At 32.7% G+C, this 144,179-nt stretch overlaps 8 protein-coding genes, 1 long non-coding RNA gene and 1 pseudogene across 12 annotated transcripts in view; 5 read left to right on the top strand and 5 right to left on the bottom strand.

Annotated features, from left to right (window-relative positions):
* LOC132741916 (GTPase IMAP family member 8-like) overlaps nt 1-9,095 on the top strand; it is a 9,584-nt gene extending 489 nt beyond the window's left edge. The window contains exons 1-3 of one of the 2 annotated variants that reach the window (XM_060730185.1): nt 1,633-1,675; nt 2,899-3,588; nt 8,135-9,095. In XM_060730185.1, coding sequence (XP_060586168.1) covers nt 2,899-3,588; nt 8,135-8,974 — 1,530 coding nt within the window. In that variant the 5' untranslated portion in view covers nt 1,633-1,675 and the 3' untranslated portion in view covers nt 8,975-9,095. Of the gene's footprint in view, nt 1-1,632; nt 1,676-2,898; nt 3,589-8,134 lie in introns of those variants that run through there. The other variant, XM_060730183.1, reaches the window with a different exon arrangement.
* Nucleotides 9,096-18,010: 8,915 nt separating this feature from the next.
* LOC132741920 (GTPase IMAP family member 8-like) lies at nt 18,011-27,612 on the top strand. Its single transcript, XM_060730190.1, has 3 exons — nt 18,011-18,073; nt 20,858-21,547; nt 25,265-27,612. The coding sequence occupies exons 1-3, from the start codon at nt 18,011-18,013 to the stop codon at nt 26,147-26,149; spliced, it is 1,638 nt and encodes a 545-aa protein (XP_060586173.1). The 3' UTR covers nt 26,150-27,612.
* Nucleotides 27,613-31,148: 3,536 nt separating this feature from the next.
* Nucleotides 31,149-33,476, top strand: LOC132741926 (uncharacterized). The gene is made up of 3 exons (XR_009627363.1): nt 31,149-31,258; nt 32,533-32,606; nt 33,317-33,476. It is a non-coding gene; the product is annotated as an uncharacterized LOC132741926 (long non-coding RNA).
* A 9,049-nt stretch (nt 33,477-42,525) lies between these two features.
* LOC132741921 (cell death abnormality protein 1-like) lies at nt 42,526-56,106 on the bottom strand (annotated as a pseudogene).
* LOC132741927 (scavenger receptor class F member 2-like) lies at nt 56,103-58,801 on the bottom strand. Its single transcript, XM_060730195.1, has 2 exons — nt 58,599-58,801; nt 56,103-56,776 (listed from the first exon to the last, which is right to left on the bottom strand). Exons 1-2 carry the CDS (start codon nt 58,642-58,644, stop codon nt 56,127-56,129), a joined length of 696 nt encoding a protein of 231 aa, XP_060586178.1. The 5' UTR covers nt 58,645-58,801; the 3' UTR covers nt 56,103-56,126.
* A 3,184-nt stretch (nt 58,802-61,985) lies between these two features.
* Nucleotides 61,986-74,912, bottom strand: LOC132741917 (GTPase IMAP family member 8-like). 2 transcript variants are annotated; one of them, XM_060730186.1, is made up of 3 exons: nt 74,492-74,912; nt 65,241-65,900; nt 61,986-63,828 (listed from the first exon to the last, which is right to left on the bottom strand). In XM_060730186.1, the coding sequence occupies exons 2-3, from the start codon at nt 65,898-65,900 to the stop codon at nt 62,935-62,937; spliced, it is 1,554 nt and encodes a 517-aa protein (XP_060586169.1). In that variant the 5' UTR covers nt 74,492-74,912; the 3' UTR covers nt 61,986-62,934. The 2 variants fall into 2 exon arrangements, with proteins under 2 accessions (XP_060586169.1, XP_060586170.1); XM_060730187.1 differs by lacking the exon at nt 74,492-74,912 and adding an exon at nt 74,184-74,306.
* Nucleotides 74,913-79,600: 4,688 nt separating this feature from the next.
* Nucleotides 79,601-81,455, top strand: LOC132741928 (streptavidin-V2-like). The gene is made up of 2 exons (XM_060730196.1): nt 79,601-79,761; nt 80,325-81,455. Exons 1-2 carry the CDS (start codon nt 79,686-79,688, stop codon nt 80,690-80,692), a joined length of 444 nt encoding a protein of 147 aa, XP_060586179.1. The 5' UTR covers nt 79,601-79,685; the 3' UTR covers nt 80,693-81,455.
* A 9,579-nt stretch (nt 81,456-91,034) lies between these two features.
* LOC132741918 (streptavidin-V2-like) lies at nt 91,035-95,152 on the bottom strand. The gene is made up of 3 exons (XM_060730188.1): nt 95,028-95,152; nt 94,077-94,156; nt 91,035-91,476 (listed from the first exon to the last, which is right to left on the bottom strand). Exons 1-3 carry the CDS (start codon nt 95,030-95,032, stop codon nt 91,109-91,111), a joined length of 453 nt encoding a protein of 150 aa, XP_060586171.1. The 5' UTR covers nt 95,033-95,152; the 3' UTR covers nt 91,035-91,108.
* A 28,841-nt stretch (nt 95,153-123,993) lies between these two features.
* Nucleotides 123,994-127,291, bottom strand: LOC132741929 (uncharacterized). The gene has a single exon (XM_060730197.1). It carries the CDS (start codon nt 127,194-127,196, stop codon nt 125,226-125,228), a length of 1,971 nt encoding a protein of 656 aa, XP_060586180.1. The 5' UTR covers nt 127,197-127,291; the 3' UTR covers nt 123,994-125,225.
* An 8,083-nt stretch (nt 127,292-135,374) lies between these two features.
* LOC132741930 (uncharacterized) lies at nt 135,375-142,305 on the top strand. 2 transcript variants are annotated; one of them, XM_060730199.1, is made up of 5 exons: nt 135,375-135,850; nt 136,663-137,172; nt 138,063-138,437; nt 138,862-139,078; nt 139,646-142,305. In XM_060730199.1, exons 2-5 carry the CDS (start codon nt 136,672-136,674, stop codon nt 139,822-139,824), a joined length of 1,272 nt encoding a protein of 423 aa, XP_060586182.1. In that variant the 5' UTR covers nt 135,375-135,850; nt 136,663-136,671; the 3' UTR covers nt 139,825-142,305. The 2 variants fall into 2 exon arrangements, with proteins under 2 accessions (XP_060586182.1, XP_060586181.1); XM_060730198.1 differs by having other exon boundaries at nt 135,375-135,763.
* Nucleotides 142,306-144,179: the final 1,874 nt, after the last annotated feature.

Raw genomic sequence — 144,179 nt, forward strand, 5'->3', positions numbered from 1 at the left:
CTTGTCTCTGTTTTGTTTAACTTTGGTCGGATATAAATTTTAGTTTTAGCCACCAAATTCGCCAATCAGAAAAAATGGAACAAATGGCTCCAAAGTTGGAGCCAATAATTCTGCAAAGGAGACATGCCTTTCTTTGTTAAGATATGCTAGAAGTAATATGTCATTGTGATTACTAACTAAAGTCTTCAGCGTACCCGTTTATATACTATGACATGACGTGAACGCTGAAGACAGACCCGTAGGGAAAGTCCACCAATAATCGTGCCAGGAATTTGACACGCTCGTATTCATTCATCGAACATGCTACGAGGTAAAGTGAAGCATACCAGAAACTATATATAATCTGTATACTATATATAAAACCAATATAATCTGTTGATAAACCAAAGATGGACAAATAAAAATCTTATTACGAACAAAATCTACCTAAAAGTTTCCGACAGGTAAAAAAATCAGCACTTGGCTATGGCATGTTAAACGTTGCAAAATTAAATAATTATTGTTTTGGTCTATATCCAGTATTTATATTGTATACCATAATATTTATTCAATCCTAATGAATATTTGTTCATAAAAAATATTTGTGTGCGATAATTTTCTATATATATGTTCTATATTTAAAAATATATTGTTTAATTAAAAATATTTATTGTAGTTACAATGAAAAATATTTTTTCGATAATTTGAATCATGGGATAAAACACTTAGCATATTAAGCCATGCCTATAAATTAAGCACAATGTTTGATAAAGCGTTATCATCCTGATTAAACTAGACTATAGTGAAAATAATAAGTGTCCCTGTGAATGTCAATATATATGTATGTTTAAAAAATAAAATAATTATTTCAAAGTCTTCAGGACATACGAGGGATGATCAAAAATATACCGAACTGGGGCTGTCAATTGAACACTTTTCAAACTATCACTTATTGTTATATTTCATAATTAACCTGTAAACTGATTTCGACAAAAATCATGCAGATTCAGAAAATTCCCGCGACATTTTATGAAGTGATGGTAAAATTCTCGCGGCTTTAAAATGGACGCTATCGGCGACCATAGTAGCCACCGCAGAATGATATATGTAGCGAAAAGTCATATCTGTCCATAAAGTTTTGTTAATGATACATTTCTTACAAAAATGTTGCAAAATGTTAGCCCTATTGTCAGTATACATTATACGTCTGTCTACATTCTTAAACGTGAACGGCATCGTCTGACTACATACTGAATAATTCTTTTATCAACTAGCATCCAAAATGTACCTGTATCATTCGCAGAGAAAATAAAAGACATGTATTTAAGAAACAAGTATTTGCGTGACAAAATTTATAATATTTCTACAAACTATTCAATAGATATAGCTAGTTTAAATGCGTATATCTTTAAACTGAATGTCGTCATAAAAAAGAATATCAATGCTCTAAAATATATCAAAAGTTTCACAAGCACGCAGTATGAAATTAAGAATAGATACGCATCTTTTGTTAGTTCAAATTAATCTATATCACAATATTATGCTTATTGAAATGCTTTATCGATAAAAATACACGATTTATTATTTGATATATGTATTTTGAACGCTTCTTTGATCAGACATGTACTAGTTTCATTGAGGAAATATCAAAACGTGTATGTACAGTTGAAGGAAAATTTAGTGTTTGTCATCCAACGTAAGCTGCTAAATTGATAAATTTATCAATAAATGTGTCCATTTTCATTAATAAAACAATGAGTTTATGTCTAAAGGAGTAATAAAGATAGGGATAATTTTTGATTTCTGACAAAATGCAGGAAATGTGTTAATAATAAATCATTTCTTTCACGTTTGGGTGGTGGGGAAAGGATATCCTGAGCATAAATTTTATACAGTGTCGAACACTTTATTGATCTTTCTCCAAAGAATCAGCAAGATTATCGTTTTATTTCATTTATAAATTGGCCTATAGGTTATATTCGTAAAAGTGCGAACTATTGATAGATATGACCATTTCAAAGGCTTATCACAAAGACATGTTTATGGGCAGTCAAGCCATACCACTGACCAGATTCATGTACGGCGGCCACTCAGTAAAATAGGTGTTTAAGTTCATTTTGTTCATATATATTCGTGTCCGTAAACAAAACAATAAGTGTCACATGACTGTATCCTATTTTCCTATTTGGGCTTGGGCATAGGCGATGGGGTACTGGGGATTTTGATTTTAATAGAAACATTTTTTGACAGGAGCGAGGACGTACTTAACAGTTTTGTAATTTTTACGTCTTGACATTTTTTCCTAAATGTTTCTTTTTGGTAGGAGCACTACGCGTATAAACCTATTCCTGAATAGGAATACTCGCTATTTCACCGCTTTCAAATGCCTTAGATGATAAAAAATAATTGTGTTCATTGAAATGAATTTCAAAATCCTTAAGCATGTGATAATTTGACGGTATACATTTCATCTTAACAGCAATGTTTTCATGTGTTTGTGGTCAACTAATCAATAACACTCACAGTATCTCTGACTGACTTTCAAGCTATGGGGTTTAAGGAATGAAAATGTACTTGGAATAGTAACACAGGTTGCAAATAGAGTTATTAAATTCATGAAGGAATGAAAAATACAAACATAACTTTATTTTAGTAATCAAAATTCTCATTTCCGTTTATCATGTGAGACAGTCACAGTCCGATAGTTATGGGGAATTATTATTGCTCGGGCGGCATCTTGGTCTTGACACTTTCTGTATCAGGTGATTTTTTAACCATTTTAAAGTCTCGTCTCTGTACTATTACTATAATTTAGATTAGACTTTTAATATTGGAAAGATCCTGTTTATATATACCAGACCTTTTTTAAAATCATTCGATTTAAAGTTGACAATTAAAATTGCCTATTTTCTTTTCTAGATGGATAATAGTACTGGAAGAAGCATTATACTCCTCGGAAGCAACGGGAGTGGGAAAAGCTCCGTGGGTAACTCTTTGCTAGGGAAATACGTGTTCTCTCACCCAAAACTGTCAGAATGTAAACAAATAAAGGATTTCAGCAGACAACATAATATTTCTTTAAATATAATAGATACACCTGGACTTTTTGATGCGGACGTTTCGTTAGCTGAGGGCGCTCTTGAACTTCAAAAGTCTTTAAACATCTGCCCTAATCCACATGCATTCCTGATTGTTGTCAACACTAATGATGGCAAGGAATATTTGGACTATACTGTAGATATGCTGCCCCTTATATTTGGCGAAAACGTTTTCGATAATGCTATTGTCTTCGTGAATCATAGAGATGATTATGCTGCAGATTCCTGGGTCAATGAACATCAATTGGTATCGCGTTGTGGTCGCCGTGTTGTAACAGCAAAAACCCTTGATGCTTGTATGAACAAGGTAACAGGTGCTGCCATTCTGAAGAAAGTAAGTTTACTGACAAGTAGTGGAGTATCTGTATATACCCATAAATCTATAGAACTCCACAGACGTGTCCTAATTGGATGCATGTCAGTCTGCGGAACAGGAGACGATATTAGATCTCAGCTGAATGAAATGAATACAAGGCTTAAAGCAATGCTTGATAAAAAGCATTCAAGCAATGTAAGTTATCAATAAATATATTTATATATTCAGAATATATTCAGTGATTATTGCATTACCTGCATTATTTATTTAACTAGTCCAGTACGAATTTTTCTATTAAAATGGTATATACTAGATGGAAGATTTATGCATTTGTTTCGTGCATGAAAATCTGTAGAAGCATTAGAACGCATTTGAACTGCATATTTTAATGCACGAACAATGGTTCAATAGCGCTATTTTTGCATAAAATAAAACCTGTTTCGTCATGTTTTTTTTTTCAGTGTTAGTGCGATGTCAATTGACGGTTATGCTTTCATAATGAAAGTGCCTGGGTCATTTTTAGTGTATTTTTCCTCCATTTAGTGCTACAAATAAACCTACATGTATTTTACTAGCCTGCTAAAGGGTATAACTGGTCTATGTCAGTCAACAGCAAGTTTTATATACCAAAATGTTCGTCTGGATCTATAGTGTCTGCATATTCATTTCACTCAACCCTGATGCGAAGCTGATATATTCAAGATGGCGTCAAAGATGGCTGCCAAATTCCTCAATATTCCTGTTGTCTGTTTTGTAGATCAGTTTAATTTTACATGACATTTTTTTTTTATTTTCAACTACCCATTGCTTTTAACTTTATTTTAATTTTTCTAATCATCACCTAATGACTACGAAAGAAGTAACAATTTGCTTCAAACTAGGTGTCCTTGCTTAAAATATGATAAACAAGATCAACAAGGAAAGGCGGCGTTCAATGAACGCAACCCCCATATGACCAAGCAACAAGAACCCAATGGCAAGGAGCCCAGGTGGACCCCAAACATAAAAAGGACAGGGCAACTTGATGATTTCTTTTCGATAAAACAGAATAACATCCAGGATTCCGTTTAATACAGCTTTATGGTTGTAACATGTTCAATTTTGATTTTATTTATGGTTATTACTTTCTCTACTTTAAAAATGAGCAGTGCCCATAGTCTTGAAGGTTGATGCAAGGGGGGGGGGGTGTGAGAAATGTTCACATTACATAATCCCTTATTAATAGAGTACAATCAAACCGAGCATGCAATTGTCGACTACTCATTTGTTTTCATTGCTTTTGAGTGATCTTCCTTTTTTCCAGATTTCTATACTCACAACAGCAGGCGTCAAGTGCTGTGTGGCAGCCGAAAATTATATAAAAAACCTAAGGTCAACCAGAAAGGACGATTTTCAATGAAAATATTGAAAAATAAGATAATACAAAAAATGAAATAAAAAAATCGGATTCTCTAAAGAACGTACAAAAATACAAAATTGAAAAGTTATGGACTCGGTTTGTTTTAGCCAGTTCATTCCCGATACTGGAATGTGCAAGTTACCGTTCACGCGTCCTTGCACCTGCTTGATCAGAATTCGACATTCAATCATAAAATAATGACATTTGTATTGAGAAACATCTGAAGATGTGTTTTTACGGCGTTTATAATAGTAGCTTCAATCTTCAATGTGACACTTTCTTGCCATTTCTTGAAAAGCAATGTATGGCCCCAAGGAAAAGATAGCGTGAGCCCTAAACGAGAAAACAATGGACAAAACTAAAAAATGAATTTTACAAGGTCAGTTGATAATGTCTTTTAGAGTGGACGGTAGTGGGTACTGCAGGCTACTGTCAATACTCCCATCGGTTTAAGCAATTTTCAACATTAAATATATATAATGGTAACATTTTGAATGAAGTGAAGAAACATCAGCAGATATCATGAAACCTACAAAATAAAATGTTCGTGCCACTTCACGACAAACGGCCCGAAACGGCACATGTGGTCCCCAAGTGATTGAATGAATGTGTTCTGAACGAAAATAATAAACGAATCAAAGTAAATTCTTTTTTAAAACGGGATAAAATGTCAAAAGTTAAATTGTAAAAGCAGGCAACACATCCTAAGTGTTATAATAAAGTACTCAAGTGTGAAAACTTGAACAAAAGATTAAATGGAAGGAATTTAAAATTGCAAATATATCAAAAGAAATCAAGCTGTACAATATTCATAGATCAGACCCATGAAATTGTAGGTCAACGAGATATTTATACATGAAGACAAACATCAAACATTTGAATAAATGTGTTGTCGCCTTACTAAATTTTATTCTATAAATAACATTTTAATTGTCGTAATAAGGAACGGTGTCTTACATATCAATAGATTAGAACGGATTTTTGTATTCTACACAAATCCGTAGGTGACCTGACAACAAATTTATACTGTTTAGACATATTTTGATAGTATAAAAGATCAAATATAACACCTGTAATGGTATCATTTTTTCAAAATCAAATTATTTCACGTAAATATTGTCATTCGGTGTCGACTTTATACGTATCTTCTAAGAAATTGTGGATGAGATACTATTTGACCAGTTTTTCATTTAATAATCAGAAGCAAGTTATAATCATTTTCCTAAACTGTTATACGAATTGCATCCAAGAAACAATAATTTGAAAGAAACACAAACTAGAGGAAAACAAGAAGTTTTTTTTGTAACAAAAACATATGTCTCCCAAAAACTATGTATGGTCAATCATGTGAAGTTTCATTGAAATCCCACCAGTAGCTTGACCTGTGAAAGCTGAACAAGTTCCACCTGTGAAGGCCGGAAAAGATTTACTATTTTTAGCTCTGGTAGCCATGTTGTGCAGTAAAGGGGAACATACATGTGATTTGCACAACAAGAGATGGCACTGATCACACACGTAAAGTATGGTTGAAATCCAACCAGTAGTTTGACATGTGAAGGCCGGACAAGAATTTTTCTATTTTTAGCTCTGGTTGCTATTTTTCCAGCGGAGCAGAACATGCCGGTTATTTGTGCACAACTAGGGATGGTACTGGTCACTCCTGTAAAATTTGGTTGAAATCCCACCAGTAGTTTTGCCTGTGAAGGCCGTACAATATTTTCATATCTTTCGTTCTGGCGGCCATTTTGTGCAGTGAAACGGAAAGTGTCAGTGATGTGCTCAACTAGGGATGGTACTGACCTCTTTTGTAAAGTTTGGTTGAAATCCCATCAGAAGTTTGATCTGTAAAATTCGGACAATATTTTTTCTATTTTTAGCTCTGGTGGCCATTTTGTGCAGCGAAGCGGAACGTGCCGGTGATGGGCACAACTATTGATGGTAATGATTACTCCTGTATAGCTTGGTTAAAATCCCATCAGTAGTTTGACCTGTGACGGTCGGACAAGATTATTCTATTTTTAGCTCTGGTGGTCATTTAGTGCAGCGAAGCAGAACGTGCCAGTGATTTGCACAAATAGGGATGGTACTGATAACTCCTGTACAGTTTTGTTAAAATTCCACCAGTAGTTTGATCTGTGAAGACCGGTCAAATTTTTTCTATTTTTAGCATTGTGTGCAGCGAAGCGGAACGTGCTTTGATGTGGACAACAAGGGATGGTACTGATCACTTCTGTGAAGTTTGGTTGAAATTCCAACAGTAGTTTGACCTGTGAAGGGCGTACAAGCTTAATTTGGACAGACGGACAACGGACGGACAATCGGACGGACGGACAGACAGACAGCGAAGGCAAAAACAATATGTCTCCCAAAAATTTTGGGAGACAAATAGTTGGTAAAGCAAAAAAGTATGATTTGCAACCCTAAATTTTTAATCTGTGTTACTGTAGCGCCCCCACTATATTTGTATTACTGCTTTTATACAAATATTGAGTTCTTTAGATATGATATAAATACATCAATACATTCCTCTCATGGGTACAATAAAATTGTAGGAAACAAAATAGAGGACAGAAGCAAGAAACCTTATTTTAATTTTGTTTTGTTTATCCATGTATAAAAAGCAAAAAAAAAACAAAAACAAAAAACAAAAAACAACAAAAAACCACCCCCCCCAAAAAAAACCCCCAAAAAAAACAAAAAAACAAAAAAACAACGCAACAGGTTTTGTCCGATCAAGTTTTATTGTATAAAACTATAAATGAAATCTCGCTTGCAAAATTTCACTTGAAATACACAAACAATATAAAAACAAGTATCCTATTACATTGATATTCTTTATTATGTATTAAATTTTGCGTCTTTCTTTGACGCCAACTAGGATTTCGCATCAGACTTGTGCCAAATGAATATTTATTCCTGAAACTTAAGACACAGGCAAACAATTTGGTATGTAAAACTTGCTGTTGGCTGACACAGACCACTTTGATGTCATTTAACCTTGTCGCAGCATTAATTAAATAGTGTACATCTGCTAGCGCAGATTTTATGCAAGAATAACTATTTTCCGAATTAAGTTGCTTCACCATAAATTAGATGATTAAGTGCAAAAACGAATATGTACAGAAAAATTACAAATCATATGCATTTCTATTTCGAAGGTAATATCTTGAAGGTAATTCAATTGTAATTCTAATTATCATAATATAAGCCGTTTCAAATAGACATTTACGTATGAACGTCTTGCTGAATAATGTAAAACGAAATCAATTTCAGAACAATAATTATCATTTAAATTATAATTACAAATTAGTAACCAGTAATGAAATCTAAATTTAATTTCAGATTCGAAATGAGATAAAAGTTGTCATGATCGGTAAATCCGGTAATGGTAAAAGTTCAACAGGCAATACCCTGCTCGGTTACAATGGCTTCACTGTTGGGGACAGTCTAAATGCCGTCACAGAAAAATGTCACATCAAAAAGGGCTGTTTAGAGACGACACAAATAATCAAAGTCGTTGACACGCCAGGGACTTTTGACGAAGATGGCTCTTTTGGAGAAAGAGCTCTTGAAATCCAGAAAGCAGTCAAAATATGTCCAAATCCGAATGCATTTGTATTAGTATTTAGTTCAACATGTCGGTTTACAGAGGAAGAACGTTATACTATTGATCTAATGCGCATTATATTTGGAGACAAGATCTTTGACCATATGTGTATAGTCTTTACACATGGAAGCAAATTTCAAGATGAAGACCATTTCAAAAAGTTTTGGAAAGAAAATAAATGTGTTAAAGATTTGGTTGAAAGATGCAACGGCCGCATTTTCAAAATAGAGAATCTGAAAGAATTCCAGGATAAGGATGAAAATATTCTTAATCTCATTAAAACAATTAAAGACTGTCCTGAGTACAAGTACAGGTACCTAGCAATTCACCAGGCAGAACTTAAAGATATTTTGAAAAAGTACACTTCAGAAGAACAGAACATTAAAATGCAAATAGAGGACTTGGATAAAAGGCTTAATAAACGAGTGGATGCAAAAATTTGGAATAAAAAACTTTTGACTGGTGCAGCCATAGTAGGATCAGCAGTCGTATTAGCTCTTGCAGCAAGTGAACCAAAAGCTGCTGCAGCAGTCGGAGTTGCTGTTGCGGAAAAGGCACCAAAAGCTGTTGCATAAACCGTTGAAGCTGGGATAAGAGGTATGATTGGGGATTAGTTATCTTGACCTATAGCACAATGGTTGTGACCTAGATCAAAGAAGTGTTGTTATTTCAAGTTAGTTAAAGTTAGAGACATAAGTATTTGTAGAAATAATAAATGCTTTGTTTTAAATAATTGTGTTTAACATAAAGGCTTTATTTTGTTTTTTGTTTTGCATATACTAATTCCATGAAACTTACGTAGAAACCTTTAGACCTATAGGATATTATTTTAAAACGTCGCGTCATTCGGAATCTTAACATCAGAGTGGTTTATTAACCATTCCTGATATATTTTTAGAGAATATCAGCATTTAGTGTTTAAAAAGTAGCATATATTTTCAAATTTTACCCTAAAACTGATGAATGACTTTATCTACATCTTTATCTAGATTAAGATGGACAAGTCTATTTTGGAGATTTATTTTGGTAACGTTGACATCTTTCACTGTTATAAATTCAGTACGATTTTCCCTTTGACATTCGTTTTAAGTGCCGGACTGAATAATCAGGTTATAAAAATAAATGCATTTTCACTACAGACAATTTACTGGTATATGTTTTAAGGAGATGATTTTTTTATCCAATTGAAAATAATGTGTTCAATCGAATATAAAGTGATAACAGTTTGGTGGCTGATTAACGGCACAGAGTAGTTTTGCATTGTCGACTTGAAATGCATATGACAATTTAAAGTTGTAATGTTGAAAGACTTATATGTTATCAATACAAAATGTTATGAAATCAAAGATGAAAAAACTATACTAAGCTCAATTAAATTAATAACTAACTGTATCCCCTTCATACTACAGAACACATCTGCTATTAGTTATTCATTTCTTCAGATTGTATTATACATCATGCCCTTCTGACTTTTATATTGAAAAATAAATATATATTTGTGATTATATGTTAAAATCATAGTTTGATTAAAAGTTTAACGATGATTTTTTACCATACCATAATGTACATTGTTGGGTGCAGTTAGCACAACGATTTCCCTTCTTAATTGTTAATAAAGATTCCAACCTTTCATTCAAGTTTCGGATATGACCAAAGCTGTCTGACAATTCATTCTGGATCGGCCATCTGTTCTCTATGTATGAAACAGAAAATATTTGTAAAAATATAATTTTCTCGAGTCAATCATTTAAACACTTTTTTGTCTGCAGCCGTTGTGGATCTGTTTTTACATTAGTTTGGTTGGTCTTCTTCACAACAATTTAAGACTCAAAACCCTTGCACATGCAAATTGTTTTGGTCTGTCCCGCCATACCTCGATAATAAACTTTATATAGAATTTTTGTCTCATTTTAACAATTAGTAATACTTCAGATTTTTGTTCTTCCCGTCATGGTAATGGACTTTGAATTATGAAAGATGCACTCGTGTTTCCACAACCACAACTTGTAACTCACTATGTAAAGAAAAAAGAAAACGTGATATACAAATGCGCATTATATTTCTTAAGCGTTGATGTAATGTTGATTTTCTCTTTTGTACATAAGTTTTTTATTCATTCTTAAAGTAGATTTGCTAGTATATTGTTGTATATAAAGTACTTAACAGTTTCGTCCATATCATATTGACATGAACAATTTTGATATTATTTATTTTATATTATTCAATAAAGTATTTTTAATACAGATAAAGTTCAAGTTTTATCTTGGAAAAATATATTGAATGAATTTCTTCTTTTTCCCATAAACTGGTTTGTTGTTGTAAAGTTGAATTTTATCTACAGAATTTAACACAATTATTATCTAACATTGCATAATATTTTTTAGAATTACCTAACTTTGCATAATATTGATTAAAAGAAACATTTTTTTTTAAATACCCCATTAATAAATTTCAATATTTAACAAGAAATATGGGCCTTTAATATATTTTTTAGAGGAATTGAATTACTTAACGGACAATGATGTTATATGGGCTTTTAGTGTATTCTTTTTTTTTTTTAGAGTAGATTGAATTAATTAACGGACAATGATGTTATATGGGCTTTTAATGTATTCTTTTTTAGAGTAGATTGAATTTATTAACGGACAATGATGTTATATGGGCTTTTAATGTATTCTTTTTTTTAGAGTAGATTGAATTAATTAACGGACGATGATGTTATATTGGCATTTAATGTATTCTTTTTTTTTAGAGTGGATTGAATTTTATTAACGGACGATGATGTGATATCGGCTTTTAATGTATTCTTTTTTTTAGAGTAGATTGAATTAATTAACGGACAATGATGTTATATTGGCTTTTAATGTATTTTTAGAGTAAATTGAAGTAATTAATGGACAATGATGTTATATTTACTTAGCCTGGCCAATTCACAAATTGTTCAACATTCAATTTGCCTGCCATAGAAAGTTAAAAAAAGTTGATTTTTCTTGTTCTTTAGCAGTTATATGTTAATAAATATCTTTAGTTTGATATCATTTTACAGTTTTTTATTTTAATTTTGTAAAACTCTTTCTATTCATTGTGAATGTTAAGCTTTAGGCATTTGTAAAGTTAATTCTGGATAGCTGTTTGCAGACAAATCAGATATTTCGTTGTTACATACTGTGCAATTTTTTATGTAGATGTAGCTTCCTCTGTGATTCATAAGTTCATTTAACCAAGCATCTAAGGGAATATTAACATTCTGCTGCTAATATTTTAAGAAGAAACATCTTTAACAGCTCTCTAAGGTTAATTTATTAATTAATTAATTTATTTATTTTGGGCACTTTGGCATTAAAGTAAATTTTAGAGATTATTTGAATTCCCTGAAACATTATTGATGAATTGTTAAAAAAAAAAGTATTTCTTTTTTACAGAAGTAATTAAGATCAATTAATTTCCTTTCTTCTTTCAAAGTGACAGCCATCTTGAATTATAAAATCTATTTTTGTTGATACAGATTATACATTTCAGATGTCTTAGTTTAATAGCATATACCATTAAGGTTATGTTTCATATTTTTAGTTAACTTTCAACTGGTTTAAATCTTTTATTCACTAGTTCATTTTGATTATCATGATTTTGGTTAAATGAGAATAGTTTAAATGAAGTACATATTGTCAACTTGTTTAGTAATAAGAAACTTTTATTTAAGTGTAAATAATAACTTAGTTTATTAAAAATTTGGTTGATTTCAACTAATTCAATATTTGTGTTTTATCTCTCTTTGAATTTTAAAGCTGGCGTCATCCTGACGATTAGATTTTTCCTGAATCATAAAAATCGTATTTAACCACTTCTCCTCAGCAAACTAAAAACATACAAAAGTCAATATCAGGTATAAATTAACTTCATTCTATCCATAGAAACAAGCGTATAATTTGACACCACAACAATGGTGTCAGAAGTGAGATAGTTTTGAAAATAGTAAATTTTCTCAACTCAGGAGTATTTTTTTAATATGAATTTTTTGTATCTTTTAAACATATGGATTTTTGTGGATGTAAATTATTTTAATTCAAAGTCAGTTATTAAAAATACTAAGGTAAGTCACATCAGTTAATACCCTTGACCTAACGTTTCTCCTTCAACTGCTTCTGGGTGATCTGTTCACTTTCAACTGATAGGGGCGGCCTGAAGATTGAAGCTCAAAGGTGCATGCTTGAACAGCTCGCTTAGGTTCGTTTTATCTTATATAAGATATGTCGTTAAATACATTGACATCCTCCTTTCTATACAGAGAAGAAGTCGGGCAAATCTGGATGATATATGGATACATCAGTCTATCAGTAATACAATAATATAGGATTATTCCTGGCTATACTGAGTGGAAGCTGGAGCAAAATCGTGTCAAACATGATCTTAGCGTTAAGAAAGTCCTTTTCTGTCTTTCAGCCAGGCCTAAGATATGAGGTTGGTCAGACAGAAAAACTAACAAAGGCAGAACGTTTACAATTGTACAGGAATTTTTTTTTTTGAAAAAAAAAAAAAAAAAACGCCGTGGCACAACCAAACACACCGACTAATTTAACCTAAAATGTTTTTTCATCGCCGGTTACAATTTAAGAAACTTTTTCGGAAGCACGTTTGTGTTTCATTCAAAATACGGAGCAAAATAGATAAAGATAATGAGCAATTATTGATCATTTCCGGGTTTAATATAAACTAATCGTCACCTCTACAGTAAAGTGGATATCGTAAAATGTCGAAAAACTAGGACAACTGTTGTTTACATCACGTATCAAAAGAATTTCAGTAGTATACCTGCACATCAATATCAAAGTGAGAAAGTGCCTGCGGTGGTATTTAGGGGTTAACAAATATACCCGATTTACCAAACGAGACTGAACGTACTGGTCGTGTAACAGAATAAATGGTTGGTCTCTATATATATCCACTTTACTGTAGAGGTGACGATTAGTTTATATTAAACCCGGAAATGATCAATAATTGCTCATTATCTCCGTATTTTGAATGAAACACAAACGTGCTTCCGAAAAAGTTTCTTAAATTGTAACCGGCGATGAAAAATAATTTTAGGTTAAATTAGTCGGTGTGTTTGGTTGTGCCACGGCGTTTTTTCAAAAAAAAATTCCTGTACAATTGTAAACGTTCTGCCTTAGTTAGTTTTTCTGTCTGACCAACCTCATAAATAACCCGCTATTAAGATCAGATATGCAGTCCCTTTAATGGTCTCATTAGCGAGTTCTCACTGCAATTTGAGAAAAAGAATAGAGCTATGACATGAAAATTTAACATATGGTTTTTGAACACGTATATTTCACATTATACATAATTTTATTACAAATGGCCTACTTTCAAAGTGCTCCTTGTCATAGTTTTCCGATGATTCATATGTGACTTTTTTTTAAAGGAACGATAACACTCGAGTTAAATCAAATATATTAAATAATTGCCACCATAAGAATCATTAAAAAAGAACTTCAGCTGGCCGAGTCCGGTAACTTTGTGACTATACACATGTACGTGATTTGCCTTAGGAAAAAGTCGAATGTTTCCTTGATCAGGTGTTCTAGTTCAACATTGTCATTCTTGTCAGCACATGGACAAAAGGACATCGCCTGGAACACTCCTGTCAGCACATGGACTAAAGAACATAGTCTGGAACACTGGACTTCTAGCAGCTAAAACTATCATAATTATATTCTTTGATTGTAGCCACCTCAAGGTGATCTTTTCAGTGGAAAGTCACATCAGTACAAAAGACGTTGGTCTTACATTTCTATCATACATGCTCCGGATCTTTTCGTTGTTACTATCCGATTATAATTTAGTATTAAAAAGATTCAAGAACGTGAACAGCGTCGCCAGACTGCATACTTCACATGTCTGTAATATTGGTATTAAAAAATTTGTTGAGACAAATATGTATGCGTTTTTTGATTGGTTATGACAAATATATCTTTTTGATTACCTAGAGTTTATGAAACGCAATGCTTTTTAGGAAATATCAATTGTGAGAATAATGCACGGTTCGAGCACAGGATATATGACAACGAGTCATTAATTACGAAACATTTGAACGATAAACCATGCGCAAGACAAATGAATTTCTTGTTCAATTCTTACATAAAAAGAAAATTAAAAAGAGAATTGATAAAAATATGTTGAACTACAATGTTGGTTAAAGTAGGCAATATGCCATGAAAAATTCCTTAATAAATGCACTGGACTCTTCTAGCTGTTTTAGCGGAGCAAATTAGAATGTAATATATAAGCTTGTTGTAGAACAAATGCAATTGGCACAAACTTACGATATAAATATAATCCTAAAATTATTCACTTAACATAAAAGCAATTTTAGTTCGTTTAACGCTATGATGATCAACTTGATTAAGACAACTAGACTACTGCAAAATCGTGTTTATATGTGGAACATTAATTTACGTGGTCTTCATGGGTTGGTCGATCTACGAAACAAAAATCCAACGAAATTTCATTTCTTCAGCTGTAAATTTATTTTGCATCATATGTTTACATTTGAACCTTTGAAAAAATAAACAGTCCAACAATTTGAAGACCCTACTACAAAACCAAAAAATTTCATGCCCAAGAAATAAAAAATCACAGTATACTCTACCGACAGCCGAACGAATAATTGCTGTAGACTTTGGCCTCAATTCATAAGTGTTTCATTGATCAAATGTAAATTGGTATGGGTTTGTAAATGTTTGTTTTCATTTAAAAGTTCAATTCTATTGCAATTGAATAATTTTTGCTTTTTGAAAATAGCTATTTTTTGTAGACAAAAACATAAACTTTAAATTTTACAGTTGCAGGTAACAAGCATATATATAATATTTCAGCTATCAAGAAGCGTCGTTTAATGCATAATTTATAACTTAATATTCAATTTTTTTATTTCCTCCATAACTGAAGAGCATTTACACATTATCGAACATAATATGCAAGTTAAAGTCCGTACAAAGGATCATATATTAAGTATATGTAAATACAAATTCTTTATGTATAATATTTATGAATTTAAATAAATATTTATAATGTCAGAATATTTATAAGAAAGGCAAACCTGCGTTTTGTACTGTTTGAATCTTTAATATTAGATGATCATCTCACGAGGAAAGCAGCGAAGTATGTGCAATAATTTGACATAAACAATAGAGAATCGCTAATGACACTCCACTGAGTTTGTTTAACATGACAGGACTGGAAATTATTTTTCGAGACAAGTGTTCCGTTTTCTGTAGGTCTACATCAGTAACTTGTGTGCATACTTTTGGATTATTCGCTAACTCTGTTTTTCTTTAGAGTAAGTATTTTAATTGTGATAAATGACCCAAAAGCTTTGCAACGCTTTTCACTCACATCGGTCTTAAAATACCACAATGATTTTCAACATTATGTCTGAGTTTTGAGTCTATTTTTCATTTAACATTTGCATATTTTCCTGTTTAATTGCCCAGCTGATCTATGTAAGAATTTCAGATTTAATTTATTTAAATAACAATAACTGTACTTTAGTTTTAAAACAAGAACGTGTATGTTAAACACAAATGCCCCCGGCTCCGATTCTTGTCAGTAGCAATATTTCAAAAAATGTTTACCCATTCACTCAGTTATGGACAGAAACATTGCCAAAAAATTGTACACACAAGTTATATAGCTTGGCAGAGTCATGGCATTTTGTAATTGTGAAATATATAAATTGCCAAGTCCTTGCTATGACTTGTGAAGTGATAAATATTCAACTTTATCAAATATATATAAATGTAAGAAATCTATACTTGGCACCCTTGACCTTGACCCACTGACACCTATAGAATATCATGCAAGTTATCTTCCTACCAAATATGAAATACACCTATCAATAAATAAAGGCTGTATGGGCAAAAATGTTAAAATCTATGTTGAGCACTGATGACCTTGACCAAACTGACCAAGGGAGGTCCTCCTTCTTCTATAGTAAGGGATAATTTGGGTCAAGGTCAATGTCACCAATGTCAAGGTCACCGATGTTAAAAATAGATTTTTACATTTTTACAGGTGCATTAACTATATTCGATAGGCAGATGTCATTTATAATTGATAGGAACATATATAAGTTTCCAAGTCCTTGCTATGACTTGTGAAGTGATAAATATTCAACTTTATCAAATAAATATAAATGTAAGAAATCTATACTTGGCACCCTTGACCTTGACCCACTGACACCTATAGAATATCAAGCAGATTATCTTCCTATCCAAATGACCCCTTACTATACCCAAAGAAGGAGGACCTCCCTTGACATGTTTGTATTAAACATGAAAGACATCAACCAAAACATAAAGGCTGTATGAGCAAAAATGTTTAAATTTATTTTTCTAAACCAGTGACCTTGACCCTAGAGACCACTTACTCCACAAAAAATAAGAGGACCATTAAAGGTATCCACCTACCAAATATGCAAGATATCATTAACTAAATTAAACAATTAAGAGAAATTTACGATAAATCCAACTTGCCGAAATAGGTTAACCAGACAAGGCCCTATTTTCAAAGTGAAAAAAGGGAAATAACTGGGAAATATGGATGACACAGTTATATAACTTGGCAATATCATGTACTTTGTATTGATAAGTAAGTGTGGAGATTATGAAGCCATTAGTATAGATAGAACTTAAGATATTTCCAACTTGCCGTTTTAAGTTAACCATTATTCATTTTCTATGTGCTGAAAAGGGCAATTGTTTGATAAATATGGAAGCCATAGTTATGTAACTTGACCAGATCATGTACTTTGTATTGATTAGTAAGTGTGTAAACTAAGAAGTCATTGGTACAGGTAGAACTTAAGAAAAATCCAACTTGCCGTTCTAGGTTAACCTCGTACGGACAGACGGACGGACAGACAGACGGACGGACGGTTCAAAATTACTATATGCCCGAGGGCATAAAAATCTGACACTTGTGTTTAAAAAATTTATCACTAGTATACACTAGTATATTGACTTGCAGTTTTAGATATTTAAATGCTAGAATAACAGCAACAACACTTAAACAACAACAAAATAAACAACAACAAACCATTACTTTTTAGATTATTATTTTATTAACATATAAGTAAACAAATCTGAAATTATAATTTAAGAATTTATGGTAAAGTGGAAATTAATATATACCACTAAAATTTAATAATAACCACTTTTCTCAAACTACAGCCTCATCAATAAGATGAGCAGGGACCGGTTGACAGCATCTTAAAAGATTCCCATATTGTTGTTCAACGAATGTAGAATCGTGTCCAAGTCTTAGTAAATATAACACATTTACACGAGGGTCGTTCCATGTGTAAAAGACATTCACAAAATAGAAATATTGTTGTTCAGGCCCGGCTAAATAGTTTCCAGAATGCTACTTAATTAAGAAACAGCTTATGTACGGATACCTACCCAGACGATAATGAATATATTGCATGGTGCTTGTATGAATGCCACACGTTCTGCCGTCCCAGTTCTTTTGACGGATAACCTTGTCAGAAAACGCCAATGATGGACCCGTGACCTTTTGCAAAAGAGTGCCCAATATTAAACCACCGTTTACTGATGAGTCAAGACTATGCCCAGACTTCACAGAATGAGGCACCAGAGTGTGAAGACCAAATGACCGTATGCACCTGTTTGAATGACGGGACACGATCGATATGTTATGGGAAGAATAAGTGTCAATGACAAATTGTAACTCAATAATTTTTTATATCGGAATCTTGACAGGACAAAGATTGTCGTGAGATTGCGTACATACATTATATGCCGGTATAGTGGGTCCAGAGTTTAGTCAAATACAGGACATACTGCCTTCGTCACTACCCAATACATTACACATGAAACAACCGAGCTCTTGTCTTGGTCTTAATCAGATTAAACATGTTTGAAAGATGATGACGTGTCGCATTGTGCAACCAATCACTATCTAGATATTCGTGCTGCCTAACAAGAAAAGTGGACTAGAATTTCACAATTAAATATCAATCGGTAGATTCACAGCAGGTCGATATCGATATTGACACTTATTTCATGATCTATTTAGAAATTAATGTATTTTGTTTTGTTTTTGAGATAAAATATATTTGAACTTTCTCCCTGTAATTAACTAACTGATCTACATGTATTTTAATACTGTTAAGATATTTACATATATGATTCACAAAAATTAAATGTATATCTTAAAATTATACCAATATGTATATCAGTCATTATGTTCAAAATGATTATATGGACACAATTCTTCCGGCATAAATTGTTATGCACCTGGTTATACGTCTGTCCGAGCTTACTTTTGGATTATTATTTGGCTAGAGGAACAATAGATAACTGTACATTTTCTTTGATCTCATTCATCCCGTACGATTGTATTTGACCTTTTTCTTTATGTTTTAAGAACAATAGAGAGATCAATGAAGTAGCCACGTAGGTACTGCATTGTTAGAACTTCCGTCCGCATATATAATAAACTAACTAGAAACTTATGCATCTAAATTGTACATGTATTTAAGAAACAAGTATCAGGGCAACAAAATTCATAAAATTCCTTCAACCTTGTGTATAGACATTGATCAGAGTTGAAAGAAAAATTTTCAGAACTGCAATTTTTCGTAAAAACTTTGGAAAATTTAATGAAATCAGATATTTAATGGAATTAAGACACTCTCTTTAAACACCGCGCTTTCGCGTTTAAGCACTGGTGCTTTCAATTGATACGCTGGTGTTTTCATGAAAGCAGACAGGTGCTATGTTTTACGAAAATCTTTATATACATGTGAACTAGTTTACATAAAACGTTTTATCTGGTTTCACAAAAATCATTGAAACTTTTAACACAAAACTTTTAAAGCACTTAAGCCTTTCAACAACATTAAGAGATCGATACCTTATCTGGTAATTTATAAAGTTATCTTACTAGCCGTGTCATGTTAACAAATGATTCAGTCCTTTTAAAAGTCGGATACGAACTGTTTAAAATAAAGAAATAGTGTATGTACAGTTGACGGAAAATTTAGTATTTGTATCAAACGTAAGTAGCTAAATTAATGTATTTATCAATAGATTTGTCCATTTTCATTAATAAAAGATTAACGGAATTTTAATATGTCTAAAATGTTTCGGAATGTTTTGGTGGCTTGAGTTTCTCCGGGCGGGCATTTTTTGCCGTTAAGAAAGGACCCCTTTTGAAATTGTTGATCTTTCCCTAAAGACTCTGCAAGATTAACGTTTGATTTTATTTATGAAAAAGCCTACTGGTCATATTTTAAAGAGTGCACACTATTCATGAATCTGACCTCGCAAAGGCATGTTTATGCGGTCCAACCATATCACTGACCAAATTCTTGTATGATAGCCATTCAGTTTAAAGATGTATTATTAAAGTACCGTGAATCTACAAGATCTATCTTTAAATGTATCGCATGTTTGGGTTATGTATCCCATGATCTTCAGGTGGTATACGTCACTAACATGCTTTATTGGTAATATTGCACAGTGCGATATCACAGAGAAAGCACGTACCTTTAGAAAAAGTGTGCATTGTTTCAAGTAAAGAGAAGTTATTTAAATTCACTTTGTTCATGTATAATCGTGATCACAGACAAAACAAGAAGGGTATCGTGACTGTATCATAATACAGGCTAGAATTTTATAAATATTTTCCTATTTGGGCTAGGGCATAGGTGATGAGGGTACTGGGCATTTTGATTTTAGTAGAAACAAGTTTTGACAGGAGCTAGGACGTACTGAACAGTTTTGTAATGTTAAAGTCTTAACCTTTTTTTTCTATATGTTTTTTTTGTGGTAAGAGCACTCCCCATATAAACCTGTTTCTGAGTAGGAAATACTCGCTATTTCACCACTTTCAAGTGCCTGAGATGATAAAAAATAATCGTGTTCAAGGAAATAAATTTCAAAATCTCTTGGCATGTGATCATTTGACGGTTAGCATTTCATCTTTACAGCAAGTTTATCATGTGTTTGTGGTCAAATAATCAGCAACACTCACAATATCTCTGACTGACTTTCAAGCTATGAAGTTTAAGGAATAAAAATATAAATGTAATAGTAACCGAGGTTTCAAATAAAGTATTTAAATTAATGAAGGAATGAAAAATACAAACATAACTTTATATGTGTAATAATTAAAATTCTTTTTGTATGTTTATCATATGACAGTCACGTGTACATTGCACATAAAACCCGACAGTTTTGTGGAATTATCATGGCTCGGGCTGCATCTTGGTCTTGACACTCTCTGTATAAGGTCATTATTTAACCATTTAAAAGTCTCGTCTTTGAACGTTAACTATAATTTAGATGAGAGTCTTTATATTTAGAAGATCATGTTTCAATTTACAAAACCTTTTTAAAATCATTCAATTTAAGATTGCCTGTTTTCTTTTCTAGATGAATAATAGCACTGGAAGAAGTATTATTCTTCTTGGAAACAACGGGAGTGGGAAAAGCTCAGTGGGTAACTCTTTGTTAGGGAAATACGTGTTTTCTAACCCAAAACTGTCAGAATGTAAACAAATAAAGGATTTCAGCACAAACCATAATATTTCTTTAAACATAATAGATACACCGGGACTGTTTGATGCGGACGTTTCGTTAGCTGAGAGCGCTCTTCAAATTCAAAAGTCTCTCGACATCTGCCCTAATCCACATGCATTCCTGATTGTTGTCAACACTAATGATGGCAAGGAATATTTGGACTATACTGTAGATATGCTGCCCCTTATATTTGGCGAAAATGTTTTCGATAATGCTATTGTCTTCGTGAATCATAGAGATGAGTATGCTGCAGATTCCTGGGTCAATGAACATCAATTGGTTTCGCGTTGTGGTCGCCGTGTTGTTACAGCAAAAACCCTTGATGCTTGTATGAACAAGGTAACGGGTGCTGTCATTCTGAAGAAAGTAAGTTTGCTGACAAGTAATGGAGTATCTGTATATAGCCATAAATCTATAGAACTCCACAGACGTGTCCTATTGGGATGCATGTCAGTCTGCGGAAGAGGAGACGATATTAGATCTCAGCTGAATGAAATGAATACAAGGCTTAAAGCAATGCTTAATAAAAAGCATTCCAGCAATGTAAGTTATCAATTAATATATTCATATATTCAGAGTATATTCAGTGATTATTGCATTACCTGCATTATTTATTTTACTAGTCCGTTACAAGTTCTTTCTATCAAAAAGGGTATATACTAGATGGAAGATTTATGCATTTTTTTTCGTGCATGAAAATCTGTAAAAGCATTAGAACGCATTTGAACTGCATATTTTAATGCACGAACAATGATACAATAGCGCTATTTTTGCATAAAATAAAACCTGTTTCGTCATGTTTTTTTCACAGTGTTAGTGCGATGTCATTTGACGGTTATGCTTTCATAATGAAAGTGCCTAGGTCATTTTAATGTATTTTTCCTCCATTTAGTGCTACAAATAAACCTACATATATTTTACTAGCCTGCTAAAAGGTATAACTGGTCTATGTCAGTCAACAGGAAGTTTTATATACCAAACTGTTCGTCTGGATCTGTAGTGTCTGCATATTCATTTCACCAAACCCTGATGCGAAGCTGATATATTCAAGATGGCGTCAAAGATGGCTGCCAAATTCCTCAATATTCCTGTTGTCTGTTTTGTAAATCAGTTTAATTTTACATGACATTTTTTTCAACTTACCATTGCTTTTAACTTTATTGTATTTTTTTCTAATCATTATCTTATGTCTACGTAAGAAGTAACAATTTGCTTCAAACTAGGTGTCCTTGCTTAAAGTGTCTAGCTTGATGATTTCTTTTTGATGATTCCGTTTAATACAGCTTTAAGGTTGTAACATGTCCAATTTTGCTGTTTTGATTTTCTTATGGTTACTACTTTCTCTACTTTAAAAAATGAACAGTGTCCATAGTCTTTAAGGTTAACTGATTACATAACCCTCATTAATAGAGAACAATCAAACCGAGCATGCGATTGTCAACTACTCCTTTGTTTTCATTGCTTTTGAGTGATCTTCCTTTTTCCAGATTTCTATACTCACAACAGCAGGCGTCAAGTGCTGTGTGGCAGTCGACAATTATATAAAAAAACTAAGGTCAACCAGAAAGGACGATTTTTAATAAATGCATCCCACTACACAATTGAAAAATAAAATAATAATACAAATAAAATTAAAATACAAAAATCGGATATGTTAAAAAACGTACAAAAGTACAAAATTGAAAAGTTATGGACACGGTTTGTTTGAGCCAGTTCATTGACGATACTGGAAAGGAAAGTGCAAGTTACCGTTGACGCTTATTTGCACCTACTTCATCAGAATTCGACATTTAATCATAAAATAATGACATTTGTATTGAGAAACATCTGCAGATGTGTTTTTACAGCGTAAAAATTACTATTATAAAAAAAGTAGCTTCAATCTTCAATGTGACACTTTCTTGCCATTTCTTGAAAAGCAATGTATGGCCCTAAGGTAAAGGTAGCGTGTGCCCTAAACGAGAAAACAATGGACAAAACTAAAAAATGAATTTTACCGGCTCAGTTTGATAATGTCTATTAGAGTGGACGGTAGTTGGTACTGCAGGCTACTGTCAATACCCACATCGGTTTAAGCAATTTTCAACATTAAATATATATAATGGTAACATTTTGAATGAAGTGAAGAAACATCAGCAGATATCATGAAATCTACAAATTGAATATAAAATGTTCGTGCCACTTCACGACAAACGGCCCGAAACGGCACATGTGGTCCCCAAGTGATTGAATGAATGTGTTCTGAACGAAAAAATAAACGAATCAAAGTAAATTTTTTTAAGACGGGATAAAAGGTCAAAAGATAAATTGTAAAAGCAGGCAACACAACCTAAGTGTTATAATAAAGTACTTAAGTGTGCAAACTTGAACAACTATATTAGAAAAGATTAAATGGAAGGAATATAAAATTGCAAACATATCAAAAAAAATAAAACTGTACAATATTCATAGATCAGACCCATGAAACTGTAGGTCAACGAGATATTTATACATGAAGACAAACATCAAACATTTGAATAAATGTTTTGTCTTTTTACTAAATTTTATTCTATAAATTACATTTTTAATTGACGTAGAAACGGTGTATACTACACAAATCCGTAGGTGACCTGACAACAAATTTATACTGTTAAGGCATATTTTGATAGTATAAATGATCTAATATACGTTTCTACGTCAATTAAAAATGTAATTTATAGAATAAAATTTAGTAAGGAGACAAAACATTTATTCAAATGTTTGATGTTTGTCTTCATGTATAAGAAGTGATCAGTACCATCCCTAGTTGTGAACAAATTACCGGCATGTTCTGCTCCGCTGGGAAAATAGCAACCAGAACTAAAAATAGAAAAATTCTTGTCCGGCCTTCACAGGTCAAACTACTGGTGGGATTTCAACCATACTTTACGGGTGTGATCAATACCATCTCTTGTTGTGCAAATCACCTGTATGTTCCCCTTTGCTGCACAATATGGCTTCATGAGCTAAAAATAGTAAATCTTTTCCGGCCTGTGAAATTTTAACATTTTGTGCATCGAAGCAGAACGTGCCAGTGATATTTGCACAACTAGGGATTGTACTGATAACTCCTGTATAGTTTTGTTAAAATCCCACCAGTCGTTTGACCTGTGAAGGCCGGTCAAAATTTTTCTATTTTTTGCTCTGGCGGGCATTGTGTGCAGCGAAGCGGAACGTGCTTTTGATGTGGACAACAAGGGATGGTATTGATCACTTCTGTGAAGTTTGGTTGAAATCCCAACAGTAGTTTGACCTGTGAAGGGCGGACAAGCTTAATTTGGACAGACGGACAACGGACGGACAATCGGACGGACGGACAGACAGACAGACAGCGAATTTTGGGAGACAAATAATTGGTAAAGCAAAAAAGTATGATTTGCAACCCTAAATTTTTAATCTGTGTACTGTAGCGCCCCCAATATATTTGTATTACTGCTTTAATACACATATTGAGTTCCTTAGATATGATATAAATACATCAATACATTCCTCTCATGGGTACAATAAAATTGTAGGAAACAAACTAGAGGACAGAAGCAAGAAACCTTATGTTAAGTATTGTTTTGTTTATCCATGTATAAAAAGCAAGAAAAACAACAACAAAAAACAAACAAAAAACAACGCAACATGTTTTGTCCTATCAAGTTTTATTGTATAAAACTATAAATGAAATCTCGCTTGCAAAATAACACTTGAAATACACAAACAATATAAAAACAAGTATCAGATTACATTGATATTCTTTATTATGTATTAAATTGTGCGGCTTTCTTTGACGCCATCTAGGATTTCGCATCGGACTTGTGCCAAATGAATATTTATTCCTGAAACTTAAGAAACAATTTGGTATGTAAAACTTGCTGTTGGCTGAAACAGACCACTTTAATGTCATTTAACCTTGTCGCAGCATTAATTAAATAGTGTACGTTTGCTAGCGCAGATTTCTTGCAAGAATAACTATTTTCCGAATTAAGTTGCTTCACCATAAATTAGATGATTAAGTGCAAAAAAGAATATGTACAGAAAAATTACAAATCATATGCATTTCTATTTCGAAGGTAATATCTTGAAGGTAATTCAATTGTAATTCTAATTATCATAATATAAGCCGTTTCAAATAGACATTTACGTATGAACGTCTTGCTAAATAATGTAAAACGAAATCAATTTCAGAACAATAATTATCATTTTAATTATAATTACAAATTAGTAACCAGTAATGAAATCTAAATTTAATTTCAGATTCGAAATGAGATAAATGTTGTCATGATCGGTAAATCCGGTAATGGTAAAAGTTCAACAGGCAATACACTGCTCGGTTACAATGGCTTCACTGTTGGGGACAGTCTAAATGCCGTCACAGAAAAATGTCACATCAAAAAGGGCTGTTTAGAGACGACACAAATAATCAAAGTCGTTGACACGCCAGGGATTTTTGACGAAGATGGCTCTTTTGGAGAAAGAGCTCTTGAAATCCAGAAAGCAGTCAAAATATGTCCAAATCCGAATGCATTTGTATTAGTATTTAGTTCAACATGTCGGTTTACAGAGGAAGAACGTTGTACTATTGATGTAATGCGCATTATATTTGGAGAGAAGATCTTTGACCATATGTGTATAGTCTTTACACATGGAAGCAAATTTCAAGATGAAGACCATTTCAAAAAGTTTTGGAAAGAAAATAAACGTGTTAAAGATTTGGTTGAAAGATGCAACGGCCGCATTTTCAAAATAGAGAATCCGAAAGAATTCCAGGATGAGGATGAAAATATTCTTAATCTCATTAATACAATTAAAGACTGTCCTGAGTACAAGTACGGGTACCTTGCAATTCACCAGGCGCTACTTAAAGAACATTTGGAAAGGTACACGTCAGAGGAACAGAACATTAAAAGGCAAATAGAGGACTTGGGTAAAAGGCTAAGTAAACGATTGGATTCAAAAATTCGGAATGAAAAACTTTTGACTGGTGCAGCCATAGTAGGATCAGTAGCAGCAGTCGTATTAGCTCTTGCAGCAAAGGAACCAAATACTGCTGTAGAAGTCGGAGTTGCTGTTGCAGAAAAGGCACCAAAAGTTGCTGCAAAAACCGTTGAAGCTGGGATAAGAGGTATGATTGGGGATTAGTTATCTTGACCTATAGCACAATGGTTGTGACATAGATCAAAGAAGTGTGGTTATTTCAAGTTAAAGTTGGAGACATAAGTATTTGTAGAAATAATATTTAATAAATACATCACGATAAACAGTTATATCGATATTTAAACAATAAATCTTACAACAAATAAGTTAGTGATAGTTGAATAAATTGATAAAGGTTCTTTTTCTTTGTTAAGTCCTGTGTCTTCTTCCTACAAATAATCAGAACGTGTGTCATCTTAGGAAATATAGCCTTAATCCCAGTAAGGTTCTTACAAAAAATCTTCGGTCAAAAGACAATAAGACCGCTGATCTCCGTTTCCTTTTTTATTTAGCTTTATTATTGATTTTTTGGCATCATCACATGTTTTTTATATGGTCTTTTCTAATAGACCTAAATGCTTGGTTTTAAATAATTGTGTTTAACATAAAGGCTTTATTTTGTTTTTTTGTTTGCATATACTAATTACATGAAACTTACGTAGAAACCTTTAGACCTATAGGATATTATTTTAAAACGTCGCGTCATTCGGAATCCTAACGTCAGAGTGGTTTATTAACCATTCCTATTATATATTCCATATATTTTAGAGAATAACAGCATTTAGTGTTTAAAAAGGAGATTTTCAAGTGGCATATATTTTCAAATTTTACCCTAAAACTGATGAATGACTTTATCTACATCTTTATCTAGATTAAGATGGACAAGTCTATTTTGGAGATTTATTTTGGTAACGTTGACATCTTTCACTGTTATAAATTCAGTACGACTTTTCCTTTGACATTCGTTTGAAGTGCCGGACTGAATTATCAGGTTATAAAATAAATGCATTTTCACTACAGATATTTTACTGGTATATGTTTTAAGGAGATGATTTTTTTTATCCAATTGAAAATAATGTGTTCAATCGAATATAAAGTGATAAAATTTTGGTGGCTGATTAACTGCACAGAGTAGTTTTGCATTGTCGTCTTGAAATGCATATGACAATTTAAAGTTGTAATGTTGAAAGACTTTTATGTTATCAATACAAAATGTTATGAAATCAAAAAACGATACAAAGCTCAATTAAATTAAAAACTAACAGTATCCCCTTCATACAACAGAACACATCTGCTATTAGTTATTCATTTCTTCAGATTGTATTATACATCATGCCCTTCTGACTTTTATTTTGAAAAATAAATATCTATTTGTTATTATATGTTAAAATCATAGTTTGATTAAAAGTTTAACGATGATCTTTTACATACCATAATGTACATTGTTGGGTGCAGTTAGCACAATGATTTCCCTTCTTAATTGTTAATAAAGATTCCAACCTTTCATTCAAGTTTCGGATATGACCAAAGCTGTCTGACAATCCATTCGGGATCGGCCATCTGTTCTCTATGTATAAAACAGAAAATATTTGTAAAAATATAATTTTCTCGAGTCAATCATTTAAACACTTTTTTGTCTGCAGCCGTTGTGGATCTGTTTTTACATTAGTTTGGTGGGTCTTCTTCACAACAATTTATGACCCAAAACCCTCGCACATGCAAATTGTTTTGGTCTGTCCCGTCGTACCTCGATAATAAACTGTATATAGGATTTTTTTGTCTCATATTAGCAATAAGCGTTATATTTCAGTTTTTTGTTCTTTCCGTCATGGTAATGGACTTTAAATTATGGAAGATGCACATGTGTTTCCACAATCACTTAAAACAATCACAACAACTTATAATTCACTATGTAAAGAAAAAAGAAAACGTGATATACGAGTACAAATGTGCATTTTAATCTTGATGTAATGTTGATTTTCACTTTTGTACATATGCTATTTATGCATTCTTTCAGTAGATTTGCTAGTACATTGTTGTATATCAAGTACTTAACAGTTTCGTCTATATCATATTGACACAAACTTTTTTGATATTATGCTATTCGTATGAAGTATATTTGATATAGTTAAAGTTTTATCTCGGCAAAATATATTAATTTGCATTAATTTTTGTCTTTTCCCAAAAACTGGTGTGCTGTTGTACAGTTGAATTTCACTTACACAATTTAACATAATTATTATTTAACATTGCATGATATTTTTAGAATTACTTGCATACTTTTGATTAAAAGAAGCATTACTTAAAAAAATACCCTATTCATAAACTTCCATATTTACTAAGAAATATGGGCTTTTGATGAAGTTTTAGAGAATTAATTAATGGACAATGATGTTATATTTACTTAGCCTGGCTAATTCACAAATTGTTGAACTTTCTCTTTTCCTGGCCTAGAAACTTAGGAAGCTGTAAGTACTTGATTTTTTCTTGTCCTTTAGCAGTTATAGGACTATAAATATGTTTAGTAAGATATTAGTTTCTAGTGAATTGTTTATTATTATTTTGTAAAACTCTGCTATTTTTATGATCATTGTTAATGATGCTGCTGCAAAGTTTCCATGACTCATAACATGTTTTTAGAATAGCTATGCAAAGAAATGTTAAGTCTAAAGCATTTGTAAAGTTAATTCTGGATGACTGTTTGCAGACCAACCAGATAAGTTGTTACATAGAGTGCTACCTGTATATCGATGTTAGCTCCCTCTGTGATTTAGAAGTTGATTTAACCAGGCATCTCTTTGAGTTTTCACATTTGCTGCTAATTTTTGGAAAAGTTACATGTCTTTAAGCTCTCTAATGTTAATTAATTTATTAATTTATTTATTTAAGTCACTTTAGCATTAAAGTTAACCTTAGATTTAATCTAAATTTGATAAATTTGTGTAAATAATTTAAGTAATTTCTTTTCACAGAAGTTATTAAGATTCTTTGTCCAAAATGGCAGCCATCTTGAATTATAAAATCTATTTTTGTTGATATAGATTAAAACATGGCTTGCTACTATTTAGATGTATTAGTCTTATATCACATAATCATTAAGGTTATTTTTCATATTTTCAGTTATAAGATTTAACTTTCATCTGGTTTAAATCTTTTATTCACTTGTTTATTTTCATTATCATAGTTTTTTTTAGGAACAGTTTATATTATAGTACATATTGTCAACTTGTTCGGTTTTAAGTAACTTTTAGTTAAGTGTAAATAAAAACCTACGTCATTAAAAGTTTGGTTGATTTAAACTTATTCAATATTTGTGGTTTATTTCTTTTACTCCCCTTTGCGTTCAAAGGGTGGTGTCATCCTGACAATCAGATTTTCCCTTCATCTTAAAAATCATTTCAACAACTATTCCTGAGCAAACTAAAAACAGACAAAAGTAACTAACTTCATTCTATTTACAGAAACAAGCTTATTATCATCAATACAAAGCGTATAATTTTGAGCGGTATTGCGCCCACGCTTTAAACTCCTTATTTAGCAAAAACTTACGAACTGAAATGATCAGTATAAAAAATTAGGTCTGATAAGAAACTTTTATTATCCTTTTAAAATAATTTCACAAGTGTTTGTAAATTTAAGATAAAAGTGCAATAAGATCCGGGTTTATTTTGGTAAAGACGCTTAAATATTTCCGGTGCAATTTTTCATAATTAGTCAGGAACAGGACAGATATAATCGTATGAAAACGTGAAACTTGTTTTGTCTCACGAATCGTACTTAGTCATGATTTGATTTCAACAAACACACAAACAGTCCTATATCATTTATTAATTTCTGATAAACTGAAGAAGTGATTGTCTCTGTCATGAAATTTCTGACACTGTTATTTATCACTCTCAAGACATTGCTGACATCGTTTTCTTTTTATCTCTGTCATTACATTACTGACAACGTTTTTACATCTGTCATCACATTACTGACAACGTTTTTACATCTGACATCACATTACTGACAACGTTTTTACATCTGTCATCACATTACTGACAACGTTTTTACATCTGTCATCACATTACTGACAACGTTTTTACATCTTTAATAACATTACTGACAACGTTTTTACATCTGTCATCACATTATTGACAACGTTTTTACACCTGTCATCACATTACTGACAACGTTTTTACATATGTCATCACATTATTGACAAAGTTTTTACATCTGTCATCACATTACTGACAACGTTCTTACATCTGTCATCACAACACTGACAACGTTTTTAAATCTGTCACCACATTACCGACAACGTCTTTACATATGTCATCACATTATTGACAACGTTTTTACATCTGTCATCACATTACTGACAACGTTTTTACATCTGTTACCACATTACCGACAACGTTTTTACATCTGTCATCACATTACCGACAACTTTTTTTAAATCTGGCACCACATTACCGACAACGTTTTTACATCTGTCATCACATTATTGACAATGTGATTGATCTCTATCATCACATTACTGACAATGTAATTAATCCGTGACGTGACATCACTAATAATTTTTTATCTCTATCATAACAAGACTTAGAATGTTGTATATGTCGGTCATGACATTACAGACATTGTTTTTTTTTATCCGACAGAAATTACTGACAATTTTATTTATCACTGTCATGAATTTACTGACAATGTCATTTATCCATGTCGTGATATTACTGACAATGTCATTCATCCATGACGTGACATTACTTACATTGTTATTTATACCCGACAAAAAATTTCTGACAATGTCATTTATCCATGCAGACATTAATCTCTGCCATGACATAACAAAGAATGTTTAATGTCATCCTGCTATTGCCATTTTTTTGTGATTATTTATGCTGGATAAAGCCTTGCCGGATGAACTTGTCCTGACTGTTCCTACAAAAACTGCTGGAACATGATGGTATCCTCCAAAACTTTTATGTTCAGCATCATCAGTTGGAAAATTCTTACTTTCCTACATAACAGAAAAGACTCAAAAATCCATTCCAACAAACTGACCTATCATCCCTTAATTGGCGATCATCAAGCAAAGCCTGTGATCGCTGATCGCTCTTGTTGAAATTTGTTTTCTCATCTGTGGGCATACCGCTTTAATAATTTATCTTATAAATCAGTATTTATGAAGTTACATCCGGGAATTGTTAAACTCCCTGCACGTTGTGCTTATTTGTAATTTGAACAGTCACTTGAACAGGACTGCATACGGTAATATCAAAAAGACACGTAAGTACATTGTTTTTGTTCATATTTATTTTCTCGGTGATACATATATAATTATTTATTTTTGCTATTTTTGTTAAATAGAAGATTTTCTTTAAGAACTACGGAGACTTTTGCTTTAAATGTTATATAATTCAAGATACGGTATGCAAAATAGCATCAACATGAATCAAAACGTGTCAAACATTTTTTTCTTTCTTAAACTATTAAAAAGAATGAAAACAAATCTTTGAAAAACTACATACAAAACAAAATCGTCCTGTACAGTTGTGCGTGTATTTTAAATCATTTATACTCGCCACCGGTTGCCAATATAGGCTAGTCCTCCAGAAGCGTATGAGTCATTTCAGATATTTTAGTTTTGGTTTATTGAGAATAGTGCAAAATACAGATAGAGAAAGATGCACCAATTACAGAAGCTTCGCGTTAAAAATATTTAAGCACTGAAACACGGTACCTCGATTCAACCGAAAGACTGATTAGTAATTTCAGTTGACCAGCCCGGGAATCGAACCCATAATATCGAGGTAACAAGTCTCTCACTTTAACCGATTGAGCTTTATATGTGGGATGGCAGTACAGTACAGTTTCCGTTCCAGTACCTATTCTACTGGTATTTATAGCACATATCATTATCATACTTTGTATGCAGTTAATATGTCTGTTTAAATCATGATTAGTTCAACTCAAAATAAATATATTCATAGTCGTTTCTATATTATCATAAGTATCAATATGACAGTATCAGTATATTAGTTGTCGACATCATCACCGTCTTCGTCATTATCATCATCGACGCATGCTTTAGCTACCGATTATGTTAATCACGTAAATGATGATGATTATAATAGTTATCAAGCTACACATGTCATTGCTGCTGCTGCTGATGGTGATAATTGCCAGCAACTATTGTGTTCAATCAGTGTTTATCACATAAACCAAGGCGCAGGAGTATAATGAACAGAGGATATTGAATGAATGCAAGTTCAATACTGAATTTATTGAACGAGTTGAATAAAATTATACATGTATCATGCGAGCCTCTCACCTATTTTATTTACCTCAACTTAGCTTTATGCGGCGTCATTGTGCACACCTTTGTGTCAAAATCCTGATAGTACAAACGTTGATCTAACTCGCCAATTCGAAATTAACAATTGCTTATAAGGAATCTTAAGATAAATTACTAAAATTGCGGCACGATATTTTATGTTGAATTATGACAAACTGGCCTTATTTAATAAATTAGCATGAAAAATGTAAAACATCTATTTCAGGAGCATGGGTTTTATTATTCTTCTCTTGACAATACTGGTGCCATTTTGTCTGGCCGGTGAATCTTGTTCAAAAGGTAATGTTACGTCTTTTTCTAGAATTTGTAATACTATGTTGAGCGCTGAATTGCAACAAAAGTCGAGTGGTTTTTGTGTCAATTTGGCAACTTTCTAGACCGACTGAATTACTGATTTTGGCTAACTTATTGCGAAAAGATACAACGTATTTTTAGTATTGTGTGGAGTAGAAGTAGAAAAGGAACCAAATCCCACAAACATAAAATCTAGTTATCCATATTCTTTTTTAGAGATCTTTATAGAGTATAGAATTATTTGTGTCAAAATTCTGCTGATGTAAATGAATATTTTCAACAAGCAAAAATGTGAAAATAATTAAATGCATAAGAATATTGCACGGTGTAGGCCCCAATTCACTCTTGCTTTCTAAAAATGTTTAAGACCTTTGAACTTTGTTTGAAATTCATCTTAATTATATTCAAGAAACTTCCAAATTGAAAACCAAATGTATTCTAAGAAAAGATAATTCTTATACAATGCACTGATTTGCTAAAACAATAAAATATCATTTAAGCATAATTGATCCATTTTTGTTTGAACGAATTATTCCATTCCTTTAATAACGCGCCTCCCAGAAATGTTAACTGAATTATTAGTTTAAGAAAAGTTGTAAATAACAAGTTTGGTAAGTATATCCAGTATATATGTATAGCAAACTGTGGAAAAAGTTAATTTGTCTCACACGTGTTTTTGTCTTAATTATTTATAGAATCATGTGACTGTGGAATAGATGGCAAGTGGAAGAATGAACTTGGATCTACAATGACCTTGTCCTGCAAGGATGGCCAGCTTGAGGGTATATACAACACAGCCGTCGGACAAGCCGAAAACGACTATATTTTATCCGGCAGATACACACTTTCTGGACCCAGGAATGACGGGTAGAACTTGGGCTGGGTTGTCTCCTGGAATAACAAGAAATTTGGAAACTCCCATTTCAGCGACAGCATGGTCAGGAATATATTTCCGGAAGATGGAATTATCCGAACACAGTGGATGTTGGTACGCTACGCAGAGAGTAAAGACTACTGGAGTACAACTCAAATTAATCATGACGAATTCATACGAGTTAAATAATGTAATATTGTTGACTAGAATTTTGTTTCTGTAGATCATGCTTACGAACAAATTTACTCAAGGTTTTTTTTATATAGAATACACTGACGCACGAATTCACTTATTTTTTATATTTGTAGAACACACTTTTAACAAATTGACTAGAATTTTTGTAGAACACGCTCAAGAACACATTTACCAGAACCTATGTCTTTTTTAAATACGCTAACGGTCAAATTAAATCATTTTTTTTCATATTTGTAGAACACACGAACAAATTTAGAAGATGTTTTTAGAACACGCTTTTAAACTAATTAAATATCACCTATTTATAAAAATGCTAACGAACAAATTTGCTAGAATATTTTTTGTATAGCACGCTTAAATAGATTTTTTATATAATTTCTTTTTGTAGAAAGCACATAATTATAACATTCTGTTTTGTTTTTATTTTTTGTATAACACGCTTACAATCATACAAATTTACTAGAATTTTCTTTTTGTAGAATGGTTTACGTTCAATTTTACTATATTTTGTTTTATGCGTCGTGGAATTCGCTGACATTAAATTTAATAGAAGTTTTGTTTTTTAGAACATGCTTATGTACAAAAGTACTTGTTTTGTCATGAATAAAGAAAGTAAGGAATATGGTTCATTGATATTTAAAAAAAAAGAAAACTTAAAAATACCCTCTGTCTGTTTATAAGAATTTCCAACAGTCATTATTCAACAAAAGTGTTTAAGCACACAAAAAAAAAACCCACACAAAAAACTTAAGCTTCAATTATTGAAACATGAAATGAAATTATTTACTTTGAATCAGTTAAAGGGTTTTTTATGAGTAAATAGCGTAACGACTCATCCCATTGAAAATTTGAATCATTTTGAATTCAATACCACTTGCCCCTCATCGATGTGGGTTCGAATCCCGGCACGAACATTGAATTCTCTCATCTATGGAAGCTATCCAGGTAGGTTACGGAATGCCAATGGCTCTACTCAGGTACCTGTTCGTGTCTGAAAGAATGCACGGAAGAGCACATGAAGTTTTCCTTTATAAGTAAAGCTGGAACGTCGCTATATGACATGTACTGATGACATATTCTGTGTTGGTGCTGGAACGTCGCTATATGACATGTACTGGTGACATATACTGTGTTGGTACGCCCCAAATAAAGCTGGAAAGTCGCTATATGACTAACGACATATACTGTGTTAATGTGCCGTGTCACATCCCCCTGCGAATCCCACTCCAAAAGAAAAAAAATATAAATAGAAAAAAAAAAATAAATAAACGAACAAAAAACCCCCAAAAAACCCCAAAAACAAAACACAAACAAAAGTCCCGTGGATTGACTACCTAAGTATATAGGACTTTCGAAAACAGTTAGTATCAGAGCGGGGGGCTAATGTGCAGAGGTAACACTGTCTGTCTACCAATCAAGGGTCGTGAGTTCGATCCCCCTCTACTCCACTAAAAGAATGAAATGATTACGAGACTGATAGTACTTTAGACACTAAAAGAATATAATATACAAACATAGTTCTTAGGCCGACGGCAAAATATTTTTACATATTTATTTAATGCAACCTTGACAGAATATCAATTAACACATACAGACAGCAAAATAACAGAATCCAATACAGATTGAATTCTTCACGTCCTGCCGAGAAGAACACATACAAGAATTCTAATGGAACAGCAAACTAACAAATGAAACACAAAAAGACACATACAAATACAAACCTTATAAGAATAAGAACGGATGAACAATACATAAAGCTAAAAACTAAACCAACATAGTAACTAGAAACTTAAAATAAATTTGAATATTTATACTTTGAAGATGTTTTTTTTTTATTTTCTGATGGATGGCACGAGAAATTTTACCGATACGTCTGTGAATATGAGTAAAGTTTAATAAGCATATATCCCCGAAAATGGCTACTCTTCATAAATGTAAAAAATTCGTTAATGTCAATTATATCTTACAATCTCTTCTACAAATGATAATAATTAAAACATGAACATAACTTAAGCTAAATTGTGTACATTGTATAAAGACAAACATAGCAAAGGATATCGACGACAAAACCCGCTGTTTTGTATTTCGTTTTTATTATGTTAACAATGTTGATCTGGCACACTCTTTTATTCCTTATCCACTTTTAAGACCACCAATTTCAGTCTTTTCTTTATCTAACCCCACTATTGAGACCACGTATAATCCATCTATTACCTATGTAGTTCACAAGTTTGTTGAATACTCTTAAGCATGAAACCTGATGTTATAAGGTTATAAGGTGTTAAAGATCCTGTATGTGGTAATTAAGGTTGTAACCATACTTATGTGAAATTTTATATATGTATATAATTATGCTTCTAAACAAATTTCAAACATCAAAGACTATGTAAAATATGAACTGCAAATATTTGTCAACATTAATATATGTAATATTAAAAATAATGCTTTTGGGATCTTCATTTGAACATTATATGTATGCTAGTAAACCATATCAAATTGAGTTACAGGATCTTTAAAACTGTTATGATTGACAAATTGTATAAAGTTAGGTGAGGAAATAACCACCAGGGTGGTTTAAAGTTACTTTCTGCACACAAAAATAATTTTTTATTTAACAGACGAATTGTGTACATGAAACATACCTATGAAAATTTAATCTTTAATATTAAATTTCTTGAGACGTATGTTCTAATAAGGAATGAATATAATAACGTTAGTTTATAGTAAAATTTGATGGTTATAATAACTATTGTTTTAACATGTTTGTATATGTTGTTAAAAATAAAGTGGTCATGAAATGATCATAATAATTATCCACAATTTAGACCACCCCGCTATTAAGACCATTTTAGTCCAGTCCCTCTGGTGGTCTTAAAAGAGGGTTTACACTGTATATAACCAGTTGTTAAATAGTCTAAATTAAGAATCCCTCTTACCGCAAATGTTTACATACTAAGGTCAGTGAAATTGTGAGAGTGAAATTCATTTACGCATGATATATTTGAGATCATTCTATCGACACTTTGCATTATTTCAACGAATGTGGTTAACAAGTCACAACAATTTATGAATACATGTAATAGTTACCAAGCGGAACATAATTTCAAGACCAAGGTTTAAGTTTATCAAATTTAAAGTTGTTATTTTCTGTTTGTTTCAACGAATTTGGTAAACAATGCAATAGGAGTTATCTTCCGGAACATGATTTCAGCGAAATGTAAAAAATACATATACCAAGGGTTTTACTACGAAATAATGTTTGTTTAATACACATGAATACAAGACATTTGATTCCAAGTATGAAATCGGCTAAAATATTATATTTTACAAGATTTTTTTATCTTTAAGTTTTCCTTGGCTGATCATGATCTTGAATCGACATATATATGGACCGGTACCGCTGGCCTAGTGGTTAAGGTGTCCGCATTCGGATCGGGAGGTCGAAGGTTCAAGCCCCACGGGGAGCGTTAATTCAAGGATTAATGTTTCTCGCGGGACTCGTTCCAAAATGGCCGCTTCGTGAGTTGCGAGGTAGTTAAAATGAATGGTTACCGATTTCTATCCGCCTGGCACCTGGCATAGTGGTAGGAGTTGGGAGGTACATGGTATGCAGGCAAAAAGGTGGCTCACAAGTCAGACTGTCCCTTTCAGTTGAACTATAATAAACAAGACCTTTACCTTTACCTTTATATAGGTAAAGAAAAAGCCTGGCACTAGGGAACAGTTTATCTTTTTTGCATGGAACCAGTAATAAAAAGCTTTTTTGTTAAGTTAATTTTATTTTTAGGGAAGCTATTTAAGTAAAAAAAATTATATGTATTATAATTTATATGTAGACAATGCATTTTATCATCTTATTTGTTTCATTTTACGTGTAGTAGTAACTTTTAAAATGATATATTATATACAGGTTTTAAACATTAACCAAAACTTATACAACCTCAATGCATATTTTGGGAATTTCGTAAATACCTTTAAGAACATGTAATATTCACGTAGGATTCATTCATTTTATTTCAAATACACATGCAATTATTTATTATCCAAAACATTTTTTACACTATAACCGCTTGGTATACGATGCCACCCTCGGAACTATAAATGAGCCGCGTCACGACAAAACCAACATAATGCGTTTGGGACCAGCATGGATCCAGACCAGCCTGCGCATCCGCGCAGTCTGATCAGGATCCATTCTGTTCGCTTACAAACTCTATAACAAGTGGAGAAACTGACATCGAACAGCATTGATCATGATCAGACTGCGCGGATGCGCAGGCTGGTCTGGATCCATGCTGGTCGCAAACCCATTATGTTGGTTTTGTCGTGACGCGGCTCAAATCATTCTTAAAGTTACTTTGTACTTTAAGATCTTGTAACTAAAGTTTTTATATAAGTATGATGCTCAAATGATGATTTATCAATATTATAAGTTCTAAAAAGCATTAATTGAAAAATTAATATATTACAGAATTTTCAATTCATGTGAATAAAGGGAGGTAATTAGAAATTTATTTTCGATAAAGTCTAATTAGAATTAAATGCATACATTTCAAGGACTACTTAAAAAGCGTATGAAGATTTGCAGTACATATTTAACATTTTCTTGGATGTTTGGAAATTATAAAATTCCACTTAAGCGTCGTTACATCTACATGATCTTTAATGCGCAGGGGAGTAATATCGTGCATTATGAACAAAAATATGATCGTGCATTGGGTTAGGAAATTATTCATGAAATGTAAGAGATTTTAAGGCCAATTTTCATTCAATGTATTTCCTTTTGTATACTGAGACACCGATTTTCAATGAACCAGATCAGAATTTTTAAAAAATGTATATCAGATCTATTAACAAAAAGTTTAAGTTAGAAAATATTTTCACCAAATTTGTCAATTTTCAGATTTGAGGGCTGGGTAATGTTATGTAAGTAAATCTGTCCAGAATGGAATGTCTGTACAATGTATTTATATAAATAATTATTTTGATAAAATTTAGCATGCCAACAAACCACGAAAGACTTATATATGAGCCGCGTCATGACAAAACCAACATAATGGTTTTGCGACCAGCATGGATCCAGACCAGCCGGGGCATTCGCGCAGTCTGATCAGGATCCATGCTGTTCGCTTACAAACCCTATAACAAGATGAGAAACTGATAACGAACAGCATGGATCCTGATCAGACTGGTCTGGATCTATGCTGGTCGCAAACGCACTATGTTGCATGGTTTTGTCGTGACGCGGCTCATATGTTTTTGTTGGTAAGTGTGAGATAAATGAAATTACATCTTAATAATAAATTTCTCTAGAACAAAAAAAAATATTTTTTTCCATCATATAAAATTTCAAACTAAACCACTAAGAACACTATCTACATTTAAAACCGGGTGCAATTTTGTTTACCCAGCGTTTACATGCCTGGCGGTGGGGTAACATATTGCGGATGTGGAAATGATTGAATATGATGGAAGATAGGAAGAAAGTGTTCAATGCTCAATGTTTGAAATGCAATAACACTGACTGGTTACATGATAATAAACACATTTTTGTCTACTTAAGGATTATCCGATAAATACGACAGAAAAAAGAAGTTGTTAACCTTGTAAACACGCGCAAAATGTTAATTGTAGAACCATTAATCAAATATCGGGTCTGAAGATATATTATAGTAGAACATATCGTCTGTTTAAGAATGAGTTTAAACTTCACGATAACGTTACCATAAATTAAGGCGGTATTATGTCAGTTTAGAACAGTTAAATTACCCATTAGAATTGAAACTGGAGGACATATCGGAGGGCAACCTGACCAGAGACTATATAGACTTTGTTCCTCGAACTTAGAAGAATATGAGAAACATTTCTACTTTAAAGTGAATTGTACACTAACCTATTGATAACTACTACTGTAATAAGTTCAGAGATTTATTCTTCGATAAATACCAAATAAATATAAACCACCTTATGCTCATTTTTTTCATATTCAGATTGAGCTGAATTGACTTAATTTTTAAAAAAATGGACTGTTATAATGATGACTAACCAATAGTTTGTTAATGGAAAACGTTTCGGTTAAATATAAATCTATTAAAATCTATAAAGACTGTCCCACTCTTTTTATAAGTTGACTGTTACAGTTTAATTTCGATGCATATTTACATACATTTCATTGCGACATGTGAGTTATTTATCATTCAAATGAGGAAAGTTAAAAAATTGAAAGGAAATATGGTAAAATATAAACTTATTTTGACTTTCACCTGTTCACTCACTATATGGCCTTGGGTGGGCATAGTGTCACACGCATTCAAATCCAGCTAGGGTTAATGCACCACGTCAAATCGAGCGCACGTGGTACTTGTCACAGTCATGTACATGGTACGTGGTAATTAAAATCACATGCAAAATAACTATTATACGAAATATTTACTTTAACAGTAATTCTTGTGATACCAGTTACAACATTTTTCGCTTGAGCAACTGTCATTTTCCTTAACATTTCACTCAAATATCATATGCACTGCATTAAATAATTAAGTATCATATGCATTGCACCTTCATTGTAAAACATACCGAATAAGTTTACAGGAGCGGAAAAAGGTATGCGTTTGCTAAAGTAAAATTGTACTCATACAGTGTGCATATATTTAATATGTTGTTTGATTATTTGTTGCAAAATATTGTTCTCCCTTTCACCTGATTCTACATATTTTAAACGCAAAATTTCAAAATTCCGGTCATAAATAGATTTGTTAACAAATAACATAGATATGTTAAACTATGATTTATTGCAAACATTTGATCTTTCAACACTGTCTGTAGATCTATAATTGATATTTACCAAAATATGAAACTGATAAACATCCCTTCCGAGAGAAGCTGGCAATTTCTTTCGAGAGAAGCTGGTCAACTCCTACGGGAAACTGGCAATTTCTTCTATCGAGAGAAGCTGGTCAACTCTTACGGGAAACTGGCAATCTCTTCTTACGAGGGCAGCTGGTCAACTCTTACGGGAAACTGGCAATTTCTTCTTTCGAGAGAAGCTGGTCAACTCTTACGGGAAACTGGCAATCTCTTCTTTCGAGAGAAGCTGGTCAACTCTTACGGGAAGCTGGCAAATTCTTTCGAGAGAAGCTGGTCATCTCTTACGGGAAACTGGCAATCTCTTCTTACGAGAGAAGCTGGTCAACTCTTACGGGAAGCTGGCAATTTCTTTCGAGAGAAGCTGGTCATCTCTTACGGGAAACTGGCAATCTCTTCTTTCGATGAAAGCTGGTCAACTCTTACGGGAAGCTGGCAATTTCCTCTGAGAGAAGCTGGTCAATTCTTCCAAAGAAGCTAGCAATCTCTTTCGAGAGAAGCTGGCTACTAGGACCTTTTCCGAAAGAAGCTGACCATTTCGTCCGATTTAAACCGGACATTTCTTTTGACGCAAAGCGGGTCATCCATTGCACGAGAATCTAATAATCTGCACGTGAAACAGATATATTTTTAATTTTAGGAAAAGAATACTTATTGTATAATCATTTCAAAAAAGATGTAAATTAAATAAAAAAATAGGATATTTGAAATAGGAATAATTGAACTATTATATATATGTGTGACTGTGCTGTTACTGGTAAATGGACGAATGAGCTTGGATCTATAATGACACTGACTTGCAATGACGGTCAACTTGAGGGCAAATACGACTCAGCTGTTGGCGAAGCCGACGGTTTCTACCCCCTATCGGGCAGATACACACTATCTGGGCCTAAAACGACGTGATTGTGCTGGGCTGGGTTGTCTTTTGGAATAACAAGAGATTTGGAAACTCTCAATCGGCAACCTCGTGGTCAGGAATATATTACCCGGACGAAGACATTATCCGGACACAGTGGATGCTGACAAGCTACGAAAACTGCCAGGAGTACAGAAATGCAACCACGATCAATCATGACGAATTCAGACGAGCTTAATAACTGTTCGTGTATAAGATATTAGACTTTGTGAATTATGTTAACGAAATTTATAACCGCTTACGATTGAGACGCAAAACAGAACTTCATTCGCTGTGTAAAAAGGCCTTTTAACTAATTCATTTTACATGTAACCATATATTAATCCTCGATTTGTTCAAAAAACTTCATAAATTGGGCGATCTTATAAAACAAACATTTATTTAATACGTTTTGTTTAAATATGTTTGCTATATCTTGTAATCTTGCAAATAGAAATTATGACAAGATCCTATTTAAAAAACAAAGCAATTTAAGAAAAAAAATCAAGACCGTCACGGTTATTTTTATTTATAAATAACGCTTATGCACATTTTGTTTCGTACATAAACAGAAGCAAAAGAACGCGTTTAAAGCCCGAGTCTACATTGGATAAATGAATAAAAATGTTATATAAATATATTGATAAGGAACCAGGCATTTTGTATTTGTATGATCATGATAAATAATTGATCATGATTGAATAATATATTATTCTTACAAGAGATAAATAAGGAAAATAACTGATTACAAGATTGCAATGAGGTTCATAGATCCTAATATATAAAAAAGCAACAACAAAAACAACAACAACAACAAAAATACACACCCTCCTAAACTATCTTTTTTAATACCTAATGTACAAACAAAAACTACATGTCAAGCAAATAATGTTATGCTTATTTACATAAAAAGATTAAATTGCTCATTACAGGTCCAAAATTGTAATTAATGAATGTTTATAGGTCATGAAACACTATATCATACACATATAATTTGTTTACATTTATAACAGGGCAGAAATAAAAAACCAACTACCCCCCCCCCCCAAAAAAAAAAAAAACAAAAAAAAAACAACAAACAAACAAACAAAACAAACCCCAAACAAAACCAAAAACAAACAAATAGTGATAATACAGTCTATGATGATAACATAATAAATAAAAAAGTTCCATGCTAGTTCCAAAAATAAAACCAATTTTATAACTAAATTTGTTCATAACATTATACACAAAAACATGCAAGGTATACACTATATTCTCATATTTAATAAATAATACTCAAAAAATAAAACCAACGTTGTTTATATACACAAAATATTCGAGACAACGATCTTTCTATCATATTCAAATTCCAAAACTATTTAGTAAGTTTAATTGTAAAAATATATCAGGCGAAAGCAAATATTTGAGATTAAATTGTCAATTACTTAATTTTTCATAGACGTGATCTGATTCTGTTTCTCTTTGGATTGAGCCAGTGACATTAATGTATGTTGGATCTTCTTGTTCTTGTGTCGTGGTAGATGTGATGTTTGACAGTTCTGTTGACGCACTTGTACCTTAGCAGATGCAAAAAAATTGTTAAGATATAGATTGTCTACATTTGCGGCATTTTTATAATATATTAAATAGAATACAAATATTGCCATACATAATAGTCAAAAAGTTATTTTCGAAGCTTTAACTGTAAAAATTTGTTTGTACCTGCGGATTAGCTGGGAAACCCCAAATATTCTTAATTCCGGAGTAAATATATTGTGTAACTAGGTGAACGCACTTTAAATTGTTTTCTTCAAACAAAACTTCAATAATGATTTTTAAAGAAAAATGTACAGTAATTATTAGGATTGTATTATAAAAACTAGCAAAGTGCTTCCATAAAATACACATAAACAACGTATTTAAGTTTTGATGTGATTCGTAATGCAAATGGCTTAAATAATGTACTGAACAAGATATTTATCATCATCTTACAAATTTTACCTTTCGATTCTTTCTGCTCCTTTCGATATTTCTTGCGCAACAATCTACAATAAAATAAAAATAAAAATAAGCAAACAAATAATATAAGAAAATAGCAAGCAAGTTGTAAGTATTCAGACTATCATCAACATTATAATTTTTGTCTTTTCTCGTCACTCATCTCGTTTAAGCATGTTTAAAATCTCAACTTTATTGCCCGTATTTACTTTTCTTACACACAGTCAGGTAGTATCAAATTGAATTATAAAATACACAGTCACGTTAATGTTCTTTTTGAATTCCTTTCCCCCAGAAAATTCTGCTGTCAATTTTTGTTTTACTATAACAATTATATATAGACATTTTAAAACAATAAAGCATAATTACATATATATTGCAGCAGCGTATGTTGCAACGAAGACAACAATCGTAAAAATACAAACAACAACAGACACTACTACGGTGACCCCGTGTATTCCTTCTTGTGAAAGTTCGCTAGCGTCTGAAACAAACATATTCCGAATATGTTTTAAGAAATATCAAGGGAATTATTAAATTATTATGATGGAATTTAAATAATACTTTTCTGTTACAAATATACCAATACAATAATCTAAACATGTGTATAAAAATGAGAAAATGTTTAATTCTAAGAATAAAAACTGATAAAACGAATGAAAGATAACACGTTTTATTGTTTATGAATTATTTCATTACATATTCACGTGTTTCAAATTAAATGCAATTATTAACATACTCGTTTATCTATAAATGTCTAATCTTTATTATGAAGTTCTCATATTTACCTCACAAATAAGATAGTTACGAGGCGCATCAAATATTACTCGGTATAAAAGTATAATTTCTTATTTGTTTGATATTTTCATAATATAGATAAAACAGGATTTGCCATAAATGCTCAATACTCTTAAAACACAAAAATGTACAAAGCAAAAGTTACACGTTTTTGGTGATTTGGAATAAACTAATGTTAATCACACATCGCGATCTGATTTACAAAATGACGTTAACAACGCAAGTCATCATTTATCGAAGTATTGACCAGTCTTCTCGAAATACTTTCACAGTTGCCAAACACATGTATGTAACATATCTTTATACAACTCCGATATATTTCTGGTAAAGATTGATCTCGTCGGGCAGCGCATATGCTTTTAGGATTGTCAAATTTCAAATTGCGTAAGGTCAACTTAAATGTCTTAAAGATACAGAAATCTAACGGCACTAATCATTTATGAGTTTATCATTTTTGTCTTAATCTTTCCGAATCACCCTTTAGTGTCTATCTGACGTCACTAAAATGCATTTGTTGCTAGTGTAACATCATTCTGCCCATATTGAACTTTATACCTACGTCCGTAAATTTCGTCGTGGGTTTGTTTAGCTTTACGCAAAATTTAATATAAGTGCGTTGCTCAGCTTAATTGAACCTCGACGTTTGTTACAGTTTTTGTTTTTGTGGAATATTTTTACACTCTAAGACATATTTAACGTTAAAAATCTGCCCGTACAAACAATTGACTTTACGTAATATCTTCATGTCATTGAAGACTAGAGATAAAAAGCTAAACGTCCACTTTACGATTCAGAATTTGCATTGTTGCGTCGTAGGGTAACACATGAGGTAGTTTAAACACAAGGAATCAATATTTTGACGCATCTAAACCGAATGTTATTGATTCAAAACATAATATTCTGCCAAAAATAATAAATGTCTGTAAATGCTTCAATAACATATGCATGTATCTGTGTATTTTTGAAAGGCTCTCGTAAGACAACAATTTATATATGTAGGGTGGTTGTGATATATGTGCAAAACATATACCAAATGTAAAGGTAATTGAAGGAAGTAAATTTCTTATTAAAAGTATACTTAAAAAATATATGAAGAAATACTTGTAATGACCGGGCAAGAATATGAGCATGCTCCAGTACTAATGCTGCAACAGGGGCATCCATCCCTACACATGTTCTGACAAAGTAATCCCCATCGCCCTAAGGGACATTCACTACAATATCCGGTATCTTTATTGCAATGAAGGCATTTATCAGTCTTGCAAGTATATTTACAGTTGAGACCCCAAAAACCTGGTTGGCACACTGAGCATAATCCATTGGTTAAAGAGCATTGTTCACATTTCGAGTCGTTACATACATTGGAACAATCGTGACCCCAATATCTGTTTTCACATCTTGAGCAATAACCAGTATGTTTGTTACAACCCCATGAGCAAGATGTGTTGCACACATTTTCACAAAACTTTCCCCATCTGTTAAAATCACACTCTATACACTTGCCGGACCCAATATAGCAGCCAACAGAGCGACACGACCGATTACATTTATTTCACAAAATGATCCCCACAATCCAGGTTTGCAAGCAACGCACAACCCATTGACTTTACTACAACTTGAACAATTTTGATTGCATGTTTTGTTACACCTGTCTCCCCAATATTTGCTATTTCTCCTTCCACACGTTGAATACAAACAACCTTGACCACACGACTCGGTACAAAGGTTGCCCCAAAGTCCATCCTTGCAGTAGGTACACTTTCCATTATTTCTATCGCAACCTAAAGAGGAACAACCATTACTACAAGTTTCATTACAATAAGCACCCCAGTGTCCATTTATGCAACTATTACAGTGACCATTGTTTATATTGCAGCTTAATGAGGAACAACCGTGACTACATGTTTCATTACAAAATAAACCCCAGAGCCCAAGCTTACAGTCGCCACACAGTCCGTTCGATCTATTACAGCTGGATGAGGAACAGTTGTATATGCAGGTTTCGTTACAATTAGCTCCCCATAGTCCGGGCCTGCAGTTGCTACAATTTCCGTTGCTTTTATCACAGCCGGATGAACAATCGTCGCTGCAAATCAAGTTACAATTATCTCCCCAATACTGGCTTTTGCAAGAACTACAATATCCATTACTTTGTCTACATGATGAGTATGAACACCCTTCGCCGCAAGTATTTTGACAATATTCGCCCCAAAAAACAGACTTGCAACTGCTACTACACTTTCCATTGTTTATATTACAGCTTAAGGAAGAACAACCCTGCATACAAATTTTATTACAAAATTCACTCCAGAATCCGGATTTACATCTACTGCAATGGCCGTTGCTTCTATTGCAGCTTATCGAAGAACAACCTTTGCTGCTGCAGGTTTCATTACACAATAAGCCCCAGAGCCCGGACTTGCAACTACTACACTGTCCGTTTGACCTAATACAGCTTAATGAGGAACAGTTGTACATGCAGGTTTCGTTACATTTAGCTCCCCATAGTCCGGCATCACAATAGCTACAATTTCCACTGCTTTTATCACAGCGGGATGCACAATTTTGACTGCATCTATGTTCACAAAACGTTCCCCAGAAACCAGATTTACAAACATAACATTTATGATAATTCACATTACATGAGAACGAACTGCAGTTTCCAAGATTACAAAGTATTGAGCAGTTTTGTCCTGCAAATCCGGATTGACATGAATAACATCTTCCATCACTCCTTCCACACTTATCTGATGTACAGTTTCCACATGTGTTCTGACAGTTTCCCCCCCAAAATCCGGATTTACACACTTGACATTTTCCTGATTTGATACTACAAATATCACAATTCAGGTCAGAACATTTGTTGCCACAAGAAATGTTCCAATAACCGGGTTTACATATCCGACAATCACCTGTTAACCTGTCACAAATGTCTCAATTCGGAACACATGTTTTCTCACAAGTTTCTCCCCATTCACCATAATTACATAAAGTGCATGCACCAGTCGTTTGTTGACATTTCTTACATTTAATATAACATGTATTGTTGCACAACTTACCATACGAACCATCGGCACAAGAATAACAACTTCCATCGTGTTTGTAACAGTTTGCAGAGCTACAATTTGCCGGACAGTCTTTATAACAACGAGTATCCCAATAGCCACTGTAGCAATAAAGGCATGCTCCTGTTTCCTCATTACATGATCCTCCACAATTTGTCTCACAAAATTCTTGGCAGTCACTTCCCCAGTAGCGATGTGGACATGTACTGCCGACAATTTTGCCTTTTATAGTAAAAAAGATTGCTTTGACTCGCTGTACGAGTATTGTAAATAAATATTATCTTCATAAAGACTACATTATTTACTTTTACAAAATATAACGATTAATAAAATTTAAATACAAGAAAACAAGTTTGTTTGGAAATCAACAAAGAATAGTGATGGGTTTTTACTTGTATTTAGTTTTGATAAAATTTATTGAAACTATTATTAGCATTTAAGTTTACTAGTAAATCAATTGTTTGACTGACTTTAACACTATTTCGTTCTTTATATGTTTTCCAAAATATAAAATATTTCATGAATGATTGATATGAATGACATAAATGAATATTTTATGACGTCATATATTGTTTTTTGTTATCATGATCAAATAAATGACAGTACTATATTTAACGAATTTAATATGGAAAAAAACTATTATATAGATTTGAGTGCTATCTTTACTTAAAGAAATACGTATCTTAATGAGTCTGCTTTTTCAAACATGTCACCCTATCAATTTAAATTAAAGTGTATTTGACATGGTGCATAAATTCTGTTAATGTGTTTACGAAAACATTTGGAGAAGTATCCTAGTTTATTCAGGTTTTATAATTTCCACTTAAAAATAAATGTAAAAATATAATAATTAAAAGAATATATTAGGATTATCATAATTAAATCTCTGCACATCCCAATTTATGATGCAATTGATATCGAGTATGTAATAATCTCTTTATATTTTATCAAGACACATTAAACCCAAAAGCGTTGGAGTATTTGTATGTAAAGATTAATTTAAATTCCAAAATATATACATAAATGCGCAGCAAAATATTTACATATTAAACGGTAGAAACATGTCCAGTATCAATATTGAATCTTTAGAGGAGAAAGGCGTTTCTTTTTCCTTTTTAACCATGAATTTGCCATCGGTCTATATTTTATTTCAATGTATTCCAGTTTGAGTTTCTTTTAATACCACAGGTTCAGCAGACTACGCATACTATTTTATACATGATTATTATTTATATGTTTTGCATTTATTTATTCACTTAAAACTCCGCATATTATAAACAATTGTAATTAATATGATTTACTTAAAACTCCGCATATTATAAATTGTTATAATTTATATGATTTACATTTATTTATTCACTTAAAACATCGCATATTATAAATTAACATACTTTATATGATTTCCATCTATTAATTAATTCCCTTAAAACTCTGCATGTTATCTTATAAATTATTATGATTTATATGATTTCCATTTATAAGTTCACTGGTGTTATTAGCTTTTTATCATAGCTTTTTTAGCCGGCAGACACATTCACAGTACTGATAAACAGGTATTCTTTTAACAAGTTTACTGAACAAGAAATCAATTATTTCAGACAAATCATAAAATATCTCCTAAATTTCTCTCAAGTATCTTAATGCTTAAACAGTACAAAAATACGTTTAAATCTTACTCACCGGAAAGCCATATTATTGAAAATAAAAATATATAGACAATATGCATTTTATATTATTTAGTATCACTGATTCCTCTTAAAAAATCGTTGCATCCTCTGCTGTCATTTCGAATCCTCATTCAGTAGTTTTGAACACTTTGTCTTGTTCCCTGCCAACTTTACTCCGATTAATGAAAACAGGGGCAGGTAATCCAGAATTTTGAATACTTAGCATCTCAATCTGCGTTCCTAACTTCCTTGTCGTTCAGTTAGAAAAGACCAAACACGATGCTTATGTATTGAGAGTTAATCAAGTGTTTTAAAAATTTTGGCTACCCGACAAATGGAATGGAAAAACTGACATTCGCTTTATAAAACAGATTCTAATTATGATTGCGTTGTCAATGGATATTTCACGATATGTAGTTAAGATGCACACACATCGTTTTTATATTCATTGCAAAATAGGAAGACATGAAGTTGTTGCCAAATTGGTCTTATTGACCCAGTATTTACATCAAAATACAGCCAATGTCACTTAGCTCCGCCCTTGAAAGAACTCAAAACTTTAATCAGTATTTTGCTATTTTCCCTTTGGACTATTGACTTCTTTATTTACTTAAAAAAAGTAAAAACAATGAAACTTGAATAAGAAATTAGTATGAAGCTTTATTAGAATATTAGTTTACACAGACATTTAGCATTTGACTTCGTACACTTCCTTAGAATTTGAAATGTCTCACTAACTGACTGACTGACTGATCGGCTCACACTCACTCACTCACTCACTCACTCACTCACTCACTCACTCACTCACTCACTCACGTTAAAACGGTTTAAATTTTCAGCATGATAAACATTGCAAAATCTTAACATTTATTTGTTTTTTTGTCGGACAAGACATGTATTAATCATGTAGTTCCATATAAATGTACGAGCCTGTGGTGAAATGATATCTTTTGATGATTTTTTATTTCAAAAACGTCCAAACTACAATGTGTGGGATGGTAGCTTTAAAGCTACTCTCTCCAAAACATCAACATATTGTTTGCAGTTAATACATTTGCATACAAGTTAAATATGCATTTGCCCCAAATCATTGTGACCTAATGGTTGTTATGTTTCACTTGACATAGATATAAACAACCCTATTAACACTTCCGTTACTATGTAGCGAGTAGGACAGCTTGAGAAAGGTAGACTTTACTATCTGAATGTCAATTTTAAATCAGGTTATAAAGATATTTACTTCCTATTTGTCTCTTTTTTATAGTCATAATTTTCAATGATATATTATGCAGTAGTTGATTGCAGGAAAAAAATCTTACCTTACTCCAGTTAACGGGTGCGTTTATGATTTAATAAACGTTGGAGAAATATTTTATTAGATGCTGTTTCAATTGACAATACATGTATTAATCATCTTGTTCCATATAAATGTACGAGCCGAGCCTGTGGGGAAATTTTCCTTTTTCAAAACGCCAAAACAACAATGTGTGGGATAGTAGCTTTAAACAATAATATAAAGGTTATTTGTAAATTATGTTTGCCTTTTTTTAAATGAACAAAAGTCATTCATTTTTAAAGCATGATGTGCCATACATTAACTTGTAAGGGTTAAGGATTTATAGTTCAGTCTACTTTGAATATTTGATTTTAAATTCTTTTAATACGATTAAAAAACGATTAAATATTATTTTTAGTTTGTCCCAGAGTTTTATAATGTCCGTCAGATATATAACTATTTTTACTTCCTGTAAAATGCTTCAGAAATCGATCAAAATGCTTATCTAATTCAAGTTTAAAAGATTCACTTTAATCTTTAACATCAAGGATAAATGTATTGTATAAAGAAGATGTTTAATCTCCAACAAATACCTTTTAATTTTTATTTTACCTTTCATGATACCGGTTTATTATATACTTATAAATGAAATATTGAATACAAAATGCCTATATTCATTTCACCGTATTTTCACTGTAAAAATGTATTTTTCAATGAAGTGGAACATATTTACACAAAATTTAAGGGAATTGTCTTATTCATCAATGTTTATAGTTCCTGATACAATATACCAAACCTAAGTATGGTGCCGGCGTGGCCGAGTGGTAAACGCGTCGGACTAGTAATCTAAGGATTGCTGACCGCGTGGGTTCAAACCCCGTCAGGGAAAGGCCGCTGTTTCCTTGAGCAAGAAACTTTACGATCATTGCTTAGTACTTGTTGGTTCATGGAACGGATTGGAGAGTGTAGCTTCTAACACAATCTAACTAAAATAATTTTGTATAAACTAAAACAAAGTTTATCGTTCCTGAATCAATATACAATACAAATGTTAATAGTTCCTGAAGCAATATACCACACAAATGTTAACATTTCCTGAAACCAATGTTTATATTTCCTGAAGCAATATACCTAAGCAATGTTTATAGTTTCTGAAACAATATACCAAATCGATGTTTATAGTTACTGAAACAATGTATAATACATATATTTTTAAAAATATAATAAACAAAGAATGATAACACAGTCTATGATGATAACGTAAACAAGTAAATAAAAATAAGTTCCTTGCATGTTCCTAAAAATAAAACCAATTTTATAACCAAATTTGTTCATAATATCCTTCACAAAAATATTCAAAGTATACAATCTTTCTACCATATTTAATAAATAATACTCAAACAATTGTATATATATATACAAAAAGATATTCAAACAATACAACCCTCTATCATATTCAAATTCTAAAACTATTCAGTAAATTAAATTGTAAAATTTATCAGATGGGAACAATTTTTTTTGAGATTAAATTGTCATTTACTTAATATTTCATAGACGTGATCAGATGATGTTTCTCTTTGGATTGAGCCAGTGGCATTAATGTATATTGGATCTTCTTGTTCTTGTGTCGTGGTAGATGTGATGTTTGACATTTCCGTTGACGCACTTGTACCTTAGCAAATACAAAATATGAAAATAAATAGACAAGCTATGTTTTGCTGCATTCTATAAGTACATTTCAAATACGGACATACATAACAAGGTGCTTTAAAGAATCGTTTGATACCTCGAATGCCCTATTTCAACTTCTTTTAAATGACAGTAATCGTGTATGTGAACGTACTGTAAAGTGTTTTTATTCAAAGAAAAGTTCAATGATGAAATTTAAAGAAAAATATTCAGTAACTACTAGGATTGTATTGTAAAAACTAACATAATCTTATTTCTGAACACACAAAAATAAAACTTAGTATAGGAGTGATTCCGATGTGATGATTCGTAATGCCGATAGCTTAAAAAATGCACCGATCAATATATTTATCAGCATCATACAAGTTTTTACCTTCCTTTTCTTTCTGCTCCTTTTGATTTTTCCTTATCCGCAACAATCTACAACAAACAATCAAACAAACAAACAAACAAACAATAGAACAAACAACAGAACCAAAAATAACAACCAAAAAAGAAAAAAAAAACAAAAGAAAAAACAAAAACAAAAAAAACAAACAAGAACAAAAAGCTAGCTAGTTTAAATTATGCAGACTGTCATCAACGCTTCTTTTTGATATATCGACACTTATCTCATTTAAGCATGTTTAAAATCTCAACTTTATTGTCCGTATTTATTTTACTTTCACACAGTCAGGTAGTATCAAATTGAATTATAAAATACACACGTAAATATTCTATTAAAATTCCTTTCCCCCAGAAAATTCTGCTGTCAAATTTTGTTTTACTATAACAGTTGTATATAGACATATCAATACAATAAAGCATAATTACATATATTTTGCGGCAGCGAATATTGCAACAATGGCTGCAATCGTAAAGATACAAACAGCAACAGACACTCCTACGGTGACCCCATGTATCCCTTCTTGTGAAAGTTCGCCAGCGTCTGAAACAAACATACTCCGAATATATTTCAAGAACAACCCAAAAATTTATAAAATAGATAAGAATAAATTAAAAGCATTTATTTTTGTTACAAGTATACAAATAAAAAAATTAAAACATACATAGTGTAGTAAGTAAATGTAAGTATTTATGTCAAAAACTATTAAAACGAATGAAATATATCACGCTTAAGTGTTTAAGTATTATTTCATTAAATATTCATGTGTATCAAACAAAATATAAACATTTATCTTCTTGTATTAGTTTGGATGTTGACCGATGAATGTGTGATATTTAATAAGAAGTTGTCATCAAAGTTGCCATTGTGTTACCACAAAGGTTAGGTAGTTACGAGGGCCCATCAAAAATTATGAGGACAAAAGCATTGTTTCTTATTCATTTTCTTAAACATGTATAATGATAATAGATAAAACGGTGTCCGGCATAGATGTTTAATATTCGCACAACAACAAAAAAGGAGAAACAATTTTGGTGATTCAGACTAACAAAATGACGTCAACAACGTCAAGCAATTAACATTTCTCGAAGTATGCCCAGGCCTTCTCGATACACTTCCAGTGCTGCGGAAGACGTGTATGGAACATATTTTTATACAACTCTTATGTATTTTTGTTTAAAAAAGATCTCGTTGGCAGCGCACATGCTTTTTAGCGTCAATTTCAAATTGTGCTCGGTCGGCTTAAAAGTCGGGAAGGTACAGAAATCTACCAGCACTTATCATAAACGAGTTACTTATTTTTGTCTTCACCTTTCCGTAATCACCTTTCAGCGTCTATCTGACGTTACTATAATGGTTTTGCCCATTCTACCCATATTGGACGTTAAACCAACATTGTACATCCGCACCATCATCTTCATGCTCCTCGCTGTGGATTTGTTAAGTTTACGCCAAAAATGATATTAGAACGTTGCGCCGTCAAATTGATTTTCGTCATTTGTTAAAGATTTTTTGTGGACTATTTCCACCACTTGACATAATACAAGAGGGATGAATTGAATTTACGTAACTCTATATCTACACGTCATTTAAGCCGATTTCTCTAAAAACATTTACGATAATATAGATTTAAGCTAAGCTTCTATTTTCCGATTCAATATTTCAAATTTAGTATTGCATCGTAGAGTTACACATGAGGTAGTGTCAACACAGGAAATAAATATTTGACGCATCTGAACCGAATATTGATTTATAAAGAAATATAGGCCTAAAAATGTAAGCTGATTGAGTATGTTAATATTTAAATTAGATATGCATGTGTCTGCGTATTTTTGAAAAGCTTTCGTACTACAACATTTAAAAAGATAGGGTACTTGTTATATCTGCGCAAAAACATAAGTCACAATGTAAAATCAATTAAAGTATTTTTGTAGAGGTATACTTAAAAACTAGAAAGAAGAAATACCTGGTATGGCGGGGCAAGAATATGAGCATGCTCCAGTACTAATGCTGCAACAGGGGCATCCATCCTTGCACATGTTCTGGCAAAGTATTCCCCATCGTCCTAAGGGACATTTACTGCAATATCCGGTAGCTTTATTGCAATAAAGGCATTTATCAGATTTGCACGTAGACTTACAGTTGAGGCCCCAAAAACCCCATTGGCACACTGAACATAATCCATTCGTTAAAGAGCATTGTTCACATTTCGAGTCGTTACATACATTGGAACAATCATGACCCCAATATCTGTTTGCACATCTTAAGCAATAACCAGTATGTCTGTTACAACCCCACGAGCAAGATGTACTACAAACATTTTCACAAAACCTTCCCCATCTGTTGAAATCACATTCCATACATTCGCCGGACTCAATATGGCAGCCAAGAGATCGACACGACCGATAACATTCGTTTTCACAATATGGTCCCCACAGTCCATCATTGCACCTGCTGCACTTTCCATTATTTCTATCGCAGCTTAAAGAAGAACACCCATTACTACATGTTTCATTGCAATAAGCACCCCAGAGTCCATCTATGCAACTATTACAGTGACCATTGTTTCTATTGCAGCTTACCGAATAACAACCTTTGCTGCAAGTTTCATTACACAATAAGCCCCAGAGCCCGGACTTGCAACTACTACACTGTCCGTTTGATCTTATACAGCTTGATGAGGAACAGTTGTACATGCAGGTTTCGGTACAATTTCCTCCCCATAGTCCGGCTCGGCAGTCTCTGCAATTCCCGTTGCTTTTATCACAACTTGATGAACAATTTTCGCTGCAAGTCAAGTTACAATTATTTCCCCAATACCTGCTTTTGCAAGAACTGCAATATCCATTACTTTGTTTACATGATGAGTATGAGCACCCTTCGCCGCAAGTATCCTGACAATATTCGCCCCAAAGTCCATGCTTGCAACTGCTACTACACATTCCATCGTTTCTATTACAGCTTAAGGAAGAACAACCCTGCATACAAGTTTCATTACAAAATTCACCCCAGAATCCGGATTTACAACTACTGCAGTGGCCATTGCTTCTATTGCAACTTATCGAATAACAACCTTTGCTGCAGGTTTTATTACATAATAAGCCCCAGAGCCCGGACTTGCAACTACTACACTGTCCGTTTGATCTTATACAGCTTGATGAGGAACAGTTGTATATGCAGGTTTCGGTACAATTAGCTCCCCATAGTCCGGCCCCGCAGTTGCTACAATTCCCGTTGCTTTTATCACAGCTGGATGAACAATTGTCGCTGCAAGTCAAGTTACAGTTATCTCCCCAATACCTGCTTTTGCAAGAACTGCAATATCCATTACTTTGTTTACATGATGGGTATGAGCACCCTTCGCCGCAAGTATCTTGACAATATTCGCCCCAAAGTCCATGCTTGCAACTGCTACTACACTTTCCATCGTTTCTATTACAGCTTAAGGAAGAACAACCCTGCATGCAAGTTTCATTACAAAATTCACCCCAGAATCCGGATTTACAACTACTACAGTGGCCATTGCTTCTATTGCAACTTATCGGAGAACAACCGTTGCTGCAGGTTTCATTACACAATAAGCCCCAGAGCCCGGACTTGCAACTACTACACTGCCCGTTTGATCTAATACAACTTGATGAGGAACAGTTGTACATGCAGGTTTCGTTACAATTAGCTCCCCATAGTCCGGCATCACAAGAGCTACAATTTCCACTGCTTTTATCACAGCGGGATGCACAAATTTTGACTGCATCTATGTTCAACAAACGTTCCCCGAACCAGATTACAAACATAACATTTATGATAATTCACATTACATGAGAACGAAACTGCAATTTCCAAGATTACAAAGTATTGAGCAGTTTTGTCCTGCAAATCCGGATTGACATGAATAACATCTTCCATCACTCCTTCCACACTTATCTGATGTACAGTTCCCACATGATTTCTGACAGTCTTCGCCCCAAAATCCGGATTTACACACTTGACATGATCCTGATGAGATACTACAAATATCACAATTCAGGTCAGAACATTTGTTGCCACAAGAAATGTTCCAATAACCGGGCTTACATATCCGACAATCACCTGTTAACTTGTCACATATTTTGCAATTCGGAGCACATGTTTTCTCACAGGTGTCTCCCCATTCACCATCATTACATAAAGTGCATGCACCAGTCGTTTGATGACATTTCTTACATTTTATATAACACGCATTGTTGCACATCTTACCATACGAACCATCGGAACAAGAATAACAACTACCATCTTGTTTGGCACAATATCTAGAGCTACAATTTGCCGGACAATCTTTATGACAATGAGTATCCCAATAACCACTGTAACAACTAGAGCATGCTCCTGTGTTCTCATGACATGATCCTTGACAATTAGTTTCACATAATTCTTGGCAGTCACTTCCCCAGTAGCGATATGGACAAGTACTGACGACATTTTTGCCTTTTATAGTAAAAAAGTAAGCTTTAACATAAGAAAAGACCCATCTATGCTGTACGAGCATTGTAAATAAATATTATCTTCATGAGGAATACATTATTTACTTTTACAAAATATAACTATTTATAAAATTTAAATACAAGAAAACAAGTTTGTTTGGAAATCAACAAAGACTAGTGATTGATGTTTACTTGTATTTAATTTTGATAAAATATATTGAAGCTACTACAAGCATTTAAGTTTACTAGTAAATTAATTGTTTGACTGATTTTAACACTATTTCGTACTTAATATTTTTCCAAAATATAAAATATTTCACGTGCTATCAATGATTGATATGAATGGCATAAATGAATATTTTATGACGCTATATATTATTTTTTGTTATCATGATCAAATAAATGACAGAACTATATTTAACAAATTTCATATGGAAACTAACTATTATATAGAAATTTAGTGTTATCTTTACTTAAAGAAAAACATATCTTAATGAGCCTGCTTTTTCAAACATCTTACCCTATGAATTTAAATTAAATTTAAATTGACATGGTGCACACATTCTGTCACTAACGCTTTTACGAAAACATTTTGAAAAGTCTCCTATTCAGGTTTTATAATTTCCACATAAAAATAAATGTAAAAATATAATAATTAAAAGAATATATATATATCATAATAAAATCTCTGCACATCTCAAATTTATGATGCAATTGACGTCGAGTATGTAATAATCTCTTTAAAACATGTTTTAAATTCTTATCAAGACACATTAAACCAAAAAGAGTTGAAGTATTTGTAAGTAAAGATAAATTTTCATTCCGAAATATAAACGTAACTGCGCAGCAAAATATTTACATATTAAACGGTAAAAAAATGTTTAATATCAATATTGAATCATAAGAGGAGAAAGATGTTTCTTTAAACTTTTAACATTCCGTTTTAAATTGTAGTATAGAGAAACACCATGAATTTTGTCATCGGTTTATATTTTACTTTGAGTTTCCTTTAATTAAAACAATACCAAGTGTAGCCGCAGACTCCGCATATTATTTTATAAATTATCATAATTTATATGATTTACATTTATATATTCACTTTAAACTCCGCATATTATAAATTATTATAATTTATATAATTTCCATTTAGTTATTCACTTAAAACTCCGCATATTATAAATCATTATTATTTATAAGATTTCCATTTATTTATTCACTGGAGTTATTTGTCATAGTTTTTCTAACTTGGCAGATACATTCTTCATCAGCACTGATAAACAGGTAAATATTCAAACTAGTTAATTGACTATGGAATCAAGTATTTCAGATAAATCATAAAATATTTTCTACAAACTACAAAGTGATGATCACGGAGACATAGCACTGTATGAAAATAGTATAAATGTCAGCATAGGGCGAAAGAAAATGCAAAAATAGGAGAGACAAACATACAAAAATATTGCATAAAATCCGTATCACTTTGCTCAGACAACAATCACAAACCAACCAGAAAAAAGTTGTGATAATCCATTATTAAAAATGTTCCATATCAAAATATTCCAAAATTAACGCTTACTTTATTTTTCTTTGTTTAATGTTTTGTTTTTATTCGAGGCTACTAGACCTTACAATATATATTTAACATCCAAGAAAATATTTTCTTCTAAGTAAATTATCGGTAACAAAATAGTTTAAAGTAATACGCTCGGCTTAATTACAAAACTTGATTGATATTTACTTGTATATATCTTTAATTGTACCTTTTCCATTTTTCTCAAGTATCTTAATGCTTATACATTACAAAAATACGTTTAAATTTTACTCACCGGAAAGCCATAATATTGAAAATAAAAATATATAGGCAATATGCATCTTATAGTCTTTAATGTCACTAATTTTTCTTCTGCTGTCATTTCAAATCCGCATTCAGTAGTTGAACACTTTGCCTTGTTCCCTGCCAGCTACTATTAAATAATTGTAACAGGGACAGGTAATCATGATATTTGAATACAACGCATCTCAATTTGCGTTGCTAACTTCCTTGTCGTTCAGTTAGAAAAGACCCATACGATGTTTATGTATTTTGATTTGATCAAGTGTTTTGAAAATTTTGACTGCCGACAAATTGAATGGAAAACTGAAACTCGATTTAGAAAACAGATTCTAATTTTGATTACGTTGTCAATGGATATTTCACGATATAGTTAAGATGCACAAATGTCGATTTAAAAGAGAAATGAATGTATTTACTGCTAAGTACAGCAAATGTCACTTAGCACCGCCATTGAAAGAACTAAAAACTTGAATCAGATAATTATGAAATATAACGAAAAAGGTTCACAACACTGATACAGTATTTTGCTATTTCTCTTTGGACACTCACTCACTCACTCACTCACTCACTCACTCACTCACTCACTCACTCACTCACTCACTCACTCACTCACTCACTCACTCACTCACTCACTCACTCACTCACTCACTCACTCACTCACTCACTCACTCACTCACTCACTCACTCACTCACTCACTCACTCACTCACTCACTCACTCACTCACTCACTCACTCACTCACTCACTCACTCACTCACTCACTCACTCACTCACTCACTCACTCACTCACTCACTCACTCACTCACTCACTCACTCACTCACTCACTCACTCACTCACTCACTCACTCACTCACTCACTCACTCACTCACTCACTCACTCACTCACTCACTCACTCACTCACTTCACTCACTCACTCACTCACTCACTCACTCACTCACTCACTCACTCACTCACAACAAACGGGTCCAAAACATCAACATATTTGTTTACTCAGTCTGTTAATTTTAAATTTGCAAACAAGTTAAATATGCAGTTGCCACCAGATCATTGTGACCGAACGGTTGTTATGTTTCACTTGCCATAGATATAAACAACCCTATTATCACTTCCGTTACTATGTAGCGAGTAGGACAGCTTGAGAAAGGTAGAATTTACTAGTGAATGTCAGTTTTAAATCAGGTTATCAAGATATTTACTTCCTATTTGTCTCTTTTTATAGTCATAATTTTCTATGATATATTATGCAGCAGTCGATTACAGGGTAAAAAACTTACAAAGCGCACAATTTGTCTACCCAACTGCTTGCAACCAGTTAATTAACGGGTGGGTATGTTTATAATTTAAGTCAATATTTACAAAAGTTAAAAGTTGCAACGGTTTAAAATTACAGCTTGATAAACATTGAAATTTTTTTTTTTAGATGCTTTTTCAATTGACAAGACACGTATTAATCATCTTGTTCCATATAAATGTACGAGCCGAGCCTGTGGTGAAAATTTTTCTTTGATGATATTTCATTTCAAAACGCGAACAACAATGTGTGGGATAGTAGCTTAAAACCGTAATATTAAGGTTATTTGTAAATTATGTTTGCTTTTTTTAATTGAAAAAAAATGCATTCATTTCTAAAGTATGATGTGCCATTAACTAGTAAGGGATGGGGATTTATATTTCCTTATCATTTTAGTCTACTTTGAATATTTGATTTTAAATTCTTCTAATACAATTAAAGGATCAAATATTATTTTTGGTTTGTCCCAGAGTTTTATAATCTCCGTAAGATATATTACTATTTTTACTTCCTGTAAAATGCTTCAGAAATAGATCAAAATGTTTATCTATTTTAAGTTTAAAAGATTCACTATAATCTTTTACATCAAGGATAAATATCTTGTATAAAGATGTTTAATCTCCCACAAATACATTTTAATTTTTATTTGACCTTTCATTATACCGGTTTATTATATACTTGTAAATGAAATATTGAATACAAAATGCTTATATTCATTTCACCGTTTTTTCATCGTAAATTTTTTTTCCAATGAAGTGGAACATATTTACACAAAATTTAAGGGAAAGTTTTTCAAATTGTAATGCCAAAAAAAGAGAAAAATGTATATGATTAACAGAATATTATATAGTATGAAATGTATCATATTTCACGCGTGGCTACCGACACTCATGAACTGTTTATTTTAATACCACTCGATAAAAATAAATCCAGTATTTATAGAAAAAAAACTTGAATATTCTCGATATATTTCGATAAATTCATACAAATTACATTTTTGCATATTCTACTAATCATAGACATTCTTACATTTATAGGTATTAAACATTTTACTTTACGTTTAAATAGTTTGTGAATCGTTAGTTGTCTAATGTTTGTTGATGGTGTTTTCATTATTTTGCTTATACTTCAATAGATTCATTCTTATAACAACTGCAAGATTAAGATTATAATCCTTGAGCTATTACTAAGTATAATAAATGCTTTACGCGTCCAAATAAGATCGTTGTGTGTATGAATATGTTACAAAAGTAATATCATTTGTGTCATGCAAAATGAATTTAATATTCTATTGAAAAAGAAAATATATTCATTGGCTGCAGACAATAATGTTCTGCAAATTTGATTTTGTTTTCAAAAGCGAATAAAACTAAAATTATTCTTTTCTTTTTTAAAGCAGCGTATTTATCGAGACTTTCGACTGTTTTTTTTATAGTTATTGTAATTATGAAATATTATACTATTTTTTTTACAATTGTTTTGTTACTAAAATACAAACAAAATTACAATCAATTACTAGAGAACATTCCTATCTAATGGACGTTTGAAGGATTGGCAAAATGTTGTGTAAAAGAATTAGTCAATTTAGTCTTTGTTATTGAAGACGATGACCGACTGGTCGCCTAATACCAGTCTGGTAAGATCAATTGAAATATAAAATGTGAATCGTTTCTTTTCAGACCAACAGATTTGAAAGTAACGAATTAAAATGATGATAACAGATATATTCACAACAACTTTAAATAATGAAGTACATGTATATATACAATAAATCGATAACATATTGTGACATTCTAAAATCATCTTTTGGAGGCTCTAAAATTAAATACACAATATTCGAAATCAGTTTCGGTAATTTTAATCCACACAATAATGTGATATCATGATTTTAAAATATTGGCTTATTCTGGTATAAAATGTACAGAAGAAACTAGATGCTGTACATCTTTATATGTGTTTTCAGTGAAGTTGCAACGTGTACTGCTCTAAATATTAATAATATTAATTGTATCATAGTTTGGGGACCTTTCTGTTGAAAAAGAGTTGTCAGAGTTAAATCGTATACATATACATACACAGTGCGGTAACTGGAGTGCAGGTATCAGTTACCCGCACTCCAGATCATGCTCGTTGATTGGCACATTTTTGCTGGGGTTTACACATTGTGACGGCAGAGAAAGGGAAAGCGGGAGAAATATCATATTCAGATGCTCGATCATTGGTTACTTTTTCCCGGGGTTTTAAATTGTGACAACAGGGAACGTGTTTTTATGTTTGACTATGATACAAAATAGAAAGAACACCAAAACACTCGGCAATCTGATTTATACTCGGGGGCTACGCCTCCTCGTACAAATCAGATAGCCTCGTGTTTCGGTGCTCTTTCTATTACATATCTTCGCACAATAATATACCATAAATATAATTTCGGTAAATTAAGGTATTCTTCGATAAAGAGATACATTGTTGAATACAATACTGATTATATTGGACTCGCACACAGCTTTAGAAAAGATATTAGACTCCGCTAACGTCGCGCCTTATTTTACGTCTAGATAACATAATATTTTAAGGTCAACAAAACAATTCAAAAGGAAGTCTAATATTTTATATCTCATTCGAGGAAATACTCAAAAAAAGCAATTATTCATAGGTTATATGTTTTTTTCAAAGTTTAGCTTAAAGAAAGATGTAACAATACAAATATAATCCCCACTACTGCTATATGTTTAGCATACATAACTTCAACACAAAGCCTCTGATCATGGTCATTTTACAAAATATTTTATCTTTCCGCTGCATATATTTAAAAGCAAACTATCATCTTCAAAGATTTTTTAAACAATAACCAACAAAGAAGAAACAAACCTGATACTCATTTTTTTCACGGCAATGTCCATGGTCTAAATTACTGATAAATAGTTGGTCATTATTTATTCAAACAATGTATGTTTACCAAAAACTTAATCAGTATTTCACTTTAGATTATTATAAATACTTTACTTGATATGAAACACATTTATTTATCGTATCCTATTTACTTTGAGCTGGGCCACCATAATTTTTTCAGGTATCCTAAACTGGCAGCAAACACCACTCCGACCATAGATGTTTGTGCCGTTGTTGCTTCTAAGCCAAGCATTGGTGCTGCTAAACCAATTCCTCCCGCTGCTACAGTAGCTCCTACAATACCTGCCGATGCACCAACAACAAAACCAGCCTTCCAATTCCCACTACTGGGCCGTTTATCAAGATTTTTAAGCAAGTGTTCAATTTGTTTGTTAATGTCCTGGTTCTCACATTGGTTATTATTCAAATGTTCCTCCAGCACTATTTTATGATCGTCAAGCTGATCATTTTTGTAAACTGGGCAGGTTTTCATTGAGTTGATGATAGTTGAGAAGGCTTCATCCGAAGCGTGACTTTGTTTAAAATTTTCTACTTTGAAAATGCGGCTTTGGCATTTCTGAACCACATCCTTTAAGAAACCTTCGTTCTCCCAAAACTCCCTGAATTTACCTTCATTATCAAAGCCGCTTCCACGTGTAAAAACTATACAGGTGTGCTCGAATATATTCTCACCAAATATAATGCGCATCATATCGACAGTCCTTTTTTCTTCCTCTGTAAAACGGTTGTCTGAATTAAACACCAACAAAAACGCATGCGGTTCTGGACATATTTCGACAGCCCGTTGGATTTCAAGTGCTCTTTCAGCCAAAGAACTTCCTTTGTCAAAAAGCCCAGGAGTGTCTACAACACTTATTATTTGCGTCGTCTTTAAACAGCTCGTTTTCATGTTGCTTTGTTCTGTGACAGCTTTGAGACTTTTCTCAACATGGAAACCATTACAACCAAGCAATGAATTGCCTGTTGAACTTTTTCCATTACCAGATTTACCAATCATTATAACCCTTATCTCATTTTGGATCTGAAATTAAGTAAAAGTTCGTTTCCGTTATAATTTGTATTAAAGTAAACTGTTATGAATTAAAATTTCAATCAAACGGAGGTTATATTTTGCTTTGAAGTATGGGAAGAACGTGTTCTTATGTTAAAAAAATAGAAACAAGTACAACGTTTAAAATTGTGCTAATTTTCCGGCTCATTTACTTTACCGGAAGTTGCTAACACGGATCTTGTGGATTCTCTAGTGTCAACAGATTTGTAAGTAAGGAGTTAATCTTTATACAAGAGTAAAAGATGTATGGTTCACATAAGTCAAAATGTCTCAAGAAAGTCAATCTAAAGAAAAATGTTCTGAAAGATAGAAAAAGTAAAAAGATTCAAGATTCAAGTACTAATAGCTCTTTATCTGGTTATTGTAGTTTCTGAGAAGAAAACTTAAAATGTACTTTCCAAGGCATGTCTATACGACGTATATACTAAATTAATTATACCCAGAGCGGGGACAGTTTTGCCCCTAGGTACAACTTCTGTAGAAGATCACAAGGTGCTGCAGCATGGAAAGTATGTAAGCACTGGGAATTGTTTTTTTTTTTCGAAAAAAATATTTTAATACATATTTAATTTCCAAACCTATGTTAACTAAGTGACCCCCAGAGCGGGACGGACTTTGTCTCCATTTTCAAACTTTGCTTACGGAGGTAAAGATAATATTTCCGATTTTTTTTTGTTTTAAGAAAACAAAGATCATTGAGCATTAAAATTATGACACTTTCAAGAATGTCGTTTATTTTCATAGATTGTAAGTCTAAATTCATATATTCTCTGCATTTTTACTTGTGGTATTAAGATTTGTTGCACTAAAGAGCGTACATTTCACGTAGTAACCTAATTCAAAATATTTTCTATTTATAATAAAACGTCATAGAATGATTCTTATTTCATTCATTTTCTATATCATACAAGAAAAAAGAAGAAGATTATACTAAAATTGTATCATAGTTTGAGATCTTTCTGTTAAATATGGGTCAGAGTGTAATCGTTTATATACATGCACAGTGCGTTAACTCGAGTGTAGGTATTATGTTCCCGCACTCCAGAGCATGCCTACTGATTGACTCATTTGTATGGGTTTTATTGTGACGACAGAGAAAGGGACTAACGATAGAAATATCATATTCAGATGCTTGTTAATTGTTTAGTTTTTTTTTTTTTTGGGGGGGGGGGTGTATCATATTGTGACAGCAGGGAACGTGTTTTTATTTTTGCCTATGATACAAAAGAGAAAGAACATCAAAACACTCGGCAATCAAGCTTATACAAGGGGGCTACGCCTCCCCCCGTACAAATCAGATCTTTCTTTTACTTATTTCACACTGTGCAAGACATGAAATATAAAAGAAACAGTCATGGAATACTTTGAATGTGATAACTTACCATGCTGGCCCGATGTTTAATTACATTCAGCTGAGATCTAATATCGTCCCCTCTCTTGCAGACTGGCATACACTGTAAGACGCGACTGTGGAGTTCTATAGATTTATGGCTATAAACGGATACTACATTACATGTCAGTAACCTGATTTGGTTCAGTATGGCATCAACCGTTGACTGATTCATACAATCGTCAAGGGTTTTCGCCGTTACAACACGTCCGCCACAAAGTGATGACAGGGGATTTTCCGTGAGCCAGGAATCTACATCGCACGTATCTGCGTGAGTCAACATTATAACTGCATTATTGAAAACATCTTTGCCAAATATAAAAGGCAGCATATCCACCGTATAGTCCAGATATTCCGTGTCATCTTTTGAGTTGACAACAATCAGGAATGCATGTGGATTAGGGCAAATGTCGAGAGACCTTTGTATTTTAAGAGCGCTCACAGCTAACGCAACATCAGCATCAAACAGCCCAGGTGTATCTATTATACATAAAGTGATATTATGTCTTTCATTGATATCTCCAATTCTTTTACACTGTGACAGTTTTCCGTGAGAAAAAGCGTACCGTCCCAGCAAAGAGTTACCAAGTGAACTTTTTCCACTTCCATTTTTCCCGAGAAGTATAATTCTTCTTTCTGTCCTTTCTTCCATCTGAAAAAGACACGTGGAACATTAATATCAAACTGTCATTACTGTTAACCTTTTTAAAAAAAACTAGATGTATCGCGAATGCGATTTATACCCCACTGATGTTCTTTACTGGAAAAGGGAAATACTTATTAAAAGATACATGTTAAAAGAAATTACCTCTAGTGAAAAGACAACATTGTACAGAGAGATTTCAAATCATCAAAACAAGTTTTAAATTGGTAAGTGAAAAGAAATCAAAACTATTTAAACATTAAGTGGCCTGAACCCAAATTTGAAATCAAACTGTATTAGATGATGTTACATTTGTTAATCACATAAACCATGACGAGAAGTGTAAAGAATAGAGGATATTTGTTTGTTTGTGTGCAAGATGCAATTTCATTTCATCTCGTGAACTTCAAAAACAGTACGCCACTCCTGAGAATACTGTTTATAAAGCCCACTCGATGTAATAAAATTGCATCTTACAAATCACATTTTTTTATCATATCCTCAAATACCAGCTTAAATGAACTTTCCTCAATATTAACTTGAATACTAAAGTCTGTTTTCCAAACTGGTAGCCTCAACTTCAGACGACTTTCTCATAAATACAGGAAGTTTTCAGCTAAAATTAAGTTTAGAAATAAACGTTAAATGGCTATGATATTATTTATCTTAAACAAAACGTTATGAATAATCGCTTGATATATATAACAAATTTCTAGACCATGAAAAACATGTACCATGTCGAACGTAATTCTGTTATAACAGCGGTCTATATTAAGCGAACACCATTTTTAAAAAAGCGAGGAAGAATAAAATGTGTTTGATTCAAAGGGCTTTTATTTGGTTTGGATTTGATAATTTTACATCTATCATAATGATTATTTTACATCTATCATAAGAACGAAAACATATCCGTGGATTGTTTCAGACAATAATTATTTGTTGACAGTTGAGTATACATTCAAGAAGCGACAGGGTATTTGGTAAACATTGAATGTTTTGAAATGCCGTTTAACGAACGCTGGGTTATCTACTTATCATTCGGGCAGATGAATGCCATTGCTTTTACACATCTTTTACAGTTATTCCTCAAAGGATACTTAAATATGCCCAAATGTCATCGAGAGCAGTTTTGCATGATAAAAGAAGTGTAATGAACGAAATCAAGAAGTAGGCACGAATTTATAGAAACGAGTTTAGTGATTGGTAAATTGAATGAATTTGAAGTAAGATTGATCTTTTTGATTACATTAAAAAAAATGTGGGTAACTTATCAATTTCAACCTTGCTTTTCTCTTAAAAGCACTGGATATGTCGGAATTGTAAGCATAAATAATGGGGAAGTTTGTAAATAGTGGTCTCTTCTACTGTGAAAGTATCAAATATAAGTTTCATGGATAAATCAGTAATCTAGTAATCATAATCTAGTAGTCATAAGATGATATAACAGGTCAAGCTATGGATCGCTTTGGACTGTCTTATGTTTAGAATGACTGATAAACCTGGTTAAATGTCGTTCTGTTGAGACCGAGATAAATGTACTGGGTCAAAATTCCAATATGCAAGGTGGAAATCTCAATGTGCTCAGTTATTGGAGTGTTATATTGTGTGCCGGTATTACGAGGAGGCAATAGCAAACGCATTTGCTTATGCTTCAATAATTTGGTTAAGAATAAACTCATAAATTTACTGGTTTATGAATCGTCGCTTCTTATCGAATTACTATTTTCCAGCTCAATCATGCTTTCAATCACAACCAATTTTCCGTAGTGTGTTTAACTTATTTCCAGGTGTATACATGATTCGATATCACATGTATTGTTTTCTATGGTCAGATACTCGTATTAATTTTCCATAGGCTTACATTATAAGAAATGACCCCAATGACCCCATTTTATTTAAAATGTAAATATCAGAGTAAAAAATTATTCTACAGACTTACAAAATACTTCATTTTTTTCAGAAAACAATGTACTGTTAGTTTCGAGAATAGTTTTTATACTTATACACAATACCTTCTCGTCCAATCACCTAATGTCCTATTGAATCTTACGGTTTTCCCTGCACTTTTTTTAGCCAATCGCTGGCCATGTAACAATACGTTACCCTGACCTAAAGGCATATTTTATTTGTACAATATAGAATTATTTTGTATTATTTAATAAGAATAAAGTATATCAAATATAAATGTGTTCACTTTTTGTATTTCAAATAAGATTTGAGAAGATGGTAGCCATTTCACTATAAGGCATGTAATGCCATAAAGACCATGAAAATAGAGTTAAATAGAAAAAAATACCCCAAAAAGTACTATGATAAATCTTCATTATTTCTGTTTTAAATGGAATGACTCCTCATTTCAAATAATACATATATATATTGGTAAGTCTTCAACATATGTTCAAAATATTTATTCAATCAATCTTATTTTAGTAAGAATAGGGGTAGTTTTTGTACCCCACCCACATATTTGAAGGTGAAAACTGAAAAATCTTTGTTTTCTAAACCTGTAAAAGCAATGATTGATACTAAAATAGTAAAAAAAACTCTGCAAAATGATGTTTAACACATAATAAGTATATGCATATGGGTCTCTGATAAAAGTGGCCCTCTTAAATGACACATTTAATCACCAATTAGCCCTTCTCCAAAGCCCAACTAAATTGTCTATATCAGACTCCCAATCTAATATACATCTGCAAGATACTATACATGACTCGCATATGGTCATCTAACACACTTATATATACCTGGCTTATCTAAGAAATTTCTGTATAGTAAAATTACTGGGACAAAATTGTTCATTTTATACTTTATGCTGCTAAAATTGTGTGAAAATTGGATAAAAATATGGGAAAAATCAATTTTAAAACATGCAAAACCAGATTTGCAAAGGGTCATAATCACTCACCACGTACCGGTGGATTTAATTCAGGCACAGGGACAATTAAATATGTCAGACTTGAAAAAAAATTGAAGACTCTTGTACAGACGAACCCGCTATTACCCAAGGCGACATCTTCAGCCGAGAACTCTGACCAGGAGCCCGTAAATTACAAACTCCTTCGAAGTCCTCCCAAAGACGATTTGAAACTTCAATTTATGTCGGACGATGCACAGAATCAAAGGTAAGACTATTCCGCAATCAGATATGATATTAAAAGTATCAAAAATGCATATATATATTTGAATTGTTGCAGTCTATATCACACTTTTAGCCATTTATTGGTGATTTTCTCACAAATTTTAGCTATAAAACTTAAAAAATTAATCATATATACATTTAATCTATATCTTATTGGTAATATTAAGGTATCAATGCAGAAAATGATAAATAAAAATGAATTTTAAACATTTTTTACCATTAAAAACACAGTTCAGAGCCTAATACTTTGATGTCTCTAAATCAAAGGGAGACAACTCAAAAAAAGGCACATATAATAAAAAAAACCAAGTAAATATGTTACTGTATTTTTTTGGTTCCTTTGATTTTGCAAAATTGATACATTACAATATGTTTGATAAGTATATATCATTTTCAGTGACAAAAATGACTGCTACAAGCTGTTTCATACCAGCAAACTGTGGGAAATGGTCAATGAAGTCAGTCGTGAACATAGGCAAAAGAAACCAGACTGTCAAGGAAATCTTTGCTTCGATTCATCTTCGTCCATGCAGTGGGGCTTCGGATGGCGTGAAAGTGCAAAGTGCCAGATCTGTAGCTATGTTTCGAAACGATATAAGCTTTACGCCGAAATAGACACCTGTAAGCGGGGAGTTAAACCAGCTTCTGTCACCCGTGGCATTTCAATAGCTCTCACTCAGACACCAATAGCTTCCTCTGGTGTCAGAAAAATATGTCATGGAGGGAATATACCAGCTCCCTCAGTTGCCTGCCTCCAGAGGACTGCAAACCTGGTCAATGAGGTCATTTGCAAAGAAAATAAAAGGGACATGAAAAGAATCAGGGAAGAACTAAAAGAAATTAATAAATACAGGGGACTGCCACAGAATATTATAAATGTACAGGCAGATGGCATGTACAACAACAACTTGTATAGCGGTGTGGGGAAAACACCGTTTCAGCCTGCAACGCAGGCATCATACACAGTTGCGGAGACAATAACCTCTAAAAAACAAATTGCTGCTGAGCAAGTGAACAAACTTTGTTCCAAGCATGGCTTCCACACTCAAGAAGAAACAGAATGCGACAACAAGTCTGGACCTTGCTCGGCAACAGCTAGCATTGAAACAACTATAGGAGATGAATACAGATGGGCAAAAAGCTGCTTCCTGGATCTACATCATGATGGGCTCGAGGTCAAATATCTAACCACTGATGCAGATTCAGGGGCTTTTCGTGCTGCCACAGACCTTTACGACAACAAAATCACAAGCACAGAACCTGTTCATCAGCTGGACACGAGGCATCTGGCAGAAAATCATCGGAAACAAATGAACTCCTGCTCGCGTCTTTTGAATATGATGCCCGGTCATAATGTTGAATACCGAAAGTACTTAAGAAATAGGTTTGCCCTTGACCTAAGTCGCCGGTGTACAGCTGAATTTGAATCAGTATTTACAAAGGAAAACGGAGATTTTTCAAAAAAAACAGAGAAATTGAAATACCTTGTTACTGCGATTAAACGCTGTTATGCTGGGGACCATTACGGTTGCAATCTTCATTCGAGGGTTTGTAAAGGCGCAAAAAACAGTAACTGGTTAGTAAATAGTGCTTTCTTGACAAAAAATTTCAAAATCAGTCTCAATATCCCTGATAATCATGACACAATGCTTGATTGGATTGAATTTAGACTAGGTGAAGATATGTTAAACAAAACTCGTCTTAATTCAAATACACAAAAAGTAGAAGGGACGAACCGCGCTATTAAAAAATGCTTACCTAATAACACCACTTTTCCGCACAACTGTTCTGGACGATTTTTCAGTGCTATACACGCTGTAAACAATGGGCCAGGGGTATCACTTATGAAACTATGCACAGCAGCGGAGTGCCCAATCCCAAAAGGTAGTCGAGTTGCCCGTCAATTACTTCAAGAACAGAAACGCGCTGAAAATAAAAAAGAAACAGAAAAAAGTATTGAATTCAAGCTTAAACGTTCAAAAAGAAAAAGTCTTATGTATAAATTACATGAAAGTACCAGAGAGAAAAACAAATATGTAAAAGGACAGTTACTGAAAGACCGTATTAATTATTTAAGTCAAAGACGACGTAAACAAAACCTGAATAAATATGAAGAGTCGATGCCATCTACCAGTGACCATGGAAGTTACACGCGCCCTTTCTGTAGCCGGGCCGGTAAAAGACATGGGGGTTCGTGCCTGCAGACATAGATACTATGACCGAAGCAGTGAATCCTAGACATGTTTGTCTCATGCTTCTCTAGTACTAAGTGCCTAGGGTTTACGCAACATTTATCATTGCATGTATGGCTAACATCTAGCGACGACCCATCTGGTGCTAGCCGTGGCACATCCTCCCTTAGCAAACGCTGGTCCAACATATATGCCAGTCTATGAGTACTTTCAATGGTCTGAAGACCATTTGGCCATTTAATTTTTTTTCTCCCATTTACTCCCTATCCAGATTTTACAGTCAATTTCCCCATCAGCATTCATAATAATTGAGTGTTTGTCCATATTTTCTGCAAATTTGACCAAAATTGGTTCAAATCAGCCATTTTGTACATTTTGTATATAACAAATACATATTCATAGCTCATTAGTCAATTATTATCAAAACAAGACATGTTAACTTACATCATTGGCACGAGATGTTTCCTACCATTTTCAGCCTTTAGGTCAGATACTCGTATTAATTTTCCATAGGCTTACATTATAAGAAATGACCCCAAAACAGACCTTAAAATTGAGTTTTCATCATAGAGATGTGATTTTTCTGGGAGAATGACATGCCTGACACATAAAACTCATCTCGTTATATAGGGGTAGCCAACCAAATTTTTCGTAAAATGACTTCAAAGAGGATTACCCCCCCCCTTTACACTGTAATTCACTGCTGATCACAGGACTGACATATACTTTTTTAAAATGTAAATATCAGAGTAAAAAATTATTCTACAGACTTACAAAATACTTCATTTTTTTCAGAAAACAATGTACTGTTAGTTTCGAGAATAGTTTTTATACTTATACACAATACCTTCTCGTCCAATCACCTAATGTCCCATTGAATCTTACGGTTTTCCCTGCACTTTTTTTAGCCAATCGCTGGTCATGTAACAATACGTTACCCTGACCCTATCGGGTAATAACGTTCTAGAACAAAATATTCTACTGCACTGGACCACCTACGGTTAATGAGATGAACATATGATCTTATCAGATGACCAAACAGAACGCTAAAAGTATCCTATCAGAGTGGTCGCAGTTAATTTCTCTTAATTTATGTGTTTATATGTTACTTAAAGAATTAAGATTTATTCAATTATTCTTGTTAAATGGATTAATACAATTACTTAATTACTTTAAAAATGGATTAAATACTGGATTTGTTTGTTCATAATTATACCCCCGAAACGAAGTTTGGGGGGTATATAGGAGTAACTCGGTAGTCGGTTGGTCGGTCGGTCGGTCGGTCGGTCCAGCCGTCCGTTGCATTTTCCTTGTCCGGAGCATAACTTGATGACTAATGGTTGGAATTCAATACACTTCATATAATGGAGAAGCATATTGAGAGGAAGTGCAGTGCACAAGAACCATAACTCCATCTTGACTAATTACAGAGCTATTGCCCTTTGTTACTTTTCCTTTTCCAGAGCATAACTTGAAACTTACTGGTCGGAATTCAAAACAACTTCAAACAATGGTCAAGCACAATAAGGGAAAGTGCAGTGCATAAGGACCATAACTCCATCAAAAGTAATTACAGAGTTATTGCCCTTTGTTACTTTTCCATTGCTTTCTTTTGTCCAGAGAATAACTTGAAGACTAATGGTTGGAATTCAATACAACTTGATATGATGATCAAGCACATTGAGAGGAAGTGCAGTGCACAAGAACCATAACTCCATCTTGACCTATTACAGAGTTGTTGCACTTTGTTACTTTTTCATGTCCGTAGCATAATTTGAAAACTACTGGTTGGAATTCAAGACAACTTCACACAATGGTCAAGCACAATAAGGGAAAGTGAAGTGCACAAAAACCATAACTCTATCTAAAGTAATTACAGAGTTATTGTCCTTTGTTACTTTTCCATTGCTTTTTTTGTCCGGAGAAAAAGCGTAACTGTTTTTGGACTTATTACAGAGTAATAAAAATTCATCAATGGTCAACCACATTGAAAGAAAATGCAACATACAAGAACTACAACTATTTTTAATTGCTCACAACCATAACTCTATTCAAGGTATTCTGTTACTAGTTTCAGAAGCCGTCTTAAGGGGGTATTCATCACATTTAGTGATAGTTCTAGTTTGATTTAAAGTGACAATATTCTGGATACAACAACTGACTTTTGCTTTTGATTTGATCATCCATTTATATTTTCCACCTGGTTTGCTACAAAAATGGGTAAAGCTACAAAAATGGGCAAAGTGTTCAGTTCCAGTACTTCACTTTTCAAGTCTCTCTCTCTCTCTCTCTCTGCAAATGATCTATTCGTCAATGCCATTTCAATGTAATCTATAGTATCAATAGTTTTTTATATTCGCACTAGGGACGGACCGATTTAATAATGTTATTTGAACTTGTGGTCCAACCCTTTTTCTTTCAAAATGTATTTATATATTTTTCTTTCTATATATTTGCATAGTACGTATTGTAAAAATTGAAAGGAATAAAATATGTTTAAACTAACTTAAATATTTTCAATGTAAAACTATAACTCCGCGGAACTTACAAATATGCACCGATACAAACCACTTTTTGAAAACAAACTGTTCAACTCTGTAAGAATTGGATAACCTAAGATTGGTTTTAAACAAACTAATGCCGATTTCTAGCAAATTTTCAATAGCGATTTAGTATACTTTACCTTAACTCCTATTACTATTATCATTAGTTTCAATTACTTCTGCAAATCATACTAATAACAAATAGTAATAAACTTTATAAACTTGAGTAATAGTTGAATACACTTCCTAACGCAAAATAAGCAAAATAAGAAGTTTATAGATAAAGAGAAATTACAGGAAAAAAATATTAAAAACTTCATAAACGAAATTATTATTAATTCGTCAGTTTTATAACTTATTTGACTCAGTGAACATCGGTGTAATTATATTGTCTTAAGCCTATAAATGAACAAACCTTTAGTCTGGCGAAATTTTAAAACTAAATTCAAAAGATATCCCGTTCACTGTTCAACCAATGAATATATATTAAATCGATCTTTATTTCAGTTAAGTGAGACCTTTTATGTGGTCGATTAAACTGTTTCTATAAATGGAACGTGTTATCTTTTTATCAATAACAAGCAAATGTATCAAGCTAGATATCGTCTAAAAGGCCTGAAATATACTTTAATATCAAGATAAAGTTTTCTATGTCAATATATTTTGTATATTATTATTATTATATTACATGTATATATACATATTACAAAATAATAATCTTACCTTTACCCTCTTTATATCAATGACTTGAAACTCTCAACAGGTACATTTACCTGGCCTTATTACATAATGAAACCCCACGAAAAAAACGAGAATATTCAAATAACACCTGATTTGTGCACTAATGAATTACAAGAGCGTAGCGGTTGGTATATTTGAATGGCTTCGGAATGCATTCTTATACATGATAAAGTACATAAATGAAAGGTTTCTTGTGATTTATATTGATAAATATTGAGTTATAAACTGATGTTTGGATAGAAAAACAAAAGAGCATGTAGGTAAGATAGTTACCGCACTCGGAATAGGTCTGCATAGTATTTACAGACCCGGTGGCCTTTTAAAAACCTCGATCGCTACGCTCTCTCGGTCTTCAAATCGCCACCCGGGTCTGTAAATACTATGCAGACCTATTCCTCGTACGGTAACTATTACATGTATATTGTATGCTTATTACAGGGGGATTTACTTTACATAGTTGGTTTACAATAAGTGTCACGAGACCAAATTTTGAGTGGTTTTTACAAGTTTTTTTTTTTTGCGTTTCCAATTTTCAGTCGAGTTTCAAATACTTTCCAAATTTAAGAAGGGTCCATGCATGCCCCCTAAAACTACATGATTGGTCCGCGCATACTATTTATATCAAGCATCATTGACAAAAAACATGTACTTTACGTTTAGGATAATTACATGTTTTTAGTGACGCGGCGGTCAAGTCCACTATAACGTTGTAAAACAGTAATCATATTGTATTTATCATCTCTTTACGATATGAATTAAAATATCAACAAATTTACTAAAACCGATGAATATTTATGTTTTTCTAATAAGATGTATAAAGCTTTCTATCAGCGAATGTTTTTTTTTTCTCTACAAAATCATATTGTTTTTAACAAAACAAACAAAAACAAACAAAAAACACAACAGCTTTATATATATGGAGGCTATTTGTTGCCAAAAATCCAGCCTTTGAAACTTGACAATGCATACTTTGGTTCTACTGAATCTAACTGTCGATCCGAGAGTTACATACTGCAGTGGTATTAAGCGTTTTGATTATCTTGATTTGATACAATGAAAGCTGTTAACATGCAACTTAGATAAATTGCAAACTGTATTTTGAGATGTATAACTTCAAATTTGCGACACGAAAGAATTATGACGTTGAGAATTTAACCGCGCCAGTTGACACTCTCGGGTTGACAACACCACACTTTTCGTTTACATGCTGTATTTGTAAACGATTTCGCAATTCCATATGTGGAATTATCACGAAATAGACGAAAATTAATAGGCGGCGCCAATTTTCACGAAATCTGAATATAAAGAGAGGTAACTCTTGCTGGTATAAAAAAATATTTCAAATTATATGAAACTGTTATAAATATCACATACATCAACTGCATTACAGTTGACTTTGAATATCCTCTGATTTTGTTAAAACGTATTCTAGCACAGGGTATTCCAGTAATGCAAAATTGATAAAGATATGATGTAACAATGTAACAACGTTTTTACTGATAATAAGTATAATAATATGCAAAAACTAAACTTGGTGAATTAACATAAGGGAATGTTCCCCATATATAACGACACAAACCAATTATGTTTTCATGCACAAGGTTTGTATGACATCAAACGTTACTACGGGTATGTCTTTACATTCAGCAAACAGTACTTTAAAGGGATACATGGAAGTCACTTTTGGCAACACGAATAAAGAGAACTTCTTTAAAGGACTGTATTTGGTTGTAGAAAAACCAACCAAATTTTTGACAAACCACGGAACTATTCAAAGTTTACTATCGATTATTCCGTTGTATAACCGAAAACGTGTAAGTTTGTCCCATTTTAATGTTGAAATAAATATTCAGTGTATCCTAGCATCTCTGTTTATCTCCATGGGAGGTGATTTGAGTCATAGGATGTGATTTAGCCTTTTATTATTAAATAAATGCAAGCTGACGTAGGTTAGGGTCTTCTTTTATGCATTGTACCGAATCAATGACAGCTCTAAAATATGTGTATATATGCTGTCAATATAGTTGTTAATATACCTGTAGACTTGCTGTCTATCTGATCAAAAGCAGAAAACTATTTTATGTACATGAACTACTACACAGAATATTTATTAAATTCCGGAAACAAAGTGATCCCTCGGAAGCATTAATCACAACAAAATTACATAAGAATTGCAGACTCGGTTTGATTGAGTCTGTACATGAGAGATAATGAATATGTGCAACATCCCTCACGTCCCCTAGCACCGGCTTGAGCGGTACTCAATTCTCAACACTTAATAGTGCTGGCATCAATGATCCCGAAGGACCAGAAAATATAACAACACTGAAGTGAAGTACGGGGCAACTTTTTACAGCTGCCACACGACACTTGACACCTGCTGTTGTGAAGTACAAAATTCTGGAAACAAAGTGATCCCTCGGAAGCATTAATCACAACAAAATTACATAATAATTGCAGACTCGGTTTGATTGAGTCTGTGCTATGAGAGACAATGAATATGTGCAACACCCCTCACTCCCCCTAGCACCGGCTTGAGCGGTAATCAATTCTGAACACTTTATAGTGCTAACATCAATGATCCCGAAGGACCAGAAAATATAACAACACTGAAGTGAAGTACGGGGCAACTTTTTACAACTGCCACACGGCACTTGACACCTGCTGTTGTGAAGTACAAAATTCCAGTTTTGTAAGTGATGGCTTTCTCAGAGAGATAAAAATAACCAAGGTATACATAAATTGATAATCAACATGCATACCTTTGGACTCATTCAAATTATATAGATATTATTGAATAAAAAGGTAAAAATGGGAATATATATCTATACAGTATGATACAAATAAAAATGTTACGTTCGGAAGGGTACATACAACTTGGTTTTAATTTTTCTATTCTTAAATGTTTTTACTTGTCAAGTCATTAGCTAGAATTAAGGTTACTAATGTTATAGTAAATGCTGCTACTAGGAAAGACAACAGCCAGAATTTGGTCTATATTTAATTTAGTATTTAGTCGTATCAAAATCTCTATCAGATGTTGAGGTAGCAGCTTAACTGTCAATGTTACCCATTCCTATGTAAATTGGAATCCCCTTAGTAGAATTTATTTGTCGTTGAATATAGTCTTATCAATAAGTTTTACTTTCTTGAAAAATATTTAACCTCAGACAGTAAGTAACCTGGTGAGTTCTTTGTTTGTTTTTTTCTTTATTTTTTTTTAGGAAATGTGGTATCTACAACGTTTCAAAAGTTACATGCCTATAATTATTTAGAATCCGCTGATGTTGATTGAATAAAGGCACAGAATATCAATCATGCAAGTGAATAACTAAACACCTAAAAGGTGCGGTAAACGGAAACTACGCCGATGCGTCTTGTTGCTGACGGTAAATACCGAAAATGAACGGATAAATACGTTTATTTACGAAGATGAAGTGGGCGGAAAATGGGCGGAGCTTATTTCATCTCCTATTGAAAAACGTGTACAGCTGGATTATGCTGATCTGAATCATGATGGATTGACAATGTAAAGCTGCTAAGAAAGTAGGCGTATACACGAACAATGAGTATTTCGCATGTTATGATGAACACTTGGTATTGCTACTATCAGAAAAACAGGTAATGTTTTGTCATTTAACAAAATGTATTTTGTTGAAATACATGTTTATAATGTTAAACCGGCAAACTCAATCCAAGAATGCAACATTGGAGTTTACATACAAAGAAATACAATTGTATTTTGTCCGTAAACAAACTGTTCAACTGAGATCAAGGCTGGATTTTTGGCAACGAATAACCGCCATACATATACGAGATGTTTTACTCATTTGACTCAGTGAATATCGGTGTTAATATATTGTAAATTGTCTTAATCTCCTATAAATGAACAAACCTTTGATCTGGCGAAATTAAAAAAAAATCTTAATTTAAAAGATATAGAGGATATTTGTTTAGTTCGGTGTAAGATCGGAATATATTTCACCGAGTGAGCACCAAAAGGTATATTTCACGAGTGGCGCAGCCACGAGTAAAATATGAACTTTTGGTGTTCACAAGGTGAAATATATATCGATCTTACACTAAACTAAACAAATTTTCTTTTTATTATATGCAAAGAAACGTTTTAAAAAGACATTAAACCTAATACTGAATGAAAAGCGCGCCAGATAATAATACAACGTGACGTCATTTACGACGTCACGTCATTAAGTTGGTACCCAGTACTGTGCACGCTGTTATTTCACTGAAACAACGTAAGGGGCTTAAATTCAAAACAGTGAAATTATCAAAGTGGTAATTTCACTGTTTCAAACAGTGAAATTACCAGTTTTATATCACTGATATATTTCTATAAACCACCGACAAGCATGTAATAATTGCCGTTCACTGTATAGTTGTGGCGTTCAACCAAACGCTACAAAAGATATGAATATGTATTAAATCGATCTGTATTTTGGTAAATGGAGACCTTGTGTGGTAGGTAAAACTGTTTGATTAAATGGAACGTGTAATCTTTTAATTTATTACAAGGAAATGTATGGAGCTCTTACTTAAAAACAGTTTATAACGTCACCAGTAGATAACGTCTATAAGGCCTGGATATATGCATATTACAGGGGTGGGGGGGGGGGTACTTTACTTAATTGGTTTACAAAAAGTGTCACGAGACATTTTGAGTGGTTTTAACAAGTTTTTTATTTGTGTTTCTAATTTTCAGTCGAGTTTCAAAGTCTAAGAATGGTCCATGCATACCCACCATGAACCACATTATGGGTCCACGCATGCTATTTATATCAAGCTTCATTGACAAAAAAACATGTATAAAATTTAATATCGACATATGCATTAATGTACTAACTACATGCAAATTATATTATAACATCTTAGAGCAATGGTTTTGTTCATATGCCATTTCGTTCTTCATAAGAAGTAGTAGGTTAATTCTACAATTTAAACATATATGGACGTTTAAGATACACCGGTTTCTTTTTAACATGTAACAACGACAAACTCAAACAATGCATGCACTAGTCATATGATAAATCATCACATTGCTATTAAAATAATTACGTCATAAATCGGTGTACTTTCGGTTTCATAAGTAACTCTCAAAGTTTATTTGTGGAAGTGTACAGTTCACTTGTTTGTACGACGAAGTTTATGTTTTGTGAAAATGTTTATAGAAATTGTACTTCTAGTTACAGTTTCGTGGCAGACATGCTTTGCAGAAGTATTTTATTCGGAAGAAGGTTTGTAAATTTTTCGTACATTTCTGATTCAATGAGTTAACTACAGAATGAAATAAAAACTTTTTGGAAACAAAACAAAACAAAAACAAAACAAAAACCGATGAATATCTATGTTAATCTAATAAGATGTATTACGCTTTCTATCAGCGAGTGCTATTTTTTCTCTAGAAAATCATATTGTTGTTTAAGTCAATGTTAATAATTTATCGTAAAAATGTACATGTTCTAATGAAAAGCTGGAATAGTGGTGTGTTTTAAATTATGTAAAGAAATGCGAATTCGTTATTTGTTCACTGATTTTGTAGGCGAGCGAAACTTGTAAATTCTTAAAGGGGTTTGTTCTCAAATGCAAGTGTAATCGAGTGTTCTTAAAAGGATCATAGTTGTTATAGGTACAGTTTCTGTAGTAGAATGTTAATCACCGAAGCTGTTTTTAGACTGCAGATAAGATTTTATTAGTGTAATGTATTAATACCGATGATGTAAGTATTAATATTTTCATGCAAAGAAATAATCAGATTTTTTTAACATTGTGAACACGAATCTTCTTTTTTTATCAACAGATGGGTGCGACTGTGGTATCGCTGGAACTTGGAGAAATCAGTTAGGTTCTAATGTGACCTTCACCTGCAAGGACGGTCAGCTTGATGGTAAATACAACTCAGCTGTAGGCCACGCCGAGGACTACTATCTCTTGTCCGGAAGATACACACTTTCTGGTCCGAAAAAGGACGTGGTAGAACTTGGCTGGGTTGTCTCCTGGAATAACAAGAAGTTTGGAAACTCCCATTCCGCGACAGCATGGTCGGGAATATATTATCCAGAAGACGGAATTATCCGAACACAGTGGATTTTGACCAGATTTAAAGAACGCAAAGACTATTGGGAAACGTCTTTTGTGAATCATGACGAATTTAAGCGTATAAAATAAATTATATAAATAATATTAATGATAAATAATAATGTAAAACTATGGAAAAGTCAATACAGAAGGATTCTCAATCGCGAAAAAACATGTTATATTGCAATTTTGCAGCGTGAATTTGCATCTTTATATTGTGTTCTCACATGATTTATCATTGTTAAGCGCATCCGCCTTCGTCGTATCACAGTTTTGCACTTCCTAATAAACATGATAAAATGCCTCAAACGGAATTCTGTACTTACTAGTAATCAATTATATACGCCTTATGATCGGGAAAGGGTTTTCAACAATTTCGTAAAAAGGTAACTGCTTAAAGTCATTTCTATATATGATTTATGAGGTAACAATTCGGTTTTATTTGCATTTAAATGAATTAATAAGTCCTTAACTGCATCTCTATGCTCTATATTCGCTATATTACAACATTTGCTTTCAAGTGCCACGTATTGTTTATAATTTAAGTATGAAAGTAAAATATTTGTTTAAGTACTTTAAGTACTTGTACATAAAACGTTTATAATAGCGAAACAACTTTACATAAATAATGATATTATACTCTTACCATTTTGGGCATCTGGCCAAAAACCGGGAGTCGTTATACGTATTTAACGGAAAGGGACGAAAAGTTGCAGTTGATTTTTTACATGCCAAAGAGATATTCTTTCATCGTCTTTTAAGAGCGTATGATTTTCATTTTTCATTTGTCTTCCAAGAAATAAGAAATCAAGCCACGTAATAGGTAATGACAATAAAGAAGAAAGAAACCACCTTTTATTGTTTCATTTATTTATGTGACATTGACGATCAAGGTCAATTTTTTTATTTTTTTATGAACTTGCCATTACTTTGTAATTCGTTAATGGACTTGATTCATTTTCAGAATACGAGCACTATGAAATCTGAATTTGAATATTTTACTATAAAATTATGTTTTCTAGGAGAACACGTTTCTATAATATTCTTCCTGATATTAGTAATAAGAAGTCGAGCGTGAACCCTAGCTAGGCGGTGGCTATTTTTACTTATATGTTTTGCTTTTTTCTTTTTGTGTATTGTCATTGAATGTTTTGTCTTCATAACACAGCATTCTTTCCGACAAAGACCTTGAAGTAGACATTATTTAAAGCGATTTAACACTCTAGTGACGTTGATGGTATAATTAAATAGTGCATTTTGCTTTATTTTATTTTGCTATAATTGGCTTTACCTTTGTTTTCACTTAGACAAAAGAACGTTTATTACAAAAACAGCATGTTGAGTAATTCAAATATCACCTTGACCTTTTAATGACATTGACTGTTCCAGGTAAAAAAATTGAATTTAACTTAGATTGTCAAATCTTTCTTATTTATGTACGGATTTGATTATATATTGGACTAAATGACACTTTTAACAAAACAAACATGTTAAGTTAATTAAATATGATCTTTGTCTATAAATGACATTGATCGTCTCGGACAAATTACATATATTTACGAATACATACAATAATCACATGATGAATAAATGATTTCGGTTCACAATAGATAAATACAGAATCCCTAAAGAAAGCCCAACACGGCAAAACCGAAAATGTTGCAGGCTCGGTTTGATTGAGCCCGTCCATGGACGGTACTGGAAAGTGCAAGTTACCGTCCACGCCCCCTAGCACCGGCTTAAGCAGAATTCAACATTTAAACATGAAATGGTAAACATTTTGAATTTAGAAACATCCGCAGATGTGTTCACAAGTTTACAATTGGAAAAAAGAAAAAACGAAACAAAATAACTTGATAGACTTCATTTTTATTTTGATAAAAAAACTTAAATGACCTTGATGACATTTTAATTTAGATGATTCTTATTTTGATCAAATGGTGTCTAATATTTATCCTACTGAGCTACAACTTACTAAAACGAATTCTTGAAATTTAACGACATCATTTTTGGATCTTCATATCACTTTCAAAAACAATTCTATTCACACGAAAATCTATGATAAAAGATATGACTTTGACTTTGGTATAGTAAATTATCCACATTTGGATGGAGTCGTAATGCATGCAACATATTACGGGGTTTTTATATCTCAGTTAATTAGATTCGCTTGAGCTTTTTGTTAAAGGAGTTTAACGAGCGCAATATTTTCATTACTGGTAGGAAACAGGGCTACCGCTATCATAAATTACGTAAATATTTTACTAAATTTTACAATCGTTACTTTGATTTAATTTCTAAATTCAATAGTGATCTTAAAACACTTCTGCGACAAGGGATTAGCCTGTCTGATTTTTACGTGGATGTTATTTACAAACTTCGTAAGATCTTAAGTCATTGTTATATTTCTGTTGTCTTTACTAAAATTATTAAACGTTTTATTAAAAGTAGTCATGACCCTACTACTTTAAGACATACCGCATACTTAGTGTTCAACCCTTTTACAGTTGGACGCTACGCTTTCCTAATTACATCTGACGGACCAAGTGGGAGACTATGATGGACAGTTCTTAACACCCTTCTGGACAGAATTGCCTTAATGTTCGTCTTCTGTCTTGCTTCGTCGGGCCCTTGTAGGTGATCTTCTTGTTGCTCTGTCTTGAGTACTTTTGTCATGGTCATTGGGTTTTCTTTTGTATGTTTCTATATGAGCATTTCGATTTTTACTTATTTCACCTTTTGTAACCATGATAACTGTTAGTTTTTTACTTGGCGGGGATTCATTTTATTTACACTGTCTCGTTTATAGGAACATGGTGGGGCTAGGAGTGAGGTTTGGTACACCATTAACCGGTTTAAACTCCCAAGCAGTATTTATGCTGCTGACCGTTCCAAGGCGGCGCCCCTCTGTGTTTCTCAGCTGTATGTCTTACTTGCTTCATATTGTTTAAGTGACACTTTTATGTCACTTGTTTTCTCGTCTACGGTAAGTATCCTCCCCTTTGACCCTAGTTTTTATTTCCTTTATTTACCCCCTTTCCTGGGTCATCTGTCCAATTCCCCTGTGCCCTTTGACTTATGGGCCTATTATTCAATGATTTTTTTTGAGTTCCTTATCAGTTACTTATTATTTCTTCTCATGTTTGATTTTAGAGATTAATCTGCCCGTGCTCTGCCTTGTGCCTTTGTCCTGTTTTTGTTTGGGAGCCTCCTGGGCTCTTTGTCACTGGCTCTTGTTGCTGTATCGTGTGGGGGTTGCGTCCATAGAACGCCGCCTTTCCTTGTTGATCTTGTTTATCATATTTTAAATATTTCCGGTGCGATAAGTCAGTCAATGGTTGTTTAAGAACATGACAGATACGATCGTATAAAACATGCAACTTGTTTTGTCTCAAAAACTGTACTTTATTTGATTTTTACAAACACACAAACAAACTTGTTATGTTCAAAAAGTCTTATATCATTTATTAATTTCTGATTAGCAGAAAATGCTATGTGCAGTGCCATGACATTACTGACAATGTAATTTTTTTCAAATATGTTATCACTTACCATGCAATTCATCTCTGTCGTGGCATTAGTGGTGTTAATATTGTATATGTCTGTCATGACATTTCTGACAATGTAATCTATTTAAGACATGTTTTCACTGACCATTTAACTTCTTTTTCATAAAATTTCTGACATTGTTATTCATCACAGTCATGACATTTCAGACAATATTATTTATCACTATCGTATTACATAAAATTTGAAGAGTATCAGATGCATTGACGTCACAGTTTTGCCCAGTCCTGTTTGTGTTTGGGGTCCGCCTGGGCTCCTTGCCACTGGTTCTTGTTGCTGGGTCATATGGGGATTGCGTTCATTGAACGCCCCCTTTCCTTGTTCATCTTGTTTATCATATTTTTTGAACAAATCAGTCAATTTTTAATTGTATCATAGTTTGGGGACCTTCAGAGTTAAATCGTATACATAAACATGCACAGTGCAGGTATTAGTTACCCTCACTCCAGAGCATGCCTATTGATTGGCTAATTTTTTTCTGGGGTTTACTTTTTGTGATAACAGAGTAAGTGATAGCGATATAGATATCATGATAATAAAAAATTATTCAGATGCTCGTTCATTGGTTACTTTTTTCTCGTGCTTTTTATTGTGAGAACAGGGAACGTGTTTTTATTTTTTTTCATGATACAAAAGAGCAACGCCCCTCGTACAAATCAGCCTTGTGTTTCGATGTTCTTTCTATTACATATCATACAATTAAAAGTACAGTCCAGATTCTTGCTATTTTTTTCTCCGAGCCTACTCTTCCTCCCGTTTATAGATTTTTTTTTCAAAGTAGCTGCGGAATAATTATTAGGATCATTTACTGTCTGGACGTACGGATTGAAGTGGCAATATATGCTGAATATCCATGTTTATTTCGCACAGACTTGTACTTGTCGCAAAAAGGTTGCTGATGGGGTGAACATAAGCTGCTAATGTTGTTTTAGATACTAGATCAAAGAAAAAACCCATATCAACTCGAGGAGAATGTCCGTCTATCCGTGCATAAATAATCTTGTCCGAACTAATCTTAAAATTTGTATTGTCATCCATATTGTCAAAGAATGACCAGTATTAAGTTAATGCCTAAGTCACAAATGACAAATGCCGTCGGGCATTTCCAAAAAATTGTAGTATCGGCCGATGTCCTTCCGGCCACCGTGACAATCGGACGACAGCAGCTGAAAATTTTGGTCATTGGGCAGGCAGCCAGCCTGGTTTTTATGGCGATGTGGTTTACAAACTTCGTAAGATTTTGGGTCATGGTAATTTTTCTGCTGTTTTTACTAAAATCATTAAACGTTTTATTAAAAGAGGTTATGACCCTACTATTTTAAGACATACTGCATGTTTAGTGTTCAACCCTTTTACAGTTGGACACTACGCTTTCCTCTTTTGATTGCATCTGACGGACCAAGTGGGAGACTCTATGATGGATAGTTCGTAAAGCCCTTTGGGACTGAATTGTCTTAATGTTCGTCTTCTGCCTTGCTTCGTCGGGCCCTTGTAGGTGATTTTCTTGTTGTTCTGTCTTCCTTTAGGACATTGAGTACGTTTGTTATGGTCATTGGGTTTACTTTTATATGTTTCTACATGATCATTTTAGTGTTTTACTTATTTAACCTTTTGTAACCATGACAACTGTTAGAATTTCACTTGGCGGGGATTCATTTTATTTACACTGTCTCGTTTATAGGAACATGGTGGGGCTAAGAGCGAGGTTTGGTGCACCATTAACCGGTTTAAACTCCCCAGCAGTCATTATTATGCTGCTGACCGTTCCAAGGCGGCGCCCCACTGTGTTCCTCAGATGTATGTCTATGTTGTTTCATACTGTTTTGGTGACACTTTTGCTTGTATCCCTTGTTGTTTTCTCGTCTACGGTAAGTATCTTCCCCATTGCCTCTAGTTTTTATTTCTTTGATTAACCCCCCCCCCTTTCCCCCGGTGTCCTGTCCCCTTCCCATTTGTGGGCCTATTATTATTTTCTTTGAATTCCTGGTCGGTTACTGGTTGTTTATCATTTAATGATTAACGTGTCGTTGCCCTGTCCTTTTTGTGTTTGGGGTCCGCCTGGGCTCCTTGCCGTTGGTACTTGTTGCTGGGTCGTGTGGGGGTTGCGTTCATTGAGCGCCGCCTTTCCTTGTTGATCTTGTTTATCATATTTTGAGATTTTTGTAGTTGCCTAGAAATGTATCTGTGGATTCTTTGGGATTTAACCTGAATTTTATGGTCGAGCAAGAACATCTACGCTGATTAGTAGTAAGGTAAAGGCAAACTACAATTGTTGCATTTTTGCTTTGTCTTCATCTTGTCTCTATCAATTGCCTTCTTTGCTGGCATATTGACCACTGACTGATTTTTAAAAAAATATCATAAAATGACAAGGCTTTACCGCCCGGCGCCCACGCAGCGACCGTCCGATTCATTTTTTAATCGCACAGACGCCGTCCGGACATTGGGCGGTGACCGCCTGGTCTTTAATTGCGACAGTTTCATTCATGACTACGCACGGTATTACATTAAAAATCGCCCGGCCTACTCGAAATCGTCAAAGCCGCCGATTTTGTAAAAATTGTTAAGTCAGGCTGCGGCCGTTTTATTTGTGACCTAGACACAAGTTGGGCATACCGTCAGTTTTTTCCAGTTCAGCGAGTTATAGCCTCTCAAAGTTTGTCTTAAAATTTTCCGCAGTGAAATGTTACAAGATTGAAAGGTACTGCAAGTGCTCGAATGGAACTTTGATTGACTGATATTTACCCAAGTTATGACCCTCGAATAAAAAGGCCCTTCTTGCTCAGTATTTCATCTACAACATAAACTCTTAAAATCCATACAGTCAATTTCCAACAAATCCTTAGAGCTTTGACACTCATATTGCTGTGAAGAAAAACCTCTATACTAACACAATCTATTGGATCATATAACTTTTTTTAAGTACGTAGCGTTCATTTTAAAATGGCTAACTCTGAATGACGTGAAACCCCATAAGAACGTTTTATGAGTGCGTTTTGGTCACAAACCACTAAATTATATTTTTATAGAGCTATTTCCATGATATGGTGAAAGTTTATTCACTTTATATAACAAAATAGCCGGTACCAAAAAACGACCATGCCACGCGGAAATCTTACGGGCATAGTTCTGGAGCTAGATCATTGAGCCTTATGTTATGTTAAGTAGACCTTTTAAAGTTGTACGAAATGTAATTTTTAACGGAATCAGTTTAATTGTGTTTAAACAGTCGACTCGAGAAAATAATATATTTTTCGAAATTCTTTACAATTTATGTAGGTAAAGAACAACTTGCAGGTCTTGAAAAAGGACCATCCCACGCGGAAATCTCCCGGACATATTTCTTGGGTTAGGGCTTTGACGATCAACATGAGTAAAGATGACCATCAAAAATTGTACAATATTGACAATGCAACGAAATCGGACAAATGGCGTCTTTACAATTTGCTCGAGAATATTGTGTTTTTTGCGAAAATTTATAGACTTGTATAGATAAAGAACAACTGGCAAGTCCAGAAAAAACCCAAGAAGTCATGCGGAAATCTCCCGGAAATATTGCTTGGCTTAGGTCTTCGACGATCACAATTAGCTTAGAAGACACTACAAAGATGTACTAAATGGAATCCGCATCAAAAACGGACGAATAGTGTCTTTCAGTATGCTCGGGAATATAGTGCTTTGTACGAAAAATTATACACTTAATATATAAAAAAACAAATAGCACTTATCAAAAACGACCATGCCATGCGGAAATCTCTCGGACAAATTTCTTGAGTTAGGGCTTTGAACATCATAATATGCCAAGAAGACCCAGCAAAGTTGTACAAAATCTTATCCGCATCAAAGTCGGACGAATGGTGTCTTTGCCTAATGCTCGAGAATATAGTGCATTTTACGAAAATTTATACACTTCATATAGAGAAAGAACAAATAGCCGTTATAAAAATCGACCATGGCATGCGGAAATCTCTCGGACATATTTCTTGGGTTAGGGCTTTGACGATCATAATGTGCAAAGAAGACCCTCCAAAATTGTAAAAAATCTAATCCAAAGCGAAATCGGACCAATGGTATCTTTGCAGTATGCTCGAGAATATGGTGCTTTTTACAAAAATTTATACATTTTATATAGAGAAAGAACAAATAGCCATTACCAAAATGGACCATGCCATGCAAAAATCTCTCGGACATTTTTCTTAGGTTAGGGCTTTGACGATCATAATATGCAAGGAAGACCCTACAAAGTTATACAAAATCGAATCCGCATCAAAATCAGAATAATGATGTCTTTGCAGTATGCTCGAGAATATGGTGCTTGTTACGAAAATTTATACAATTTATAAAGAAAAAGAACGAATAGCCGTTTTAAAACTCGACTATGCCATGCGGAAATCTCTCGGCCAAATTTCTTAGGTTAGGGCTTTATGGATCGTAATATGCAAATAAGACCCTACAAAGTTATACAAAATCGAATCCGCAACGAAATCGGACTAATGGTGTCTTAACAGAATGCTCAAGATTATGGTGCTTTTTACGAAAATTTATACACTTTGTAAAGAAAAAAAAACAAATAGACGTTTCCTAACGAACATGCCATGCGGAGATCTCTCGGACATATTTCTTGTGTTAGTACTTTAATCCTCAAATTGTGCGAAGAAGACACCTTAAAGGTGTACAAAATTGAATGTGAAATGGAATCAGTCAAACGGTCTATAACGGTTTTTATTGGAAAAATGGTCTTTATTTCGGTATTTCTCAGGCTTTTATATACTCAAATAAAAAATCACCTGTCCAAAGAGCGACCATTTTACGCAGACCTCCTGCTAACATTGTCCTTGCCTTAGAGCTTTGACACTCATATTACTGTGAAGAAAATGATTTATACAAATGCAATCAACTGGATCACATACCTTTTTTAAAAACGTAGCGTTCATTTTAAAATGGCTTACTCTGAATGACGTGAAACCCTGTAAGAATGTTTTATAGGTGCGTTTTTGTAACAAAACACTTAGTTACATTTTAGTAGTGTTTTTTCACGATATGGTGCATTATACTTAATTTTATACATTTATATAGAGAAAGACCAAGAAGCTGGTACCAAAAACAAACATGCCACGCGGAAATCTCACGAGCATAGGTCTGGATCTAGATCTGTAAGAACATTTTATGAGTGCGTTTTAGTCAGAAACCACTTAATAACATATTTATAGAGTTTTTTTTCCACGAATGGTGCATTGTTCGAAAGTCTAAACATTTTATATAGAGGGCTCTTATCGCCTTTAAGCCCAAAGTGATAGCCTCAGCAAACACGGTCAAGCTTACACAACCCACAGTGATAGGCAAAGGGTTGTTATCGCAATAAAACCCACCCTGGTGGCCCCTGGGAATACGGTCAAACTGACCAAACGGACGGCAGGCATTTTAGACTTGTTTTTGCAATTAAACCTCCTTTAATTGCCTCATGGAATGGTCCAGTTCATACAACCACAGTGAAAGGCCTTTATTAAGGCTCTAATTAAAACAAAACCCACTGTGATAGCCTCAAGTAATACAATCAAGATTACTCAACCCACGGTGATAGACTTTAAGGATGTTCTTATTCACTTCAACCCATATAATAATCTCAGGGAAAACGGTTACGTTCATACAACCCACGGATACTTTTTAGAGGGTATAATCGCAAAAGATCTTACGGTTATACATGTATCCTCCGCCCACAACCCACTGTGAGATGATTTTTTGAGGGTTCTAGTCGCATTATAACCCAAGCTGATGTTGTCCGGGAAATCGGTGAAGCTAACACAACTAACAGTTATAGGCCTTGTTTTTTTGTTTTTGTTTTATTTTTATGTATTTATTTATTTTATTTTTTTGCCATAAAATCTAAGGTGATTGCTTCAGGGCATACAGTCAAGCTCACACAACCCATGGTGATAGGCCTTTTAGAGGGCTCTTATTGAAATTAATCCCATGGTGTTAGCCTCAGGGAATAATGTCCAGCTCACACAACCCTCGATGAAAGGCCTTGAAGAGGACCCTTATCGCAATAAAACATAATGGTTCAAGTCTCAGGGAATACAGTCAAGCTCACACAACCCACGGAAATAAGCCTAATGGCGGCTTAAATCGCAATAAATTCAAAAGTGATCGCGTAAGGGATTACTATTAAGCTTACACAACCTACGTTGCTATGCCTTGTAGAGGGTTCCAGTCGCAATAAAGTTCACGGTAACAAGCTCTAAAAAACAAAGTGATATACCTTTTAGAAAGGGTTTTTATCTCACGGTAAACAGTATAGCTTACACAACCTAAGGTGATACATTACTTATTGCAATATGTTCGCCGGTGATAGCTTAACGGAATAGGTCTTTTGGGAGGTCCTGAACGTTTGGAATCCGCCATAATAGCCACATTAATAACAGCCAGGCTCGCACAATTCAGCGTGATAACAATCAGGCTTACAAAAGCCATGCTGAAAGGTTTTTTTTTATCGCAGGAACTTTGATAGCCTCAAAGAATACAGATAAGTTTATATAACCCTTGGTGTAAGGCCTTTTAGGTGGTCCTTATCTCAATATAACCCACTTGGAATACAGTAAAGCTCACACAACCCACAGTGAATGGCCTTTTAGAGGTTCTTAATCGCTTTACAATCATCGTTGATAGCCCCAGCTTAAAATAAAAATCACATTGATAACAAGTTGTCTTCAGAATTGTCACCCAAGAATGATGACTTTATGACGTCAGGGATTCTTACTAAATGTAATTAAGTCGTGAATCATGGCAGATAATTACAGTAATTACAGTTATTAATAATTTGGCATGTATTGTTTCACTAGGAATTTATGAGTAAAGAAGACAGATACAATGTTTATCGTTTTATGTATTTATACAGATTCTAAGCAATTTAATTGGAAATTGCAACATTACAGTTATAATTCATTTTATTGGCGTAAATTCGTCATGATTTACCATCGTAGTTTTCCAGTAATCGTTGCGTTCTTTAAATCTGGTCAACAGCCACTGTGTTCGGATGATTCTTTCACCCGGATAATAGATACCCGACCAAGATGTCGATGAATTTGAATTTCCAAACATTTGATTATTCCAGGATACAACCCAGCCAAGTACCACCGCATTGTCATCAGTCCCTGCACGCGTGTATCGCCCTGTCAACGAATAGTAATCCTCGGCATTTCCAACAGCCGAGTTGTATTTGCCGTTTATCTGACCATTTTTACAAGAAAATGTCACCTTTGACCCAAGCTGGTTCTTCCATGTTCCTGCTACACCACAATCAGAGACGTCTGTGAAAAGTAAAACAATGTAATATGCTGCTCATGTACAAAATTTAATATCCTTAAAATAATATGCTCATAACAATATTTCAAACATAACTATTTGTTATCACTTATTGAAAAATTTTAAAAATATTTAACAATTATTGACTAGTCATTGAATATGATATCATATTCACTGGCAGAATGTAAATTTAAACTATTAAATTTTGACTGTTTTCACAAAGCGCGGGAAAATGACGCATGCAAAATATTACGTCAAACGTAAAATGGCTACGTCAAGGTTGCGCAAACAAACGTTATTCGAGCATATATGAATGGAGGTGTATATCCTCCAAAAGTATATAATTTTATATATCTTGATGACATGTTTATATTTGAATTTTATTAATCAATGTATGTTGATTGCAATCTTATTCATTCAGATCAAATTTGTATACATATCCTTCTTTTATGTATATTGTCAAATGTATGTATGCTAATGTAAGGAATAGTAAGTTATGCAGATTTCTAATCATTGCTTTTGATTAAATTTTGTGCAAAAATGACAAACTATTGTGCAGAAGTAAATACTCAATACATATTTTCTAATCGTGTGAAATTATTAGTCGTTTGTTTTATGACACAATTGAAATTGAAATTCAAATTGAAAACTGTTTGTATATTTTGTTAATATAACATGTTCTGTGTGATGATTAAAATCCAACGCTGACGAATGTTGTTAACTATTTTTTTAGAAAATGTTTCCTGTCCTTTCAAAACAACAGAGACAGGCGAATACATTAAATGTATATGTTGGGAAATGGTAAAGGTTTTCTATTAGTCAAATATAGTGATTGCATATTATATTAAATATATCAAGTAAAACATTCGTGTTATCTTCATGTGTCCATTTGTTTAATTGAAGAACGATATCCCAAACCTCATTCACGAATAACAACGGATCCCGAAGGTATATTCTTCTGAAAAAAATAAAGATGGGGACCGGATATTTATTTAAACTTTAGATTAAAATATATTTAGAGCTATGTATTATAAAAGTTGAAAACTTTAATTTTCAAACATAAAATGTGGAATCAATTAAATATTTATGCATTAACGGAAAAAATCAAAGTATTTGTAATACAAAATTTAGCTTAAGTTTATGTTCATGCATTTTATTAGTATTATTAGAAAATATTGTAAGATATACTTAACATAAGTAATAATAAAACCTTCTTTGACATCTATGCCAGGTAGCCATTGCCCCGGGTGCATGCCACTAAACTTTGAGTAAAATTTTCCTTATTTCTATCTTGACTATCTTAAATACTTCAAACTATCTTAAATACACCGCAGATTTCGTTTGTGACATTAAAAAAACTTAAATGCTACAGGTTCCTTTTTAGGAGGTAAATTCTTTTTAAAGAGGCATACAGTTCAAAGTATTGAGAGAATATCCACCAAAAGTATATGACATTGTATCTTGATAATATGTGCATATCTGATTGTTATAATCCGTATGTGTTGAAAGCATTGATTTCTTATTTTATACATATAACACTTGTCCATATTCTATGTAGGGAATTCATAATTTCAAATGAATATAATTATGTCATTTCAAAGAATATTATGGAAGATTGTTAATGCAGAACTGGTATCATTGCGTTTGATTTAGATCTTGCAGAAGAAGACAAATTTTTGTGTAGAATACATGCTTTATATAGCGTCAAATTATTTGTCGTTTATGTCTTAATGACATAAGCAAATGAAAACTGATTGTATATTCGTTCAAACGATATATTATGTGTAATGATTAAAACCCTTGCTAACGAAACTAAAAATTTATAAAATGTGTCATGTCCATTTCAGATACAGAGACAGGTTGGAAGATGGCTAATATTTTCTATGACTTATTCATTGTGTTTTCTGTCAAATCAAATTAGAAAATATCTTATTAACTTGCTTGGTCAATTTGTTTAATTTAAGAATAATATCTCTAGCCTTGTTCATAGGTAACAACGGATCCAAAAGAATACTCTTCTAAAGGGAAGGGAGATGAGGTGGGTGGGGGTGGATCCCGTAATCCGGGAACGTGTGAGCTCAAGCTTTAAATGCCGCCCAGATGTCAATGCACGGAAAAGGGGTGTATTAACCCTATATTGTGAATGAATCAGATATGAAAAAAGATCGAGAAATATGTCATCAAGGATAATTTTATGTGAATAAACATAAATGAGCCGTGTCATGACAAAACCAACATAATGGGTTTGCGACCAGCATGGATCCAGACCAGCCTGCGCATTCGCACAGTCTGATCAGGATCCATGCTGTTCGCCTACAGACCATATAACAAGCAGAGAAACTAATAGCGAACAGCATGGATCCTGATCAGACTGCTTGAATGCGCAGGCTGGTCTGGATCCATGCTGGTCGCAAACCCATTATGTTGGTTTTGTCATGACACGGCTCAAATATTTACTTGCATATTTATAGATTATGACGTATGGTTTTAGAGCGCTTGGATAGAATGAGATTTTTCACGTTTCATATCATAATACAATGTAATATAATATGTTAAGGACCTATTTTTCATATTTTACAAAGTTTGAAAATATCTAACTGCATACCGCTTTTGCGTTTCGCGTCAGCCAAACCTATCAGCGTTGCATATACATGTATGATGCAGATAGCAACTGTTGTTTGTATTCTGTAAAGATAGAAATAAATCAATCAACTGAAAAGAAAATTGAAAAGTTAATAATTTTCATATATTCAATTATCAATTTAAAAGCTGTGATGGATAAAAAAATCAGCAACCCTACCACCACCCTCCCCTCCCACACTAAAACAAACAAACAAACAAACAAACAAACAAACAAACAAACAACAACAACTAAAAGAACACAACAACAACAAAAAACACCATGTGGTCTTTGCTGCGATTTATTTTGAAATAATTATGATTATGCCGCCTTTAAAGGAGCATTAAGTAGGAATCTGACTTTACAGTAAACAATATATTAAGGTAATGCCAGGTATATACAGAAACATATACAAAACATTATTGTAAACTCTTTCCAACTGTTTTAATTTATGGGTCCCGTAAAATAGAGCATACAGATGTCATGTGAGATGCAAGTCTCACCAAATACGCAAGTTCCGAAAAAATGTGCAAATTCCATGAGAAGTTCTTTGAGACGGGCAAAATTCCATAAGATTTGCATTGTCCGTGAGATATGCAAGATATTTGAAATATACGAATTCCATCAGATATGCAAGTTCTCTGAGATATGCCAGTTTCACGAAATATAAGCATTCCGTGAGATATATAAGTGTCATGAGATATGTGAAGTCCATGAGATATGCATGTTCCGGTTACGATTTTGAAAGACAAATGTAACATTGTTTATCTTATTGATTTCCAAATACTTTTTCTAGACATGACCTCAAGTATTTTCTAAGAAAGACAAATACCTGATTTATCAGGTTTTTACACCTTCACCGTCTTTGCACTATAATAATGCTTTTAAGAAGAGAGAATAAAATCAGAAATTAAAGAAAAGATCCAATTTACTTACTTCATGATTGAATATCTCTCTGTAACACAGCTAAATCTGCTTCACTTAATCCATACGCTGTTTTATAAATAATGAAACCGCATGCAACGCCTTCTAGAAGTAAGAAGTAAGGGGATTATTCATCTTAAAGGTGGTTAATGTTCATTTGTTTTTCAAGGCGGACGTTTTGTTACATCAAAAGTAAAACTTACAGTTCGGTTCACGCTTAACGTAGCTCTTACGTCGAAATTCGCTAATTGTAAGTTAATTATTTTCTCTGACCATACTTACATGTACGTGTATCTGCAGTTCGTATCAATGAAATAACACAACCCCTGACAAAATAACACAATATCACACATAATGACTTAACACCTAACAAAATAACACAACACATCACAAATAACATAGCAACTCACAAAATAACACACCACCTGACAAAATAACACAATACTTCACAAATAACACCTCACAAAATAACACAACACCTGACAAAATAACAAAGCCACTCACAAAGTAAAACAACATCTGACAAAATAACATAACACCTCACAAAATAACGCCTCACAAAATAACACAACATTTGACAAAATAACACAACACATCACAAGATAACACAACACATCACAAAATAACACAACATCACACAAAATAACGCAAGACTTCACAAAATAACACAAGTTAACTCTTATTAATCCTAAATATGTTAATATGCAAACAAACTTAATTGGACTGGTCCATTTTTCAATCAGGACATAACCAGTTATTATTATTATTATTATTATCATTGATTATACTAACTAAACAGTGATAAGCGAGGACTGATCAGGTGAACTAGCTGATCTTGCTTTGTACTGGTCCACCGAGTAGAACATGCTGTCAACAAAATATATCTGAGCAATATTTAGCGTGATATCGGCAAGGTTCGACAATTGGTCGGATATACAATTGTGACGGCAAGAATTTACTTGTCGCAATGATGGAACATGTTGCCGCTAGAATATGCAAGCAATTTGTTTCGTTTTTATTTGATTATATTCAAAAGTCAAGGCTTAACTCAATACACCTTAACAGTATATAAGTAACAGCATATTGCCTTCTGTCATTCGCACATCTTTACATAACCAATAAGTTAAAGCACCTTTATAGGCGTGATATCGGCATTATTCGGGCGGTAACTATGGTCACAGTTGTCCGGCTATACAACGCAAAATATTCACAATTGTAAGACAATAGCGACGTCACAGATTTACTCAAATCGAACCTTCGCCATATCCGCAATCTCTGTGGTTCCAAAAACTTGGCGATCACCGAAACTGGATATGCGCAGTGCATCGAATACAGCTACAGAATTGCTAGCGCCCGAACTGTGCTAATCATGAACAGATTATGTAACATCTTGCAACAGATGCTGTGCATTATGTTTTTTAAGTAAATGTATGCATACAATTAAAGATTGTTTTGATGTTCACTATGCATGTTTGATCACATGAATTATTCATGACACTTTGTTTACCTGTCAAACAATCTATTTCTGACAATAAAGATCCTGTATGTTGTCATCAAAGTGGTAAACCACACTAGGTGAAATTATATACATGTATATAATTATGCAAATAAAACAATTTTCAAACATCGAAGAATATATAAAATATGTACTGCAAATATTTGTACATATTTATATGTACTCATTAAAATGTATACATTCATTTCTTTTTGTAAAATTTGACTTAAACTTTATAGAAAATATTGTTTCATTACCTCCCTTTATTTACATGAAATGTAAAATTCGGTAATATCTTTATAAATAATGCTTTTTGGAACCTACAATATTGATAAATCTTAATTTGACCATCATTTTTTTTATTTAAAACCATAAAACATTGTGTTACAGGATCTTTAAATGAAATTAGCTCCTCCGATTTTTAGTCTGTAGTTTTTGTCAATTTTGAGATTTCAATATGGAAACGTCTGAAGTTAGCAAGCGTCTGTTGTTTTCGAGCAAACGAAATCATTATGACTATGTCATTTCGGTCAGTTATGCTAGTATTTCATATGTTCAAGGTGCGTCTTGTGAACATTGCCTTTGCCTTGTTGATCTTTATTCTCGTTTTTAATGTACGTGTAGTGATAAAAGAACTAGCAATGATTGTTAAAGCAATAATGCTGAAATTTCTTAGTCATCTTTCTTATTTACTTCAATGCCATGTATGTATCATTATTTGTTGTATTGTTTGTTTGTTCTCTCTTATGTCCTTACGGGTCAAAGGTTATTGTTTAACAAAACGAAGTAACAAATGAATATGGATAAAGATGTTTGCTTTCAGAGTTTTCTTTAAGATGTTTTAGTTATACAAGTGAATCAGAAAGTAAAAATTTAATTTTTATCTTTCTTAAAAGTAAAACATTCTGGTGGCAAAGGTTGTTCACTTTCGGTTCCAGCGGGTAATGGTTAAATGTTAAAGAGAAGCTTGTATAAAATGTCATGCCACATATATAAACAATGATATAATACCCAACCAAGTCATAATATACAGGCATTATATGGACAATGGGCTGGGCTGTTAAAACTTAAGCTATCCTCGCACGGTATTGCTGTGCGGTACAAACGGGGATTACTTCTTTCGGTTTTCATTATGGTCTTTTAGTGCATCGATGACCGATACAGCCGATACGCACATTGCAAACATCTATTTAATGTCGATTAGAATGGGAAAATAAGAACTACCGTATTAATTACTGCAATTTACATTAATTAATATTACACAGAATTGGGACTTTTTTTATAAAAGTTTTGCAAACCATTGAACGAAGAATATTTATAAACAGTCATTAAAAATACCGTCCGGCATTTACGAAAAGAAACACATCTGCGAATTATATTGTAAATTTTGATAGCTGCGTAAAGGTATGTAACTCTTACACTGATCGAACAAATTGATAAACAAGGGTTGCGTCCCTTTAACAATCAGTGCCCTTTAACTGTCACCGTACGAAACATTTCCGTGGACAGCGCACTTTACTTTTCCAAGTGCTGAAGAGCTAAATAAAAGCAACATAGAAAAGGAGGCATAATTCTGCAAGCATGCTTAGCAGACTTGATAGTCAACCACTATTTCAAGTTGAATACGTTTACAGTTTTTGGAAACTATTCAAGTATAGAAAAGGAGAAATGACTTAGTAAAATTTGCTTTGATAGCATGATAATCTGTCCTTTAGAAATGCCTTTCATTCTTTATGGTGAACAAGTAATACAAGTTACATTGTATAAGTGGCTTCTTTGATATATTTTGAGAAACTCACAAAAAAGTTAGACAAAAAAATTTAAGTATAGAAGGGGACATACCTCAGAAAAATAAATTATCGGTGCCTGTTCTTTAGAAAATTAATGCATTCTAATTCAAAAAAAAAAATAATAAACTAAGTATGAAGTAATGAATTTTAACAGTTTTTTACTAATGTTTCTAGAAGTCAAACAACGTAACAATTATATTCTTTTTATTTCTTTCTACTATTTTATATTATGGGGTAACAATATTATTATTTCTATGTACATGAAGATTGTCATTTGCACGAGAAGCCCTTTCTGTTAAAACTTTTTTTATTTTCAAATTGAACATTCTTGTTTTTCTTTCTTTCTTTCTTTCTTTCTTTTTTTCTTTATTTATTTATTTATCTTCTATTTTTATTTTTTTAAATTTGTTTTTCTTAATTTTATTATTTTTTTTATATCAAACATGTTTTACTTTAAATATCTTTACATGTCCATGAATTCTAACTGTTGAACGTTCAGGAATGAAATGGAGCGTGAGCACCAAGCGTCAATATCTCCCAGAATACGTAATTGATCATCTATATTTGCCATGTTGACATACAAACTTGTTTCTTATATAATACTCCCAAAGGATTGGTACCGGTGTCGCGTAATTATCACACGCGTGGTAATATTACCACGCGTGTGATTATTACGCAGGGTCGTAATTATCACACGGTTTGGGGTAGTGCCGTGATAATCACACGGACGGTATTATATTTACACTTAATATTCTTGAATTATATATCATTTTTTTCATAAATGATTTCCGCGTCTAATGGTGTAAATTTTATTAAAAAGCTATGATTTTCCACCGCATAGGGGTATCTTAAAATGTAAACTTAAAACAGAAATTGTTCTTTCCTAAATATCAGCGTGCAATCTTTCGATACAGACATTAATATGAATAATGCCTGATACAATTGAAAAATATTTTTTAGTTTAGGTTTCTCTGTTTTAAAATAGTTAAAAAAAGTCTGTTTCATGGATTTCCCTCCGTTTTTTTTATATTAGTCCCCCTTTTTAGCTGAAATATATAAATTAAGTCTTATTTGTTGCGCTTTGTGTGTTTGCATGAAATTCAAGATAATAGAAAAAACCAAAATTAAATGAACAGAATAAATAAATAAATAAATAAATAAATAAATAAATAAATAAATAAATAAATAAATAAATAAATAAATAAATAAATAAAAGGAAGACTAAAAAGGGCAAAATCTAATAGTAATGGTGTAAAAAAAAAAATTTAATATAGGAAAGCAAGTCCATGGGTAAATTTTTTTTTGCAACATTTCATAATTTTAAACTTATATAAAAACCACGTTCCTTTTTGTCCCCAAAAAATGACATGGCAATGCTGTCAATTGACTCATGAACCAAAAAAAGTGTTGATCGTTAACTTCAAGTTAAATTTTTTATATTTATATTGTTTTAACTTTCCCGCTATATAAAAATTTTGTGCGTATTTATTTTGGGTTCAGCCTCTTTTTTATTTTTTTGAAATGAAATTTTTTTCATTTTTGAGATCTGATGGAATAAAGAATGAATACAATGAACTCAGAAATTTTCAGGATATGTTAGCAAAACATTTGCTTTTCGTACTTTACAAATAATCATTATAAGATAAATTTTCAACAATTAAACACAACACTATTTCAGATTTTTATGAAAAATAAAAAATTTTGCTTTGTTTTCATATAAGAATATGAAATTTTCTCAATTTAATTATAAATTATTTTATTGTTGTTTAAACAAAAGGGTAGATATACAATAATTATATTTTTATCAACGGGGTTTTTTTGTTAGTTGGCCCAACCCTAACAAACTGTATATCAATGAATTATACTTACAATTTGTGTTTTTGTCTGTTGGGCCAGAAACTTTATTCACAAAAAAACGTTTTTTCAATAGTTTTGAATGACATTCTAAAATTTTTTTAGGTCACCCCAAACAATTGTTTTAATTTTAAAATTTGTTTAAAAAATTTCGGGTAAATTTTATGAAAACGGGCCAAACAATTATTAAATTTTTCCCTTTTCAAAATTTACCCCAGCCTAACTTTTTTAAACTTATTTAGCAACGAAGTCATTTTTATTAATTTGTTTTTATTTTTTGGGGTCACCTAACATTTTTAAAATTTAAATATCATCAATCAAGATATTTTTAAGACTGTTCTTAACGCAATGAACTGGGGGGGGTCGAACAATTTTTGAAAAAAACCTTTTTAAAAATTTGTTGGGCCAGCCTAACAAAGCTGTATATAGCAATGAATTATTAACTTGTGGTTTTGTCTGTTGGGCCAGCCTAAACAGTTTTAAATTTTAAGATAAACATCATTCAAATAGTTATTTTTCGCGATAGTTTGTAATGATGATTTCTAAAATTTTGTTAGGCCAACCCAACACATGAGAACATTCCTTTTATTTTTTTTTTTTTTATAAATGTGTACTGTTTTGTTATTCCTGATAAAAGCTGGTCAAAAGTTTGTTAGGGCCAGCCCTAACGTTTCGTTTATATTAAAGTCTATAATTTATTTAATTGTTATTTTTGATAGAATATGGTTGAACAATTTTTGAAGGGGAATATAGTTAAAAATTCCTTTCAAAATTTTGTTGGGCCTGCCTAGCAAAGCTGTATATAGCATGTTTTATTAACTTGTGTTTTTTGTCTGTTGGGTCAGCCTAATAGTCTAAATTTTAAGATATCATCAATCAAACAATTATTGCGTTGATAGTTTTGAATGACTGATTTCTTAAATTTTGGTTAGGCCAGCCCAACACATTTTGTGTTTTTTTTAAATTTTTATAAATGGTATAATATTTGTTATTCCTTGATGTAAGCTGTAGTTTTGAAATGACTGTGATTCCTTAAAAAGATTTGTTAGGGCAGCCTAACACATTTGTTTAAGTTTCTGAACTGTTCATAAATATATCTGGTCAAAAGTGTTTAAGCCAGCCTAACACGATAAACTGGCTTTGAACAATTTTGATTGGAATAAGGTTAGACATCCCTTTCAAAAGTTTGTTGGGTCAGCTAACAAAGCTGTATGAAGCAATGAAGTGATATTTTTATTAACTTGTTTTTGTCTGTTGGCCAGCCTAACAGTTAAAACTTTAAAATATCATCAATCAAAACATTATTTTGAGATAGTTTTGAATGGCTGATTTCTTTGTGTTTAGGCCAGCCCAACACATTTGTATATATTTGTAAATTTTTATAAATTTTAATATTTGTTATTCCTGATGTAAGCTGTAGTTTTGAATGACTGTGATTTCTAAAGTTTTGTTGGGGTCAGCCTAAACATATTTTGTTATAGTTTGCTGAATGTTTATTTATCTATATTTGTTATTCCTGATGGAATCTGGTCAAAACTTTGTTAGGTCGGCCCAACAATTAAAGCTGTATATATTTACTTGAATGCTATTTAAATAAAAGTACCTTACATTTTAGCTTTGTTTTTCTTGCCTTGTCAACACTTATGTGAAAATTAGGGCGTAATTTGCATAGTAAATTTAGCAAAACAGCATTTTTTGGGATTTTGTGTACTATTCCCTTTTGATAATGTATTCTGTTTATAGATGTTTTTCAACAATTAAGACATCAACACTATTTCAGTAGTTTATGAAAAAATAAAAAATATTGCTTTCGTGTTTCATATATTGAATATGAAATTTTCTCAATTACAAGTTTTTACGTGAAATGTAAAAAAGGCACAATTACGGATTCGCCGCTAAATTACATAATATAATATGATATAAAAGTAAGTTAAATTCAGTATATGTGAAAACTAGCCTCTTATATTCATCAGTGTACCTTAAGAAATTTGATAACACATCTTCTAATCTTTTAAGGTAAAGATAAATGGTGCAGGTTGATGCTGGCTAAATAGTTCCGAAATTAAGGGGGAAACATGTAAGCTATATAATAAGGGTATTGTTGTTTCAATGCCTACTAAATAACGATAACCCTCTTCGTAACAAAAGCTATTCATTGTGTTGGTGATGAATTTCGCTCTAGTGGTGTGTGGTAATAACGTGATGATCAGACGTTACTGTCATATACTTAATCAGGACATACGTAATAATACATTTTTTTTCCAAAAGGTTTTCCGCCAATATAATTTCTTTTCAATAATACAGCATTTTTATGGATTTCTTTTTATGACAACAAGATGACCAATCGTTAATTAATAATCATAGTTTTGTTTTTAAGTTTTTTATTACAAAGAAAATATCTTTCAATGACGATAACTGTACTGACCACATTGAATGGCAATGCATTGATATTGGTTGGTCGCCATGCAGCTCCACATAGTAATGATTGAACCCTCTTAGTAATTATAATTAATTCATTGTGTTAGTGATTATGAGTAAATATTTCCACCAAGTGTGATTATTACGCTACAGCTTTAATATTTACCCACGCGATGTGATTATTACGCGGCAGCGGTTAATAAATCACCACGGTTGGGTAGTGCCGTTAGAATCACACGTACGGTCTAAATTTACTCCAAAATGGTTAAATCATACACCCATTTTATTTAAAAATGAATTCCGCATCTAATAGTATAATTTTTTGTGAGAATTAATTAATTTTCTAACACACGGGAGTGTTTTTAAAAAGCATGTATTGCCCCAGCGGATTTTTAAATAATTATGACCAACCTTCGTATGAATAATATAATTATTATTATGTTCTGATAAATATATTTTTTAAAGTTTTAGTTCTAATTTTTGAATGTGTATATTTATCGTGTTTTCACTTCGTGTTCAAGACAGTTGTGATTTTTAATATTATAATAGCTATGTGTGATTTTATTATTTTGCCAGGGGATTGTAAATAGACAATCATTGATGTGTCATTTTTCCATTTGAGAACATTGAATACACACATTTTGCATCCAACAGGTTAATTATAAGACAAAACACAGTTGTGATTAGGGATGATTAAAATGGGCAACGGTAAAATAATATGTACAAATGAGCCAAAATTGTTAAATTTTCATGGAAAATTTGATTATTAAAAAACATTTCTAACAACAGGAACACAGGACAGACAAGTTACGTCCCCTTTACAAAACTACCTCAAAAATAACTGTAGACTGTATACATATATAAAGTTATATTTATATATTTAGTGCTTGGAACATATTAATACCATACGTAAAACAGTGGGGGGGCCCCCCAACTAAAAGTTATGAGTATATGTAGGCCTTGACATCAAACAAATTGCAACACAAGCTTTCTTTAGTATTTTTGCAATCAATATATAGTCCATGGACCTCTGTAGTAAAACCCTAAAAAAAATTACCTTCGGAACTTGATAATATGGGCAGGTAGTTTACGAGTACCTGTTCCAGGGATAAAATCGTAATATAAAAATCGTAATATGTTTAATATTGTGGCGACTGTCTTGTCTTTCTATGTTATAGATTGGTGTTTTTTATAGCATGTATTTCGTGTTCGTGTAAATAGATTTTGCAATGAATAATAACAGTTTTGCCTCTTTGTTTGATTATTATATTCACTTGTGACACACAAGATTATTACCCCACCCACTCGATAATAATAATGCAAAACGTCTCGAAATTACATTATCTTAAGAATACCTAATAATTACAATTGAAAAGAGGTTCAAATAATATTTATCCACATAAGCTTATATAAATAAAGAAAACATAATCACTTGGGACATTTTGGAAATTTCAAAATGTAACCATACGTTACATCAATTAAATTAACATTATTTTAAGCATCGTTTAACTATTTTTGAAAAAATTTATGAAAATAAAAAAACAAAAACTTAGTTATTTTTCCTAAAATCTGTAGGAAACAAACAATGCACCTGGTAATATACTCAATTTCTGACAGTAACTCAGTTGATTTATTTTTCCTGTGTCATTAACATATTTGTACGTTACCAAAGTCTCATCTATCCAAATATTACCCATAAATGTTATGCAAACTATAACTTTTTAACATGATTTAGTAGAAATAACTATTATCATCGCCAGTATTGTTTTCCAACTATCTATATTGCCACAACATTTACGTTAGTGAGAATAAATGCTAAAAATTGAGCCGTCGTTATGCCTTAATAATGCTTCAAAATTAGAATTTATATGTACGAAATGTCAATTTATGTCTAGTATCATTAGGTTGCTTTAAAAATATGATTCACCTTTGAAATTGAATGCCATCACATCTTGTTTAACCTATTTATGTTTTCTTCCTTATTATATTAAAGAGCATATTAAAGTGATCTCCACATCTCTAGTATCTACTCATTAATGCTTATTTGTTCGACTACACTAGTCACATTTAAAAAAATGTTATCCTTCAATAACTTTTCAAAGTTTTGCATAGTGGTTAAAAGCTTTCTCCTGCTGTTTTCGTGTCTTTTTCACTAGATTTGCAAGTCGTGTTTTTGCACTTTCATGAAAGAACGTCTTAATGACTGTTACTGTTACAACAATGGTGGTAAGCTATTTTATGCTGTCAGGAGGCATTTACGCATTTGATTCATTCTAGACTTTACTTCACGCATTAAAGTCTTCATGGTTTTACACAAGACTTGATTTACATAGAAAGTGAAAGTTTAAACTTTACTGATACAACATCGCCACGAAGTTTGATGTTTCTTTCTGCAAAGTACAGCGTATTGTCTTAAATAAAGATAGTTCAACATTTTTTTTTGTTCTGAACTTCTATAGTGTAGGTCTCTTGCATTTTCTCTTCTCGAGGCGTAATGATAAAAATTACTCTTTTTCTATCTTTCAATTTTACATCAGTCATCTAAAATGGAAAAAAATAGCATTACAAAAAAACATTTTTGGTTTTAAAAATTAATATATTTCATTATATAAAATAAAGAAATAAATTTTACCAAGTGGAGATCCTCTTCAGAGAAATGCATAAAATTGCGTGCACGTATAGGCGAACGTATGTTTCAAGGACAAATACAGCTTTCCATGATCACAGACCAATCAAACCTGTCCTGTAATGTTCAGTAAATTTGCTCGTTTTTTAATGCTTCCAGGCAGGGATCAACTTACTTACCAGATTTATATACAATCACAACAGGCAGAATGTAGTGCTGTGTTGGCAGCCGTAAACAGTTTGCCCCGTACTGTCTACTTTCAGTCGTGGTTTTATTTTTCTGGTCTTCGGGATCATTGAATCCAGCACGTTTTTAAGTCTGGGAGATAAGTATTGCTCAATCCAGTGCTAGGGCGATCGGATGTTTTCACTTTTTCATTCCATAATACAGACTCAATCACCCGGCTCTGCAATGTTCATTTTAAAGTTTGCCTTTTTAATTCATCTGAGGGATCTACGTTCTAACCTGATATTTTACATTACGATCTGTAACTGTTATTGACGAGAGAAACAGATTAAATAACAAGGAGCACTTTTTCCTGGTGGTCACATGTTGTAGGTATGACAGGGCTGTTCATTTTTGGCTTATCAAAAAGCACCCGAACTAATTATCATCACTCATAGAATGAGTTTAGTCGTTCGTTTAGGCCAATACTTTCAAATATGATTCCATACGATATGCTGTAGCTTTTCATAAATTATGACGGACAGACATAAGGAAAGAAGCAGCAGATAGACAAACCCTAGTTAAAGATAGGCAGATGATTAACAAGTTTTCTCAGTATCAAGTTTTGTACAACTATCAAAATTTTATTTTGTTGGTTAAAGAAAAAAACAGAGCAGCGACGGTCAAAAAGGCAGATAGGACATGTTTTTAAACAGAGACAGACTGTGTATATGACTACCATAGTTAGCACAAACATCTCTGAATTCCATTACGTTTTATTAAACTATCTTATCTCATGTGTTTTAGTAAAATTGTACAACGGAATTTAACCACTAAAATGGGGAATCTGATTACCACTGGCAAAGCAACAGTTAACTCCGAATATACTTCCTTCATCATATTTGTAGCAACAATTAGTAAACCAAAACACAGAGTAGCATGTTATCTATGTCTGCTGGTTAATACCATGGAGCTCAACAAACATTTGAACTGCTTACTGTTGACTAGTAAAATAAAGATTTTCTCCCTTTTTGAGATCATTATTTGAAATTATTATAATCATTTTAAATTCTGTATCTGTTGTTTACTCCCCTGACATGCTCATGATATCACTAGTATGTAAAAAGATTAATATACTCGTACCACGGCTCATATTCCTTTCAGTCTTATCTTCCAAATGTTATTTCAAATGAAAACATAGAGCGTATCATACACAATTGACATTTTATACCAAAAACTAATAATCTGTTAATAAATATCATGTATTATTAGTCTAATTAATAACAATTATTCTAGATTTCGTGCATTGTTACCCAAACACGCTTCCGTCGTAGTGTACATTTTGTAGCTACCCGGATAAATTTAAATTTGTTTATTTTTTTTTTCCTACTTCATAAAACATCTTATTATCAAAGGAATGAATATATAGGCTAATGATTAGTTTATATCTCGATGTAATGAAAATTTTTTTTCTTTTTTTTTTTACTGTTTTAAAACGCAAACGTGATATTATTACACGCAAAAAACCCATTACAATTTCAGTTCATTTTACTTTGATATTTGGAGCATGTACAGGCTAAGAAGTTGTAAAAACAAGTAAATATATATGAAATTTACTACATACTTTGCCACAAAACTTCTAAAATCCACATCCAAGTAAGTAAATGTAGTTAAATTTTGAAAAATATTAAAATCGCGCGGCCAGGCACATTACTTTTTTTTCCTCGACACCGGTTACAGCATAAAACTCTGTGTATGGTGTACATCAAGAGCCATATAAAAACTCGAAACAAATCAAAATTTTAATTGCTTTATTTTACTGTTTTGCCCAAGGGTTAGATTTTTTTCATGGGTTTTTACCTTTGTTTTAAGTATGATGTGTATAACAAACTAAAATGTAAAAAAGCTTGTTTTTGCCCAATTTTGAATTTGACGTTTAAATTTTACTTTAATACGGACTACCAGAAAAGGGAGTTCAATTTGAAAGAAGGTAATTTTGATATATATTTTAGGTCACGGGGGTTCTACTGACTATTCAGCAACGTTGACAAAAATTTTTAAAATTTTGAATTTTCAACTGGGGAAATTTCAATTTTAACATCGTGGGATCCCCAGGGGCCGAACCATTAATTTTTCCCAATTTTTGATTGCTTTGGTATGTAAACATTTTTATAAACGGGGTACCGCCCGATGAATTTAAAAATTTGGTTTGGGTTTTCGTGACCAGCGGGGGTTTATTGTGCGGGGCGTAATAAGGGCACGGTTAGGGTATGCCTTTATAATCACAGACACCCCTTATAATTAATCAGTTTTATCGCATGATAAATGTAAAATATTGTTTTTCCTAAAACCATTTTTGGTTTTAATGGTATTTTTTTTAGAATTTTTACTATTTGTATTACCAAGTTTTCGTTATAATCACACGGTTGGTAGTAGTCCCGTATAATCCACTTCCGGTCTTGTGTATCACTCCAAATAACAGAAAAAATTTTAAAAAATTTTAATTTTAACTAAAACCCAATTTTTTTCCCAAAAAAAAATTTCCGCATCAAAAGGGTAAAAATTTTTTTGGGGCAAAAACCGGGAATGTTTTAAAAAAAAAGCTCATTTTACTGGAATTTTATATGAGTCGTCTTTTTCAAAAATGAATTTAATTAAATTGTTTTTTAAAATTTTTCTGGTATTTATTTTAATATAAAAAAAAACCTTTAAAAAACCACCCAAAAACTTTAAAAAAAAATTTGATTTAGTGCATTTTTGAAAAAAGTGTTTCAAGAAAAATTTTTCTAATCAAAGCACTGCAATACTGAGGTATACTTTGCTTAAACCATTAGGCATCCATTTTGCAAAAGGTTTTTCCCATAAAATATCAAAAATTTAACTGTTCGGGAAAATAGATTTTTTTATTAAATAACAAAAATTTGGGACAGAAGTCCCGGGGCCCCCCCCGCCCCGGGGAAATTTTTATTTTTGAAGCGAAAAAATTTATGCTTTTTCAAAAGATTGGGGGTTTATGGATTTTTAGGATTTTTTCCCCCCCAAAATTTAGGTAAAATGCAAAGATTTTGAAAATGAAACAAAAAATTTTTAAAAGAAAAAAATGAAGGGTTAAGTTTTGACCTTTTAAATGTGCCCTTTGCCCTTGGGAGGAAGGGGTGCAAGGTGTTGTCATGACATATGTTAAATTATTTTAACCCTTTTTGTACCAAGTATTTTTTAAAACCCCTTAAATTATGAAAGAAGTTCTAGAGGGGAACAAAAAAATAAACCCTTCTACAGATTTTGTTAATTTTAAACCTCCAAGTGTGACCCATTAGGAGATAGGAACCCCATTGTTTTGGGCCGGGACATATTCGTCTTTATAAATGATTTATTTGGGTGCAAAGTTTATTTTTTAAAAGTCCTTGAGATCTATGAAAAAGTTTGGGAAATGACACAAAATGATACCCTAATAACCCAACACTTTGTAAATCTTTGGGACCTTTCTACAATGTGCCGTGACTTTGGAGGGTAGGGACACTTGTTTAGCATGACATGTCATCTTTCATTGTGACTATTTGTGCCAAGTATTTTCAAAATCTCTTTGATCATATGAAGAAGCTTATGGACGGGACAAAATAAAACTCCATATAACAGAACTGTTAACTTTTGACCTCTAAGTGTGTCCTTGACCTTGGAGGTAGGGGTGCAGGTGTTGTACTTGACATAAATCATCTTATTATTGTGACTATTTGTGCCAAGTTTATTTCAAAATCCCCTTGACCAATGAAGAAGTCTAGATTGGACACAAATATCTACCCTTTAACAACTATATTAACATTTTGAACCTCGAAAATGTGAATTTGACCTTGAAAGGCAGGATGCAGGTGTTGCGCATGACACATCGTCTTTTTATAGTGACATATATTTGTTGCCAAGTAATTTTTAAAATCCTTTGAATATATATGAAAAAGTTTGGACCGGACGGCGGACGCAAAATATAACCTTTTAACAGACTATTTAAGTCTTTGACCTCCAAGTGTGACCTTTGACTTGGGGTAGGTGCCCGGTTTTTTTAGGGAGGACCATCTTCTTTTTTTAGAAAAATTTTTGGCCCAAATATTTACAAAACCCTTCCCAAGATAAAAAAAAAGGGACGGGAAAACAAAAACATATACCCCCCCAATAAACAATTTTAAACCCCTTAAATTTTGAGAAAAGTGCAAATTGGGACCCGGGAGGTATGGGGTGGTTGTTGCCCATGAAAATCGTCTTATGTTTAACAAACATTTGTGCCATTTATTTCAGATTCTTTAATAAATGAAAAAGTTAGGGACCTAATTTAAAATTTGGGGACAGACAGAAAGACAAAACGGAGGAGCCTTTTTCTTAATTTTCCCCTTTTTTTCTTCAAAAAAGGCGGGGGAAAAAAAATTTAGAAACCCAATGTAATCTTTTTCCCACGGGTTTGTAACAATCCCCCAAAAGGTTTTTTCAGTTTTTTCCCGGGAAATCGGGGGGGCCCTCCCCTGGGTTATTTTGGGAAAATTCGGTAGTTAGCTGCCTTTGGTTAGTGTACCCCAACAATAATTTCACCCCGGATTTTCTGTAACATCCCAATAACTAATTGCGGTGTCCTGGGCCTCTTCCTAGGAGACCGGCTTAAAAAAACCGCACTGGTAGGAGTTAATTAAGAGCTTCTTCCCCCTCATAGCAAGAAAAGGTCAAATAAAGTTGTACTGTTACAATGTCTTTCCCAAAAGATAATTTAAATATTTAACAATAGTGATTAAAACATTATAAAATCATTAATATATGCAGACCTGTTATAAATTTATTAATATCACAACTAGGGTGAGAAAAAATGCAGCCTGAATGAAAGACTCAATCCAAGACCCTTCGAATAATGTACCATGACCTCAGCACTTACCAAAAAAACCCAGAAACTTGGAAAACATACTAACGCAGGTCTACAACTTTTAAACCCAATTTTTCTCTAATCTTTACATTGAACATCATTATTAAAATTATATTGTAATTGTCTTTTTCATTGGAGAACACTTTTTTTCCATTAATTAATAGTTTGAGATCATCAAAACTTCATTTTTTCCTTAATATTTTTATGCTTTTATAGTATAGCACATTATTATTTCTTATCTGTAGAAATGATTGTAGACACCTAAGCAACGATTGACATAATTGATAAAATTTTTGGTATTAATTTACCAAAATTCTTGTCAGACAGGATCCATACTTCAGAAAACGTATTCAGTCCCAAAAGATGCAAATTATTTGAAACTTTTTTATTACAGCAAAATTCATGAAAGTTCCTGGACAGGTAAACCCCAAATCATGGGGCGCTTTTTAAGGTAAACAGGGAGAAGAAAGTGCAAAACCTGACTGGACTCAAACCTGTCATGCATTGAATATCAATTCCAAGCTCGACACTGGGGAGATATAAGGTTTTTATAATTAATTTCTTCTCCCTATTATTGAACGCTTAATATAACTCGTAATTCTACCACTATTAAATTATAAAATGCAAATCAAAGTCCTGATCCGCCCATGGCTAAAGGGACAAAAAATATAAACTGAATACCCATTCTGGGGACTTTATAATAAAAAAAACTGAAAGATAGAATGAGAAAATATAATTTATTTAATTTATTTATTTTAAATTTTAACATAACTTGGTCTAAGTTCAAAACATCAACAAAAAATATGTTTAAGAGAGAAACTGTTTAAAAAGATATTTTTAAATTCCAGTGTAATTATTAATTTTAATGACTTTTGATTTGTTAAAAAATCTTGAGTTTGTTAGTTAAATATATTTCATAACAGTCACAACTTTCTGGAAACATATTTTGGTGTATGATACATAGAGTAAAACACATTATTTTGGGACTTTTTATCATTATTCTAAGAGAAAATATCTAGATAAAGTGTAAGAGTGAGAATATAAGCATGAAATCCAGGGAAACTTTGATATACAGTAGTTTTGCCTAGTTTTGCCTTCCCCAGTTTCAGAATGCAACCCTGGTCCTAGCAGTTTAAACAGGTCCCATCTGTAAGTTGTTGACAAATTTTAATCAAGGTGGAGATGCCTATCTCATGATCCTTGGATCACAATTATCAAGATGTTACAACTTCAACAAAGATCAACCTTTCCCTAATGGATAAGATTTCCATTTACTTAATTTGCATTTATTCATAATGATAACAAAACTTTTCTTGAAGGTAATTTAAAATATTAGTATTTGTATTTAAATTTGGTAGGATTATGTCATGGTTCATAACTGTTTACTGTTAAGGGGGAAGAAAATGTGTAAGTGGCCATAAAGCTCAGTCCAGTCAAGCTATGGTATGGTACTTTGAGGTCCCCGGGTTCAAATCCCGTCAGGCTCTGCAAATTTTTCTCACCGGTTAACAATTGGCGCCCAACTTGTTGCCCTTGACTGCATATAGCTAAGAGTTAATTCACATAGCTCTGTATTACCAACAAACTTCAATAAAGCGGAGAAGTAATTATAAGGGTTCAGAACTGTATACTATTTTGAGGAGTGATGTGTAAGCAGCTTAAATAGCTATGACAGTAGAGCTGTAGTAAGGATTTCTGTGTGTCCGGGTTTGAGTCCTGTGTCAGGCTGCACATTTTTTTCTCACCGTGTTACAAAATTACCAATTGGTAGGACTTTAATTTGGAATCTTTTGATAAAAATCCGTAAATTATAATAATAAATCCTAAATTTATAATAATATATATAATCAAAACTGGACTAAAATTATTAAGTTTTATATGCATTAAAATTTTAATTTTGTTGCATGTAATTCTTAACAAATTGATTAACTTGTATAAGTGATATTGGTGGAGTGACAATGAAAAAGACATATTTTCATGTATATATTAGAAAACAACTGTTGAATTTTAGCAAATTAAAAGGTAAAAATTTATTTACAGAATGATGTGGTTCCCTGCAGGATTTTTACCAGGTGTCTGGTTTGTAAAAATTTCAACAAAGGGTAAAATACATATTACAGGGGGCGTCCCTGGCCCAGTGGTTAAGTTGTTTTGACTTCAAATCACTTGCCCCTCACCTCTGTGGGTTCGAATCCTGACAGGGACTTTGGATTCTTTCATGTGAGGAAGCTATCCAGCTAGCTTACGGAATGTCGGTGGTTCTACTCTGGTGCCCATTCGTGCTTGAATTATGGTATGGAAGAGCACCTGAGGTCTTCCTCCACCAGTAAAGCTGAATGTCGCGATATGACCTATACTGTGTCAATGTGACATAAAACCCAAAAAACAAACAAGCAAACATATTTCAGTGTGCACATGTATTCGGTATCGTTGGCCTAGTGGTTAAGGTGTCTGCCTTCAATTTGTGAGGTTGAAGGTTCAAGCCCCCACAGGGAAGGTAAATGAAGTATGAAGCCCAGAGTTTAAATTCACATTGCATTATAACCTGAGAAATTTGAGGATGAATTTAAATATAGCAGGAAAGTATGTCAATAGCTTTTAGGGGAGAAAATGTATATGAAGGCAGGAAAGCTCATTCGGTTGAGCCGTGGTATATGTTCGAGGGTTTTAGGTTCGAGTCCCGATCAGGCTGCACAATATTTTTTTTGTTTTGTTGCTTTCTTCACTTCACTTTCTTTGCCCCCTTGACTGCAAACAGAAAAAAAAATAATGAAAAAGAAAGAGAGTCATCGATTGGCCACGCACAGGTGACAGTATGATTAAATGCTAAATATAGCCTCTCAACCCAGAGATCATGGGTTCGAGCCCTACTCGGGTCACGACCATGTTTCTTCATATGACACCAGTACTGGTTGGTTCCAGGAAGCAGACTCAAAAGTGATTAATATAAGTTGCAAGAACTTGTTTCGCAATCGAGCTTAAAATAAATATGTTTAAACCAAATGCGACATTTAAGGCGATTCTTTGCTAAATATGGGGCAACAAAATGATTTTTTTATAGTGACGGTTTTCAGAACTCACAGTTCACTATTTAGGGGAGATGATGTGTAAATGGCTAGATAACTCAGGTGGTAGAGATGCTGTACACTATTCCCTGGGTGGTAAGTTTGAGTTCCTGTTCAGGCTGCACATTTTTCTCACCCTGTGACACTTGGCCCCAAACGGGGACCGTGACTGAATAATCAGCTCAGAGGTTTAAATTAACATTTCTCTGTAACTCAGTAAATTTGAGGATGAACTTAAAATAATAGCAGGGGAGTCATGGTTTTCAGAAACTGTTCCCTATTTAGGAGAGTGAATTTGAAAGGCCGGATAGCTAATTGACTAAGAGCCGCAGTAACAGTATTCCGAGGGTCCCGGGTTCAAGAAGTTCCCCGGTACAGAACTGCACATTTTTCTCACCCTGTGACACTTTGGGCACCCAACAGGGGACCAATGACTGAATATTGCTCAAGAGTTTAATTTTAGACACTTGAGCCACGTTCACGAAAAAACCAACTTAAAATAGGTTTGCGACCAGCATGAATTTCCAGACCAAGCCTTGCGCAATCCGCCGCAGTCTGATCAGGATCCATGCTGGGTTCGCTGTAGTTGCTGACTTGTTATAATAGGGTTTGCAGCGAACAGATGGATCCATGATGCAGCTGCGTTTTATGCGCCCGGCTTTTGGGTTTTATCCATGCTGGTACAAAGCCCCTTTTTGTTGGTTTTTTTATTTACGTGGTCAATTTTTGTAAATCGTTTAATTGGGGGGATGAATTTTAATAAGCAAGGGGTTAAAGTCATGGGTTTTTAACTGTTCACCATTTTAAAAAGAGATGAAAGTTAAGGGGGCCGGGTAGCTAAGTTGAAAAAGAAGCCATGGTACATTAAATTTTGGGAGACGGCCTCCGTTGGTCGAGGGGTTTGAGTTAAAGAATTCTAAACCAGTTTCTTTTCTTGGGATGGGTTCGTCCCCGGGGGATGCTTTGGGAGTTTTGGGGCGGAGGAAGGTAGTCTAGTTTCTTTGGTTTTAATCTTCCCCGGAAAAAATGGGGGTTTGGAAAAATTTCCCCCTAAATGACTGAAATAACTGTTGAAAAAGGCGTAAAATGAAGCAAACAAACAAACAACAAGTATTCTGAGGGTCCCGGGTTTGAGTTCCATTCAGGCTGCAGATTTTTCTCAATGACCCTGTGACACTTGGCACCAAACGGGGGACCTTGACTGAATATAGCTCAGAGTTTAATTAACATTTCTCTGTAACTCAGTAAAATGTGAGGATGAACTTAAATATAGCAGGGGAGTATGTCACGGTTCAGAAATGTTCACTATTTAGGAGAGATGATTTTGAAAGTGGCCGGATAGCTAAAATGACTAAGAGCGGCAGTGTAGTATTCCGAGGGTCCCGTGTTCAAGTTCCGGTCAGGCTGCACATTTTTCTCACCCTGTGACACTTGGCACCCAACAGGGGACCATGACTGAATATTGCTCAGAGTTCAATTTACATTTGAGCCACGTCATGACAAAGCCAACTTAATGGTTTTGCGACCAGCATGAATCCAGACCAGCCTGCGCATCCGCACAGTCTGATCAGGACTCAGGATCAGCTGTTCGCTATAAGTTTCTGTACTTGTTATAGCCCTTAGGAAAAGGAAAGGCATTTAACTTGCAGTTATTTAGCATTGTTTTTCTGACCAGTTTTAACCATTTATTAAGCAGTTTTCCTTGACAAATGTGATTATGTAGAAAGCATTTAAAATGCAGTTAAAATGCATTTAAAATGCAGTTATTTAGCATTGAAAAAGCATTGAAATCAGCCGAAATATGTAAATGAGATGACATCATAAAACTGCCTCCAAATATGGAGATAGCATTTCCAACCATTTATATGACCTCATAAATAACTGCCAAAAAATTGTGTTTGCATTTTCAACCATTTATATGACATCATTAAAAAACTTTCAAAAAACTACTGAAGCCTTTATATGACCTCATAAATAACTGCAAAAAAACTTTCAAAAAACTGTTGCATTTATTTGAGCTAATATAATACTGTTAACAACTGTTCACATCTGAAAATAATTGTACATGTACATGGAATTTCTATTACATTGACACATATGTATGTACATAGATTTCTTACAAATCACCAAATCCCCTAACTTTTCATGAACTCAAAAGCATTGCCCTTTTAGTTTCATTAGGCAACCAGTTTGATTACTGTGTGGACTTAAAGTTTTGGACACTTTTTAATGTATTTAAACCTATGTCTAATGTATTTAGACCTATGATAATACCAGTAACTCCAGGTATTTTTATAATCTTAGGAATGACTGAGAATGACCTGCCCACGGTATTTGGAACATTTTTTCTAGTAATTCCTTGGCATTTCAAAGAACTTGGATATCCCAGACGTTCCTGGTATTTCCATGATCTAAGGAATGGCTGGAATAGCCTAGGATTGCATTGTACTGGAAATTCCTAGCAACTGGGTATGACTGAACCACAGCTGAATTACTGTTACTAGGGCCACCAAAAGATCATTATGATTAAAATCAAATACCGGTAATCAGTTTTGTAGAAGACATCATTACAAGAAAGTGCTGACAATACAAGATGCCATTGGACACAGGGCAATCACATTACTTCACATAAGCACATTGTACTGATGTGAACTAAAATGTGCACTTTTAAATCCAGTTAAATGACAAGCAGTTCAACATCAGTCATAAGCAAACTATTAAATTTAATAAAAAGCATGATTGCATATGAAACAAAGTATTTTCCTTACAGTTTAATTGTTTTTGTATTGTTTAGACACACTTCTTTAGATATATCATTGTAGTTACTGGAATGCAATGAGCTTTGGCAATAACACTTGACTTAAGATTCCTTTTTTTAAAACAGTGTAACATGAGACACCTCTTTGAATTTAGCACTAAAAGTTAAAACATTATAATACTTGACTAGGTCTCTCCTAGATTTTAATTTGCTTTCATCATTTTCTTAACTGATTGAATGCGGGACATCACTTAAAATCTCAGAAATCCACTGAATTGATGATCTCTGGTAATCAAATGAAATGTTGATCTTTGGTAATCCAACGACTTCTTTGCATTTTCACAGATATTTATATATATATATATATACAACAGATAGGAAGCTCTAAAAAAAGATAATAGTCAGATTCAGACCCACAATCCTTGCAGGCTTCGGTGATAATTGGGTTTTCTCGATAGTCTCCAATTTTCGCACTCTCTTTAAACTTGGACGATATCCATGAATTATGGTTTACATACCCCGACATAGATTTTCATCAGAGAAATATTTGTATAGAAAAGTGTGTATAGTACCTTTTACAATAAATAACTATTGCTTCTTATTTAAGCAAAAAAATGTTTTATCTACCTCCGGGAATTCAATATGACGGTGTTTTGGCTATTTTTACCCAGGATGCATCAAATCTCTGAAAATCCCGCAACATATGATAACTTATCAGAACACAATTCTGCCAATACTGAATTTAACTGTGTGACATCACAGTTTCTTCTCCATGTATATTTAGCTCCATGGCATTTTGTACAACTTGCCCTCTTTCAATTAACTGAAGAATTTATAACAGTTTCTATATCAAAAGTTTTTGACCCGTTTTATAGATTTAAGCTCTCACTCTCCTCAGCTTTGAACATCATCCACAAGTTAGTTGAACTCCTCCCTTTGTGGCCTTGTGGTACCAATTCTTAACTGAAATCAAACAAATACATTTCTCTACATATGGAAATATACCAAGATATTTGAATACGAAATACATACAAATCACTTGGCAGGACGTGAAGTGGATGCACACTTGGTTCAAGCGAGTAAAATCATTGCAAACTTGACAAAATGGTTTCTGTGTCTTAAATATTTACAAAACTCTCACATATTTTTTCAGGTAAGTGGGTTTGTATGTTATTTGATTTTTTTTTAAATGGCCATTCATGAAGGAAGTGTTTATGACACACTCTGTTCTGGGCCTCAGATTTGTAGCTTTTGGTTATACAAAGCTATTGAAGTTATAAACTGGTCATGTACATATTTTGAAATTTGATAAGTGAAAATCCAGGGCGGTTTTTATGCTCATTTATTCACATGTGTAAGTTTTGAAGTTCACCAAAAAAGGCAAACTAATGAAAATATACTGTGTATTTTTTTTATTATTATTTATTATCATTGTTATTCCTGTAATTTAGTGATGTTGATCATTATTTCTGTAAAGTTGGTTGATTCTAACTCAAGCACTCAAGGAACAAATAACACAACATAATGAAACAGTTTTTACGAAGTCAAGGGAAATAACTCTACAAATACGGGATAAATCCACAAGCGGAACCCAAGGTGCACAACTACATATGCTGACCGACCTTCCCGTAAGGTTTAATGACTCTATGTCAAATCCTTTATGATTTACATGCGACAAGTTGAAAATTGCAAAAATTTTCTAAGTCAAGGTCAATAACTCTAAAAAATAAAATAAATCCACACAAAAATATCCAGTGCACAACTTCACATGCTGATCAACATTCCTGCAAAGTTTCATGACTCTATGTCAAACCCATTTTGAGTTAAATGCGACACAAGTTGAAAATTGCAAAATTTTACTTAGTCAAGGGCAATAACTCTAAAAATACTATATAAATCCAGACAAAAATACCCAGGTGCACAACTACACATGCTGATCAACATTCCTGTAAAGTTTCATGACTCTAGGTCAAATACTTTGAGTTTAACATCCGACACAAAAGAGAACGGACGGACAAGGGTAAATCTAAATGCCCGTCACTAAAGTGGGGCAACAAAAATATCTTGTTCAAGCGTGTTCAACCACTTCACGTCCTTCCCCCTAATACAATAACAGATTACAGTCATCAAATTTAGCACTGGCCTGATGGCCCATGACCAGTGTAAATTTTACGAGAATTTAGTTAAATATATAGTAGAATAAATTCAAAACGATTCAAAAATCTTAAATTCGATGACTGAGATTAAGGCAATGTATTCAGGTTAGTGCTTAAAGTATGAACCTGTTTGTGCTATTTTTGTTCTTTGCAAATCATCATGTGGGATTTATTTTAATGGACCAGTATTCAGATTCTCTAGTATAGGCTTAGGCAGTGTCAATTAAGACAAACCATTTTAGCCAGGCTGTCACCTAGCTGGACCACTGACCGATAAATTTTGGTGGCCTAGACAACTTTTTAGTGGTCCAATAATTCCTATACATGCACAGAAATCTAGAGATTAAATCACACATACAAAACAAAAACAAACAGAAAACATGATTTCTGTTTCAAATAAATTTTTTGAGGTATCTTATTGTGATTTAAAAATACAGTCAGTAATGTGTTATTTTAAAATACAGACATGATGTAGGCTTATTGAACATCATCTTTTCTTGTTGATCTTGTTTATCATATTCTAATATAACTACATAATTTCATAGATTAATGGTGATATAAAAATATTGTTTCTGCATACTAGGGTATTGAACTGTCTGGGGGGGGGAACTTGCTACCATGCATTTTTCAAAACAATATTTTAAACTTTTAGAAGGCATAAGCAAATAATTTCCTGCAGGGAAGCACAACCATCTTCAACGATGGTTTGTTTTTTATTCATTATTATTATATCTTTCCTGTTCAACAAAGAAATAAATAAAAACAGGTCGCGAAAATATGTGACAAATGTCCGTTTACGCATTTTTTCCAGTAAGGTTTAAGTATCTTAATTGTGACTAGGAATAAGCTGGAAATACAATTATTATTTCTATTGTTACAGTCGGCAAATTGTTTCAAAATAATGCTTTTAGAAGTGAAGAAAGGTCATTAAAATAATTTCTAGACTCTTCATTTTTTCTAGGGGTCATAAACACGCCGGCTCTGTTTGGGAAAAAATCAGTGCATTTATGATAATACTCACAGTGAATTTCACCGATTGCAGCTTTAAAGGTCTTCTTCTGATAATTTGCTTGAGCAATTTCACCTTCCTCGTTGAATGTCTTTATTGGGGAGACGATATCAGTTCACTGTTGATATGAGACGAAGTGTCTGCCGTCTTTGAATATTGCGCGCACAATAAACCTGTGTTCTACGCAATATCCTGTGTACTACGTCAGTAACATGTGCTTGATTCGCATAATTTCGTGTAGTTCCGTTGTTTTTGCCGTCAATACAATGACTGAATAATTTCAATTATATCGTTGAATTTTATTTCACAAATCTATTATTTTAAGCCCAACAAGCGCTTGAATTTCATACAAAGCTACAGTAGTTTCCAAAACAATTGTGTTGCTACGTCATCAGTATACGTATCCAATACGTCATGAAATTATGCTCGTCTTGGTTAGCGTAAATTTACGGATATTGCTCGAGTATAAACGTAAAGGTTCGCTGGTTAAGTAAAGACTGAGTTATCATCGTTAATTTCCGTCAGCATAAATATGACCTGCCACATAAATTATAGGCCTACTTTAATTTGATGCGGGGATTCGGGTTTTGACTCGTAAAAACTTGGAAATGCACAAATTTGACACGTGAAAAAATCTGCACAAGAGTCAATTTGCCACATGGGATTTTCAACTATGCAATAATAATCACCTTAAATCCACCCCTAATTAGATCTACATATGTTCAAATCACACTCCTGGCAGTGTAAGCCGTGTATAAAGTGGTTTATACACACAGCCTGTGCACTGAAGCATGACATCAGTGGATGCAATTTGACAGCGCTAAAAATAGCTCTACACAACTGATAAAAATTACATACTTCAGATGTCAATTATTGATTGTTTTTTCTTAAGGTTTATAATACGTCTTTGATTTACTTGGATTGCCTGTACATTTGTTATTTCTTTTTGGATTATATATTCCTACTATCTATTAATTAAATGGCCTATGATAAAATTGTCATCAATTAAGGTCAATTGATTATTAAATTTCAATTAAATGATAATAATAATAATAGTAATCCTAGAAAAATATTATTAAATAGATCTAGGTCAGTATGTTGTTTTATTTAAAAAAAAGAAAGAAAACATTTTTATTTTCAATTTTATTGTCTTCCTTCTTTATTTACTTGCATGTTTACTAAAATTCAACAACGAGAATTCCTAGTCTTTAGGAATTTTTGTAAGATTCAAGGAATTTAGCACAGATGTTAAGGATTTTGTTCTACAAGATAAATTCTAAGTTATTCCTAAAGACTAGGAATTTTGCAAAATATTAAGTCTTAGAAATCTCAGAAAATAAATTACAATTCCTAGTATAACTTAGAAATTGATGAGTTGTTTAAAAATTATTAGAAATGCCTAGTTCTCAGTAACTGGTATTTCCTAGGCCATACTAGAATAGCCAAGACTGGTTTTAACATTCTGGAATTTTCTAGGATAATAACTGGGAAATACTGGGACTTTTTAAATGCCAGTATATATTTCTGCAAGGGTGTACAGACAAACTATCTGGCTCATGAGTTTTAAAAAAAAAAAAGAGAAGACGACAGGGTTTGTTCATGTGATTTCTTTTGCTGCCTCTGGACGGCATGACTCAGTTTGAAAGTAAATTTACACCCCACACCGGTGAGTTGTACACATACAATATTGCTATGATGCACTACAAGGTATTAAGTGAATATTAGTGTGCATGAATTATATTTTCCTAAAAGCATTTAAATAAAACTTGTAAAAACTGCAGCTTCTGTCACAATCTTTTAGCTTAAAAAAATGGTTCAAGAAAATAACTTGTAAAAAATGGTAATGTAAGTATTGTTTAACATCACCATTTATTTTTAAATGTTGAAAAACTGGTAAAAAATGCTGGACACAAGTTTTTTAACAACAAGTTTTTACCAGTTTTTTAAGAACTGCTGTTTAAATGGAATCCTACAAATTAAGATGAAGGGCAAACAATTGTAAAAAAGGCATTTATTTGAAAAAACTGCTAAATAACTGCAATATAACTACAAGTTAAATGCCTTTCCTTTTCCTAAGGGAGGGTTTGCAAGCGAACAGCATGGATCCTGATCAGACTGCGCAGGCTGGTCTTGATCCATGCTGGTCGCAAAGCCATTATGTTGGTTTTGTTGTGACGCATCTCAATTCTCTGTAACTCTGTGAAATTGGAGGATGAATTCAATATAGCAGGGGAGTATGTCATGGTTCAGAACTGTTCACTATGTAACAGAGATGATGTGTAAGTGGCCGGATAGCTAAGTCGATAGAGCCATGGTACCGTATTCTGAGGGTCCAAGGTTTGAGTTCCATTCAGGCTGCAGATTTTTCTCAGTGACCCTGTGACACTTGGCACCAAACGGGGGACCGTGACTGAATATAGCTCAGAGTTTATATTTATTTTTCTGTAACTCTGTGAAATTCAAGGATGAATTTAAATAAAGCAGGGGTCAGAATTATTCACTGTTTTGGGGAGATGATGTGTAAGCGGCCAAATAGCTAAGTCGGTAGGGCAGCGATATGGTATTCCGAGGGTCCCAGGTTCGATTTCTGCTCGGGCTGCACATTTTTCTCACCCATTGACACTTTGCGCCGAATGGGGGACAGTGACTGAATAATCATTAGCTCAGAATTTAATTTACATTTCTCTGTAACTCTGTGAAACTCGAGGAAGAATTTCAATATAGCAGGGGAGTATGTCACAGTTCAGAAGTGTTCACTATTTAGGGTCCCGGGTTCCAGTTCCAGTCAGTCTGCACATTTCTTTCACCCTATGACACATGGAAAAAATGTGTCCCCTCTCATCATTTTATCTTTTTTGTGTTGTTGCGGTTGAAGGGCCTATATTTACAAAATACTTAAAAAGGGTAAAAAGGTGTGTGACAAAATAATTTTTTTATAATGTTTCTCATTCTGTCTCTCTTCAAGGTTTTGCTACTTGTAACAATTACAACCAAACAAAATAACGAAATTATAAGCACAAATCAGACACCATAGTTAAGTGATCCTCAATTGGCAAAAATGGCAGCTGACTTAAATGCAGAAAGCTGTGGAGTTCCATTGTTAATTTGAATTGTCATTTTTGTCTTAATGATTTGTTGAGTTGGGAAAACGTTTTTTAACATTTTGATATCAAAGTTAATGCAATATAATGACGCATACGTACTCAGTTAATAGAAAGTATTTAGATCACATTTTAACAGAATTTGTCCGCCATTTTGAAAAACGGCCGAATGATACAAGCCGCTTTAAATCGTGTTATTTATATTTATGGCCTTTGTTGATTAAAAAAAATCATTGAATTGTGAATATTAAAATATCTGGCAAGTTATTAGACCTTTATTCTTAAGAATAAATGTGTATGGTAATGAATGACAAGTTTTAAATTTAAGGTACCCTTTCGGGCAAAATTTTCGGGTAATTTGACCTAGTTTTCGGAGAAATTGGCCATTTTCAACTACAGCTTAAGATTAGTTCTAGCCAATTTAGAAATAAAACAATGGACAAGAAACAAAGTTTAACACCCCTGACAAGTTTTAAAAGCATTTATTTTCATGAATGTAATACTTTTAGAACCTTGCAGGTTTTTTAAAAATGCCCTACGAAAGATGCAAAATTTGGCGATTAAGCTCAATTTCACGCATATATTCTGGAGAACATAAAAACTGTCAGAATATTCAAATACATGTACCGAAATAATTGTTCTATGCTGAAGATTTATACCAATTTTCACAGCGCTTTGTTTGTAAATAAAGTTACAGGCAAGTTTTAAAAAACATGAGTAAACCGTGGTAAAATTACGCCCGTGTGATTATTACGCGACACCGGTAAATATTAGAACGAGAAAGCCGAATGACTAATCTTAGGAAGACAATTTCCCGTAGTCCTCTGTCAGAAAATAACAACACATTTCTCAAAAAATGTCATACCCAATACATAGCATATCAGTCATATTGATTCGTATATAATGTAATGGACTTGATGAGACAGTGTATTTTTCTGCAATAGTATGGTCATATTGTTTATTATTTGATAATGTTTCGTCTGATACGTTATTCAGTACGTCAGTTATATTGTATTGCCACTATATATTGAAATATTTTCATCACAAATTCTTAAAGGTAAACCGCCGAACGTTTTTTTTATTGTTTTTATTATTTGCAATAAAATTATTGATATTTTTCTGTAGATTGAAGAAATTTTTAATCTAGGGTCCCGTTTCATATTCTTTTTACAATTTCAAAGTATAAAATTGCAGTAAATGAACATTATTCAAAGTATAAAATCATTAGAACCAGACTATTGAAATTGTAATGCAAATGATCTGCTTCAAAATACGACTTTGCTTAATAAACGAAACGTTAACATCGAGGTAAAGGAAAAATCGGAACATATTATTAAGCACCATGAACAATAGTTCATTCCTTTTTTATCCTTTAAACTGTAAAAGAATGTTTATTGTTTTCTGACTAGCGTTTTGCTATTTCATGTTTTAAAAAATTATAACAGTAAACATTAACGTGTTATAACTGCAAGATCACAAAGCACTTCTATATGACCAAGTGAAAGGTGCACCGAAATTTTGCAGCTCCTTTAACATCTCGCATGCTACTTTTTAAGAAAGCTAACTTGTATACATTTTCTGTCTTAGTGTTCTGAACCTGAATTTAGTAAACTAGAAAATAAATCTCACAAAAAACAACAAAAAGTCACTTAAAGTTTATTGTTATAATTATTATCATTTTTATGCAATTAAAAAAAATAAATAGATAATATACAATGTTAATTTAAGATTATATTTTGTATCTGTTTAATCATTGTTTACTTTAACAGATAAAAGCATGTTTCTTTTACTCATAATAGCCCAAACAGACAAAAATGTTAACAAACAATTCTATTACAATATACTTCAATATCGAAAGCGAGGTAAAAAAAACCTAAACAAAACAACAAAACAACAACAACAGCAAAAACACACAAAAAGCAACTGTTACAAAGTTAACAAAAACTACCAAGAGTGAGGTTTGAACCAACAGACAACCTCTGCCATATTTGGCACTTGCCTTCTGAGAACTTCATTTACGCAAACTGTCAAATGGGACACGTTCACATACCATTTTCGCTCTGTTTAAGCTGTTGCGAATTTTCAAAACATTAGTTGTATATTCAAAATTAATTCATGAAATTACACTGACATGATCGAAATTGGATCGAATATCTTAATGAGCGTTCTATTAGGTCATAATAATTATACAATATACGGTAGAACCGAACAAGTGTAGTTACCTACTTGAATGATAGAGATTAAAAATTAATACTGTATCAGTTTCGACAATGAAATTATGTACATGTTAAGGTTATCATATCTTAATATCTATTAATTATCTCTGTTACAAGTGGTGATCATTATTGTGTTTGGTTATAATTATGTACAAATATATTATAGTTTTTAAATCAAGCTTACTGAATTCACAGTCAAATCATTGCTAAACAATCTCAGCTAAAATATAAGCTAGATTTTGACCAAAACAAAATATGGTTATTGCTCCTTAACAAATGAAACTCCTAAATGAAAAGTAAGACTGCAAAATACATGTATCTTAGTTCATTATACCCCACGTACTTGTATAGCCTAATGTGACGTCACATAGTCTTATTTCGAACAAATGAATTTTACCCAGTCTATAATTTTAAACAATATTCCTAATGGGCGAGTAATCTATATAAACTTCAGAAAACGTAATGCACATCATGTGTAGTTCTCTCCTCTGTCCGCAATCAATGATGAATGGCCCGAGAAGTGATACTGGATAGCGCCGCCTCGAAAGGTATTTAAGTTTTCGGGTTGCTTATAAGCAACTGAGAGACGTGTGTTTTTTATTATGCATGCCTTAATGAGTTAAATGTTGTCCTATTAAGCTTTAGTTGTGTATCACCTGTTTACAAATCGTATAACTTGAGTTCTTTCGACTTATCACAGTCATACACCAAACATCTTGTTAACGATTTGTCGATGGTCAAAATAATAGGACCTTTAATGCCTTCGGAACTGCCAGCAACACATATAAATCTTCTTGTAGATAAAGATAATTCATTTATCTGTTGTGTTCCATAGCAACACACATACAACTTGTTTGTCTGGGCTAGATGCATTCCGAAAGGTACATGAAGCTGTTGGTGCGTGAACGCAAACTTCCGCGTTCCTTCGAAGTCTATACCAAGTAATCTGTTCAATTTCGGCTGCGAAACATACACCATGAGGGCTTTGTCATCGACACACATTTTGTAAACATGAGGCAAATTGAATGCAAACGTTTTAAACTCTTTACTTAAAGATGACTGCACGACTTGGTGACTTATTTCATGATTCTCTTGGTCATATACAAAAACCATCCGGTTGTCATTTACATCACAAGAAGCGAGACAGGTCACAACTTTTTCAATCTCCATTATTTCAACATTATCACCGTTTCCACTAAATTTAACAAAAGCCAAACTTTTTGTTGCGGGTAAAGACACTACAACGTTATTATGGTAATATTCTGCTACACTAGTCGCTTGTGATGGTATTTCAACTTTTGTGATGTTAATTAGACTTGATTCAAGCATAACCAGGGAAGTACTTTTGTCGGCAATAACCACGTTTCCATTATGAAGAAAGACCATGTCATTTATTGTTTCCTTCTTATGAATCCTTTTCCTGATAATAGGTCTTCGTAGTCTCCAAGGACATACAAGGGTACATTTTTCAGAACTCAGTCGAAGACAAACATCATGTAATGTTTCACTTAACTGCGTGGTAACTGGTTCTAAATCAATTTTAATATTCGGAGGGCTGTTGACCAAGGTTGTAGTTATATCTTTAACTATTTTTTCTTCAGAGTCAATGCGCCTTTGTATTTCACATATCACAGCCATATTAATGCTTACATTATTTCTTTTTTCAACTTGATTCAAACACATAGCATTGTAACGTGTTCTTGTCTCGATTTCATCAAATTGTTGGACAGCTGTTGATGCTTTCTCGTTGAATACATTTATTGTTTCTAAAATAGGCGCTCGCTGCATATTAAATCCTTTTGATAAAACTTTCATCATTTCTTTCTCTAGCTCATCGGTCGATTTTATTACACATGTTCTTATGTCAGCCATATTAGATTTACATTTGAGTTGCTCCTGTTTTAATATTTCACAATCTTTAATAACTCTACAAGTGAAATTCTTCACCTTTTGCAACAATTTCTCATACTCGTCACTTTTTCCAAATTCTGTTAATGATTTGACGTCACTGCATGCCCTATGACCACCTTCTATTACACATTTACTGCAGCATAGTATATTATGATAAATGCAGATATACTTGAATTGTTTCTTGTGATGTAGTTCACATCTGGTTGGAAAATCACACCCCACATCGTCTTGTTTCGGTTTACCTTCAACATTGATAGTCGTCACCGTGTGGTTGCAGGTCCACTTATTTCTCGAATGGTGTGTGACACAGACGCTACAAATACATTCGCTACATTCTGAACAAAAATGGGTTGCTTTTACATTTTCGTTACCCCGTTTACAAGGCTGACATATGTCATCAATAACACGCCTACTTTCGTTTTCACTAGTTACATTGGAAAACGAAAGTAGATCTAATTTCGATATATCATCTACCTCACTTGACTTTGCCTTAGTATAATTTGATACGTGTATTTCAGCTCTACAAAGTGGACATGGAATAACGTCCGAATTCCCTGATGTGAAACATTTATCTATGTATCCGATCAAACACGAAGCACAAAACCTGTGTTCACAGGGAAGGAATCGAGGTTCCCGAATTAACTCCAAACAAATAGAACACGTATCTTTACAATCTTGTAGTCCTGATACAGAATCACTCGTATGTCCCCCTTCAGCCATTGCTGAGTGTTTTTAACTGTCATATGAAATAAAAATAATACCCGGAAGTTAACATTTGCGAGACACAAAGATTATAAAATGTACAACCTTAACGGTACAGATAAACACTGTCACGGTACAGTTAGTTTATGGTATCTATAAATACTGTTCCAACGTTCCTATTCCGCATAATAAATAATATTTTAAGCATTGTGTTGGTGTTCATTTCGTTATTTTTTGCTATATATTTATTTCTTATATTTTAACTCTTTTTTATCGTTAGAATTAAAGCGTTTTTTAACAAAAAAAATATGCTAGGGTTACATATAGGATATTGAATGAGTGTAAGTTCAATACCGAATTTATTGCACGAGTTGAATAAAATCATATTGTGCGAGCCTTTGGCGAGCATAATATTATTTTATTCAACGAGTGCAATAAATTCAGTATTGAACTTACACGAATTTAATATTCTATTTATCACATACCCCAAAAAGACCGTTTAAAATGAAATAAGAGTCATTTTTCATTGACGCGCCTAAGGTATAACGCTAACATTTAGCGCGTCCTTACACTATGTTTGTATAACGCTAATGACGTCACGTCAAAATATATGCACGGCCGTGCAATACCATTTTTACGGAGTCGCAAAATCGGCACGGGTGTGTGATAAAGCAAACTTAAAACTACATACTCGTATAGTTTATTTTAACTTTGCATGAATGATGCATGATAGGTCATTTAATGGGCCGATAACTTATACATCGATCCTACAAACTTTATTTTTATCTATATATTTTCTTTTTCATTTTATGTAACATTTTGTTAAAGTACAAAAAATTCATTGAATTTCGTCAAGCATATGTGCTCTTTTCATCCAATGTACAGAGACTGAAAATATTGTAATATAGGCCATTTTTCATATTGACAAAATTAAAAAAAGAAAAATCATATAAACGACTGACTCATTTCCCATTTCACAACCACTCAAAGGGAAGTAAACTACATGAAATGCAGAAAAAATGGAGTAACCGTGCTTTCTTCATTATCTGTCCTTAAAATAAATAAGAAAATACAATTTAAGGGTATATAACTCAACAATAAGGTGAGTGACACCCTTTAAAATGTTTTTTTTTTCTCTGGCAAATAGGATTTTGATAACTATTTTAATCAAACTTCGAATTTAAAAATATTTTTAACTCTGCCAGCTGTCACTATTGATGCAGAAACTACATGTACATTCAAAGTTGAGTTTTTTTTTTTTTGTTTTTTTTTTTTGTTTTTTTTTTATTTTTTTTTTTTATTTTTACATATATCATAATGGAAAATGTTTCTATATAAATCGTCTTGGTAAATATAATTAGCAATTATACGCTCTTTTCACATGATTAGCGTCATTTCGTTCTGGTTTACGTATACATAATGGTATAATCTGTAACGTATGGTGGCTTAATTGGTAGACTTATCGCGTTGCGTTGTCGATAGCGACAACAAAACCTATATCGTTATCGTTTTACGTCTTGTCGTACATGTATTGTCGCTAGCGAAACGCGCAACCGGCGCGTTGTTTCACAGTCGCCTTGTCAACCTGTCTCTAGCGAAGCACGCCAAACGACGCGTTGTCATGCGGCGCGTTGTCGCCCTGTCGCTTAGCTTATCAGCCAATCCTTCGATTTAAGCCGAGCGAAAATGCGACAACACGCCGCACGACAACGCGCCGTTTGGCGTGCATCGTTAGCGGCATGACGACAAGACGAAAGTCCGACAACGCGCCGTTTTGCACTTTGTCATGATGTCGCTAGCGACAACACGACGCATAAAAACGTTCCAAATCAGCCACCATAGTAACGTAAGGGACTTCGGATTGAAATATCCAGCTTGATGGTACTTGCACGCGGTAACGACTTAACGCCCATGAATAGTTTCCTAGGGGAACGGATATTCTTAGGTGCACCGCATATTCATATTGTATTTATTGTGTAAATATGTTGCAATGTTTTAAACGGTTAACTTCTATATATGTTATTGTTTGATGAAATTAAGCTGAAGGCCGCTTAAAGGATATTAGGAAGAACACAAGATATGTGATATAATCGCTTGCTAGTAATTTGATATTTCTGATCATATACAAACGTTCACTTGGTTTACTTTAAAATGTGTTATTAATTGAAAGTTTATCTCTCGTTAGACAAAATGACTTGCATTAAATGTAGCAAGAAGAAGTATCTTAAAAAAAAGAAGAAGATATTGGCCGATATAAACCTGGAAACTGGCCTGCAATGGTTATTTTTGAGTTTTTTTTGGAAACATGCTAATGTGTTTCACAACGACAGGAAATTACTTGTGCAAATTCTCAGTTGTTAAAGAGCTACTTTGCTACTTTGCAGACCCGGAAATTGAAATGTAAAACTTATTATTAATGAAAATGTCTCCACAAAATAGAAACTTCCTCTCTGTTTAGAAGAGTTTTTTGTTGTTGTTGTTGTATGTGTGCGCATTGCTTGGTCTAAACTAACTTGAAAAAAATGTAATCAAATGAATTTGCTAGAGGTAATATCAACAAAAGCGGATATATCAAAATATTTCAAATACGGATAAAATGATTATTGAGTATGTAGATTTAACAAATTACTGACTTGTTTAACATTTGATCCTAATTTAATGTAAACAGTGAGGGCTTTCAGTAGGGTATGAATCCCATATTTTCCATTAACACTTAGACCTTAACTTTGCACGTGAACCTAGCTTTGTGTAATGAATGCAATAAATGATTCCAAAATACATACTAAATCCATATCCTTCCGAAACTACCAAAAATTTGTGATGTGACACAAAACAAGTCATTTGCATTGTTGAATACAATACTGGTTTTATTGGATTCGTAACCAGCTGCAAAACATATATTGAACCCGACGTTCGTCCAGTCAAATATGGGTTAAATAGCAGTGTACTCGTCTAATGCATTTCAATTTGTACTAACCACATATTATTACATGCTACACTGACATTTTGCAAGATTGCTACTATTATCAAATGCATACTACTTTTACCTGTTGGTTTCGTAATTTTGGAGTGCATGCTTGCGTCACATGGTGAGAAAAATGTGTGTACGTATACGTTTTATAATTCTGATGAGCTTCCTGTTGATTTATTTTACATGTACCTATAAATAAATGTTTCTTTTCTGATAATATAAAAATTTTGTATATCGTTTGTTCTGAAAAGTAAACCTCATACAAATTATTTAAAGGATTCTTTTTCTTATTTCAGTATTTGGAATAAATTATCTATTACTATCAAACAATGTTCGACTTTACAATCTTTCAAAAACAACTGTAAAGTTTATTTTCTAAGTTTATAGTTAGATACATGATGAAAATTGACCACTTTATATTTTGATTGTTGTGAATGGTGATATCATCTTTTTTTCATTATTTTCTTTTAAATCATAAAAAATTTTATCTATAATTACTATAATTAATATGAGTGTCAGTCGGATGAATGAATTATAATATATAACCTTTACATTCAAGAATAAATAAATATTTTTTTGTTTATACAAAAAAGATTTTAAATTTTGTATAGATATACATTTTTTTGTTATTTTTAAATCAGAAGGCCATACTGATAATAAGTATACTTTTACTGTGCAAACTCTGTATGTTACCTTCTATGAATAAAGATTTTAGTATTATTATTATTATTTATTAAATATACTTGAGACCATCTTTTTAGCTTTAAATAAGATACATCACTGCATTTGTTAATAATGGTTAACTTATTTGTTCTTGTTTTTTCAAGCTAGTCAACACTAATTTACATGAAATTCAATATGTCTCGATTCTAGACATCAATGAATTATAGGTATCATTTAAATTAGTCGTAGAAGGAACATAATTATAACAAATAACAAAATAAAACGACATTATTTGTCAAAAAATCTTGATATATGTCTATTTCACCAAAGGGAGTCAGTAGTTATATAACATAAATAGACATATTTTGTCTGATATAACATTATATAATTTTGTTGTAGAGACAAAAATAATTAATGTTCTAGATATGATTATTAGATTGTATTTGAGATTTTATCTACATCTTTCGTTTAATTTGTTTCACTGAATAGGATTGAATAAAAATCTTATTCCAACGTTCGTGTAAGAAATAAACAATACTTTGTTACTTGATGTTTAAGGTCTCCTCCCAAGAATAATTACGTTATCCTGTTTTCAATAGATTTCGATACGTACATTACAATAAACACAATAAAAATGTTTTAAGATGTCCTTATATGAATAAAAAACGTGATTTAGAAAGTCGTTTTTTTCCGTAACGAGCTCGCAATTTCCGTTGCTCTTTTCACCGATGATGCAGGAATATCCCTACCTTCCTTTGATGACCTATATGTCGCTTATACTTATACTTATATGTAACTATTTCTCGCTAAAATATCAAAATATCTATTGTATTGTGTTATTGAGCATGCTACTCAAGGTTTTATTGTAAATTAATCAGTAGTACAGAGTATCACATATCACAGCAGTATTGTTATGTCATCTTCAGATACTTTAAAGATTAAAAGACAAAACTGTCATCTAATAATATACAATATGTAAAAACATGGTTGGAAATATAGTAACTTATAAGTAATGTGATATAGCATGATGTTCACAATTTGAGCGTTTTACAGTTTACTGTTTTGTTACTTTATTTAGAGAGATGACTTGCATATTATATTATTTAAGCCATCCATATACTTGGATTGTGTTGTGTAACATATATATAATTCTTATATTATCATTTTCTGATATTTGTGGTATTATCACTGTGTTATACAGTTTGCAGGTGCGTATTTTGGTGATCTACGTGGCGCAAACAAAACAAAAACAACCGTGGACACAAAATGGCGACAACGTCATAGTATTGTAGCACTGTCGTATTGTCGCCATCGCATTATCGCGCTGTCGTTATCGCACAGTCGCCATCGAACTATCGCATTGCCGTCATCGCACTATCGTATTGTTGCCATCGCACTATCGCACTGTCGCATTGTCCTCCTTTGTATTGTAAAGTATAACCACGATGGCCGTAACGGTATTCCTTATATTCAAGGCTAACCTTGTATTATGTCGATATTTAATTATACAAAATCATATATATTACATCATTTCACAACTTATAAAATATAACCAATGCGCTTTCAGCGTTTTCCCCATGATGTTCCAAAAGAAATCATTTATGGATGCAGTCTTACCAATTTAACCTTGTTTTCATTTCAAGAGTCCTAAAATTCCATATAAAATCCATATCACATCCCTTTAAAGCCTCCTGTCTAGCCTCATTTTCATTTTGTTTTGCGTTCCAAATCCATATCAAATCCTTATTAAAATTGAAGTAACAAAGGTTTGTCGAAGTTTCAATAGATGGCGGTATACATATGATAAAGAGGTCATAAAATATGGTTGAGAACAATAATGATTCTGTTGGACACAGCTGTAAAACTTATATCAGACTCGGCGAGTATATCCAATATAGGTTTGACATCTGTGTACTCGTTAAATAAAAATCAGTATTGTACTTAACAATGTATTATAACTTTATTTTATTGGTTTGATATCCAGTTAACCTGAGACATTAGAAACTCTTGTCATATTACACCGAAATCAGCAGATGGATATGACAGAGACCATTTTAGCGAGTTAACGCCGGATTCCTTAAGCATTATTATGATGCACCAAAGTAACAGTGATTATCTCATAAACAATAACATCGCATCCCTGTACACTAGTATTTGGCAAATGTCAAAGTATACTAAATGTCTGTCTACCTTACACGAAAGGTTGTAAGACGTTATTGTTCGTATTTATATCCACTCCTTACGTCGTCATTTTAACAAATGATTATGCTAGGAAAAATTGTATTTTATCTAATGTATATAGTAATGTCATGGCAGGGGTAATCGCTTATTCATTCCTTGTACATTGATTAGCGGTATAAAATGTTTGCCATAGAAGTGCATAACTTTCAATTGGCATTATGTTTGCATAACTGCTTCTTTATTTCGTACAACATATTCCTGCGTTACTGGATATGCACGGTGGTGATATAGAATCTATTAACAGAGAGTGGCTCTATCTAACACTATTTCCCTTTTGTGATGTTATTGATACATAATTATGTCTAAATGGGGATTGTCATTAAGCGTTGTATTGATACTGCTATTCATGAATGATGTAACCGGACGAATAATGTATATTGTCATCTCAATAAAATGAATAAAAGTACTTTATGATAAATAATGCCAAAATCCTGTATCGTTTTACTTCACTCAATAAAATTAAGTCAGGTGTTTTCGTTATATATATAGAAGGAAATATGGGAAACGTTTATAGGACAAGAAAAGCAGGTATAATTTTACCGGTTTATATCATTTTTAATATTTTATTATCATTTTATCTATAAATAAACTGCTTTCATCTAGATTCAAGTATGACAATATATTGCATCTCTTAATCATTTAGTGTTTAAACAAACATAAGAAATATGTAAATTTTATTACAACAAACATCCGTTTCTATACGGTTATATAACCTGCCAGAAATATATAACTGTCAGAAATGTTTATTATACAGCAAGCATCATTTTTAGAGGTAGAAGGCAAAGGAATAAAGCGATATTTCTTCATAAATCGACATCAGCCGTGTATATAAAACTATATTAACGTCACGATTATCCAATAAAAAGTGACGATACAAATGTGAGTACATGTATAATAAAAAAAAAAAAAACATTTATAATACTGCACGTTTGTTACGTCACTTTTCATTTTATAATCATAACGTTTGTATAGTTTTATATACACGGCTGCTGTCAATTTTCTAAGAAATCTCAAATTTGTCTTAAAAAAAGAAAGTTTGCTGTGTAATAAATTCGATATAAATATTCCTGTCAGGTTATATGGCCGTATATAAACGGTTCTTTAAAACCTCGTCTAGCAACAGCAACAGCAACAGCATTTTATATTCGGCCATATAGCCTGGCAAACATATTTTATAACTAATACTTTAAACGTTACGATTATCCAATGAAAAGTGACGTTACAAAAATAGCAGTATTATACAAACATGCATAGGGAATATGTAAATTTTAAAACATCGGTTTCCTGCAATATATGACCAACCTTTTCCATTACAAGTATATACCAGAAAACATGTTTCTTAAATTTACCACAAGTGATGATTTTGATGCATTTTCTTGTTCTTAAATTTACCACATTGGTTTTGATGCCTTTTCTTGTCGGAAAACATTAATTCAAATACTTGTCAACTAAAATCAAAACATCATTCGGAATCAATATTTCTTAGTTGTTTATAGACTTTCATTAGCAGGACATTTTTTTTTTCATTTGCACAATATGGACATGTTAATGAAGGTGTACAGACATGTTAGATTCGTGTATTGGAAACTGTGCATTGTTATATTATTAGTTAGCAACTAATTCTTTCCGACAACGATAGTATATGGAATTGAAAATAGTTCTCTCAGGAATATACAGTGATCACAGCTTCATTTGACTATCATACTCATAATTATTATAATGTATTATTATCATAAAGGAATGATGGAAATATATACTTAGTACATACATTGGAAATTAAGTTCTATTACGAATGAATCTCTCTTTGTGAATACTCAAAAGATTATGACAAACCTCTACCAAGTAGCATTGTTTGTAATGTTTTATTACTAGTATTTAATTGAACATATTCTATCAAGTGAACTTCATATAAATACTCTTGTTTATTTGGTAGCACCTACTCTATTGGAATGAAATGTTTTATTTTTTAAGGAAAATCACGGTATTTATAAATGATTACTGTATGATACCTTATCAAAAGGCATCTTGTATCTTTTATTATTTACTTGTAATAAGGTTTGTTTTGCATTGATGCATACAGTCGATACGTATATTTGTGATGTCATATATGTAAAGTATTTACATGATACCGTCATGATGAAAATATATAAAACTTACAAACTTTATATTATATTACAGACATGCAATTTAAGATATAGGTAAATTAAAAAGAGCTTGTATCTGCGCGCATTTGCTATTACGTTGCTAATAATAATAAAAAATGTATATGTATTATAGGCATGCATTCGCATAAGTTTTTCATTTACACCTCATCATTTTACCATTTTCATTAAGTGCTATGCTGCAATAATACTGCCTTGGAATGTAATATTGTATTGGAAAACATGTTTGGCAAATGTTTGATGTCTACAACCAATACTTCATGCTGTCGAGTAAAGTTAAAGATGCTATCGTCAACACGCGATCATATATAGTGCACTGTTCGCAATGAATGGAATTATATAAATTTAATAGTGAACAGAGATTAACTAGTTAAAATTTATAATTCTGAATATGTAAATGTGATATGGATAATATTTCAATAGAATGATACTACAAAATAAATTTGAATTATAATCTAAAAATGATGATGAGGACGACTTTCGTAGTTACGTGACAATCATGCATGTAGTTATTTCTAAACTTTAAAAATGTAAACTTAAAACTGCAAGTAAGTCCATGTCTTTTAACAAATAGAATGATTTATCATTCCACATAAAAATATAAAATATGTACGTGGTGTTACGAAAGTAAGAATGTAATAACTAGATAGAAACAGTCTTTGTACAATTAGCTATATCACCTTGCTGATATGTCTAGATTATTTACTATTTATTTATAATTATATATTTGGCGAGTGGTTGGTTTAAAGTATGTTTTGTTTTTTCACGTAGTTAACTAATACATGTATTCTTTTACAAATTTGAAATAGATGTGGAAAAGTATTTTTCAACGCATATAAAACGCAATGTTAATTTATGTCTTAATAATCATAATATCATTTTAGGTGTACTATGTTTAAATGTATTATATAGTATTAGTTATAACGATTCTTTTAAAGGTAGGCGGATTTTAAATTGCAAACAGCCGTTTATATACGGCCAGTCAGGAATATTTTTAACGAACTCCCTTAATTGGAAATCAAATGAAATTACTTTATGACATGACAACAGCGTGTTTATATAGATGTAACATTTATCCAATGAAAAGCGACGTTACAAACGCACAGTATCATAAATTGAAATCTTTATTTTAGAAAGTGTTTTATCTTAAAGTTATTTATTTTTTATTCATATGATCACTGAACATTTTGATTATTCATATGGACAGAAATGTTAACATAAACATTCACATTAGTTCTATTACAATTAAAAACTGTTTTAACTTAACTTGGGTGCTAATATCTAATTATCTTATTAAGCATACACTTATTGTACATAACATTAAACTACAAAAAACAGTGAGTAAATTATATTTTGCACAAACTTTAAGACGTAATCAAATAGCATATTTACAACTGAAAAATGTTGTTACATTGATTAACAATGTTACATATATTTTCTTTTCCAGCATTCAGTTATGCAACTCAGGAACAATGATACAACGTTCGAACGGATTGCAAATACATGTGATTCAGATGAAATTGCACGGATTTTACGAGTTCAATCAACGCATTTTACAACATACTTTGTAATAACTGTATCTCTCATTGCAATTTTTTATAAGACCAAACATATCGTATGTACAATAAGAAGGAATTATGCAAAATTAACAATCATTGTCGTTGGGGCCGGACCTATAGGTTTGACCTCTGCACTGATTTCCCTCCACTGTAACCGGGTGCGAAAACTTGTTGTATATGAAGAACAAAGCAGGCTAAACATAGAAAGGCAATCATATCAAATTGCTGTGCAATCATCACAAGTGTCTATGTTAAGGAGTTATGGTGTTGATTTCGACAATTTGGAAGGACTATGGCACGATGGTTGTTTCTATACACGAGTTGGAATTTATCTGGAATTCGTTCTACACGTTTTGCCACTATTTAAAACAGACGTTGAAATCAACTTCGGAACAAAGGTAATGACAATTGTTTCAAAGTATATAGACAGTGCCTGTGAAGTTTGTTACGCGTGTTATCTTAGTATTTTGAAGATGTGACATTTTGTGTCTTTCCCTTTACCTACCACTTTAGTGTTTCTAAAAAGTAAAAACGAAATAATATGTTTCAGTTTATGTCAACAAATTCACCAAGTTGATGTCTTACCAACGTATATAATAATGTTGCCACGCGTGACCAATATCAAATTTCGTACAGACATTTAACATATGATGTCAATTACCTCGTTTTACTTTGCTTGTTCACTTTGTGGTTTAGGATCTTTTATCATTTAATACAATCATGTCAATGTTTCTTTGCGACTTACTTCAAACTTTTGTTTCAAAAAAAAATGTTTGACCCTCCGTTCATACTTGCTGGCATAAGTAATAAGTTTTGTGAAACCTACGAAAAACAGATAGAGACTTTTCAACTGTAAGTTAATAGTTAATGAATTCACGATTTCATCTTCGTCAATTCACAATTTGAATTTCTTGAATTCACGTTTTCAACATACGGCTTCATGGATTCTCGATTTCAACTTCACGAATTCAAGATTTCAACTTCATGAATTTACGATTTTAACTTCACGAATTCACGATTTCTGTTCATTAATTCATGATTTTAACTTTACTATTTCAACTTTGTGAATTCACGATTTCAACTTTGTGAAATTACGATTTCAACTTCACGAATTCAAGATTTCATCGTCATGAATTAATAAGTAGCTTATTTGTTATTTCTCATATACGATTTTAAGAACAGTCATTGGATCAAAGTTTAGAGCTGAAATGTCCTCAGATTTAAATTCTTGAGAACATTCCTTATCAATGTTCTCAAGAATTTCTATGTGGTTGTGTCCATTTTTCAGTTTACTAAAGACACAAGATATATTGTAGACAATATGTCCGGTCGTAAGTTGGTAATTTGTTGTGATGGTTCTACAGGGATAGCATCTAAAATTTTAGGACTTAGTGATGAAACCGTCACGTATTCGACTGGAATTTTCGCAGCTGCTGCCGCTATTGACCGAAGAAATCAGACCTCAGTGCCAATACCCGAAAAACGTGTGCACAATCTGTCTTTTGATCTTTCTGCATACGGGACGTCTGCATATGAATGTAATGAACGAACAAAATTTACATTAAAGCTTTACGGTAATTCACAGTGCAGACATATGGCCTTAGCAGTAAATAGATGTGACACGAGTGTTGTAAGAACGTTGAAATCTGTATTAGATAAATCGGTAACTTTAACAACTTTCCTTATTTTTTGTTTGACATTCATTTATATGATTAAATTAAATTTTGATGAAAAAGTTTCTGTTTGATTTGATTTTGATTTGATTATTTTTATATGTTTATATGTTATACATATTTTCAAATATTTAAAACCAATAATTCTAAGAAAGTAACACATTTTCAAAGTCTAAAAGAATGAACCATTGAATTTGACAAACGTTTTAACAAATACTACAAATCTAAACAATTTCATAAAAATAAGTATGTTTCAGCACCGGGTAAAGTTGTAATAAAATGTACATTAAATAATTTATTTTTCATTTAAATATAGTTCTTCTTTTTTAAATTGTTTTATTTAATATGTACTTAACAAAATACATAATTGTCCAATTATTTCTTACTTTTGAAATTAGTGTGATGTCATTGCAGATGATGAGGAATATATTTCTAAAATGTTATAACACATACAAGCGGTCAAAAGAAACAAGTATCAGTGACTCGTATTGCCTTAACAACATGAAGTTCAGTCCGAGATTGTACGAGATCAAGTTATCACAGAAACTTGAAACTGCTGCCTATATAACAGACTGTGATTTATTCATTATTACTGAAGGAGAGGCGGCAAGATCATATAACTTTAATACAGGTGATAAGTTATAATTTTAAAAATAAAAACAAACAATAAAAATACTGCTGATATTGCAAATATGCTGATATAGTCAAATTTTTAGTCTAAAATAGTGTATGATAACATTTCTGTATGAGCGTTCTTTTTATATATGTTTAACGGTGAAATTTAATTTATCAAAATAACAACATCTTGAAAGACTTTTGATATGCTTTATTTTATCTGAAAAAAATTAATTCAGGCATGTTATGCCGTAAAACTGAAAGCTTTACATAATAGAATAGCCAAAGATGCGCCTGTGGCCGAGTGGTTAATGTGATTGACTTCAAATCACATGCCCCTCACTGCTGATGGTTCAAGTCAAATCCTTTTGGGGATCTGAATAAGTCAACGCAATAAAGCTGTTCAGCCAACTTGCGGAATGGTGGTGGTTCTATATGATGCCTGAAATAATTCATTGATGGGCCTATGAGAAACTCCACCAGTAAACCTTGAAAGTCGCCCTATGACTTTTAAAATATTGTCAGATTTTATAGATAATCACAGCTGCTAGATTTAACGTTATTACTTATCTTCATTTTACAGGTTTGGACATCAACATGGGCCTTAAAGGTTTGGCATCGCTTCCACAGTTTATACAAAGCATCGTTATAGCTGACACAGAACATTCCATTGTAAAATCTCTTGTTTCAAAAATTGAACATTCGGAAGGACTAAGCAGGGAATTTTTAACTTTTGGACTAAAACAACATTTGTTTACGTGACATTTTAATGTTTTTTACATTGATGAAAACGTTCTAAATATACATGTGATCAGACTTACCATTCGTATGGCTTTCCTTATATGTATGAGGAGGGACATGATTTAATTTACCAAAAATGTGCTAAGATTATATTTGTTTTAATTAAGAACGGAATTTCAGGGACTGATTCAATTGTTTTTCAAAATTTCAATCCGAACTATCTTGTCTTTGTGTAGTTAATTGAAGTGTACTTTCTTATATAATTTACCATTGGCCAATATTTGTTGCACTCTTTAAATGTTTACTGTGATGATTTAATTCATTTTTGAAATTGTGGTAAATGTGTTGTGTTGCTGATTGATAAAACATGTTATGCAGTTGTTTAAACTGTTTAAATAAAATGGCTTTTTGTTATGTAAAAAACTTTTACAATACGAGACTTAACTGTTTGTGTTCTAATACTAAGTTCATTCTGTAAGTTTGAGGATCTCTAAGATGAAAATAGTAAGGCACTGTTAAGGGTTATCCTTTTTGAACCCTTATGTTCCTTGAAATTTGTGGCATCCGCGGTTAGCTATATAACTTCTTAACCATGTTTGTAACTGAAACTAGCGGCCAAAAATTAAAAATGGACATTAGAATTAGACAAACACACATTGTTGTTTACATCTTTTTACTTCTTTTTTCTTTCAATTAATACAGTTTATAATATTTGATATTTTGAACAAATGAAGTAAATAGGAACTGTGACACATATAATAAAGATTGTTATACGAAACGAAGATTTTATGATCACTTATTTAACAAGCTCTTTAAATATGCTATAGAATAGTTTTCACATTAAGAAGGATCATATTAATTGTTTTAACAATAATATAAATAATTGTTTTGCAAATTACAGGAGTTTTAGGAGTTTTAAGATACACCTGGGTACAATATAGGTGTGACCATAAAATAATCTTATGCAAGAAAATTTTAAAAAAGACGATATACAAATATATTTTTTATGAGTCTGGTAAATTGCTGTCATAAACAATTATTTCAAAAACAATAAAGCTTTTAAATTTTCGAATTTTGAATACATATACAATGTATACAGTTACACAAATATGTTTTAGTCTACTTCTTAAGTGTAAAGTCGTCCTTTCAATGAAAAGATTTGATAATAGTTTCTGAACCATGTAGAGATAAAAATACATGACTGTGATGCTCATCATGTGCGTATATTGTATCATGAACGAACCTTATTTTTTTAAATAAATCATTAAAAGTTGTACTATTATATTATCAAATAATCATTAAATCCTCAAAGTACTTAAAGACATTTAATTAAGATGTAATATCTAATGAATGGTTGAATGGAATTATTATAGAAATGCTATAGTGGTGTAACTTGAACACAGTAACATTTTGAATGGAAGGGTTTGCAAAACAAAAACATGTACAAAACAAAAACATAAAAATGCTTTGAAAAGCTGTTTGGTCCTTGAGTCATTTCAATAAACCTTGTAAGATTATAAGTAATTATTCGTTTACTTAGAATAAGAGTAAGTTATGAGAGAAAGAACATAATGTTTATTGATACTTTTTGTGCATGTAACACTATGCTTTTCTATTATATTTCCATTATCTAATAACTATCTTAGACTGTTATTTGTAATAAATAATGACATTTATGTAATTAGGAAATATTTTATAACTTTATTATAAAGATCAGTGCTAGGCTGCATTAGAATGACAAAGGTGTGTTCTACTTTTGCTAGTTGTAAGGTGTTTTTATTGTGATCTAATAGATGGACTTTCTATATTGTTTCATAATAATTAAGCACATTCACGCTGGGATAATTATTTTTTTTACAGTTATATAAACGTAATCTTTATTGACAGTAGGTTCTTTGAAAAACGTATTGGTAATCTCTTTTTGGAAACTTGTACTAATTCAGAAGGTTAAAGACCTTAAATTGACTTTATCAGCTTTGATTAACACATGTTTTATGTTTTGTACTTCTTTATTTGAAATTGAAACACCATTTTGTATGATATTTCTCTAAATAGGCACAGACCGTGACAAAAATAACAGGCACTTAAATAACTGTAATTCTAGCTATTAAAATAGATCATTATCAGCACTTCAAGCCGAGGGTGTTTGTTATAACGTGGCAAGAGAATTATGAATCCTTTCCGAATAATTATTATGCTGCAATACCAATAGCTTTTAATTAAACTTAATCATACAAATGCATATTTAATAGACGCAAAGGTTTATGAAGAACGAAGTATATCAAGGATGTATGTAATAATACTGTATTATCTACAGACATCACATTTTATTGTTTTCCGTCGCCAAAAGATGTTCATTAAACAATCATGTTCTCATAAACAGAATATCTGCAATAATTCTGCAGAGGAATACATTTTTGTGATGGAAAATGTATAGTGAATATATAAATAGAAACACGTGTACAAGTTGTTCGGTTGTCAGAGCTGGAAGATTATATATACTTTAGAAATAAGGTAAAATAATGTTTGTGACTTTGGTTTCATAATATCTTTTATATTTCTTTCAAGGTATAAGATGTAAAAGGTACTGACTATATTTTAAAAGTAATTTAAAACTTGACATTATTCAATATGTCCATATTCTTGACACAATAGCAAAAGTTTATCATTTTGTTTGAAAAAAATACTGACGATTTAAGTTATTTTATGAATCAGTTAAAAAGTTTTACTTATTGCATCTTTATATATTTTAGAAGTGGTAACAAAACAACAACGATAGTTTTGAAATGAAAGGGAAAAAACAAAGAAAAGAACACAATTTTGTTGTTATTAATTGAACCAGGTATATGTGAGGTGTGGCAGAAACAGAAAGAGGATCGGTTTAATTAGAAAACCTATCATGCATCCCTATACATTTAAATAATAATTATCTAGAAACAATTCTGAACATTATTGTGCAAAAAAAATAAGGGAGTATTGCCATCCATCTCGATTTGGAAATATAAATATTTTAAGCTATAAAACTATCCCTTTTCACTCCTTTACCACAAAAATGCACATAAATTTGGCTCAATATGTCTTTTCAAAATGATCGGACTAGACAAAAAGATAAAAAGTCAAAACAAAAAGCATGTTGGGTCCAAGTATGTCTTGAACTCAAATCCCATGCAAACTCTGTATCATCACTGAAAATGAATACTCTTCAGAAAGGAGATTCTGCATAAGGCATCAAATTCTTTAATGTAGTAAATATGATAAATCTTATTAAGGTGTTAAAGAAAATATTCCTACACTATACTAAAAGCATTTGAAATATACGTGTCAACATTATATTTGCATACATAGAGATAAATATATCACACATATGATAGCTGATTTCCATGCAGTTTATTGTTTCTATTGTTACTGTCGTACAAACATAATTTTATACGCTTGTTATCGACTTATCGCTAGTAACAGCGTTCCACGTTCGATGATGAGACAATTAACATATTGACGTCATTTGTCAAGCGACATCACGGCGCACACTCTCGTTTAAATCGTTCAATAGACAAAAGCAACAACAATGTACAGGCTTGTTATAATAGCATTGCTACCTTCGTTTGTCCTTTTTAAAACGTCTATATAAGAATATTATGTGGGAAGTGGGAAGGGAGATTATGATATTGCTACAAGTTACCCTGTCAAATAACACCAAGCAGTGACATAGTACCTCCAATCTGTATCAATGCATGTCATGAATAAATAAAAAAATATACCCTGATACAATATGAGACCAGATTAATATATACTGTTGCATTCTTTAATAGATACAAAAGTGATATTTGATTCTATATCATTTCTTGTAATATAATAGTTATTATTATGATTATATTATGTTTTGAAGTTGTACGTAACACTGATTTTTTCAACCAATAATTTGTAAATTTACAAAAGCTTTTTATGCAATCATAGAGTTGTTTAGCTACATATTGACTTTGTAATATTACCAAACACATGTCAGAAGACAGATGTGAATAATTGATAATTTTCTGTAAATTATACTCTTTAAATAGTTAAAACATATTTTACTGATCCGTTTCTCACGAATTGTCTATATGCACGCAACTATTTCTGCAATACAAGGTAGTGTATTCATAAATGTTCAAACTAAACATATTCGACAGTATGTAGGGATACATCGATTAAAACGCATTATTGCAAAAACAAAGTTAGTTTCACATTCATTGTCAAAAGATTCAATCATCATTCATACACTTTCAAAGCTGGAACGAGATAACGACTTACTTTATTTCTTAACTATTTTCTTGAAACAACATAAGGTACTTTTAAATCCGGGTGAAAATCAGACGGCTTCTGCTGATGTAAATGGACGA

The sequence above is a fragment of the Ruditapes philippinarum genome, unplaced genomic scaffold, assembly GCF_026571515.1.
Source record: "Ruditapes philippinarum isolate M1 unplaced genomic scaffold, ASM2657151v2 ctg408_1_1_1_1, whole genome shotgun sequence".
Classification (NCBI taxonomy): domain Eukaryota; kingdom Metazoa; phylum Mollusca; class Bivalvia; order Venerida; family Veneridae; genus Ruditapes; species Ruditapes philippinarum.

Coding starts and splice junctions, on each gene's coding strand:
- LOC132741920 (XM_060730190.1), top strand. CDS start 18,011: ATGAGTCAAGACTATGCCCAGACTTCACAGAATGAGGCACCAGAGTGT. Junction 18,074..20,857: donor AGTGTGAAGACCAAATGACC/GTATGCACCTGT, acceptor TTTCTTTTCTAG/ATGAATAATAGCACTGGAAG. Junction 21,548..25,264: donor ATAAAAAGCATTCCAGCAAT/GTAAGTTATCAA, acceptor ATTTAATTTCAG/ATTCGAAATGAGATAAATGT.
- LOC132741927 (XM_060730195.1), bottom strand. CDS start 58,644: ATGCATATTGCCTATATATTTTTATTTTCAATATTATGGCTTTCCG. Junction 56,777..58,598: donor TTCAATATTATGGCTTTCCG/GTGAGTAAAATT, acceptor TTACTATAAAAG/GCAAAAATGTCGTCAGTACT.
- LOC132741917 (XM_060730186.1), bottom strand. CDS start 65,900: ATGGAAGAAAGGACAGAAAGAAGAATTATACTTCTCGGGAAAAATGGA. Junction 63,829..65,240: donor TTAAACATCGGGCCAGCATG/GTAAGTTATCAC, acceptor ACTTAATTTCAG/ATCCAAAATGAGATAAGGGT.
- LOC132741928 (XM_060730196.1), top strand. CDS start 79,686: ATGTTTATAGAAATTGTACTTCTAGTTACAGTTTCGTGGCAGACATGC. Junction 79,762..80,324: donor AGTATTTTATTCGGAAGAAG/GTTTGTAAATTT, acceptor TTTTATCAACAG/ATGGGTGCGACTGTGGTATC.
- LOC132741918 (XM_060730188.1), bottom strand. Junction 91,477..94,076: donor TGACGCGAAACGCAAAAGCG/GTATGCAGTTAG, acceptor TACTTTTCACAG/ACGTCTCTGATTGTGGTGTA.
- LOC132741929 (XM_060730197.1), bottom strand. CDS start 127,196: ATGGCTGAAGGGGGACATACGAGTGATTCTGTATCAGGACTACAAGAT.
- LOC132741930 (XM_060730199.1), top strand. CDS start 136,672: ATGCAACTCAGGAACAATGATACAACGTTCGAACGGATTGCAAATACA. Junction 137,173..138,062: donor AAATCAACTTCGGAACAAAG/GTAATGACAATT, acceptor TCCATTTTTCAG/TTTACTAAAGACACAAGATA. Junction 138,438..138,861: donor AATCTGTATTAGATAAATCG/GTAACTTTAACA, acceptor ATGTCATTGCAG/ATGATGAGGAATATATTTCT.